This window comes from Drosophila sulfurigaster, chromosome 3, assembly GCF_023558435.1.
Source record: "Drosophila sulfurigaster albostrigata strain 15112-1811.04 chromosome 3, ASM2355843v2, whole genome shotgun sequence".
NCBI classification, from domain to species: Eukaryota; Metazoa; Arthropoda; class Insecta; order Diptera; family Drosophilidae; genus Drosophila; species Drosophila sulfurigaster.
This window is the reverse complement of record NC_084883.1, coordinates 3010892-3127667: the sequence shown is the minus strand read 5'-3', so window position 1 is coordinate 3127667 and position 116776 is coordinate 3010892. Positions and strand designations below refer to the sequence as shown.

The 116776-nt window shown below is 40.8% G+C and overlaps 6 protein-coding genes across 10 annotated transcripts; 1 reads left to right on the top strand and 5 right to left on the bottom strand.

Annotated features, from left to right (window-relative positions):
* Positions 1–12138: 12138 nt before the first annotated feature.
* Positions 12139–25937, bottom strand: LOC133842750 (uncharacterized). 3 transcript variants are annotated; one of them, XM_062275962.1, is made up of 7 exons: positions 25589–25937; positions 19763–20019; positions 17749–18965; positions 14334–14735; positions 13894–14184; positions 13464–13564; positions 12139–13102 (listed from the first exon to the last, which is right to left on the bottom strand). In XM_062275962.1, exons 2-7 carry the CDS (start codon positions 19954–19956, stop codon positions 12947–12949), a joined length of 2361 nt encoding a protein of 786 aa, XP_062131946.1. In that variant the 5' UTR covers positions 19957–20019; positions 25589–25937; the 3' UTR covers positions 12139–12946. The 3 variants fall into 3 exon arrangements, with proteins under 3 accessions (XP_062131946.1, XP_062131948.1, XP_062131947.1); XM_062275964.1 differs by having other exon boundaries at positions 13894–14178; positions 25589–25936; XM_062275963.1 differs by lacking the exon at positions 25589–25937 and having other exon boundaries at positions 19763–20213.
* A 2630-nt stretch (positions 25938–28567) lies between these two features.
* LOC133846085 (phosphoenolpyruvate carboxykinase [GTP]) lies at positions 28568–31610 on the bottom strand. Its single transcript, XM_062280833.1, has 2 exons — positions 31307–31610; positions 28568–30601 (listed from the first exon to the last, which is right to left on the bottom strand). Exons 1-2 carry the CDS (start codon positions 31336–31338, stop codon positions 28690–28692), a joined length of 1944 nt encoding a protein of 647 aa, XP_062136817.1. The 5' UTR covers positions 31339–31610; the 3' UTR covers positions 28568–28689.
* A 2423-nt stretch (positions 31611–34033) lies between these two features.
* LOC133846086 (phosphoenolpyruvate carboxykinase [GTP]) lies at positions 34034–43580 on the bottom strand. The gene is made up of 2 exons (XM_062280834.1): positions 43123–43580; positions 34034–35996 (listed from the first exon to the last, which is right to left on the bottom strand). Exons 1-2 carry the CDS (start codon positions 43155–43157, stop codon positions 34112–34114), a joined length of 1920 nt encoding a protein of 639 aa, XP_062136818.1. The 5' UTR covers positions 43158–43580; the 3' UTR covers positions 34034–34111.
* Positions 35870–61628, bottom strand: LOC133846084 (sodium-dependent neutral amino acid transporter B(0)AT3). Of its 3 annotated transcripts, none has more exons than XM_062280829.1 (10): positions 61322–61628; positions 54248–54562; positions 53266–53498; positions 52630–53207; positions 51979–52126; positions 50917–51278; positions 50698–50860; positions 50432–50635; positions 48565–48869; positions 35870–35996 (listed from the first exon to the last, which is right to left on the bottom strand). In XM_062280829.1, the coding sequence occupies exons 2-9, from the start codon at positions 54513–54515 to the stop codon at positions 48600–48602; spliced, it is 2226 nt and encodes a 741-aa protein (XP_062136813.1). In that variant the 5' UTR covers positions 54516–54562; positions 61322–61628; the 3' UTR covers positions 35870–35996; positions 48565–48599. The 3 variants fall into 3 exon arrangements, with proteins under 3 accessions (XP_062136813.1, XP_062136814.1, XP_062136815.1); XM_062280830.1 differs by having other exon boundaries at positions 61342–61628; XM_062280831.1 differs by lacking the exons at positions 35870–35996; positions 48565–48869 and adding exons at positions 49728–49944; positions 50070–50138.
* A 734-nt stretch (positions 61629–62362) lies between these two features.
* LOC133842290 (E3 ubiquitin-protein ligase RNF25) lies at positions 62363–64436 on the top strand. The gene is made up of 3 exons (XM_062275330.1): positions 62363–62519; positions 62582–62653; positions 62718–64436. Exons 1-3 carry the CDS (start codon positions 62512–62514, stop codon positions 63817–63819), a joined length of 1182 nt encoding a protein of 393 aa, XP_062131314.1. The 5' UTR covers positions 62363–62511; the 3' UTR covers positions 63820–64436.
* A 1411-nt stretch (positions 64437–65847) lies between these two features.
* Positions 65848–111500, bottom strand: LOC133842345 (microtubule-actin cross-linking factor 1). Its single transcript, XM_062275398.1, is given in 32 exon segments — positions 65848–66570; positions 67373–67438; positions 67788–67980; positions 68041–68119; positions 68121–68315; positions 69391–69581; positions 71179–71296; positions 71359–71588; positions 71650–71767; positions 71845–72019; positions 72229–72300; positions 72725–72769; positions 73789–73963; positions 74031–75990; positions 76052–76277; positions 76735–84212; positions 84278–84424; positions 86157–94607; positions 94609–94893; positions 94895–96518; positions 96585–96715; positions 101668–101889; positions 102911–102994; positions 104075–104210; positions 104362–104867; positions 104869–104993; positions 105348–106266; positions 106540–106908; positions 106966–107879; positions 107935–108214; positions 108354–109157; positions 111352–111500. Coding segments are annotated over 31 exon segments (26277 nt in total). The 5' UTR covers positions 108975–109157; positions 111352–111500; the 3' UTR covers positions 65848–66428.
* Between the last annotated feature and the right edge of the window lie 5276 nt (positions 111501–116776).

Here is a 116776-nt window from a genome sequence, read left to right as displayed (position 1 = left end):
CGAGAGTCAAGAGTCGAGTCGGCAATTGCAACATCAATCAAACCGCAGACAACTCGGGCAAACTTCAAAGCCAAAAACAGCACAGAAAAACGACAACGACAAGGGTACGACCTGAGTACCTGTGGAATTGCCAAGTGTGTGAAAATCCTCCAGTTTTCCGTAAATATTTCGACATGAAAGTAGATAAAAGATTAAAGAGATTTACGGAGATTGTCTGCGGATTAAAGCTAAAAATAGAATTTTCAACTAGTATTTGCTTTCACTTTGGCAATTTCGCAAACATTTCGCCATTAATTAGTCATTGAATTTTTTTAAGTCAGCGACAAAGAGAGTGTATCAATTTATTTTCTAATTATAGAGGAAACCGAAAAAATTTAGCCCATAAATATGCTGATAAGACCGCTTACATTTCAGATGTGAAAATAAAAATATTGAGTTGCAAGTTGATGTTGAAAAAGAGGATTTATGATTTAACAGTATTTATATAAAAATGAAATTTGTATTTGATTATTTGCGTCTGGCGTTCTTATATTGGTCATTAAAGCTATTTTCGAACTTTACCTTATTCAGGAATGATTCGCTTTCATTACTGCTCTTTAAGCTTAATCGGAATCCATTCGGTGCATAATTGCAGAGTCATTTGTGCAAACAATTCGAAGCGTAAGATGATTTTATGCCAAAAACCATTGAATTAATTTTCTATAACATGTCGAACGCGGCATACCCTTAAAAAAAATAACAATTTCATTACAATTTTCCACTCATCCAACTGGCAAAATATCAGAACACCTAAAAGTATGCAATATAAATTGTCATATAATTTGAATGGAGGGGGAAATGGCGAAAGGACTAAAAAAATAGCATACCTTAAGGGTGCAAAATTATCATAGCGAAGCGCGGATATCACCCAGAGAGAAACTGCTCATTATGTAAATGAAATGTGATGGCGAGTTGCAGTCATTAAACACAATATATAGGAAAATCCGCTTGGAACGCAATACGATGGAAAATTAAATCCCAACACACGCACACTTACTTGCCGTCTATTTGAGTGTTGTTGTGTTGTCCATTATGTCATGCTTGGCACTGGGCTCGCGTTGCATATTGAAAAATTCACGTAAATTTGCATAATTGAGGCGCAAATGACCAACGCACACACACACACACACACAACTACTCATTTACGTAAACGTGTGTGTGCAGAGGCATCAGTCAGGCATGCATAGAGTTAACAGTTATAAACACACACACGCGCGCCACCTGTCGTTGCGATTGGCAAACATTGACGCAGACCAAAAACCAAATGAGCGCAAACAGTGGGCGAATCTTGCAAATTGATTGTAAGTTTGCGCAACGCATTTTCGCAGACCGGAAACATTGCTGCAACTCAGCGCAAGTCATTTAAAATAGGCAGTGCAAAGTTATTGTTGCTCTGCACTTTCAATTCGATTGGCAAGCTGCCACACAACGCCATCTGCAGCAGAAACCGCAATCGGTGAACTGTCAGCAAATCGAACTTGCGCTGAAGGCCAATGTGCAGCAATGTGGCAGCTGCAAGTCGAAGTAATCGGCTGCTCGACTTGCTCTTAGTCTGTCTGCATGCCCCATTTTGCGTGGCATCTGTCAACTGCGTTGTGTATACGTGAGTGTGTGTGTGTGTGTGTGGAGTCTGTGCGATAACAAAGTTTTGTCATGGCTTCGACTCTATCTCCAGTGAGCAGCAGCAACGACAGGCAAAAAGGTCACAGCCACATGGCATATGCAAAGAGTAAATATTTGAGCTTAAGTCACATGCAAATACCCTGTAGTTTCAAACCTTGTGGGAAATCGCTTTGGTCTGAAATGGGATTGTAAAGTTCAAAAATACGTTCTGATTAGAAATCTTTTAAGCTCGACTTGTCTTCTAGTTTTTATGCAATTAAAGTGCATTTTTATTTTTTATTGCAATTTTGTTTCAGTTATTTATTTTTATTAAATCAAATAACTGAAATTATTTCTTAAAATAAATTTTTCCATTTCCAAAAAATACTAAACAATTTATTCTAAATTTGCTAACGTAATCTATACTCTACTATATTTAAAACTTCAATTAGAACAATATAAAAATACACAATTGAAAATATTTTATCTGAAATTAAATATTGATTTGTTGTTACATCAGAAAATCTCTCCCATTAAATTGTGGACTGAACTTTTGTACAAACTTTTGCTTATTAAATTTTTTGTACTCGCACATTACAGGGTATTGGAACAAACACAAACTCCTGCCCACACTAGCACACTGACTGAATTTCAATTTCTTTGTCACTTTTGTCGCTTTCCTGACGTTTTTTTTTTGTTTGTGTTACTGTTGTTGTTATTGCTGTTGTTGTTACTGCTGGTTCTCATCTACTGCTCCTTCTATTTACGTCTCCCTTCTCATCCTTTCGTCTTCGCCTGTTTAATGCTCAACAAGTGTGTTTTTGCCTGGCGAAGGGCGTTGATAAAGCTGCAATACAAACAACAACAACGACAACAACTAAGTTAGGTAAAGAAAGTAAAATCCGACTTTTTTCGTTGCTTGCCTTTGACTTTTATGCTTTGGCCATTGCCATCGTCGTCTTTATTTCCAACGTCTTCGTTGGCGCGGCACACTGGGACACACATTGAAAAAAGAAAACTGCTGAAATAAAATGACTGGTTTAGGTAACGATTGTTGTAATACACAAAAAATAATGTTATATTTGTGTCATACTAGAAAATGTTTAATTTATTTATTTTCTCATAATATGTTTTTACTTTGTAATATGCTCGTAGTGCGTTATAAAGAAATTTATTAAATGACTTTTATCCAATCAAAACACTAAGATTTTGAACTTGGAGACATGACAATAGTTAGCTATATAAATATAAATATTGAGGGTAACATCGTTGTAATTAACTTTTCATCTAATCTTCATTGTTTTAATATTGTTTAAATATACTGGAATTATTTATGTCTAGTTTGTTTTTTAATTGGTTAACTATATTGCAATATTTCATTACAGTCAGTTTACAACCATTCATATGAAACAAAAATATAACAATTAACGCAGTTGTGTAAATGCAGTTAGCCAAATCATTATAAATTTTGTACATACACTATAGAAATCTTATAGTCAAAGAATAGTCAAACTTTAACTTCTGAAAAGTCATTTCTATTTTTTTCGTTAATTTATATTAATTTTCTTTTTTTTGTTGACTATTTTGTGCCACTGTGCTTCGTGCTTCCATCTGTTTACTTTGGGCAAACTTTGTGAAAATGGCGTTTTGGCATTTGGCTGTGAAACAACAACAGAAATTGCGTCTATTTAGCGTCTTCTTATTGTCAAAGTGGTGTCCTGTGCCAGCCTCAGTCCCCTTCATCCTCCCCTATACAATATATGTATTTGCGGACATTTAACAGATTATTTTGTCAACGTTTGTCTGAAACATTTTAGTTTTTACCGTAATAAAAAAAAACAATAAGTGAAAATAAAATGATAAAAAAAGAACGAAATGCAGACATTTGAAGGACATGCGCTGCGCTAGGTAACAATTTAAATTCCTGTAGTAATTTATGGGCTACGGCAGGGGTCCTCGCTTTCGCTTTCTTCGTTTTTTAGGGTCTGCTTTGACTTTGAATTTTTCGTAACACGTTGCGTTTGCGGCTGTTTTGTTTGCCACTAAGGAATAAACAATGTCCTGGCAACTTCCTGTTTCCTCATTGCCTGCGCGTCGGCCTCTACGCAAATTTACAAAGCGCACATAAAGCGTCAAAAGGAAGCCAGCAACAACCTTTTCTCATTTCCTTTGTAGCCCACTCACACAACTACAAATACACAGCTATCTATGTACATATGTATGTAAATGTATGTATGTATACATTCATCGGCTGGCGCTCACTTGTTGCTGTAAGCGTTACCTTTTTCGAAAAAGCAATTTCATGGCATTGCTTTTAAGAACGCAGCATCCACCTCGACATCCACATCCACATCCACATCGACATTGAATTCGACAGCCACGACGCCTTGCAAAGTGACAGCAACAAGCCTGGCCCCGAGTCTGATTGGCCACCTACATACATACATATCCAATCCCCAGCACCCTTTTTAGCAAGCAATATTTGATTTTGGCAACGTACAGACAACCAATACACACACACATACACCTACACACACACACACACATACTCTCTCACTCATTTACACAGTTTTTGGCTGCAACTCCTCCGCGTGGCCTTTCGACTCCTTCAGCAGCTTGGCTATTGCCTTGTACTGTCCGCTCATCGTATGCTGTCTGCTGTCTGCCGTCTAACGTCTTTCGCCGCCTGTTTGTCTGTTTGAACGCATTACGAGTTCCGACTTTATTTGGCCCGTTTAGCCGTAACCAAGAAAATTAACTTGCCCATCGAGCACATTCACTAATCTAAATAATTTGTTTGCCTTTCCAAGCTCCTTATGTGACACTCAATGCCAGCTGTTATTGAACTTTTAATTAGAAGAAACTTTGCAGTCACCAACTGCAGACAGTCAAAGATCCGTTTGCGAATTAAATGTCATCCATAACCATTTTAATATATGACATACAAAATAATAATTATAATAATAATAATAATAATAATAATAATAATAATAATAATAATAATAATAATAATAATAATAATAATAATAATAATAATAATAATAATAATAATAATAATAATAATAATAATAATAATAATAATAATAATAATAATAATAATAATAATAATAATAATAATAATAATAATAATAATAATAATAATAATAATAATAATAATAATAATAATAATAATAATACAAAAATTATTTTATCATAATTATATTCTATTCGTGATACTTTAAAGTGATTTCTATTTTTCTGTTTGTCATGTGCTTTCCTTTAAACGAGTAAAAATAATAATTTTCATACATATTTCACAACGTACAAATATAGCTATATTAAGTATACGGTCAATCATGACAATTAACATAAAAAATTGCATGCCGAAAAGTATGCTATATTATTTCAATAGAAATACTGGCCTATTTCTAGAGTATTTCTAGAGATAATCCTAGCGTAATTATATCACAATGTATTGCAATTAATGCGTCATGAATATTTAACAAACTTGTGTCATTTTCCCTTAATGCAAATAAGTATAAATAAAGTAGCTGCAAGGGTAATGAATACCCAGTTTAATTAAAAATAAAAACAAACAACAAAGAAAGTTTTTAATGTCCACATAAATTGTCACATATTGCTTAAAAGAGTTATACGTTTTATTGAGACATTGATAAATGGATTCAAAATATCGATTCGAAAAAGATTATTTCTCTTTCTGATAACAAGGAGTATAGAATAAAACCCCTATAAATTATCCAATTCGTTTTCTTCGTAAAAGCAAGAAATTTGTAAATGCCATATTTATTTTAACAAATCTGAATTGTATAGAACAAATAAATGTTTTAAGATATTCGTATATTCGTGCCCAGTGCATTAGCTAGTCACCATATTTTGTAACCTTAAATTGTGTGTCATCCGTTTAGTTGCTGCGCCTCCAGAGCGGCAACGTTGGCGGCGTCTGTGCAAATAATCATACTTCAAAGGCTATAAATCGTTATTTAAATTTCATTTTTTCACATTGCTTAAAGTTTCATTTGGCCAAATTCCAGTTGGGAGGCATTACGACAGCCAGAGCAGAACACAGGAGACAAGTAGGCAAGCAGGGACACGTTGCTCTCTGCCTTGTTGCCTTGCTTCATGCTGAGCTCTGAGCCCGTGGTTTGTTTGGCAATTTGCGCGTGGACGGCGGCAAAGTAAAGTATGCTTTATAAAAATTCAGCTTATTTGGCAACGAGTCCCGAATGTGCTCTCCTTGTTTCAAGCGAATATTTCTTCATAATCGTGAATACACTGTGTGTCTGTGTGTGTGTGTGTATGTGTGTGTGTGTGTGTGTGTGGGTGTGTGAATGTGTGCAGGTGTGGGCAGTATTGCCTGTTTACTCTCCTGGCTAGCTAGAATGTCAGCGCGTGTGTTTACTATACTCGCATACACAGACATTCTCTCACAATGCTGTGTACTTTATTTAGCATCCTTTTTGATCCTCTTACGATATTACATTCAAAAGGGTGACGATGACAGGCAACTTTGGGTTTAGCATTGCTGTAAATACCTTCATCTGGCTTGCTTCAAAGCTTTCCTAATCCAATACAGGAAATAGATAAGCGATGCTGGAATATTGAGGTATGCAAAACCAAATTGTTTCAATTGGCAGAAAACACATTTCGCATTTATTTTAAATGAAATTACTTTAAGTGGGCAATTCTCAATAGTTAAACCGCTTTCAATGAAGGAAGTTTTGTGGCAATCCTATAAAGTACTTGCTGAGGTATTATTATTATTTAATATAAACGAGGTGTTCTCTGCTTTTGAAACTTTGTAGTTTGGCAGCTGGATTCATTTGGTTGCCATTAACAATATTTTGGATTTCATAAAATATAAAAAGGGTTCCTTCAAAACTACTAAGAAGTGCGGTATTTTTCTAAAAATATCACGGAAATTTATTAAAATATATCGAGGGCTATAAATGTTATATTGATACACTAATACATTCAAAATATACCATAAAGTACAACATAAACCAGATTATTTATCAAAACAACGTATTTTTGCATATTAAATGATTGCTTAGATTACTGCTAACACCGACATTTTAGGGAATTATGAAAATCGACTTTTGTTACAAAATCACGCTTGCTATTTGCTATTCGCAAAATATAGGAAACGGAGCATCAATCTAAAACAACCTTGCAAAAATAACAAGAACTTTCGAAAAGTATATACATTTATCTCAACCGATTATAGTCTTCGAGATCCAGTGTTTCATATCGGCAGTTGACACTGATAAAGAATATATACTTTACGGAGTCGGAGATGTCTCCAGCTGCCTGTTACAAACATTTTTTTTTTGCATAAGTTATAATACCCCGTATGGATGATGGGTACAAAAAGATGAACACTCCAATAAACTCCAATGCGAGTAAGAAAGCTATAGTCGAGTGTGCTCGACTGTCAGAAAACAGTTTATACCCGCTACCCATAGGGTAGAAGGGTATTATAACTTTGTGCCGGCAGGAAATTTATGTAACAGGTAGAAGGAGGCATCTCCGATCTTATAAAGTGTATATATTCTTGATCAGAATCAATAGCCGAGAAGAACTAACCATGTCCGTCTGTGTGTCTGTCCGTCTGTCCACTGGATCTCAGAGACTATAAGAGATAGAGCTATAATTTTTTTTCGACAGCATTTGTTTGCACGCAGATCAAGTTTGTTTCAAATTTTTACCACGCCCACTTCCGCCCCCGCAAATCAAAAAAATCGAATAAAAAACATAACTTTAGAGCTACAGCTGCGATGTATGTATGTATGTACAATAATATTTGTAATAATTGTGATTCCTGAAAATTTGGTTGCGATCAGATAAAAATTGTGGAAGTTATTACTTACTAGGGGGTTTTAGTTGCTTTGGCCGACAATCTAGTATATTATGCCGCCTATGATATATTTTGAATCTGGCTCTATATCGGTATAACAAAAATGCTATTTGGTATATTTTTAGTATTTTTGTATTTTGGTATATTTAAAAAAATACCGCAATATTTTGATTTTATTAAAAATGGGTAGCGGGTATCTCACAGTCGAGCACACTCGACTGTAACTTTCTTACTTGTTTTAAATATACCAAATTCTACCAAAGACTATTTGGTATATTGATATAGTATTACATGTATAATGTACCATAGAGTAAATATACCAGATTGTCAGCCAAAGCAACTAAAACCCGTTGTAATTAGGCGTTTTTGACCATCGCAACCAAATGTTCAGGAACTGTAAAAACTGTACTTATTATTGTTCGTATTAAAAATCGACTTAGTCTTTAAAATTGCTTTATAAGGTAGAAGATGACTTCCTCTGCTTTTTCCAAACATTTTCAGTTATAATAGCCTTCTAACGTATGAATGAGTACTGTATGTATTAAAGATGTGGCAGGCACAAACAATTTAAAAAAGTGTTTTCTGCATATAAAACAAGATGAAGTCACTAAATTTGGAGACAATATTAGAGGTAAGTCCTTTACACATATCAATCCGTCCCTCTAACTCTTGAAAGAAAGTCAAAGTTTATTCAATACAAGTATATAGATTTCAATTCTTAAACTTAACTTCAACGATTAAAGGTTGTTCACAAAATTGAAATATCGAAACAACCAACATTAATGTTGATAATGTTAATAATGTTAAGCCATCATATGAGACGCCTTCTCGACCTTCCAGCCCTTAAGGTTAACAGATTCACAATTGAATCCTTGGGTCTTGTTATCCTGGTATAATCCTTGTTAAGTTCTTAATCGATTTGCGTGTCGTCACTGAGGATACGGCTGAGGGTGCGTCCCCCTTGGTCTCGACGCATTTACTCAATTACAATTACGACACCGTCATGCCGTGGCAAGCGAAGCAGTGGCGGGGAAGGTTCTGCAAGGGGGAAGGCGAGGGGTGTTGTGGAGCACCTTGAATCCAGAATCCCTCGATTGGCAATGGCAATGGCTCGTATATTCATAAATTATTTAAAGTATGTCAATATTTGTTTTGGTTGCCAACGATAATAATGATGATGGGCATGACGACGAGAATGATGACTTGGCCGTTGATTAAAGGACAGCTTCAGAGAGAGATTGTTGATGTATTTTGTCTGTATGTATAGGATACTATGTATATACTCGTATATGTACTTTCTTTATTGAACTTTAAATTAGTTTTATTTTGGCGTCCTCGTGCTGTGTGAAAAGCAAACAACAAACTTAATTGTAAATGACAGCGAAATAAGATGAAGCAAACGCAAAGCTGAAAGGAAATGCACGATGACAGAAAAACAACAAGAACAACAACAAATATAACAGCGAGAAAATAGCCTAGCAATTTGTATAATAAGTCCTCTCGGTGCCTTGGCTGGCCTCGTCTCGAAAAGATGAGTCCTGCTAAAAAGCGATGGAAGTACGGCGGAGCGTTAAATATAATGAGATAAGCTCATTAAAATGATGAGACTGGCAGGTGACGGTGCGGAGATCAGGAAAATTCAAATAAATGCCATGTCCTTTTGACCAATTGTGGGACGTCTTCGTCTTTTGTTTTTTTATCCTTCGTCTTCTGTCTTCTGTCTGCCTCCTGTCGACTGATCCCATCAATCAGACGATGCGCATTGCCAACTTTAAGTTAATTATGGAAACTTTTGCACTTGATTGATTCTCTTGCCAAGGCAACAACGTGCGAGAGACAGCGAGAGCAGAAGTAAAAACAACCACAACGACGAAAACAACAGACGCAGATACGAGAAACACCGAAGCGAGTTCCTTCTCGGGATGCACTGAAGCGTATAATCCTGACAATGTGCCGGCCCTGCGGTCCAACCGACTGTGATTGACATCAGGCACTTAACGCGTTTTTGTGTCGCCTAAAGTGAGTTGCCCCCGCTCTCTCCGCTCCCTCCGCCTGCCCTTCTGGCACTCTTGGTCTGTTAATGAGCCGCAAGTGCGCAACAGTCGCATGAGTTGGTAGCATGTGGCAACAGCATCTTCATATTTATTCTCACCCACTGCCCAGAAATGAAACACAGAATTTAGAGAGTTTTGTTTTTGGCTTTTTCCTTTATAATGCTTATAGAGACCGTGACCGAGGCCAAGACTGGGACTGAGACTTTTACTGAGACTTCGACAATGTACAACAACAACAAAATTGCACTTTCTATCTCGCATTAAAATTGTCTTCAAATTGTTTTCATCTTTTTCTGTTTATGCGTTCATATAATCAGCAGACTCATCAGCATGATGTCAGCATATTTAGTTAAATTCATAATGGATCTGCTTCATTTGCATTCCACAAAAGCGTTATGCAACAAATTCTTAAATTCTAATACATTTGCATTTAATTGGTTTAGCTAAAAGCACTCCTCAGTTTGACAGCTTTCGGGCTTAAACATATTCCAAATTTGTTATTACAATATATATTTCAATCATTTGATTATTATGTTGTATCGATTTCCTGAATAGAGTTAAGCGAGTCACAACAAAAATTGCATTTGTTGAATAAGTGTACAGTGAAAAAATATATATTTATCTATATACAGATATGCCTTTGGTCGAGGTCGAGTCAGCAGTAAGAATCTAATAATCACTTCTCAAATTCACATTTTCTTCTGCACCATTATTTTTTTAATTGATCTTTCAGTATTTGCTAAATTCTTGTGCGACTCTTGCTTCGCATTGCTTCGCTTCTCTGCCTCTGCTGACCTCAGCTTAAAGCTTCTTTGATAGCACGTGGAAGATTCAAGAATTGCATTCTAATGCAATTGATTATAATATTATATGATTCTTTTGTTAAACATTAAAGAGTACACAATAAATTCGGTGGGCATTTAGTTTGCTTAGATTCTTTTTTTTTATTTTGATTTGAATTGATACTTCGCGAGTATGTGTGTAACAAATAGTAATATTCATTTAAACACGCTGCGCTGCGTATGCGCGATGCAGATTGCGTATACGCCTGTTTACATAAATTAGTTTATTTTATTTTATTAGTTTAGTTTCGTTTAGTTTTGTTTTGGCGAAAAAGTTTAGCGTTGCCGCAACTTTGCTCTCAACTAGTGAGTATTTCCCATGTTTGCATTGCGGCAAATTAAAAGTTTAACCGAACAAAACTTTCTCCCCCCTTTTTTTTTTATTAAAATTTTTTAAATTTTAAGCTACAGTCGAACAGATTCTGAAGTGTTTGCTTCGCATGCATGCACATGTTTTGAGTGTGTGTTGAGTGTGTGATTGTCTAAGAAAAATCAACATAAAGTTCATTCTCGAAAGCAGAGAGCGAAGTATAAAGAAAACCAGAGATGTCTTATTAGATTTTGACCTAGTATTTTTGCTTAAGCGTATGAGTTCGAAACTGTTAGAAGATAGTGTAAATATATCTTAAACAATTATGTTTATATCTTCTAAAAGAGTTTAATAAATATATACCATATGGCTTTATGAACTATTCAATTTTTGTGTTAGCTTAGTTAATAACAACAGTCAACATTTAACAGTCATTCCGATATGAGTTTTCTTTACGATTTGGAAGAGATTTTTTTGTTTTGCTTGTTTCGAAGTACTCAAAGGAGCTCTTTCATAAATATGCATTTATAATATATATCCACTATATATGTATATATGTATGTTATTTGTATGTGTGTAAACTCTTAAAACACATTTATAAACATTATATTCTTAATAAAATAGTTCTCTACAACATTTCTGTGGGCTATTCTTGAGTTCACGCTTAGAAAAAAATTGACAGCATATTAAAAATCGCATGGAACACATAGAAATATATTTGTTTAATTTTTGCTTAATTTCTTTTAACTACGAGCACATACATATGTGGGCATTTTTTGTGATTATGTGTGTGAGTATGCGTGTGCTTGTGTGTGTGCCACGCCCAATCACAAGTCACAGTCAGACACGCGTCTCGCTTATCAACGAGGTCTGCCTTTAAAAGTAGGTGCGGTGCCAACATCAAGGCCAGACACTTGCCCCGACTTATCGTCCCGTTCGGTCTCTGTTCGATTGCCGTCTGGGTTTAACTAAGAAACCCAATCAAAACATCCGCCATAAACAAAAGAAACAATCGCGAGTCGGAGGCCTGACACTAGTCATTTATACTCGTCTACGAGCTAATGACTTGTTCTACCATATCTTGATTTGCTGCTTTGTTTTCTTTGACTGTTCGTTCGAGGTGCGGTCAACGTTGCAGGCGCAGTCACTGCAGGCTATTCTGTCTATCCTTTTTATCCCAGTTACCAATTAGCTAGGGTATTATAGCTGCGACAGGAAATGTAAGTGACAGGAAGAAGGAGGAAGAAGGGAATATAACAAATTACTGCACTGAAGGAATACTAAGATATACCAAATGCTAGGAAAGAGCTTTTTGGTATATCTTAGTAGTATACTGCAGTATACAAATTTGGTAGGAGATAGAGCTTTTGGTATGTCTTAGTATTTTTTCAGTACATTAATTGAATATTCTTTTAGATATGTTTTGCGTTTGGCCTGTACACATACAACTTTTGGTATATTGTAGTATTTTCCCGTAATTTAATTTTGTATATTTTGACAATAATACCACCTGTCTATCCACATATAGCTTTCGCTGTATTTTAGTTGTTTTTGGTATATAACAATTTGGTATGTTTTAACTGTAACGCCGCTTTTGCATTTAGTAATAATGGGTAGCGGGTATCCCGACTATAGATTCCTAACTTGTTAGATCTGCATTTTCGAATTTGAGCTTTAATTTTTTTACCAAGAAAAGTCTGCGCTTTTGATATTTTTATTAACCTACACAAGTCAGGCTAACGAGACTTTTGGCATGCCAATGCTAAATACTATTTGCAAATTTCAGCAACATTTTTATTAGGTTCTTTTTTGTGTCAGAGTTTAATAACCTTTCTTTATGTACAGACAGCTATGCATACACTCACACACACTCATCTCAACTGTACCCACATACATATAGATTTACATATATTTTGCTGCATATAGGACTATAGTATGACATACATGCATATGTTGTACACAAATTGGCTGTAACATATTTGCAACGTTCATAATAATTCGTCGACTTTATAATACTCGTAAAAATGCTTTAAAAAAGAGAACATCAAAAACAGTTTTAGCAAGCTGAGCATTGGCTATATAACTTAGGTATTTACGAGTACGTCTATATGGTAGATAATATTGGGCTATGTATTTATGTAAATTGCGGTCTCTTTAAAATACTAGCAAAATAATTTTATTTCATTTTCGTTTTTCTTGTATTTTAGGTTTAGCTCTGATTTGCTGCCTGATTTGCTCGATTCTCTTAAAGCACGTGAAGATTTTCACAGCTTTTGGATTTGGAAATGTCGCTAAGGCAAATTTTCTGTAGAATTTCCTTTGCCAGATGTAGGGATATGTGGGTGCGTGAGGTTTTCATCTTCGAGGTAGATTTCTTTTCGCGTTTCTCCTTGAGGCGCATCTGCAAAACACGAAAATATTTGTTCAACACCCCCATTTGAAATTGAATCGCCATTAAATGGGAGGTATATTAAATATCCGGACTTTGTCACAATTTTCATTAATTAGTGAGCTTTTGGGTCTGACAAGGCCAGCAAACTGGTGCTTACCACACAGCCACACACACACACACATACACACCGACCGACAGCCAACGAGTAACCGCAAATCCATTTAAGTTATTTCCTGCACAATTTTCGCATGCATCAGTGAGTTGCGTGTATTTCGCACCTAAACCTAAATAACCGCAAAGCCTCAATGTGTTCTGGTGGGTGAGGGGAAGTAACTGAAGCGTAACCTACTACTCTAAGAGCCTTGCTTACCTGCTTCAATATGCCGACGAGCAGTTCATCGACATTGTGCTGTATGCCGCTGGACGTCTCAATAAATTTGGCATCGCGTGAGGCGGCCAACGTTTTGCCCTCTGTGTGGGTGGAAGGAGAGCAGAAATGAAGAGTGAAATATGAAATGAGATTGGAAATGCGAGTGGTGAATGGCGAGTGGGAAATGGGGATGAAACGGCAATGAAATCAAGCCATCATAATTAAGTCCTGGATTTCATAGGCTTTTCTTTTGCAGCTAGAGATGAGTGCGTGAGCACGAGACTAGAGCAACGTCGTGTCACGGAGTGATACTCGCACATCTCTAGTTGCAGGAAAACGGCTAATGAGAACGTGAACATGACTCAAACGGAGTCGTGTCACTCGGCGACACGAGCTCATCACTAACCGAAAAACCATCTTGATTGCCTACCTTGCGATGTGATAAGCCGTGCCCGAGCCAAATCCGCTTTGTTGCCAACCAATATGACTGCCTTGTCCTTGGTATAATTCTCCTGCCACAAATAATTGATAATCTCCTCGGCAATGCGAAATGAGCCCTTGTCGACGACGGAGAAGACAACAACGCAACCGTGAGGCTCGTACGTCGAAAGCGAGTTCTCCACACTCATCTCGACGCTGGGATGATCGATGAATACCATGTCGGACTCCTCGTCGTCCAGCAGAACGCTCACCGTCTTCTCGCCGAACTCATCGTCTAAAACTCAGATCAGAATTAAACTCTATAGACATAAGCGGAAACCAGCGGCAATGGGATTGGCATAGGTTCCACATCAAAAAACTTGGGGTAGCACAAACTACTCACTGTCCCACTGCTATCCGTCTCCACCTCCCACCGGACAGTCAACTTACCTAGACTCGCATCGTAGGTGTGCATGTACTCCGATGTCATAAACTGATTCACCAGCGCCGTCTTTCCCACACCTGCATCGCCCAGCATGACGACCCGATATCGTGCCGGCGGCGGTGGCTCCAAATTTTCCGATTCATCGGGAGAGGCCGGCAGAGAGTCCACATTGGCATAGCCGGCGCCACAACAGCTGCCCTCGAAAGGCGACCTCTCGCTGGCCCGACTGTTGGTTGAGTTCACGCTGGTGTTGCTGCGGGATCTGCGCGAGATGATCGAGTCGCCACAGTTGACCACGTTGCCCTTGCTTATCGAAAAGTGGCGCAGTCGATACAGATCATCGCTGGCCCTCGGATTATATGGACGTTCTGGCAACGAGCAGACGCGCGGACGAATGTGATCGGGAACTATTGAGAAATTAGGAAAATTTTGGAGTGGTTAGCATCAACTTGAATGTGTAATATCCGCGTACACTTCATCACTTTTATTATAACTCTTTCTAAAACTTGAAAGCTGATTTAACTGAATAATGTCTATCAACTAATAACTCGAGTTAGAATTTAGTGTCATTCGAATAAAATATAGGACACACTTTGCTTTTGTATGAATCTTGGCTAATATTCTAATCTGTCTCTATATTGATTGTGTGATGTAAATATGTAAATGTTTTTTTTAATACGATGTAAATCTAGTCCTGATCTTCCACTATGTTTAGTTAGACAATTGTTAATATAGAATTAGGTTAAGCTGCAGTATCCTAATTTAAACAGAACTTAACCCGAAAATGAAATAAATAGAAAAAAATGTATTCTATATACGTTTATGTTATTATTTCGATAAATTGAACCCTATATTTGCTAATGCTAATTAAAAACATGATTACTGAATTACTTAGTTAATAACTAGTTCATAGGTATCATTATTTATCATTATTTATCATTCGGCTATTTCGTTAATTTTTTTTTGGCGTAATTTTTCAGTTTTCTTACAAAAGTTGAAGATGGTTTGTCCTAAGCTAAAACCTATTTACATTTTTATAAATATGATAATTGTAAAAAAGTAACTTAAATTTAGATCAATTTATAATTATCACCAAATAATGATAGTTTAAGCTTTAAACTATTAAAATATTATAATATAAAAATAAAATAATTCAATATTTATGAAGAGAAAATAAAACAAGTAAGAAAGCTACAGTCGAGTGTGCTCGACTGTGAAATACCTGCTACCCATTTTGAATAAAAGCAAAATATTACGGTAATAATCTCAAAATATTAAAAATAAATATGCATGTATTTTCGATCGGGATTTGAACTCGAGCACCACCGACCGGGTGGTTAAACAAAAAAAAAAGTTTGTACTTCGAGCGGGTTTGAACCCAGGCACCACAACATGGGCGGCTTGCACTCTACCAATAGAGCTATCGCATTGCCTCTTGCATACAGATACAAATATAGAGGCGAGCATGTATATACGTATACGCATACATACAACACATACATAGAAGGCGTTTTTGCCCATACAAAACTATTTCTTTAATAACTTAAACAATTTTTATCTGATCGCAACCATATTTTCAGAAATCATAAATACTGCAGTTACTATTGTATATACCAAACTTCGCAGCTTTACAATTACGCTTGTTATTCAATTTTTTTGATTTGCGGGGGCGGAAGTGGGCGTGGCAAAATTTTGAAACAAAGTTGATCTGCGTGCAAACATAACAAATGCTGTCGAAAAAAATTATAGCTCTATCTCTTATAGTCTCTGAGATCTAGGTGTTCATACAGACGGACGGACAGACACACAGACGGACGTCCCGGCTGTTGACGCTGATCAAGAATATATACTTTATAGGGTCGGAGATGCCTCCTTCTACCTGTTACATACATTTCCTGCCGGCACAAAGTTATAATACCCTTCTACCCTATGGGTAGCGGGTATAAAAAGGAAAATATTAATAAGAAGCAATTTAACTAGAACTAAACAAGTTAAACATAAACCAATAGCATATTAATAATAATAAAGGCGAATCTTGGTTACTAGCTTCATAATTTATAACCTCTAACTGGTAATATTATGAAACAATAAATAAGAAAACATATTGATATGTGATACACATTCAATTATCTTTACTGAATCTAGATTTATGCTTATTCAATCATATTTTAATATTTTTTTATGATTAAGATTGGTGATTTTCGATGACCGAAAGATTAGTTTCATTAAAATATGAGTTGATAATTGTACACTTACATATTTTGAAATATGTTGCATAAAGGAAAAATAGATTGATAAAAATGTGAAACTATGCTCAATCCATGGTTTAGTCATGACTTTGCAGTTCTTCAACACATTTGGCGGACCGAATTATACAAATGTAGTGTGGTAGATGTTCACACTTAATAAAACACGAATTGCAGATTAGCGTCTGATTTATTCTGCTGCTCGATCAAGACTGACCGCGCAGCTTAATTATGTATAATACGAATGTGAAAAGAGAGAAATGATAAAGAGAGCCAATATCGAGAGAGAGAGAGTTCGGATAGCCGAGAGAGCATCGAGTTAAAGTATATGTATGTATGTGTGTGTAGGCACACGTCCTACTACAACTCGGCCATCCTGCGAACCAGATCTCCTGATCTTGACTTTACAAAGAATAAAAATAAATCTTAACTAATACTTTTACTATTATTTCGTACAGTAAAACATTTTTATACATTTTTACTTATTATTTAATTCTTGCCTGATTAAAACATTGAAAAGTTTCTTCCATGTAAACATGGAAGTAGAAGCTGAGTTTACTAATTTGATAAATCTTTGTTGTTCTTAATTATTTTCTTCTAATAATTCCATAAAAGTTTTTTTTTGCATTTAATCTATCGCCCTTAATAAATTGATCCTCTAATAGTTGTGATTTAGCATAACAATCTCGTAACAGTTGTGGTTTAGCATAAATATTTCCTAACAGTTTGTTTTTCAGCCACTTCTTCAGTTGTGCCGTAGTGTACTTCTTAAATGTAGGCGTGTTCATTTTTTTTTTAGCCGATCCCACTTCTGAAATTGTGGTAGTTGTTCACACTTAATAAAACACGAATTGCAGATTAGCGTCTGATTTATTCTGCTGCTCGATCAAGACTGACCGCGCAGCTTAATTATGTATAATACGAATGTGAAAAGAGAGAAATGATAAAGAGAGCCAATATCGAGAGAGAGAGAGTTCGGATAGCCGAGAGAGCATCGAGTTAAAGTATATGTATGTATGTGTGTGTAGGCACACGTCCTACTACAGTAGTAATGTAGTTAACAAACAGCAATTTCTTAAAGTTTTTAAAGGGTCTACGTCCAAAATCTACCTAATGTATGTATATTTGCTATAGTCTCAGAGAATATCACATCGCAGCATAACTCTTTACTTACCTGGCAACTCGAGAAAATTGGAGGTGCGTCGCTGTCGCCCGCGATTGGAGCTCTGGAAGGCTAGCGGACCGATGTCATCGTTGGAGAAGATGGATGTGTTGGAGACGGCGCTCTTCATGGACTCGCGTGAGCTGCGACGACTGGCCAGATAGGCAAGTCCACCCTTGGAACTGCCTCGACGTCGAGGCTTGTACTCGACCGGATCGCGCTTGGGCTTGGCTGGCTTGCAGCCGCTGAGCTCGTGCTCCGAGTCCTTGGTGAGATCGCTGGTGGACTTCCGATAGCGCAGCGAGACAACACTGTCCGAGCAGGTGCGATCCAAGGTGGAGTGCGAGCTGTGGAGCACTTGATAGCCAGGATTGGAGGTAATGTTGATGGCATGACGTCGCTGACGATGCGAATGCGGTTCATCCGACATGGTGACATGGCCAGCATCGGTGTCCGTGTAGCTGAAGCTTGTGGTTGTCGTGGTCACCAGTGTGCTGTTCGTGTGCTGTGTCATCTCACCCGATTCCATTGAGAGCTGAGTGCACTCCGTAATACACGAGTCGCGTTTCAGGCCATAGTAGCTGCCAGTGGAAGCACTTCCAGCTCCTCCTCCACTGCTGTAGCCACCCGCAGAAGATGCTGCTGTTGCTCCAGTTGTTGCTGTGGATGTTGCTGCTGCGGCAGCATTGAGGCAACGTGCCTCAATCTTGGTTATCACCGGCAGCTCCCACTCGTCGCGACGTCGCTTACCACTCCCCCCGCGTTGCCCGCCCACACCTGTTGTGGTCAACTGTGGCAACGTTTCTAGAGGCTGCTTTGAACGCATCAGCTTCTTGGAGCCCTGGCGACGAGGCGAACTCGGTGGCTCGTAGTACAGCGAGCCATCATCCGGCGAGATGGGTTCGTAGTACTCAAACTTGCGGCCCAGCGCTGCCTGATCCATGCCGGGACCCGGACTGACGGCATCAAAGACAAATTTACACGGGGATTTGGGACTGCGCACGCCATGGCCGCTCATCAGCGACGAGGAGTCGTCCATGGATCCCGAGGCCGAGCCCGATGTGGGCGTTTGGTAGTAGGACGACGGTGTCGAGCTGCTCACCTCATCGCAGCTGTCGTTGGCAAAGGTCGTGGTAATCTTGGGACTGCGCGGAGGCTCATAGCTGCCATAGCCATAGGCGGACTGTGTGGACGTGGCATAAACCGAGGGCGGCGCTGGATGATAGCTCCTGCACAGAGAGAAAAGACAATATTTGAAAATGGAAAGCAATTTCGGTTCTACTTTAGCCATAATTCTGTTTAAATTTGTTAAATGAATCCTGTTTGACGATTAAAACGATAAGGAATTCCTTAAAGGTAGTCTAGAATCTTCCTTTCCTAATCTACTCATCATTTTTTTCCATTTTAGGTCTGTTAGTAGAGCTGTCCCCATTCATTCTTAAAGTTGCTTAATTTTAAATGGTAATCGATTTAATTGGGATTTCGTATATAGCATTATACAAAAAAAAGGACATTGTAATAATTTTAACAAGTGAGAATGCTACAGTCGAATGTCGTAGACTCATTTCCAATAAAAGCAATACTAAAAATATACCATCGGTTTTTTTTAGATATATTGATACACTATGTACATACGGACGGACGGACAGACGGACAGACGGACATATAAATAAAGTCTCGGTTGTCTGATCAAGAATATATACTTATATAATACTTTATAGGGTCGGAGACGCCTCATTTTGCCTTGTACATACATTTCCTAGAGGCACAAAGTTATAATGCCTTTTTACCCTATGGGTATGGGGTATAACAGTACCATATAGTATTAAATTTGAAACTGGAATTTAAGCATTTCGCTATTAAAACAATGAAATATTTGCGTACTTAAATTAAGTAAATCTTGGATTATACTGATATTGAGACTTTTTCAAGCTTAATTTAACGTGTTTATTTTGCAATTTTTTATTATTTTTTTCTGTGAAACCAACTCAATCTCGTATTTAGAATTTTATTTGTGTTTACTCACCTGGGCGACTTGGGCGTGGCGCCTTTGTAGGGCAAAGGATTGCTGGCCGCACGTGCTGGCGTCTTGTGTCCGCCACCATGTGCATGCCCATGGGATTGTTGATGCCCATGTCCATGCCCACCATAGCCACCTCCTCCGCCTGCGCCACCAGCTGATGACTCGCCGCCATCCCAGCTGTGCTGCTGTTGAGCCATTTTATCCAATTGCTCGACTGGCGTTTAGTCCTCTTGCTTTTGCTGCTGCTGCTGCTGATGCTGCTGAAAGTTGGTCGCAACTCATGTGTAAATATTACGGGCCATTACTCAACACAAACACAAACACACAAATACACCCACACCCACACCCACACACACACATAAACACATTTGCCTAAAAGTCCGCAGCGAGCAAACATAATTTATGGTTTTATCTTTATTTAATAAAATAATGAAAACTACAATAAAACGCAAAACGCAAAACACATAAAGACCACGGCCGCGGCCTCGACCAAGCCATCATTCCTTTCCCCCTCCCCTGCCCCCTCTTTCCCACCCCCTTTTGGCCACCACAATTCCGCCTAAATGGCTCACGGGCTTAGCAAATTTGTTGTGCGTGTGTCTCGATGTGTGTGTTTTTGTGTGTGAGCGTGTGTCAGCAAATTGCTTATGAAATTTTGCGTTGTGGCTCCCTCAAAGTTGACAGCACAAGTGGCTGTGGTTGAAACCCCCCACCTTAACTCCTCCTCCCCACCCACTTTGCGGCTGTCCACTCAGCTGTGAGGTTAAGCTCTTAAAGCATTTTGTTGCAGCTTTCAAATGTTGTCTTTTGTCGCACGTTGCATGCAACAAGCTGCCTCGGCTGCCATTGATTCCCCGCTGTGTGTGTGCGGGCAAAAACTTGATGTTTGTCTTTTAGCTGGCTTACCGAACTGCCAGACACACGCAAACTCACACGCAGAGAACGACTTGTACTGACAGCAAAGTAGTTTGTCAGCAGTTTAAAGATTCTTGTCCTAATCTAGGTTCAGCCGACAATGCCACTGAGTGAGGTTCGACAGACAATTAGAGACGCTAACTTGTTGAATGTTGAATCAAGTTAACTAAATTTGTAATCCCAAACAAATTATCCTACTCCTACTTTCACATGATTAACGCCATCAATCATTTAATTTAACTTGGCATCCTTATTACGCATGTAACACCGAGGTAACATGCTCTGCCTTAAACTTTTGTGATTGAATACGAAACTCAGTTCAAATAATCTTTACTAATACTACAAATCTAATATTTTTGTATTGCTGCAACAAAATGATAATTGTTCCATCGAGAGACGCAAGAACCTACCAGATTTTTGTTGCGGCTATGCATTAAGGGGTATTATAACTTTGTTCCCACAGAAAAGCATGTAACAGGCAGAAGGAGGCATCTCCGACCCTGTAAAGTACATACTATATATATTTTTTATCTGAAGATCAAGTTTATCAGTTTTTTTACCTCACATTTTTCTGCCGCCGCAAATCGATAAAAATCAAATCACAAGCGATATTTTGAAGCTACAGTCTAATTTTAATACAGACAACTATAACTATAATATTTATTATTCCTGAGAAATACATATATTGTGATCGGATACAAATTTTAGAAGGTATTTGAGAAATACTTCTGTATGGCTAATTACGCCTCTGGAATGGTAAATTCAAGTGCAATTTCTTCTTTGTTGGTCTCCCTTTATAATTATTTTAATTTTCAATTGAAACGCAGTTCAAACATTAATTAAATATCGATGCAATGAAAAACAGAATTTAGGATTTAGATATTTAACTAAAAGTAAAATGACAATTTCCAGAAAAATTCAAATCAGATTAAGCTAACATTCGATTAGTGATTCCCACATCATCCTCTCATTTTAAACACCAATTAAATTTAATACCTTTTTATTTTATCTTTATAATATTAACTTTGTTTCATGAAGTGTCTCGTAAATGCTAAATTTATAAAATACAAAAAACCTTTTTCTCAGCTTCCGTAGACTCATTCATAGGACGAATTTAGTTAAGTTGATTTCATTTACGTGATGTGCGAACTCAGGTGTCTGGCTGTGGCAAGTTGTACTTGCATCACTTGGTGCCAGTTCAAACGTCTAAGCAATTGATCTTTAACAGCAGAACAAAGTTCAATTCGAGCTGTCAACTGATTTCGATTTTCATTGGCATTTCTCTTGCTGATTTGATTGTTGCATAAAGGCGCTCTTTAACTATTTGTACTACAGTTTTATGGTTGTTCCTAATATAAAAAGAACATATAGTTATACTCCTGCAACGTGCAACGACAGCAACAGCAAAAGCGCCAGCGACACTGCTATAAAATTGTCCAGCACTTACATGAGCAAATCTAGTGTCTTCCTTTTATTGTCCAGCTCCTGCGGAGCTCATTTTCATCGAGTCTCAACTGTTGCCATAGCTTGCTCTCCTGTCCCCACCTCATCACCCCACGCGTTTAGTTATCTATTGTATTGTGTGTGCAGCGTATACAAATAGCCAGTCACCCACTCACCTTCGCTCTGAGCAGATACAAAAGCGTGGCTGCGTGGATACGTGCTCATATTGTAAAGCAAATAATATGGAAGCAGCCAACTGAGGGCGAAAACTCACCGTCTACTCGGGTATATATGATTGTATTCTTACTTCTATATACTCCCTAAACGGGCTGCCCTTTGGGGCTTTACTTGGCTGCGACAATAACTGCAACTGGTGGCACATTCAACGTTCAAAAGTATACTGTAAATTCTATTCAGTTGTGCGGAAGTAATTAGCAGAGATAAAACTTACTGATGGCTTTACTTATTTCCAAGAATATTTATGACATTTACCTTTAGCTGAAAAACGTGCTTGCTTCACAAAATCAATAAGTAGAGCAAAGTGTTAAATTTAAATTTAATTTAACTTGACATGGCAGAGCAAGTTCTTGAATATTATGAACTTTCTTAGCTTATGTTGTAGCTGAGATTTCATTTATGCAAATCAAAGTATTATTATTTAGAGATTCTCTAATATCTTTTTCAATTACTTTACAGCAACTATATTAGCTTTAATAACTCTCCAGAGTTAATTACAGAGTATATTATAGTCGAGCACTGCACTCAGTTAATTTAACTACGCTTCAGTGTGCCTGGGAATCACGTAACCTGGCCTGTTGCCACCACAACCAATCATTCAGATGGACAGACAGGCAGACGGACAGACAGACAGATGGCGAGACACATGGACAGTGTAGGGGAGTAAGCTGGCTTGGAAGCATGGATAGAATAATCATACAAATGTTGAATAGAAAACACAGTTCCGTGTAACTTTCCAGTGCTGATAACATTGGACAACAGTTTTGGTTATGCGAAAAATCTGTGGACACCGAGAACAGCAAAAGCAAAAGCAACAGAGACACAAAAATGTCAGCTCCAATCTTATTCGCCCTTTCACTCTTATCTCATGGCATCTTTGTCTATTTATCTCTGTCTGTCGTCGCAAACGAATCAGTTTGTGTGTTGGCATTACGAGAATTGTCTATGCATGACAGGGATATCAGAGCCTACGCCATAGGAACGCAGTGAGCTTATGCTATTGTGTTTCAACACATGGAATTTGTAAGAATTTTACATAAACGATATGCGACTCACACTTAAGCAGGTAGCAGGAACAAAGCTATCTGCAGGGTCAATATAATTGCTACATATTTGATAAGGCAGCAGACTCAATATATTTCTCTTTTTCTATTCTCCTGACCAACTCACACAGGTGATGGAATTCAATAATGAAAAATGAATAACTTATGCATTTGTTTTTATTGTATTTCAAAGTTATGCATAACATTTGCGGAAAGATAACCTGAGGCCATAAACTGATTTGATTTTGAGGGGATTTGTGAATAAACAACTAAGAAAGTTTTAGTCTAGTGAGCTCAACTGTGAGATACCCGTCACTCATTTTGATTAACAACAAAATATTGCGGTATTATTCATAAAATATACCAAAATAAAATAACAATGAAATATACCAAATGTTAGATTTTTGGTATTTTTATATAGTACCATTTAAAATATACCAAGAGTGTAAAAATATACCAGATTGTTAGCCAAAGAAACTAAGACACGAAGTAAGAATTTTTCCCCATAAAAAAGAATTTCTAAAATATCTTCTCCAATTTTTATCTGACCGCAACCAAATTTGAAGGAATCATAGAGACTATAGTTGTTATTGTATGCATCACAATTTTACATATATAATATGTATATATATTAAATACAATTCCTGGAGGCACAAAGTTGTAATACTTGTCTACCCTATGGGTAGCGGGTATAAAAACACAGCAGAGGGATGTAATGAGCATAACGAAGGAAAAGGATTGGCGACTGAGTAATTTGTGAGAGTTACTTGGAAAAATATACGCTGTTTGGAATAGTCATCGAAAAGTTCAAATGTCTCTGACCTGTGGCCAAAACTGTCTGCTACTCCTAGCCTTGCCTTGTGACAGCTCTCTAATAACAACGTCATCACCATCATCATCATCAAGCGTAATGAACCTGAGTGCAGTGCCAAGAGCTATTAGCTTATGGGTAAACCTCTAACCAGTGAACGACTTGTTTCGTCTTGTCCAACGCAGAGGAGAGGGAGAGAGTGGCTCAACCCTTTTAAGTAAACTTTGCTTAATTACATGCCCGCACCCGTTAAGCACATATTTAACGCCCACATAACGTATACGTCTCTACGTGTCTGTATACATAAGTAAACATAAATATTTTCTGAGCAACCACCGCACCTCTTAGTGCTTAGTGCTTACTCTTTGGATATCGGCTGAGTTCTGGCCGGCCAGCACTTGGCTCCCAGAATTAGCGTTTGTGGTGAAAAATGAATATGTTGCTGCTGCTGCTGCTGCTGAGTGTGTGTTGATGTTGATGTTGCTGTCTGTATGTGTGTGTGTGTGCAGCATAAACAAGAAAAGTCCATAAAACACTTAGGATCAAACAATATACAAGGGACGTCAAGAAAGTGTAGCCTACTTAGTGGGGCAAAATGGGGGCTGAGTTCTCTTGCTGGTCAACGACAACGACAACAAGAACGAAAACAGAAATGGCAATGGCGAATTAGAATTCTAGGCTAAAAGTCACGTTCGCAACTTAGTTATTAGATTCTGGGCAGCCACTTGGCACCAACCACCGACCCCCCGATCCCTGACCCCGCGCAGCCCATCGATTTTATTGCAACACATAATTCTTGGCGTGCGCCATTTGTGCAAATCTCATGTTGATGGCATATTAAGTGACTAGCTGAGGCGAACTGAGAAACGGGCCCAACAATTTAGTTTTAAATGCGTCATTTGTGGGTGCTGGGGGCAATCTCGGCCGTCCACAGTGTGTGTGTGTGTGGGTGCCACAATGGAGCACAATTGTGGCGCAGGTTGGGTGTAATTAGACGCGTCTGGCTGAGAAAGTTGGGCGCGAGGATTAGCAATTAAGCGAGTGTCCTGTGCGGCGAACGACGAGCAACAAGTGCTAACAGGGACACGCGTAATCCCAGCAACCGACACACACACACACACACACACACAGTCACTGACACACGCACAGGCATACATAGACACACTCACACGCAGACAGACGCAGTCTCTCGTAAGTGAGAAGTTTGAGCGTAGAAAGAGCAGCGCATAAATCAACATGTCAAATCGCAGCTTAGCAGCAGACAGCACACACATACACACACTACTCTTCCACTCCCACACACACACACACACACACGCATATATACACACAGACTTATACTTAGTCTCAACTTAGGAGGAAATCATATTTTATGTTTACCATTCTGGGTTGTTTTTGCAAATTGCGCTTGTTTGTAATTTCCGAAATGAACTTTTCTAATTGTCTTAATTGCGTTACAACACACTCTTGCTATCTCCGTCCCACTCCCACTCCCAGTCCGACTCCGACTCGCACTCCCGCACTCTCGCTGCGTCTCCTTCGTGCACAAGTAGAGCTATTGGTACTATAAACTAAGAACACCAAGCAACAGTTTGTACAGTTAACCGTTTGCCTCTCGCTGCACTTCCGTTTCCGCTTGAATCCGCGCGTTGCAAGTGCTGCAAAATGCCGCACACGATAATCAACGACAGTTCGCGTCCGTAGCTCGAGCTGAACTGTGTCTCGGCTCGCCAGCTTGGCTGCATTTTGTGCGTGTGTCGAACGAACTTCGCCATCGTCGATGCCGACGACGACGACGACAACGATGACTTCGACACCGCAGCCAAAAGCTCTAGCTCAACCAAAAAAAGCACTTCCAGCTTGGAAGTCATGTATCTCTTTGGGGCACTTTTCAAATTCAATTGTTCGTCTTCAATATACCGCCAACAATACATGCAACTGTTGCTTCTTTTATTTATTTTTTTTTTTTAGATAATATTCTTAGTATACATATTTCAAAACCTATATAAGCTTTAATCTAACTCAAATCAAAATTGTTACATTAGCTTTTTGTTATCCCATCGAAGTGCAGATTGGTTTTCTACATCGTACATATTTGTATTCGGCGGACACAGCTAATGTCCAGCTACCTCTCTTTAGCGCATACTTCCTCCTCCTTTGTGCGGACACAAATTTTTTTAAACTTTAAACTAACTGCATTTGAGCAGTCCAACTGTGAGAAACCCATTAAATAACAGAGGCGTAAAATTTCGTAATGTGTTTGAAAGGCAGATGCAACTGGCTTACGCCATACTAAATTGCTCTTTTTGTAACTACCAAGTTCATTTTTAAATTTTTTTAAATAATACATTATATTTTTGAATGTGCTGTTAACACAACGTCTACGTGTTAATTCAACGCGGCTCAGACGGAGTGTTGAAACAATGAAATTACATAAAGTCTCTTAGAGAACAGATATTTATTTCGTAAAATGGTAACCCTTAAATAGTAAACATTTTGTGTTTAATTTTGTACTACACATGTTTATATTTTCTTGGTATATTACTGCGGGATTTTTAAGATCACTTCGTGTTCATGCATGAATATTCTTTGTAAACCACAATCAAATTAACACTTTAGTAGTAAGATTGTTATTGTTATTTCGATTCGCGAACTCACTTTTTGCAGCTAATTAAATGTATGTGTAGCTCTATATTTTATAGCCTCTGAGGTAGCGATCCCGTATCGATTATTACCGCTTAAGAATTCATATGGTTGAGTATTAGATGCTTCTACCGTGTTTCAGCAAAAAGTAAAAAACTGGCCAAAACAAGTAAGAAAGCTACAGTCGTGTTTACTCGACTTTTAGTTACCCGCTAACCATTTTCAATAACAACAAAACAATATGGTATTAAATAAAATTTACGAATTTGTATACAAATATTTCGAAAATACCCGAAGGCTTTAATTTGCAAATCGATATGCTTGATTCATTGCATAGTGCCAATCTGGATATATGGAATGCAGATTTGGGGGATTGCTGCCAAATCAAACTACAAACGCATCCAAGTACTGCAGAATAGGGTGTTACGGCGAGTTACAAACTGCCCTTGGTACGTGAGAGGATCCACCCTACACCGCGATCTGAAAATACATTCTGTAGAGGAGCAGATTGGCAGACACACAAGCCGATATAGCGATACGTTGCTAACTCATAAAAACAGACTTGCTAGGAGACTACTACCAGCTAGACCGTTGAGGCGATTGAAGCGTCAAGGGTTCGCCAAAACGTTCACCCAATAGTGAACTTCTCAGAAACACCTTAAACTAATATGAGGTTTGGCCCAAACATAAACATTTCTTGTACCTGTGTTGTTATAGTACTACTTTGTTCTTGCTGTACTGGTTCGATACTTAAATAAAGAAGCTAATTAAAAAAAAGATATGCTTGACAATCAAAATATACCATAGATTACAACAGTAAATAATTTTTATCTAATTTGAATCATTCATACAGTAGTTGGTACCATAAATCGACTCGAGCTTGAAAACTGTGCTTGCTATTCATTTTATTTCGATTTGAAAATAAGTCGAAATATATTGACTGATCACTTCACTTGATTGAACAAAAATTGGATGAGTTCAAACTTTTTAAAATGTACTAAGTGAATAACTCATGAACACTCAAGCCGATTTGAATATAACAAATTTGGAAATATGATCACTACTTGAAAAACGACTAAGTAAGTTTGAGTGAAAGTATAACAATACTGCTAGCTGATGTTAATATTGCTCATTTTTTAAAACATATTCTATTAATTTCAATGATACTCAAAGAAAATTCAATTCATTTCAGAATTAAAGCATTTAGGCTACTCCAGACATGGTTAAAAAAGAGGAAGGAAAATAATCCCAAGACAGTTGTTTTAAATAAATCATGCTTAATTTAGAACCCGTTAAAAAAATAAAAATAAATACATTAAAAAGATAGCTGAACAACTTGTTGTGAAGCTTTCTTTACTGAACCTTTTTATCTTATTTTGTTTAAATCCTAATGCTGAAAGGTAAGAAACTTCATGGAAAGTGAATTCGAAAAGAAATAAAATCAATAATATTTAGAATAAATTCTTATGGTTTTATTTGTTTTTTTTGTTTCTTTTGTTTTCATTTTGTTTTTGTTTGCCCTAATATAAATGTAAACTTATTCTAATGCTTATATAATAAATAGTTTTGGAAGTCTGCGCTTAAGAGCTAAAGAAACGACCTAAGAGAAGAATTGTGTAGTTAGCATAGTCTTCGGGTAAATAGAGTATATAGGGGTGTAGTTAGTTAGGAGTTTTTGGGGTTATAATGGTTATAGTTTTGGTTTTTGTTTATGGGTATGGGTATGGGATAGTTGCCTATCGGTATAAGGTGTTGCAGGGCGGGTAAAGATGTGTGTTTGTGTATTGTGTTGTGAAATGTTTGCAATAAATTCTCAGCTCGAAAGCTTTTCGACTCGTTTACAAATCGGCAACGCGCTCGCTCAGCTTATCCAGCTCAGCATAAATGCTGGCGGGCAAATCGGCGCCCACTTGGGACTCGAAGTAGTTGCGGATATCTTTCACCTCCTGAGTCCAGAAGTCCTTGGGCAGCGAGAAGAGCTGCTTCAGATCCGTCTGCTCCTTCATGCCAGCCAAGTTGAGCTCCCCATCAGCGGGAATGCGACCAATGGCCGAGTCCTGATAGCACGACTCTCCATTGCAACGACGCAGAATCCACTCGAGCACACGAGAGTTCTCGCCGTATCCGGGCCACATGAATTTGCCCTGATCGCTCTTGCGGAACCAATTGACATGGAAGATCTTGGGCACCTGGCCGCGCTTCTCCATGCTCAACCAATGAGCAACATAGTCGCCAAAGTTGTAGCCGAAGAAGGGACGCATCGCGAAGGGATCGTGCATGATCACCTTGCCTTTGTGCTCAGCTGCTGCGGTGGCCTCGCTGCGCATGGCGGCGCCAATGAAGACACCGTGAGTCCAGTCACGAGCCTCGTAGATCAGAGGCACACCAGCTGGACGACGTCCACCGAAGAGCATGGCAGAGATGGGCACACCAGCTGGATCTTCCCAGGCGCCATCAATGATGGGGCACTGCGCGGCAGGGGTGCAGAAGCGGGAGTTGGGATGTGCGGCAGGTTTGCCCGAATCCTTGGACCAGGGCTTGCCCAGCCAATCGGTGATTTGTACATTGGGAGCCAGGCTGCTCTCCATGCCTTCCCAGAAGACACCGCCGTCCGATGTGGATGCCACATTGGTGAAGATGGTGTTCTTGAACACAGTGTTCATGGCGATGGGGTTAGTCTCCACTGAGGTGCCGGGTGCAACACCGAAGAAGCCATTCTCTGGGTTAATGGCACGCAGAACTCCTTGGGAATCAAACTTCATCCAGGCGATGTCGTCTCCCACACACTCCACCTTGTAGTTGGCCAGCGAAGGGTTCAACATAGCCAAGTTGGTCTTGCCACAGGCCGAGGGGAAGGCGGCGGTGATGTACTTCTTGACGCCCTTGGGATCGGTGATGCCCAGGATGAGCATGTGCTCGGCCAGCCAACCCTCCCGCTTGGCAATGGTGCTGCCAATACGCAGAGCGAAGCACTTCTTGCCCAGCAAAGAGTTGCCGCCATAGCCAGAGCCATAGGAGACAATCAGGTTCTCGGCGGGCTTGTGCAGGATGATGGTGCGCTCAGGATCGCAGGGCCACGATGGCTGCTCCACTTGACCATTGGCTGGGGTGCCCACAGAGTGCAGGGCACGCACGAACTCCTCTTTCTTGGCCAGCTGCTGGAGCACAGAGGCTCCCATGCGGGTCATGATGCGCATGGAGGCCACAACGTAGGCGGAGTCGGTGACTTCGATGCCAATCTTGGAGAGGGGCGAGCCAACGGGACCCATGCTAAAGGGCACCACATACATGGTACGTCCCTTCATGCAGCCGGGGAAGCGTTGCTGGATGGCAGCCTCCATGTCGATGGGTGAAATCCAGTTGCCCAAAGTGCCCTTCACACCATCCTTGGGCGTGGGAATAGTCTCCTCGCGCTCCTCGGTGCAGATGAAGGTCTTGGACTCCACACGCGCCACATCAGCGGGATTGGTGCGAGCCAACCAGCAGTTCTCGTACTTGGGCAAGGCCACAATGGTGCCTTCCTCGAGCAGAGTCTTGATGAGAATCTTGTTCTCCTGCTCGCTGCCATCGCAGATGTGCACCTGATCGGGCTGGCACAGGGCAATCGCCTCTTCGACGAAGCTGCGCACGCCAGCTGTCAAGGAGTTGACATCGCCATAGGAAGTGGGGATGCCACGGATGTGGCTGTAGAGGCCACAATTGTCCTGGCGCTGCTTGTGCAGTTGGGGAAGACCGCAGCCATTGGCGGAGCTGAAGAGAGGCAGATAAAAGAAGAGAGGTGGATGAGCGAGAGTTGTTTAAAAAGTAAGTGGGTCAGTGAGGTGATCGATGGAAAGTCAGTCAGTGGGTCAGACTGGTAAATATGCTAGCAAATGTATTTTTTACCCAGCTGAATAATCAACTCAGTGAATCAGCTGTGTTAATTTGAAAAGTCATTGTTATTGATCATGGAAGTTTAAGAAATACATTTCTATTTAAAATATACAAAATTCATTCAATTTGTTGCAATAGGAACTTAAGAAATTGCAAGTATTTATAAAAATGTATGTTTTTTGCTCTAGAAAATTTAAAATAGCAATTTAAGCAATTCTGATTTTTGTGTGACTCAGATGAGTTAAATTAAACAATCGTAATTATTAGTCAGTGTATTTCTGGGGAATTTATGTTTATATCATATTCATATTGAAATTAAAAAAATTTCATTCAATGTTTTGCGGTTTAATAATTTGGAACAAGCATTCAAGGAAATACACATTTTTTCAGCACGCAAATAGCATTGAAAAATGCAGTTGCAATGCTTCGAAATATTTGTGTAAAAATACATTTGTGTCGTTTCATGAACATGCATAATGAGAGACTTCTCTAGAGACTTCGCTATGCCTCTAGTGTACATATGTACATATGTCTGGTATGGTTTTTTTCTTTCTTTCTTCTTAGCTTGCAACTCGTACTTACATAATTTTGCTTTGTTCAATGAGCTCAGGCATTTTGTTAGTTTAGTTTTAGTTTATTTTCTTTATAAGACTTTGGAATATGGCGCACAAATTTTTGTGTTTATTTTTGCTTTTTTATTGGCAAATTTTTAAATTTGTTAATATCACAATTATCAATTATCACAATTTGATTTATTTTGTTTGTATTTGCTTTTTCTTTTATTGGTGTTGCTTTGCTTTCATATGTTTCGCCAGAGTTTTTTGTCAAATATCAATTTGATTTTCAGATCACTGAAATTAAATGTTTCACTTGATCTTTCCATTTACTCAGTCCACGAGTAACTGATGCCAACTGCTCGCCGCAGCTGCCTTTTATACGCTCCCGCAATGCCAGCACTGGCGCCTGCCCGATCCGACTAGAACAAGTTCGGGCGACGATCGGCTCAACGTTCGGCTAATCGTTCGGCAAATTGTGACGGCGTGCGCTCGTTTGAGGCGTCGGGTCAAACTTCGGGCACGCTGATTGGCCCGTCGTTGGGAGGCTCGCCGATTGTTTTGGTTTTTCACAGAGCAAGTGTATGGATGAGGTGGAATCGAGAAGGGGGATTGTCCGCTGCATGGCAACAGCAAAAGAAGCGCGTAGTAAAATAGTAGGTGTTGTTTTTGTTGTTGTCGCTACTGTGGCAAGTTTCAGCATTTATTTTTGTTTTCTGTTTTCATTGCGTTCCGATTTCGATGCCGTTTTTTGTTATTTTCTGATAAGCATCGTGCGCATTGATAAGATTTGAAGCGACTTGTTGATATTTTTCGCTGACTGCTAATTTAATTATTTTGTTTATTTATGTTAATACTCGATATCGGGCAATTGGCGTGCGTAAATACCACTCAATTGGCAAATAGTTTTCACACAAAGTCGTATTCAAATAGTACGCTAGATACACGTAACTCGAATCTCACTTTATTGCCACACCCACGCACTGATTGATAAATAAGTGACGAATACAGTAGTCACTCGCTATTTCGAAGGTTTGACTCATCCTAAGCTGAAGCCTACATACTTAGAATGTAGTACAAGAAAGAGTTTTAAAAATACCCTTTACTGAGGTACTCCTAACCCTAATTATGCATTTGTTTTTAAAAGCTATTTAAAAAGCCTACTATATGTGGATAAACAGCTCCTCCCCCACACTCCCCCTAGGCATGAACACGCGCCCACCTACGCCCATGTGGCACCATCACATGGCATACGATTTGTTGACACGTTGCCAAAAAAGAATCTCACTTTCTTTTTTTTGCAAAGTATTTCTATACGCATAGAACTGGTGACGGAAATTTTGATGATCTGTCCAGCTCTCTTTCTTCGCAGTTCTCAGCGCTCGATGTTCTTCTGGCGCTATAATGTTGGCCATGGCCATCAGCCAAAAGCCTTTGGAGGCCATGAATGGCCAGAGCAACACACGTTGCTGGCTGGCATTATTCATGTGACATGTTGTACCCAATAATAGCCAAATGACTTTCGATCATGTGTTCTTTGCCAGTGGAAGGAGAAATGAAGGTTCCCACAACTGAACTCTAGACTTTAGAACTATATCGGATAGTTTATCCATCTTATACCCTGGCGAACTCTTCATCTTTCCTCCTGCTTGGCTGTTTAAGTTAAAGGTTTCGCTTTTTATCAGCCTGTCTCCACGCGCCTCTTAAAAATTCGCTGAAATTTTTTCGTGTGTTTATTTATAAACCATGGACTTGTTTTTCTAGTTCAGCTTGATAAGCCTGATCGTCATCATCATCATCATCAACAGCAGCAGCAGCATCATTATTACTGTCTGCCTGCTTGTGCTTCCGTTCACACACCCCCCGATCTGCCCTCGTTCGTCATGGCTCAATACTATATACTATATATCCCGCAATTCCCCCTTCAACCGGCGACTGATGACTTGACTCTATTTTTCTGAATTTACGTCAATCGATTGGCGAATCAATATGGAAAAATCAACATGCATATTGTGTCTATATAGTCGTATAATATAGAGTTATAGCTCTATATTTATTACATCGATTTGTCAATGCGCCTAATCAGGTGCTCAACCAAGCCCCTTCCTAGTGGAAAATACCTTCTAAATATAGAGCTGAGCGCTGATTTTAGAACTAAAACTTGCATTGAGCCGGATCTAATTATTTTCAGTATTATGTGTAGTTTCTAGACTTTATTTAATAGTTCCCCGAATACTATAGTTGCTAATCATCAATTAAATTGAATTACACAAAATTTCAAATTGAGTTCAATTTTTCACCTGCAGTTGATTTTGAACCGGATCTGAAACCCTTTTCATTAGTCGCAATTTTGATCTTATCAATGTTCATTATATTGTATCTGGTATTTTGGTGCATGTCGAATCACACCACTCTGATAATCAGACCTTGGCAACGCCCAGCAACGGAGGCCTGTTTCCATTTTTCAAGATCAATGTTCGTCGAGGCTCGTTCTTAATACTATATACTATAGCACTTTCTGCCCCCGAAATTTTTGTTGGTTGTGGTATTTTGACACCCATTTTATTTGCTTGTTTTCGCTGCGATCTTGATAATTGGCAACAGTGCAGGAGAGGTTAGCGCGATTATGGATTTATATGCTTGTTTACGCCAATATTCCAATTCTGGACGGGCCTCCGACTCATAAACTTGCTGGCTATTGATAAGCTCTGGCCACGCCCCGTCGAGACCCATTTAAAAATACTCAACTCGGAACTACATCAAAATCTCATGCTCGCTTTTTATTAGTAGACTCTTAATAAACTATGATTAGCAATAACCTATGGAACCCACATCACATGGCTGCCACACGCGCCTTCAACTCGGCCAGCTGAGTGGCCACCTCCTTGGGCAGATGGCCACCCACCTGTGCCTCAAAGTATTGCTCAATCTCAGCGACCTCCTGTTGCCAGAACTCCTTCGGCAGATCAAACAACTGCTTCAGATCCACACTGTCCTCCAGTCCACTCACATTGAGTGCATCCTTGCTGGGCAAACGACCAATGGGCGACTCCTCATAGCACTTCTCGCCCTCCACACGTCGAAAGATCCAGTCCAACACCCTTGAGTTGTCCCCAAATCCAGGCCAGAGGAACTTGCCTTCAGTGCTCTTGCGGAACCAGTTGACATGGAAGATCTTGGGCACCTGACCGCTCTTCTCCATGCTCAGCCAATGGGCGAGGTAGTCGCCAAAGTTGTAGCCGAAGAAGGGACGCATCGCGAAGGGATCGTGCATGATTACCTTGGCCTTGTGCTCAGCTGCTGCGGTGGCTTCGCTGCGCATGGCGGCGCCAATGAAGACACCATGTGACCAGTCCCGAGCCTCATAGACGAGCGGCACACCAGCTGGACGACGACCGCCGAAGAGTATCGCAGAGATGGGCACGCCAGCGCTATCCTCCCAGGCGGGATCGATGATGGGACATTGGGAAGCGGGCGTGCAGAAGCGGGAGTTGGGATGAGCGGCAGGTTTGCCCGACTCCTTGGACCAGAGTTTGCCCAGCCAATCGGTAACGGTAACATTAGCCAGCTGCGATGTCTCCATGCCCTCCCAGTAGACGCCGCCATCGGAGGTGGAGGCCACATTGGTGAAGACCGTGTTGCGGAACACGGTGTCCATGGCAATGGGATTCGTGGCACGCGATGTGCCAGGGGCAACGCCAAAGAAGCCGTTCTCTGGATTGATGGCACGCAGAACTCCTTGGGAATCAAACTTCATCCAGGCGATGTCATCGCCCACACACTCAACTTTGTAGCCAGGCAGCGTGGGAGTCATCATGGCCAAGTTGGTCTTGCCGCAAGCCGAGGGGAAGGCGGCAGCCACATAGATCTTCTTTCCCTGCGGATTGGTGATGCCCAGGATGAGCATGTGCTCGGCCAGCCAACCCTCCCGCTTGGCAATGGTGCTGCCAATACGCAGAGCGAAGCACTTCTTGCCCAACAAAGAGTTGCCGCCATAGCCAGAGCCATAGGAAACGATCTCGTTGTCGGCAGGCTTGTGCAGGATGATGGTACGCTCGGGATCACAGGGCCAGGAGGCCTGGGCCTGCACCCCGCTGGATGGAGTGCCCACCGAGTGGAGACACTTGACGAACTGACCGTCGCCTTGTTGCAGCACTTGCAGCACTGGAGACCCGGCTCGCGTCATTATCTTCATTGACTCGACAACGTATGGCGAGTCGGTGATTTCGATTCCGATCTTTGAGAGTGGTGAGCCCACAGGACCCATGCTGAAGGGAATTACATACATTGTGCGTCCCTTCATGCTGCCGGGGAAACGCTCTGCGATCGCCGCCTTCAAGTCAGCCTCGGAGATCCAGTTCCCCAGGGTTCCAGGCGTCGCCTTGGGCGTCACCGGCACAGTCTGCTCCTTGCGGTCCGTGCAGATGAAGGTCTTCGACTCGACGCGCGCCACATCAGCGGGATTGGTGCGAGCCAGCCAACAGTTTTCATACTTGGGCAGGGGAACAATAGTGCCTTGTTTGAGCATGAGGCTTTGTAGTAGTTTGCTCTCAGCCTCGCTACCATCGCAGATGTGGACACGCTCCGGTTGGCAGAGGTTGACACACTTATCCACATAATCCCTGACTGCTGGAGTCAAGGTCTTTGCATCACCGTATTGCACGGAGAGAGCACGACAGACCAGGCGAAAGTTGTAGCTCTTGGGCGGCGCAATAAGTCTAAGGAAATAGAAGAAAGATACGATGAGGATCAAATTGTGGAAAGATATCAGTGAAGCAGAACTGAGTTCAGTCCTCAAATACAAATGTTATGCGACTAACAACGCTTGGGCACAACTGTACCTCAATTAGTATTCTAAGTATGCTCGCACAGCTGCTGGAAAAGAGTCGACGCGACGCTGTATTTACCCCAACACAATTGTAAAAAAAGTAGAAAAAAATTAAAAAACCAAACTGGCTAATCAGCTGTTGGCTGCTTGTTTCAGGCAGGTTTCTGCGTATACCCTGTGCAAATAAAACATCAGTTGGGTTTTATGTGCTTATTGGAGAGGCGAAGAAAATTTAATTTTTTAATTCCAGCTTGAAGTTTAGCTGAGAACATTTTAGTTGATAATAAGCACCAGTTTAAGAAATGATTTTGAAATAATTTCAATAATTATTACTGGTAATTATTCTCTCCATAAATCTTTCAACGATAATATTATAACTTTAAGGGCAGAGTCTCGATATCAGGTTTAAGCAATAGTAGACTTACATTGAATTAATTTTCCCAACACAAAAATGTATTAAGGAATACAAAAATTGAAATTTTCTTCAATCTTTCTACCATAGTATATTCTTGAAATAGTTTAAAGCGCATTGCAAAGTCGATATCTTTTAAGCCCAACAATTTGTATTTATTTTTGTGTTGAATATCATGAAAAACTTGCTCAGACTTTTGCACAACACAACAGACGGCGTTCGGTTTTGGGGATTCCAAGAGCAGCAACCAAGTGGAGACAACCTTCAATTGTCTCTGTTTGTATCGTAGAGAGAAAGACAGAAAGAGAGAGAGAGAGATAGAGAGAAGGCGTCGTCATGACTGCGTCACTTTCATTTGGCCTGTGTGTTGATCGTCTGAACGAAGTGATGCAATGTTTCATCAGCCATTCTGGCTGTCTGGCTCTCTGTTTTGGTGTTGTCTCTTTTCTCGCCTCTCTTTTGCTTCGGCTGATCGTTTGTCATGGCACTAACTGGCACTGAATGCTTATCATGGCACTTAGGATGAATCTCTGCACAAGTCCTGCAATTAGTTGCCCCGAAATGAAGCAATTGAACTTCTAATCCCCTAACTTTGACCCCTTCCTCACTCTGCTGTCGTTTATCGTGTCTGCTGTTGAGGTTAATCAGCTCATATCACAATATCTGGGCCACTCAGACATGCTTCACATACAAATGCTATACTCTATTCTCGGTTACATGGACAATGCTGATGGGGTGCAAAGTCCAATCATTCGAGCTCTGTTCCATTTGGTGACGTCACGACGCAGCGTTTTATGTAATCTAATTTGGCTGAGCAGACCAATATATTCGTAGTTTCGGAACTGCGCATTTGTCTTCTCGATAGTAACTATGTAAGTGTGTGTATTTGTTGTGCGTGTGTCAATAGTGTGTGTGAGTGTGCGTGGCGTGTGTGATGTCTGATGTCTGCCCTGGATAGCGTCATTAACACACATTATGTGCATGACTATGGCATGATAATAAGTATACTCGATATCTAGTCTCGCGTGGAGTCCACTAAACAAAGAGATAGAAGAGCTCTTTTTAGAGCTGTGTCAACACGAATACAACTTTATTCAAAATAAATAGAGTTGAAAAGCAACAGCTGATCGCAAACAAATTCGTATCTCAAACAAACTCTGAATCAATAATCGTAGAAACATATTTAAGAAGTAGAAAAACTCTAATAAAAACAATAACTAATTATACAAAATGTTCCATACAATTAAGAACTCTTATTAAAATTAAATTAACAACAATACCTAATAGAAAGTATGTATAAATAAAATGTCTAATTATAACAAATGTATTCCGAGCATTCAACTGATTTCCCCTTCAATAATATCTAATATTGTCTTCAAATTCAGTTATATAAATCTTTTTCCTAAATAAGCAATTTGGTTGATTTGCCACCGAATTAACCTTCTTGAATTTGCGTATATAGCAAAAGTGATAATGAATTAGTCTGCTAATTTAATGTGTATGCATTTTTAATAATTTCTGTTTGTTTTGTTCGTTTTTTCGCTTTAATCCAATTGACAGATTTTATCGTCAGTCGATCATCTCATGTACTATGATTTTTCCGTTTGCTGTTTTGCTCAGCTTCTTTTGACTTATTTGCCTTTGTTTTGTTTTCGCTTTGTTTTGGCGAAACTTAATTTGATAAAGCGCAAAGATTTGTGGCCGTCTGGTGGAGTTTTTTGTTGGGTTTATGGGGCTTTTAAATGGATTAAAACGAAACACAGAACTCTTAATGCTTGCTAAATATTCATGCAGTATTATGTTTGCTAATGCTAATGATAAGAACTGACCACAGCTGCAATTTTAATGGGTAGAGCTCGTGTTGTTCATTCCAAATTTTGGCTATCAGTATCTCGACACTTGCAACTAATTACTCGGCACACATCTCCCTAAATACTATAGAATGTTTGATGACTGTCACGCGCCAATGCGAACTAGAAATCTATTTATGATGATAACAAAAACCAGGGTCTGTCTGTGTAAACAATCATTGACTAAGGCTATGGGAATGAGAATTGGAATGAGTGGATTTGGGATTTCAAAGAAGGAATTTCTGTTTCTTTCTTTTTTGTTTGGCATTTACAAATGGCAAGTACATTTTTATCTCACTCACAGAGATGCATTGTGTGCTCTTTTAATTCAATATAGGACCAACACAGTTGCATTTCAGTCTGTAAGATACCCTGCCTAGAATATGAAGATAAGGGTTTATCTTAATCACTAATTCTATTTTTAACACTACTCTAAAATGCAAATATTTATGAAATATTTTTTATACAAATAAGTTTTAAAAAGATTTAGATGTAGATATCTACAGCTTGAGATACCCTAAAGAAAATAAGCATTTCATATAGAGAAGATATTACAAATAGTTTACTTTCCTAAAAATCATTTTAATATAACTTATTTTGTTCATCTTTATTGTTTATCTTTAGTTTTATTATTAAATGTATTATATTTATTGTGTAGTCTAAATACACTTGTGTAATATAATATAATATAAATATTTTCTAATCCAAATATAAATATATAATAAATATTTTCTAATAAAAAACAAATGAATTTTGTTGAAATTTATACAATTTATGTTTTGGTTGATTCGCTCTCTATAAATACCTAAAGAAACGCATCATATATTAGACACTCTAATATATAATAATAGAAATGCTAATCGAATAACTTGTACGAAAAAATGTGCATTTGATTAGCAAGTCTCTCACGCATTGCATACCCTACTGGATGCTGAATGTACTGGGTATCTGGCTGCTGGCTGATGTTTTGTTGCCATTGCTGCGGCACATTTATTTTTGTACTACGTATATTTATTTTTATTGAGATTTTCATGCGAAATACGCAGAAAATTAACAGGCGCGTGTTTTTTTATTCTCATATACTTTCACAACTGAATACGTATGCAGTATATACGTGGAAAATTTATTGATATAATATATATGTTTGTGTAGAGATATGAATAGGTGTTGTATATAATATTTATTTGGGGTTTAGACGTGGCAACAGAATAACGCCACTATTTTGTATTTCAGCCATAAGCGAGAATTTCCAAATAAATCGTGTTCTAAGGGCGTTTGTTCTGGGGGATAAGTTCGATAACTCGCCTTGGCCGTCTGTCTTAGTTTTCGGCAAAATCGAGTAGACTAAGGGCAGAGCCCCCAAATTACTATAGATGTGCGTATCGCTGGAGACCTTATCAGCTGGCCATCGAACAGCGAACGCCAAGGCACTAAACACTTAATACTAAACGCGTATCGCAAGCAAAACCAGTTTCGAGGGTGTCCAGTTTGAACCAGTTATCACTGACCGACCGACCAACCGATCGAGCTGGCCAGACAAATGTCTTTGTTGTCGACGCGTGGCTCCACTTAAACAGCAACACATTTTATTTAGTTCTCAGCTAAATTGTTTATAGACCGATTTATTTTATGACGTCTGCTGAAAAGGGAATTTCGCGAATATTTCGACTTAGTCATGTTAACCTGCAACCTGTCTCTCTGACAGCAATAAAGTTGATGGAAAATTTTCCCTACGTCACAAACATACTTTCTATAATCTCTACAATCAAAAACAATAATATTTCTTTATTCTTTGAATATTGATGCATGCAAGCAATCTAAATAAACTTTCTATATATTTATTTATTTTCTTCAATTCTTGACTTCTTTCGAGTTCCATACCCTTTCATTACCTAAATAAATGTATTAAGTATTGTTCATATATGTAAAAAGTAACTGGCATTTATCCTTGACAACATGCCTTAAATATAATTCATGACTAAGGTCATCGGACGGTCCGGAATGTTGCCCCACTTAACCAGTTAAATGCCAACTCAGGATGGATTGCAACGAATCAGTTTTGGGAATGTTGTCCTAGTCATCGAGTAATAATAACATACTATACTACTCGCATCCATTGTCTGAAACCAATTGAAGGCCAAGGCCAATTAGTTGTGTTGAAAGTTGCCCCCACAATAAATATAAGAACTAATATCAATTACCGGCGAGAACTGGTCTTTGCAGGAACTGAGAATAATTGTTGAATTTCAGTTTGATTATACTAATGAGCTCTATGACATATCAAAGTCCAGTATCAACGTGTGTCTGTCCCTGTGTTTACCAATTGATAAGAGAACGATCGTATCTCTCTCTCTTTCAGTGTAAAACGTAGTAGGTGGCGTGTAGATTATAGAGTAAAGTCTTCCTACAAGTATAATAAGTGTATGTTCGTTTGTAATGTCGTAAATCGTCGTGGTCTGTGCGGGTGCTCTAGACATTTCTACGGCATACAGTGGCGCAGTAGATCACCTTATTTAGTTGGTAATAGAATGCAATACACGTCATGAAATTTTCACATTTTCATATACAATTCTTGTTAAACCAACGACACTTCCCTTCGGATATCTTATCTTATCTTACATTGAAATATTTTATAAAAACCCAACTGAAACCGATATGAAACGAAATATGAAAGTGTTCTACAAGTAAACAAACAATTAACTGATAACAACTGAACTATTCGATATAATTAGCGAGTTCCAATTCTTCTAGACTTCTATTGATCGATATGGAACAAAGACTTCTGAGAAACCCATTAGATGAGTCGCGTGGCCAATTTGATAAATATTGTCATAAAGTAATTACAGTTACGTACTACATATAAGATTGCCCACATTTATTTTGATTATTCATTCATCGAATGCGAAAATATGTGCAAATATTATTGTCTTTCTTCATTGTTTGAATAATATTATTTCTCTTGTCAAGTTCTATTTGTATTTGTGTCTCTGTTGCTGCTCACTTGGGGGGCTCGGCTAACAAAATAGCGTCAACAACAACAAAAGCGAAAATATTGTTGTGGTTGTCGTTGCTGTTTTGCCGTTGCTGTTGCTGTTGCTGCTGCCGTTGTCTCGGTCTCTTGTTGTCATTGCCGTTGTCGTTGTCGTCGGGTTGTCTAAGGTTATCATCAGCGTGTCAGAAGAACGTCGTTGCTAGCAAACTGTCAATGGATTGCACAAGTAATAATAATAACACAAACAGTGTCAGATACACGTACATACATATGTACGTTGCCCGACTGCACTTTGATAAAGCGCATGAAATATGAAAAGGAAACCTCCAGCGATGTTGTCAGGCCTCAACTCACAAAAACAATTGGCCAAGAGGCCGAAAAAAACCAAAAAACCACGCCACTCCAACGCTGCTATCAAAACAAAAGCAAGCAAAACAACAAGAAAAACAAGTAACTAAACGTTAAAAGAGATTTCGATTTTGTCTGTTTTTCGGTTATTTTGTTTTTATTTTCAGTAACCGGCACAGTGCTGTTCCTGTTGCCATGCAGCCTCAAAAACAAAGGCAGCCACCAACACAATCATCGATTTGTTTTTGTTTTGATTGCTTATACGCCAGCAACGTCAGACACACAGACAAAGAGAGGCGGCAGAACCAGTTGGTTAACTGCAGGCAAAGCGAAGCGACGCTCCCCGAGATCGCTCACTACACACACACAAACACACGTCCACACATTTATACAGAAAGAGAAGGAAAAAACCGGAGCCAAAACAAAAATACAAAAATAATAGACGAAGCGTGGGCGGTACGGTGAGGGGAGCGGAAATTGTTGAATAAAGAATGCGAAACACAAAGCGGACAAAGCAAATGCTTACAGAGCGAGCTTTTGCCCACAAAAGTATGCAATAATTGCAAGCAATTGAGTTATTTAGTAGTCAGCCCTGAAGTATGCTACACTTTTTATAGTAAAAGTATTGGGCACAGCTGTGCAAAAAGGAGATACGGGTTCTTCTAATCGCAATATGCGCGTAATCGCCAGCCAAACAATATTTATGAATTATCAGCATTTTGATTGGCTTAGCTAAAAGCAGAGACTTGAAGAACAGGGAGATTAGAATTAATTCAATTGGGACCCTGCGACTAACAAAAATGTTGCATAATTTTAAGTGCGTGCAAAAAGTCGTATGACGAAGTCAAGTAAGCTTCCAATTCATTGATAAAACTGAGAGAGTTGATAGCGTGCGTGAAAATTGTTTATAAACAAACTAGCGAGCGTGTAAACTTAAGCATGAGAGAGCGCGATTGTAAACAACATGAGAGCGGCCAAACTTAAGAACATTTTACGTTGATGTTGATGTGGATGTGGATGTTGATGATTTTATTTGTTGTTCGTACGAGTGCATTGATCTTGAGAGAAGTCTATGGCATTGTGGCATTAACATTGATAAGAATTGCTGCGGATGCTGCGAAAAGTTCAGTGTGGAATTTTTCTGTGAGTGAGATTAAAATTACAAGAGCTGTAAGCGATAAGAGCTCTTCGATTGAGGTAGGTTATTGTCAATGAAAACTATTTGAAGCATATTCTTGAAAATCGTAGTAAACTACAAAGCTGGTAAGACAAGTAAGTAGTGCAATGCCAACGTATAACTCAATAGAAGTCCCTGCTTAACTCGAGCAATGCTGTGCTCTGCGCTTTAAATGGCTAACCACGAGCTGACAATGACCTGCTTATGGGGCGACATTTAAATCCGATTAAAACTTACCCGCTTCGCAACAAGTGGATGCCTTTGAGTAGCATTTTGTGTTTTCTCGTTTTATCGCTTTATCGCTTCCCTTTTTTCTGTTTCCTTTCACTTTCAGCTGCGTCCGTTGCAGTTGCAGTTGCAGATGCAGTTGTTGTTGTAGATGCGGTTGCCAATTGAGTTGAGTTCGTTTAATGAATTTATTTCGTTTCGCTTAATTTGATGAAATTGTAGTCGTAATGCGAATTTATATTTAAATGTCTTGCACTCTGCACAAACTAATTGAAGAAACGTGGCGCGAATCCAGAGAGTTCTCTCACTCTCTGTTTTAATCTCTCTTGCTCTTGGCACTTGTTGTGCTTCAACAATAATCGCACAGCTGCTGCAACTGTTGCTCCTACGACTGCTGTTGCTGCTCCTACTGTTGCTGCTGCTGCTGGCACTTGTTGCTGCGTCCACACAACAAACCAAACTGAAACTCTATGGCTGGCGTTGGTTGGGCTTAAGTAACAGATGTATCGCATACCATACGACACATAACATACGCTTTGCTATACATTTTTCGATTCGTTTCGATTTCTGTTGTGTTTGTCTTTATTTCGCTCTCTCCACTTCTGTTTTATGCACAGCCACTTACGCTCACACCCACACCCACACTCACACTCACACTCAGTGTCATCAACATATGTGCTGCTGATAAGATAAGAGACCTGCCCACGTTGCCGGCTTGCCGCCTACCGTCCACCGCCTGCCGCATGCTACGTGCCGCTCTCTGCATGCACCTCACTCGACAGACGAGACGCGCCTCCTGCTGCCAACTTGGCAGTCGCTGCACTTACTCAATGTCTGCTCCGGCAGGCGAGAGCCTCATCAGCCGATCTCAGCTGTTGTCTGGATGCCTTATCGCTCTGACCTGTGCCCCGAATTATGCTACAACAATGGCAATAGTCGCTTATCGTTGAGTTGTGCGTTCCACTGATTTCTATACCCCATCTGGGCTACAGCCAAAACAGTTTTGGATAGCTTGATACAGAGAATCTTCTAGTCGTGCAACTCTTTTTACTCAGCTCATATCAATCACTCAATAGTAAACACATTTATTATTGTTCTTTTCGTTTGCCGCATTATTTAATAGCTCCGTATTGTTTATGATGGTTATTTTTGCCACTTCAGGAATGACTGTAATTACCTGTACTGAAACCAATTGAAGCAGCAATGCAGCACTTGCAATAATTAACAATAATATTACAATAGGATAAATAAGCTATGAATGAGGGAGAAAACCCCATTTGGATCTTTATCAATAGCTACTTGCGAAGCTATTTGGCCGAACGAAACTTGAACCCAGCAGCGATAAGTATAATCTGTTGGAAATGTTTTTCGCGTTTACTAAACATTATTCTCAGTGCAAAGTTCCTTCCTCTCGCCTGAACGCCAAAAGAAATTATTAAGAAAGCAAAATAAACAGAATGCATTGAACACGCAATTAATGATTGCCAAAGATGTACAATGGGTGCAAGTGGCAATTAAGTGGAATATAATTTATAAAGTGTATTCGCTTGCTAATACATATGAAATATAAGAACATTTTTAGACTTTCATTGATTTGTGATATAACGAAAATATCTGTAAACAGAAATTAAATATATATAGTTAATATTAAAGTAAAAACTGTTTTCAATTTCATTGAATTAATTGTGTTATGTTTAAAAATACCTCTTTTATATATTTTCTTTTGCCAATAAGTTATAATGATGTGTTATATGTTGCAGGTATTGGCTATTAATATATAACATAGATTGAGAAACCGTGTTACAAATCTTTAATAGGAAACTAGTATCGACCATAGGATAACATTAAAACTCACCTTATCAATCATGGGCAGTTAAATTTAAATTGACTGTGTTTATTTGGTTATTGACTAAAGTAATGCATTAAAATTGTCGACAAGACGATTGGGATCTACTATAAAGAAAGTGTGGATATGGAGTGTTCTCTTATGCTATGTGCAGAACTCTGTGACAGCTAATATTGAGAAAAGATTTTCATTCCTGGGATACAGAAAACGGAGATACTACTCTATGCTACATCTATTATTAAAATAATAACTTCAACAGCTTAATAAGATTCCAAGTGAAAAAGCAGAAATGTTAATAGAATATGTAGAAATACTCCAAATTGTGATCATCTAAATAGAATTCACCATATTGTGCAATTGAACTGAATTTGATGTCGTTCGCTTAACGGTGCTTCTGTTGCTCGAAATTCGAAATCGGGCGAACGTTCTAGGGTTCTAATCGCAGCTATGAGACGCCAATAATGATGTTTACAATGACCAATTATTTCGCTGTTTGACACATCTGAGTATTCTTCGGTTTGCTGATATGCGCGTAGTCTAGTTAGTGCTCAAAGCTAAGCAAAAGCTTATTTCAGGTTTCAAGTTCTTACCGGTCACAACAGAGGGCGCTTTGCAATTTCATAGTGATGCCTAACGGTCATCATTTAAATGTAATCAGTTTCGCTCGAGACTAGGAGGCTAGCGTATTAGATTGTGGTGAACGCTATGTAACACAGATAGCGATGTGAGGACTATATCTATTTAAAAGTAAAAATGTTATGTGTGAATAATATTAAATTTAGTCAATACTTCATTACACCCGCTACCCAAAGGGTAGAAGGGTATTATAACTTTGTGCTGGCAGGTAGAAGGAGGCATCTCCAACCCTATAAAGTATATATATTCTTGATCAGCGTCAACAGCCGAGACGATCTAGCCATGTCCGTCTGTGTGTCTGTCCGTCTGTCCGTATGAACACCAAGATCACAGAATCTATAAGAGATAGAGCTATATTTTTTTTCGACAGCATTTGTTATGTTTGCAGGCAAATTAAGTTTGTTTCAAATTTTTGCCACGCCCCCTTCCGTCCACGCAAATAAAAAAAAAACGAATAACACACGTAATTTTAAAGCCAGAGCTGCGAATTATGATTCCTGCTTACTAGGGGTCTTAGTTGCTTTGGGTGACAATCTGGTATATTGTGCCGTCTATGGTATATTTTAAATGTGCATCATTTGGTATATTTTTAGTATGTTTGTAGTATATTTGGTATGTTTTGAGAATGATAACGCAAAATATATTGCTTTTATTCAAATGGGTAGCGGGTATCTCACATTCGAGTACACTCGACTGTAGCTTTCTTACTTGTTTTTGTAATCCATCTATTCCAGTTTATTGTGAATTACGGTATCAGAACAGATTATAAAGACAGAATACAATTTCTGGCTCTGAATGAAAGGATTTGAATTTAATGAAAACACAACATTACAATTGTTTTGCTCTTCTTCAACTTAACCCACTATTCTTGAAATATGTTTATTAATAATAATTACCTGCGTACATACATATGTATATCATAGTAATATTTCACATAAGTAATTTCTCGATACGTTAAATACAATCGAAATTTACATGAGTCCATTTATTCGCATCGTTCGCTTATTTCTTAAACACTACGACAATAATTGATATACAATATTTATAGTTTTATTTTAAGTTTGAATGTTGAATTTTAAACATGCGAAATAAATTGTACAATTTGATCATCAATTGGTGTAAAGGACAAAGGACAAATAATATTCGAAGGAGGAGGATTAACTGTAAGGATCACACGCAATTGCGTAGATCTTTCATTCATTCCAGTTACTGTCAACAGATTTTATATACTTAGCTATAACTATCGTAACTAACGCTTCTTATCTACCACTCGCGCTCTCGACCAGTGTCATCGCAAGGTACATAAATAGAACATGTGGCAGGCACTGTACTGTACTGAACTGTACAGTGCCGCCAGCATTTTACAACTATAGCAATCTACTGACTGAAAGGAAAATACTGATTTGAAAATCTCTTCAAAATGGAAATCAAATTTCAAAATTCTCTGTATAAACTTGTGCCTATCGGAGCGTTCACAATTCGTTTTCATAAGTATTTCTATTTTGTTCATTTTCTTTTCTTTTTTATGTCTTATTGTCTTCAACGGTTGCCGTTATTAAAAAATTCCATTTCTTTTGATTATAGGAAATTCAATAGAGTGTTTATCTTGTATGTGAATTATAAATGTATGTGAGTTGCTTTAAAACCTGTTACGGAAACCGAATGTTAAATACATATATAGTATGATTTTAGAACAGAGGTGAAAGATGAATCTGGAGTTTAGTCAGAGATTAATGCCGCTTAATAGCTAATTCATTTATTTATAACGCTTCTCGATTTTTTGTTTCGACTTGTAATAGAACTTTACAACCACTAAAACTATTCACAGCAGATTTTTATTTTATTTTTCCATTTGTTTTGAATACTCGTTTAGGAGAACACTATTAGTGTTGGGTGTGTGAAAATAAAACTTAACTGAAATATGGAAATATGGACAGATTAAGAGTTATGAAGCAAGTGGCTGCATGAGAAAGAACAGTGTTTGAAAACATAATTTCTTGATGATACATTTCTTAGACTACACTTTGAGGATATCATTTAGAATATCACATATTCCATTTGGTTTTTTTCTACTCTTCGGTTTATCATCTTTCTTTTGTGTGTGTGTTCGTGTATTTTTCCAGAATTTTGTTGTTTGTATTTTTGTAAATTTATTTGGTATATTTTTGGTTATCGTTTGCATTTAACAACTGAACTAGAAGTTATCTTGTTAATATTTCAACTTGCTTGCCATTCTTATTATTATTACAATAGTTAATATATATGTATATATAAATATTTATATCATACTTTATGTAGAGCTAAACTGAATATATTTGGGTGTTCGAGTATGTAAGTTCAACTTGAAGAAATGAGACTAATAATGAGTTAAACTCGTGGAAATGCATTCGTTAAAAGTGTTTCTTTGGATTTCTACAAAGCATCTTGCAATTCAAATTCTCTCGGCTAGGCAGGGTTAGATAAATATAGTATATATAATATATGTACATATAGATATATATGTCGATTGGGCTTAAAACATACGAAAATACGGCTGTGATTAACAGTTAAAGCATTTAACTTTTTCCAACTAAATACTACGGCAACATAAATAAATGTATGTAATCCCTTTCTCAAGATCTCCAACTTTGTTCAAACCCGTTTTGTAGTTCAATTGTAGCTCATTGTACATAGTGTATATTTGTGATTGTGTATGTGTTAGTGTGTGTGTGTGTGTGTGGGAGTGTTAGTTTGTGAAATGTTTATTTAACAATTTTTATATTTGATTTTTTGTTCTATTCATTTGAAAACGTTTTACTTAACTTTAAGTTGTATTATTTTAATTATAGATTACATTAAAATACTTAAATTACTCTCATATAAATGGTTTAGCGCTTTCATAAGCATCTGATTTACATAGTACATTAAGTATATGCATATATACCAAATATATAGTATATTTGTATATATTTATATGGTATATTACTCACCCTTGCCACCTCGCAATCTTCTTGCAACTCACTATCTACACATCGTATGCGTTCTTTTTGAAGTTCTGCTTTCTGCTTGTTGGCACATTTAGATGATTGCTGCCCATTTTGTTGAGGGGCGTGGTTGGGTTTGTTTTGTTGTTTGTTGTTGTTGTTGTTGCTGCTGCTGTTGTTGGACGCATCATCATTAAGCGCATGGTCATAGGCTTATCCTCCTCATCGTCCTCGGAAAAGTCGCTCTGGGTCTTCACATGACCACCCAACGCTGGCCCACTGAAATCATTCTCATCGTCCTCCTCATCGTCCTAAGAAGGCAAACAGTTTGTTGATTAATTAATAATACTACTAGAGACGTTTTTAATTAACTTTAACGATATTCAAAATATGTATATACTATATTTGATACTTAAAAAAAAGAAAGATAGTTCATTAATGGCATATCTGATATTAAGCGCACTTAGAACTGGATAAAAGCCCATCGACAGCTACAGTTTATGAACTTCAGTAAGAGTTCATGACAATACAAGTACCAAAAAGACAAACGAAATCAAGGGGAGCAACAAACAAAACAATGTAAGATATTAACAAAATTATACATCTTAGTTTGAAATTAGTTTTTGATCAATTTACAAAACGGTACTTTACCTCTTTTGTTTGCATTACTGAACCATCTTTAGGCCAGAGTTGCTACTCGTAATCTGACTGCGAATAGCCCATCCGTCTGACTGTCTGTCCATTCTTTCTGTTAGTCAGTTAGTCACTTCTTTGGTCAGTCAGTCTGCAGCCTAAGCCTAATCATTGAGCCTTGTCTAAACTTGAAGTTAACTTTTTATCATATAGTACGAGTACGAGTACGAGTAACATTTGCACTAAACTAATTTGTGGTAAATAATTGTTATCATTGTTCTTCTTCTTCATATTTTCGTTCTCTTTGTTCTTGTAAAGAAGGCGCTGAAGAGTACAAATTGCAGTTGTTCGATAGATACGATAGAATACACAACATTTTGCCTATGTATGTATGTATTTCAAAGTATATTTAAATGGCATTGCAATTGTTTGTTGCTAGTTAATATGCTGTGCGTTGTTGTTTAAAAATATTTGCTTGTTGCTTTACTTATTTCAAATCGGTTCAACAATAAGTGAGCAAGTTTGCTTTATGAGACTTTTGTATAGTCAGGCAGACGGCGCGTGTTTAATTTCTCATTGTCCTCGAAATGCGTGGAGTCAGGCGATGCAACGGGTCTACTTTGAGAATTGAGTTGAGTTGAGTTGAGTTGAGTAAGGATTTTGGGTATTTACTTGAGTTGGATACTTAAAATGTGTTGTAATTCGATTATTTTTAAGTTTTTGTTTTTGGTTTTCATTTTAGAAGTTCTAGTTCTGTTTGCATGAGTGTGACACATAAAATAGAAGGGAAAGAAGAAAATCGAGAATTGTGATATTAGCAGCTGTCTTATGAACGTGGCGGTTGTTAGGTGGCGATGATAGGACAACATAGAACTTACTTCAAAGTCTCCAATTGTGAAGCGTGTCGCCGCTAATGAATCTTGCGGTGGCATATCCGGACTCAAATTCTGATAGACATTGAGCGAGATGGAATGGTTTTGAATGTCGCGAATGTTGATGTTACAAATTTGAAGCATTTTGTTTTGTTTTTGTTTTTGATTTTTTTGGTAGATAGAGAAACAAGCGCAAATGTGTGAGTGAATCGTTAAGTGAGAGAGAAGACACAATTAGTTACATTTATAGTAGTAGTTGAAAAGAGAATCTTAGCTTAACTCCAAGACAACAACACAACTAAGTACTTTACTATACAGAATATCCCAAATGGGATAAAACCCTCCCCGAAACCCAGATTTACACTCACATCATCATCGTTGTCAATCATTTCCTTTGTAGAGGCGGTTGTCTCATTGCGACGTATCGAACCCTGGTGAATATCCAGATCCACTTTCAGGCACTGGAAGCTGCGCATGAGGAACACAATGGGCATGGGCAGCACTCCCGCCATAATCATGGCCAAGGCAATGCCCATCACCCAATTGGGGTAATTCTTTTGCTCAATAGCACCCTGAATAATGGGAGAGTTTAGTGAAAATACTTCTACAAAATTAAAAAGTATTCGTTAGCTACCAGTTCGGCATTCCAGGCTCCATATGTGGGATTGCGAATGACCATGAAGACCACAGAGGAGATCAATATGCAGACCATGATAACAGGGCCAATGTAGCGCCAAGTTAGCTGCCAGTATAGACCCGGTCTATAGCCCGTCATCTGATAGATATCCTCAGTGAAGCTGTGAATAAAAGTCAAATTGTAATCGACATTCAAAATGCAAATCTCAATAATTACCGCTCGTGTCCGTAAATAAAGATGACGGCTATCATTTCCATTAGTGCTACAACAACCAAACCGATTGTGCCGGCAAAAGAGTCGAACATCTTGAGCCAATACTCGCCGGCACCTGTGCAGAAGATGAAACCGACAATAAAGCAGAATAGACATACCACGCCAGTGACATGTTGTTTCTTAACCCGCTTTATGATGTCTATGTCGAATAACGTGCACAGCATGCCCTCAAGGATGCCGATCTGTGAGCCCAATCCCAGCGACAACAACATGGTGAAGAACAGCACAGCCCAGAATGGTGCACCGGGCAGCTCGACGATGGCCTGGGTGAAGACAATGAACGCCAAGCCAGTGCCCTCAGCAGCCTAGGGAGATGAGAAAGAAGAATTTAGCAGAGTTTATATTAAAGATATAAGCTAGAAACTAAAGTGATCAACAGCCAAACCACTTATAATAAAATTGTAACCAAAACATCTGAGTATAATATATAATATATATAATATATAGTTTTTACAACGTTGCTCCGTTTTTGTAAATAAGATAACATAACAATAAGATACCAAATGAATATACCAAACTAACAGCGAGTCATAGTTGCTTTAATATCAGCCAATATGAGATATCTTGTGCTTTATGATACATTTTTAATGTAGTACTATATCGATATACCAATTGTATTATTTCGGTATATTGATTTGGTATATTCATAGAATGTGGTGAGTCCGCTCGACTGTACTTCTCATACTCATACATTTTTACTAATGTCTCTAATAAAATGTTCATTCAAACACTTATAAAATTATAATAATATTCACTTGATATCCCTATCTATACGTTCTATAACACCCTCCTAACAACATAATGTTAATATCAGGTTATCTAATCTATCGACTGTAGCTCTCATCCTTATTTTCCTTTCTTGTAATTATCCCAAATAATAAGTTCATTCAAACAATTAAAAAATTATAATAATTATATTCCTATCTAAACACCTTTCTAATAACATAATATTAATATTCGATTTTTTAAGTTATCCACTTTAATTATTTAAGTTTAACCACTTACATTGTCCAGTTCCTTTTTAATGTCGCATACACTGAGCACGAATGGTTTGGGCTCGGTTGCATTGTACTTGGCCATAGCCACATTGAACTCCTCGACTGTGGCATTCGTGTAGGGCAGCATATCATACTTTACCAGCATTTCCGAATTTCTAAAAGAAAACAGAGAGAAAAAAGAGACCAGTTGTAGTCGGCTTGAACCAGTTAGGCAATAGAGTAGAGAATAATAACTCAATACCTGGGGCAAGCTCAATGGGTCAACACAACACAAAAGTTGAAGAGCAATTGTCAATAGCTCAAAGAGAGCGATGGGAATACTGTGGAACGGCAAGAGGGAGCGGGGAGGGAAGGGAAGGCATTGCAGAAACCTGTGCAGCGCCCATTAATTGAAACAAATTGACCGCGTATCGATTGGGCTATCAATGGGCAAGCAAACAACAGCAAATGTAGCGACGAGCTAAAGATAGCTGCTCGTCGTCGTACACAAGCTGCCGCATGCCAGTTACAACTGGTGAATGAGTGGATTGGATGGTCAGTAATGACCCCGCCCAGTGCGCTGATGCCCGATGATGCCCGCTGATGCGTGCTGATGGTGAACTTGCAATGACCCCAGACCCAACCCTAAGCCATGTCACAATCAGTGCTCGCAACTCACCCGGCATTACAGCGATCCACGTTGACTGTGGCCTTGAATCCAAGTATAGCAAAGATGACGACACTCGCATAGATGGCGGTGACCGCATTGCACACGGAAACCAGCAGCACGTCCCGGACGCAATTGTTTTTCGGCGTATTGTAGCTGCCGAAGGCAATCAGCGACCCAAAGGCCAGGCCAAATGAATAGAAGACCTGTGTGGCCGCATCCAACCAGACCGTCGGCTCCAGTAGCTTACCCAACTTGGGTGTATACATGTGCATCAATCCGTCGCCAGCGCCGCGCAGCGTGATTCCTCTTATGAAGAAGATGGTGAGCACAATGTAGGGGAAGAGGGAGGTGAAGTAGACCACCTTGCCGGAACTCTGGATGCCCTTCATCACAATGAAAAAGACAATGGTCCAGGACAGCAGAAGGCACAAGACAATCCACCACTTAAGGCCGCCGGGTTCATCCATCGATGGGGCCGCATCCAATGTGGTTCGATACCAGAAATATGTTGTCTCCGACGACTTGGCGCATTCCTCTAGCTCAAACCCACTGCTGTTTGTCGGACAAGTTGACCACGGTAACGGATACTGCAAAAGAGAAATAGATTTCATTATTTAGCCTTTTATGAATATAGTAATAACTTACTCGAAAACTGTTGAACAGATAGTAGAAGACCCACGTGATGATCACATTGTAGTAGAGCGCCACAAAGAGTGTCACAATGCACGAGGAGATGCCGATGCCACCCAACCACGGATGAATGGTGTTCCACACACCCAAGGCACCCAAGCGCATACGCTGACCCATGCCCAACTCGATGAGGAACAGGGGTATGCCTTCCAGTATCAACATTATCATAAAGGGTATCAGAAATGCACCTGCAATAGAGCAAAAGCAAAATCAACTCATTACGTTAAACTCTAGGTCGACTGACTTTAGTGGGTCATTGATTCATAGTTAAGAGTATTCCCAATGAGTCTATTTTTAGTCGACACATTCGTAATTGAATTAAAACCAAAAGAGCTTGAAGCGCGGAATGTTTCCTTCAATAAAAGTGCGTTGTTTGGCACAAGAGAGGTGTGTGTATTCACATACGGTACATAGTTCGCCTCGGGGCCAAGGCCCACAATTAAGCTCTTCCGGCAGTCCCAATAAAACCCGCCAAGCGCCACCGCCGCCCTTACACAAGTGCAGCCCATTCACGAGTCGTAAGCTCTGCAATTAGTGTACATTAAATCTCATAATGTTATTGTCAGAGCAGCGCATTTGATTAGCTTCAGCCTCATGCGCTCATGATATCGAATTTGTATGTACGAATGCAACAGGAGCAGACTGCGGGGGAAAGAGGGCCATTGAGCTAACAATGTTGGAATTGAACTATCAATTTTATTTATCCAGACTTGTTTGACATTTCGTCAATATACTGCTTTTATTTACAACCTCCCGTTGAATCAAATCCGCCTCTGCTTCTGTCTGCTTCTGACTAAAGTCAATGCAATTAACGTTATCATCCAGACATATTAACTTCACTTCGATTTCGGTTGACCCAGTGCATTGATCGGGCAACGATTTCTTATCTCATATATACAGTATAATTCGTTGAGAGATATTTCCCTATATTACTTACCGCCACCATTCTGTTGGCATAGGTAGGGAAAGCGCCAGATGTTGCCCAGTCCCACGGAATAGCCGATAATACTGAGGAAGAACTGCATCTTGCCACTCCAGGCGGCACGATCCGGTTCGCCTGGGATGTCCACCGATTGCACTGAGTTACGTTGAGGTGCGGTTAACACAATGGTCACCCCATGGGTGCCATCGCCCCTGGCTCTCGTGTTCAGTGGCGCCATCTCGTGGCCGTTGCGTGGTGCATCAATTATTTTAGTGGCAGCCATCAACGTTGGGAGTTAACTGCCCCTTTTACTTCAACGTGACTTTTTCTCTGTGAATTATAATGAAGAACTGAATTAGCATGGAGAATTATTATCTATTTATTTAATGGTGATATTGTAGCTTCAAAAGTATAATAACACAGTGTTTATCTAGAGTTTATTAGGGAAAAGTTTAATAATCTATCTACCTTAGATTTTTATTAAGTGCGCAAAAGTAAGGGGCTACCGTTAAATTCATTGTCCCAGTAAGTTACGTAATATGCGAATTGAAATAAGCAAGTCAAACAATTTTTTATCAGTTTCTATTCATTCTTTTTTTAATGAATCAAAACCGCTTTTTTGAATTTCGGATCTTTCGCTGTCTTAGCAACGATCCAATAACAATTATATTTATTAAGTCCTGCAATTGGTATTGCTATTTAGAGACTCAATAAATGTGAATTCAAACAATATAATACATTTCTTTATTATCAGCTGTTTTTCTAGTTTTATTCTTTTTACCAAAATTGCTTAAATACTACTAATATGTTATTCCTGCTATGGGAATTTCATTTTGTTCCATAAAATACTACTATAAAACTTATTATTTAGTTAATTAAGTATTCTGCTTACACTTTTTTATTATACTCATAAAGTAGCCAAGTATCTGAATTGTGTATTCATGCAGTCTGCAACTTTTTGATGAACCTGTCATTTGTTTGATCAATAATGTAGCTATAGACCATGTGTGTTTCACAGTGAGTACCTGCAGACTTGTGTATACATGCAAATAAGCTTAAGCTAACCATTTTTTGTGGCACGTCCTTGAGCTGGCTTTCGAGTGGTTCGTTGTATATGGCAGAATTGTGATGCCAGGTAACTCAATTTGTGCCCTAATTGTTTGGCCATTATGGAATTTTATTTGCTTTCTTTGTTCACTAGTTGCCAACATTTTCTTTTTTTTTTTATTTGTAATTTGATAAAGTTCAGTGATGAAGCTTAAGTGGATGCCAAACTGACATATACTATACGTATGTACATATGTGTAGTGTGCTCCTGCCTCAAACAATGTCAGTGCAGCTCATTCTCACTCACACTATAGCTATTTGTCTCTTGCTCTCTTCTACCTATGTCCTCTGTGTTACTAACTAATCTACCAAACACCAAGAGCTTTCAATTGCAACCAAAGAGAAGGTTGCCACTAATTAAAATGCAGTCCAGAGTATGTACAATGTATATGTATATGTAGTATTAATGTGGAAAGTCGTTTATTTTATGTACCTATGTGACTACGCACATTGAATATATAATTCATTAAACTGGATTAGTTAAGTAACATAGTATTTAGGAGCATTACGCAGAGTAATATGAAATTAATAAAAGGTATTAAAGAAAATTTCTACTTAATATAAATAGCGGTTATGGTTCCTTATAGAAAATATTTGTTCTAAATATATTTTCTACCCAGTTAAGTAATATACCTTCTTGGTCATATCTATTCGTAAGTCTGTTACTATATTCCTGTGAACACTTGAATAGCAATAACTATAAAAGCTAAAGATAGGAACTTGGAAAGAATATTCGTATTTAAATTTAGAGCAAACATTTAGAAATGGTAATAGTATTTATAATATAAATTCTAATAGATGATAGAAAAACGAAGAATTTACTCAAGGAGCCATATTTAAGTGCAACTATGCGAATTCAATAGAATATTTCTATTATATTTTTACTTTTATATTTCTTTTATATTATATTTTACTTTTCATATGATTTGAAACTTTTAGATATAGTTATAAAATATATGAAGCAAACTCAAGTATATATGAATTCTCAGAACTTTAATGCTATTTTGATTATCCAATGGATCATTCTTTACCATCTTATTTTAAATGTTAATATTATCACATTCTGAAAATTTAAATAATGTAGCATAAAAATCAATGCAATTGGATTCCTTTGATTCCAGAGTATTTGATAGTCCCATTCGAAACTTTTCGTTCGTTCACTGACAAATGGCAGTTGCTTTTACTTTTAATTGTTTTACGTGTTGCACAGTGTAAGACCCCCAAAAAGGGCTGCAGAAGGTCGTTACAAAGCAAAGCCAGCAAAAGTACGCACTAACCCACACTCACACTCACACAGACACGGTTATACATATTAGCAAACACATGCCCATGGCTATGTATTTGTGTGTTGTGCTATTTACTTGGAGGCTCGTCTCGCCTGCTGACGTAGTAAAATGTCGCCAGCAGAAGTCCACAGTAAAACGGAAACTACAATGTGGATAAAAGGGAAGGGCGATGAGTGAAAGAGAGCGACGAAGAATGAAAGAGCGAACTGGCACATACATACATACATATGTATGTATGAGTAAGCAGCTGTGCAGCAAGAAGAAGGAATATTAGGTGCACTAACGAAAGAGAAACTCACCACAAAACGTCGAAGCAAGAGAGTGACAGAGCGAAAAGTGGCAAAGAGTGAAAGAGAAGCGGCTAAAAAGCTGTCTGAAAAAGCTTTTTGGCGTCCTGCTGCTTCATTGATGGCACTGAACGTTTACATACATACTACATAGGCAAGTGGGTGCAAGGGTGTGTGTGTGTGTGTGTGTGTGTGGGTTGTGAGTGCGCCCAACTTGGCGTATACGTAATGCGCTATGACGTCTTTGGCTGCTTTTCAAATGGCCAGCGGCAATTGCGTATCTTGTACAAGAGCTCAAACACTCGCTGGTTAGAGGATGCAATTGTAAATATTTATTCTAGATGGCAAATCAAATGACAACTGACTGGCGAAAATTCTAAAGCTGCCCACCCAAATTATATCCCTGCACTCTAATAAAGCACTCACAGCGCATTATTATTCAATTGTGCGAAAGAAACTCCCCCTCTCCTAAAATGATGTCTCACCCTTGACCTAGTCGGTTAGTTGCTGATTCCGGTTTGTTTATCACTATCGCCTCTGTCTGTCTGTCTGTCTGTCTGTCTGTCTGTCTGTCGTCTGTCGCCTGTCCAATCCTCCAACTTTCTTTCTCGCTCTGTTGATTACACAATCCAATTTATGTTACGTAAAACGTTGTGTGTGAAAATAGCAGTCCTGTGAGGTCCTGAGCTATTGTTATTGTGGCCCAACACTGATTTCTACGTCGCAATTCTTGTTGTTGTTTTCCATGCACCTGGCATTTGACCCATGCCTAAGTGCCCCCTTTTCTCTTTCTCTCTCTCTCTTCAACCGGCGATTCTATATATAAATTTAAAGCTGTCCGCTGTTGTTTTGTTTTTGCTCTTGCAGGACACATCTGGCCCTGGCCCTGTCAACAGCAACCTTTCCGCGAGTGACGCGGGGGTGTGGAAAGGAACGTTGGCATGAGTGTTAAGTGGTCTGCAGCACATTACTTAAGCAATTTTTGTAGGATATTATTTAATAATAGCCCCTGTAAAGGCCACAAATTTATTTATTGGACTCAATTAGGGCTTCGGCAGTATACCAAAATATTATCCCGAATCCTTCACTAATCCACGAACACTCGCACACAACTGTTATATAACCGCATTGCAATGCACACAAAATAATTTCACAAGAGCAAAGCAAACGCGTTGGCTTCGACCTCAGACAAAAATACATTTTAAATGAATGGAAATCTACCGAAAGTGCGCCCAAAACGGAGCTACCTCTTAAATATCACATACAGACTCACATACACATTGACACTCACTCACACACACACACACACACACACACGCACATTGGGCATAAAAGCTTGCCATTTGTGGGCTTGTGTTGGTGTCTTTTTCGGTGCGCTTTAACTTGTACCTTTGAATAAAGGACAAAAGGGAATTGCGTCGTGCCAAAATGTTATTCAAAACAAGTATTATAGAAGTGCAAATTGAGCAAGCACTGCTCATAGATACCCTTTAAATTTATATATCTAGTATATGGTTTATTTTTTATTATTATATTATTATATATATGTATTATTTTTAATTTATTTTTTTAAAGTTCTATAAAGATTGAAATGTTTAGGAAAACATGTAGAAAATAAATGATTTATATAAAAAATTAATTGATATTAAGAAAAATATATACTAAATTCTCAAAAGCTCACTTTCAAAAGTTACCAAATTAACAATTATTAAGAGAGTTCCCAAGCGGTAATTTTGATATATAACAGATAATATTATCGCATATCGTATATGTCGAGCTTAGCTGGCCTTTTTACGATACACTTGAGTGCAGTATTAAGCGGAAATAAAATACAATTCCATATGGTAGTTGTACTCATATGCCCTTTTTGAATTTAATAGCTTCATATTTTATAGTCGCTGCGTTTGATGCGTTCATAGTCTGACATATGAGGTTCACTCTGACAACTTTGGGCATAGGGTAGATATGGAATATGTATATTTGTGTGTTGTAAGTTCAACCCTTCAGCAACGCTAGGCGAAAGAGAAGGATTTGCCTTGCGGCAGATTCCTCTAACTCTGACACTTTAAAGCCAGCACACTCAAATATAGTGTAGAACTCAAGGGAAAGAACAGAGTAAAGGATTATCTAGTGTGTAGTGTGTGACATGGCGTGTTACCCGATCCAATCGATACGCGAATTGAGGTAGTCGGCATAGAAGAGACACTATAAAAAGAAGAAGGGTGGGGGCACGTTTCATTCTGCATAAATCATGCAGTTTGATTAGCAATGAAAAGCATTCGATTCATGCCATCGATTTGCACGTTTTATGGGGCTTTTTGGATTTGTTATTTGCTATTTCACCTCTTTCTCTCCCTTTCCTCTCTCTATCTTTCTCTATCTGTTCCGCTACAGCTTTTGCCACCGCACACTTGAACACTTGTAAACATTGTCGGCAAACTCAAGTTGCTCGTATTTATGAATACATACATTGAGAATTTTAATTTTCAAAATTTTCCCATCTATTTTTAGTCAAAGAATAAGCGCATTTTTGGCAATTGCAATGCTTCAATTGGTTTACAATATTTTTGTCCAATTTTTGGTTGTTTAGGAATCAATGCCATAAAGCGTTGGCCTCTGAACTTGTTCGACTTCCCACGCCATGCCTTTGTGCGCTTCGGTTAAAGTGGCGCCGATTCTATTCTCTTTGATAGCCTAGCTGAACAAAAATTCAAGTACAAACCCCACTTCCCGCTTTTGGGGTGCGTCAGTGGCCTGACCTTGATGATTACGCTCAAGAGTCGCCACCTGCACTCCTCGACGGTTTTCTAGAATTCCAAGTTAGTCGCCTTTGAAGCTGAAGCCATGACTGAGTTGGACTGGACTGGTTGGAGCCACTTTAATCTGCTTTAGCTGTTCCATTTAGTGGTTTTGTATTACAATTCGCTTTGTTTACGCATCCCAATTCTTGGTCTGCAAAAACTAGCTCAAAGCTTATGTAAACACTTGCACTTAGTTTCAGCGAAATTGTATCTCAAATCATGAGACAATGGAAAATTTACAAGCTACCCAAATTGATAAGATTTTAGCCACATAGAAACCAAATTAATCCAAATTAATCAATCTTTGAAGGCAGCTAAATTTTTAAAAATTTAAATGAATTTAAAACACATTCAACATTCTACAATGCGGAAATGTTTATTCTATTATTATTATAATTACAAGCTACGCAGAATAGAAGACTTACTATCTATACGATAGATTTCAATGCCAAATGCAACACAATGTATGGAAGGTAAACATCAATTCATTTGGTGGACATAGTATCGACTTTTTAAACCCCAAATAACTACTGCCTTATATGGCGGAATTTCAACACATAATATACTTTCGCTCTCTCAACACGATGTGAGAAAGAAGGAAGAGAAAATGAGGGAGATAAATACTGAGAGGGTGGATGTAGATGTGGATGTGGATGTGGATGAGAAGAAGGGAATCGGAAAACTGGCAATTGTCAGGGCCAAAACACAATCAGCCAAGCACAAAGTTCACTTTCTTGTTTTTTGGCAGAGCATCAACTGTTGGGCTGTTGGGCGGATGCTGCTGCTTTGGCTATGGCCACGAACATGGATGTTGATGTTGATGTGGATGTGGATGTGGATGTGGATGTGGGGAGGAATGGGACATGGGTTGAGCTTTTGGACAGAACAACCCCCAGCCAATGCCATTGCCAGCCTCAATGCAATTTCCCTTCACCACATTTGGGTAGATGAGAGCAATTGAGCACGCAATAAAGAGAGACGGAGAGCGAGAAAATGACTGAGTCGAGAGATGAGAGAGGAAAGCAAGCAGAGGAGAACTAGTGTGAAAAGCTTGTACGGAAATCCACATATTTTTCGCAGCAAGAAATCTGTTTATGTTTATGGGTTATGCAAAAATCAATCATATGATATTATTACTAACTTCTGATTCAATTTGCAAACTCATAACAGTCTGTTATTATTGTTGCCACGCATTCTTGTTGAGCTTTCAAAACACACGTGCTTCTGCCTCATGGAGGCTTTCATTTTTATACTCTTTTTTCGCTATAAAAATGACAGAATAAAGCATCGTTCGACGTGCGATCTCAGCGAATAATTTACATGACAATATTCGCTGATTGCAGATTATGCATTTAAAAACATTTCAAAAATTTTAGTACTTCGGAATTACTTAAAGCACAATCTATATTCAATTGCGGACTGTGTAAAAATGTCGAATTGAAATCGCAATGCAACCGAAAGATTCTTAAAGGGAAGCACGTGTATCCTTAATGTATGTGTATGGGTGCGTTAGGTATTGGTGAGTGTATGACCGCATGTATATGTGCTGTGTGCGCAGGACACGTCAGGATACAAATTCTGACAGTTCTATGCGAAGTTGAAACGTACCAAACTTTCAGTTCGCTTACTTCAATAGGGCTCTTTAAGGGCGGAATTTTTTTCACACAGACACAAAGGACACAATCGCGCGGCTTTTTGCTTTATTTCTATCTTTTAGCTTTGACAGATACCAGATTCTCTTTGAAAGATAAACTTGTTGGAATTTCTTGTAGGCACTTTGCACCACACTCACAAATTCCAAAAATTCTGTCACGAAAATTTGCGTTTATTTTATTTGTTTTAATTTTTTTATTTATGGAGCTTTGCTCAATTCTCACGACCGTTGCTTTGTGCTTTCCGTTGTAAACTGATTTGCTTGGCGCCGTTAAAAACCCACGAGTGCTCTGTGGTGCATTAGATTCATTCGATTTCACTCGATAGCAGCGCGAGAAGCTCGCAGTTGGCTGTGGTGAAAAGCATGCGTAAAACCACCACCAAATTGAGAATATTGGGCATTCTAAGCAGTGACGCTGAAGGATATAACAGGATGGTATGGAAATTTTTCATATTCCAAAGCGGAAAATTATTTTCAAATATATACCCAATACAACCCAATAAATCACAAAGCACAACCCCCGAATGAGTATAACAAAGAAAACAGGACTTGGGGGGATTTTAAAGCTTCCGAAACTCAATGGAAGTAACAAATTAGATAATAAAAGTGTTAAGAAAATACTTTAATCTCAAAAATTGCTCAATATTATTTCACATTTGCCTTTTTAATAAATATTTAAATAATCTTTTACATAAAAATAAAAAGGAAAAAGCGATTATCATAGAATGTTATAAAAAACCTTAAATGTATTTTAATTTAAGAGCATTGCAATTTACTTTAAGATTGTATAAACATTTTTAGTAATAAATCTCACTTTTTATATTTGTGATTTAAATTGAGCGCCTTGCATTTGATCTAATTTCAAAAACATACTATTTTACACCAAAAAAATATACCAACAGTATATTATAATTGGTCATGCTACCCAACGCCAGGTGTCGCTTCTCTTAGCATTCTCATTGTCAGATATCGTTGCGAATGGCATGCTTACGGTGCGCTGTGATTGTCGTATTTTCTTGTTGTTGTCAGTCGCAAAATTTTTGTCTCAATCGATTTTTTTATTGTATTTAAAATTACCATTTAACAACCTATCTTCAAGAAATATCACAAAAAGAATAAAGCATACAGCAAAACTGCAACGAACATGGATGCGTAAGTAGAAAGAAGTGCGTTTAGTGGTCTGTTTAATTAATCGGTCGTCACTTTGTGCACAGTTTACTAGACGAGGAGTTGGAGTCTCTGGAGGCGATTCTTATGGATGATGTGCGCATTGTACGAAATGCCAGGTAAGTACAATAAAAAATTAAATCAGAGTACTTACTAACATTTGGAAAATTGTCCATTGTATAGCGGTGCTGTGGAGAGCATCGAGACAACAGTTCTTCCGTTGACCGGCGAGGAGGATGAGCAGCAATACATCTGTGTGACACTGCAGGTGCTGCCACCTGCCGGCTATCCGGATGTGAGTCCAACATTCAAGCTGCTGCGTCCTCGTGGCCTAGATGATGCCCGTTTGGAGGCGATTAGAAGCGCCTGCAATGCTAAGATCAAGGAATCACTTGGATTTCCCGTTGTCTTCGATCTCATCGAGGTGGTGCGCGAACATTTAACTGGCAGCAATCTGCCCAGTGGCCAGTGCGTGATCTGTCTGTATGGCTTTAGCGAGGGCGATGAATTCACACGCACCGAGTGCTTCCATTATCTACACAGCTATTGTTTGGCCCGCCATTTGAACGCACTGCGTCGTAACTACCAGGAGGAGTTCGAGAAGCTGCCTGCCTGGCTGCAAAAGACAGCCGACGCCTTTCAGGCGCTCTGTCCCGTCTGCCGCGAGCATATACACGACGAGTCAGATAGCCTCAAGTGCGCCATGCCGCCATCGGAGCTAGAGAATGCGCCCGATTTTCGGGTAACACAGGAGCTGCGTCAAATGCAGCATCATATGTCGCAATTGTATCTGCAGCAGAAGAGTCGTGGCGCCATAATTGATGCAGAGGCTGAAGGCAGTGCAGTGATTGCCATAGAGACCGAGGAAGATATACTCCGTCGTCGTCGTCGCGAGGAGGCTGAAGCAGCCAAGAAGTTGGCTGGACCGCAGGAGGCTACAGGAAGCAGCAGCACGGCAACTACTCAAGCGAAGCCAGCGACCAGCAGCTTTGCGCCCGTGGTGCAGGAGACACAGCGCATCATGCCGGAGCCAACCAACAATAATTATCAGCATCATAATCGACGACATTATCGTGGCGGTCGCCGTCATCATCACCATCATCATCATCATCGCAACGAGCGTGCCGAGAATGCGCACAGCACTGCCGGGGGAGGCGCCGGAGGAGGAGGAGGAGGAAATGGTGGTCCCAATGCTGGTCAAACTCCTGCCAGTGGCAGCGCATCAAATGCTGGCGCTGGCAAGCAACCAAAGGCTCAGACTGCCGCAGCCGGCCATGCCAGGTGACAATGGCGCAGCACCAGGCTGCTGCGGCTAACGATTCCATTTCAAGAAGTTGCAGCAGTGACGTCAACTATCGCAATGCCAATGACAAGGCCAAGGCACATAGCGTTGCCATTCCCAATCCCAATCCCATTGTCCTGCTGCTAGTATTTAACGAAAACAACTATAAGAACAACTTTAACGAGAATAACAGGAAACGTATAGCATCTACATAACCCACAACCCGTTGCTACTTCTGCGTCGTTTTATAATCGATTTTAGTTCATATTCTTTTATTTTATTTTTTATATTCCCATTGTGGATAAACTCAATTTCTGTGAACTTGAGTTAAGGCTTTCGACCTGGACAGGTTTATTGAAGAATTAATGTTTAGTTTAGCATTAGCGAGCCGGGGTTAGCTAATTTCAATTGATATTTGTGTATCGATATCGATATCTATATGTATTTAGTTTATTTTTACGATACTTGTATTTGTAATTGCTTACAAAAGACTTGCGGCAATATGCCGGGATGATATTATAGGAGTAGAGCTACGACTACAATGTAGGGCATTCAAACTAACTAGGAAGTATTTAGCAGCACCAACTGGCAGCGCTGGCGTTGACGAACACTTACACACACTCACACTGACACACACACTCACACTGACACACACACTGACACACACACTGACACACACACTCACACTGACACACACACACACATACACTCATTTTATTAAAACGATATTTGACTACTATACGCATAATTCTGCAATTGCACATGATGTTTAGCATAAATGTTTCGCTCTATCTCTCTTTACACTCACAGACTCTTATCCCACTTCGCGTCGACTTTCCCTGTAACAGCAAAACATAAAGTAGCACAAAAAATGACAAAACCATTTAGGCACAAATTCGTAAACCGGATGAATTGGACGTGGCTAGACATTTGCCACGCCAATCTAGTCATTTAATTGAATGAAAGTCACAAGCGATATTACAAAATACAAAATAATAATACAAATACGAATAAAATACTAACAATTATATGTGTCGCATTCACGTATTTAAATGTCTAAACTAATCGAATGTTTGAGTAGCATTTGGATGAGCTAGAGGATGCGTAGAATGTACTAACTAACAAACCAAATTTCAATGTGTCAAAACAAATCGGAAAACTTAAATCAATAAATCGAAATAAAAAAAATGTATGTTGTTTACTTTTTGATGCTGTAGGTAAAATTTGCATTGCGATGCATACTTAAATATGTATATTTTAGGAGCAATAAAGGATCGTAATTACGGTGTAAGGGATCAGAATTGTTTCGTAAGTCCTTCGTTCACTTCAAATCTTGATTGATTTTACTTTTCATTATGTATTATATATAATACCATTAAGCATATGATTTCAAAATTTCAGCCTCCTTACTATACTTTAGTATGGAAGGAACAAAAATTTAAACTATCCTCATTTAATTTTCCTTGGCTGGTACAATCCTTAAAATAACACCACCCATCAATAAAATTGGCTCTTATCGAGCTTGAAACAACTTGACATGTTTGTTATTAATATTTTTTGTAAATGTTTATTTCTCGTTTGAATTGTTTTAATTAAGAAGTATTACAAAAACGTTGAATGTTTCTCTCGTTTCGTATAACAAAATAATTTAGTATTAGTATTATACAATATTTATATAAACGGGATTTCGTTTGAATTTGTTGTCGCTTTTGTTTCTCTTAGTTTTCTTTTTGTTTTCCATTTGCATATACAAATCAAAAATAATTATGCATTACAAATTGTGTGTGGTATTTGCGCTTAGTAACTAAATATTAATTAAACTTAGAGTAATGACTTTTAGTATATAATTAAATAATTTCCTCATTCTTCTTTTATGTGGCCTTCTCATTTACTATTATTGTTAACACAACAAAATCAGATTTTATTTTTAACGGGATTATTTTCTCTTTTTTTTCAACCTCAATGCAACTGCCATCATTACAACATCAAAAACGATCTCAAACTGGCGATTTTGAGAAAGCAATCGAATGCTGTAATTAGATGGCAGAGCATCTCGGCACTTTAATTCGAATGTTTTTTTTTTTATAATTTTTCTTTTTTTTAATAATTCCTTTTAATTGCCTTAAAGCACTTGGAGTGTATTTTGCATTATATTATTATATATACAAATTATAAATTTGGAAATATATGTATAACTAGTAAATAGGCATTAAATATTAGTAGTAGCAAAAGTTTGCATTAGTTAGTAGTACTCTCGTAAGTAGGTTGCGTTCTTTCGGATCAACTTTGTGTGATAGCTTTATAAACTCTGAACTATAAAACTACATTTTACTCTCTATCCATCTTGTCATCACTCATTGTGTCTTTTATGCTTAACCAACATATTTCTTCATTCTTCTTCAACTGGTTGCTAGTGATACATTTTAACATTTTAATGTAACATTTTCTTAGCTTGTTGATTGTTGTTGTTGTGGGGATGTACTTGGGGGGGGAGGGAGGCAGGTAATTCACAATTTGTTGTTGATTAGTTAAATAACTTCAGTGCATTGTTAGTAATTTGTGTATTAATTGATAATTGGCATTTCAAACTGTTGGGTCCTCCAATCGCCGACTTATAGCCGGAATGGTTCGCGTTTCTCAGTGGGCGTGGTGCCTCGCGACGTCCGCCTCATGGTCGAGCTGAATGTTGGCTCAGCGGAGGTCTTGCGTGGTGTTTGCATTCCCGATGGCGTTGAGCTGCCACTGATGTTGCGCCTATTGAAGGGGAAATAGAAGGCATTAGTAAGTATACAATACTTCTTCAAAAATATCGAACTTTGAACAGTGTAACATAAATTAAATATTAATAAAACAATAATATCAATTAACAAACTGTCAATGTTCTCGCAAATCGATACTGATATCAAACAATGTTATGGAAATTGTAATCCTATTCTTCAGAAATATACTCAATATGATTTGCGAGCACATATCCAATGAGTATCACAACAATAATAAGAACATCTTAAAGCATCTGTTAACATTATGCATCATTCCGTTCAGTTGCAGTTTGTCATGCACTGTGTGGTTACAAATAATTCAACTTAAAGCAAATAACTTAGAAGTATAATATTTTAATAATAATTACTTGAACTGAAAGAGTATGTACTAGTATGTTGTTGTCGTGGAGGTGCTTATATAACTTAGGAGTAGTATTAGCAGCACTCTCGATTTAGAACTTTACCCCAAGCTAGGATTGCCTGTCGAACTGGTGGGCGATGATGTTTTGGAATCGTTCAGAGGTATCTTAACCGGTATCCTTGATGGGCGGCTTTAGTGGGTGTATGCGTGGTTATATATATAGTGGTAACAATTTACGAGTAGTTAGCAAATATGCAATTAAAACCATAACCAAGATTTATGAGCTACATCTTAGAACTAGAAGTTCGATTAGGATTTACCTTACTCTTAAATTATGTAAATCAACATATAAATAATTAAAAATATGTAATGTTTAGTGTATGCTTGTTACGTTACTTAATTATTATGTTTTGTTGTTGTTGTATTTGGGCATTACCTAGTGGGTTTGAAGCCGAAGCCTGTTAGTGCTGGTATACTGGATGATCTACTCATGCCTCCATTGCTGTATATTTTGAATCAGGCACGAGTTTCGATTTTTATAAATGGAATATTTTTGTTTTTGTTGTTGTTGTTTGATGTTGCAGTTAGTGTTGTTGCATTTCAAGCAAATTTCGAGATGAGTCAATAAATGCCAATTCAGAGTTTTAGTTAGCGTTTTTCAATGATTTTTTTTGGTTGTATTTTTTTGTTGTGTGAGTCAAAAGTTAATGCAGAAACCGAAAATATAAGTTCAAAAAAATAAATTAAATAAATTAATAATTTTGTATTTGAATGACAGAAATCCCACCCAACTATCCCCAATTTACATAAATGCAGTTTAATAACTAAGGATTTAGCTTGAGAGGACTCACCTTGTGGGCGCTGGACTCGCAGAACCAGATGCGGTTTTGCGTGTGATGGTGCTGGTGCCATTGAGCCTGCTGCCCGGTGTGGCAGTGGTCACTGACAGACGAGCCGGGCGGGGTGTTGTGCTTGTTCCTGTGCCGCTAATGGTGCTCGATGCGGATGGTTTACGCTGCGGTATGCGCGAGGGTGTGTGATCATCTGAAGAACAAATAATAGAATTAGATGTTGTCTCAATCGGGATATGTATTTAAGACTTACCTGTGCTGTCCAGCGACAGTGTTGAGCCATGACGCGAGGGCGGCTTGGAGCCTTGTCTGCTGAGCGGGCGAGAATTTGGGCTTGGAGCCGGCACGTGATCCGCCTGGCGTCAGACCCGTGCGTGTACTCGTATACGTAACCTTGCGGGGCGTATAGCGACCCGATGGTCCTCCATGGCTGCCCTCATTATCGCTGAGCGAGTCTGGCGTGCTGGCCGAGAGCGATGATCGCGATGGCCTTGACATGGGTATCGAACGTACCGAACGCTCGCGAACCTATTAAAATATAAAAATAGAGTTAGCAACCGGTACTGTCGAACAATTCTATTTCAAGTGCCCGCAAAACCCGTTGTACTCTGCGCCTCTCTGCAGTTCACCTCCTTTCTTCTGTGATCTGTGATCTTTAGCTCCTTGCGAGTTTTAGCTTTTAGTTCACTTACCCAGTGTGTTGTTGGATGACAATGCAGCACGTGGGGACTCAGCGGTACCGAGCGGCTGGTATTGCAACGCACAAATACTGTGCCGCCGGCGCCCATATGTATGGGAAAGGCGCATGGGACTTGGTCTTGTGCACGTATTTTCTCAAATATTGGCATTAACTCGGCCAAGTGCTCATCAGCTATCGGTATGTATGTATGTATATAGAGAATTGGAATTTGTAACGCATTAGCCAGGTAATTTGACCTGTATTCTTACAGCTGACAAACGGTATATGATCATTTAAGCCTTTCATTACTCAAACAAAATGAAGCCTTGTGGCTTTCTGGTTTCAAGTTCAACAATAAACAACAATAACCGCCTACCTAAGTTTAACCTCACACAAGACATAACAAGATGAATAAAAACAATAAAACAGTAGCGCAGCTGCTTAAATTGCTTTTAGTGTATACTGTAATTGTTTTCAGCTGCATGTGAACGTTTTTCTAGCATTAAAATCAAACGTTAAAATCGAACCAAAGAGATTACGAAATAAATAATAAATATATGTATATACTTATAATACATGTATGTAGATATATACGTATATGCATGTAGTATAGCAACAACAATTACAATTTTACAATAATAATACATATTTTATTCTCATGCACAAAAATCAAGAGACGGAGCGGCGCAGCGCATCGGCAGCGGCAGCAGCTGTAGCTTTAGCTGTAGCAGCGAGCTTTTTGTCAACAACACACACAATAAACCCAAATCGAAGCACTAAACTCACCTCGAAATGACCCTAGTGTAAAATAGGAACTTTTGGTAGGATAGTCTGGGATACTTGGGGGTATTTTCTTCGTTGTTTTTTTTTTTGCTTTTGTTAACCCACGTTTTTTGTATTTTTTTTTGTGTATGTTTGATTTACCTTTATGATGGGACCCTGTCCACTCATATATGGCGGCAAGTTGGGGCTACCGGCGCCGCCATTTTGCGAACTGTTGGCAGTTTGGGCAGCATTGGGCGTGGAACGTCTGGTCGTGAATGCGGCCATGCTCTGTGAGACGCCATCGGCCAATATGAATTGCTCGCGTAGCTCAATGTTAGTGCGTCCCTTGGCTGCTCCGATAAATGCGGTATTACGACGGTATTACCGGACATTCATTTGGTATTTTTCACCACAGACATACAATTGCATATACCCGCCACGCAAGCACGCACACGCGCACGCACAATACGAGCATGTGTGAGTGGTATATGTTGTGTTTTGTAATTTGGTATTTTTTCGTTTTTCGTTTTTTGTTTTTGTTTTGGCAGGGCGAACATATAACAACAACAATAACAACAAAATTTTGTTACCGCAAATTACATAGTTTTTCAGGTTGTTCAGTGTGTGTTCAGTAGTTTTTGTGGTATACAAAGATATAAAACATTTATTTTATTTTTTTTTTTTGGGCGCAGGCGGTGCATTGTTGGCGTGGGCGAGCGGGCGGCGCAAGAGCAATTATAACAAAGTTGTGTGGGTGTGTGTTCAGCGTGTGTTTTAACATTTTTTTAGAATATCGGGCACATTTCGTTATCGGTATCATTTTTGTTTTAACGAATAATTATATTTGAAAAAGAAAAAAGGGGGAAAACATAAAATAAGATTAGTAAAAACGAAAACGGTATACAAAATTAATTTAAAACAAATCAAATTTTAACAAAAATTGGACGAACTTGAAATGATATGAGGAGAGGTTACAACAGTAGCGATACAATTACAGTTCATTTTAGTACAGACAGCACTGTATTTAATGTTAGGCAGCAGAGTATAACAGAAAAAGCATGCAGTAATAATGTTCTAAATTTATTGTAGCTCTTATTAGAGATTACTAAACCCATAGATTTAATACAAAATGTGATATAATAGCAATAAATACGCAGAGTTAACAATTAAAGCAGCAAAAAAATGAAGTATGATTACTAAATGGCAACTAAGTATATAGCGTGGGAAGGTATAGGTTTTTTATTTATTTTGATTTAGGTTTGGATTTGGATTTGGTTTTGGTTTTGGCTGTTGATCTCGCTTGGTTATTGTGTGTTTATTATGAGGCAGCAAAATTGGCGCTGGCTATCAAAAATGTCTTCAAAAACAAAAGGCGCGCTGTTAATTGGTTTTCGTTGATTGTTTGTTTAGAGCAACTTTTCGACCAAACAAAATTATGAGTTTTAATTGGTATTTGTTGTTTTTAAGGTTGAGATTGACTATTAATATATTTTAGGCACAATTTAAATATATTTCGTATTATTGTACTGTTTTGTTTTTTTCGTTTTGTTTGTTGTTGGTTAAATGACCATATCCGTTTGGTATTATTAATATGATTTAGCTTTTAAATAAAATAATTAGTTGTTAAGCACAACTGTTTCTAGTATGGCATGTATGTATGTTGTTTATTATGGTTGGTATGTATGTATGTGAGAGAGAGATTTGTGAGACATGATCAAATGGTATTTATGATGCATCGTTTATAATCTAGGTATATAGACAAAATGCATGATCTGAATGGGGATGGTATTGTTTCAGTGTGGACTACAAGACTATACTAGAATAATATATGCGAATTATGGATATGAAAGTCCAACAAAATTTCGTGTATCTGTGTGTACAACACAACTATTAATAGTAGTAGAGTGTATATATGTGTGTGTGAATCTTTGTTTAAATGGGACTTACCGCGACAAGGATCGTTCTTCTGCAGGAATTCATCCAGAGCCACCCAGCCTCCTCCAACGCGCACCATAACAGTGCTGCGCAGAATTCGAACCAGGCGCAATTTCTGGGAATCTCCAAACTGTAAAGCGAGGGAACAATTAACAACAATTTAAATTACAATTTCGCACTTTTGGTACTTACTCTGTATTTGCCTTCGCCAACTTGGAACACACGGAATTTCTGCCGACATGTGCAAAGCATGACCAGGCGTTTGACTTCGTCATGGATCTTATCGGAATCTGTGGCGGGTTTACGTTCCTGCCAATCGGGTCGCAATGCGGCAATGAACTCCTGCCAATCAATGAGACCCTCGCCATTGCGATCGAATAGATCAGCAACAGCCTTCATTTCCAATCCAGATGTGTCGAATTCTAAATGAGAAATGAAGTGATTTAATGTTTGTATTAATGATTTGCTTGTTCGAATACTTACTGGTATTGAGAATGCCATCGATGAAAACATCGCGTGGAATCATGCCATTGTTGTCCTTGTCCATCTTACGGAACAGATCGGTCAAGCGCGACTTCTTGTGATTCATGTACTTCAGGAACTGTTGACAAACGAGAGAATAAATGAATTATGAGTTAAATGTCACTTAAAAATAGATTAATGACGCCATCAACTTACGCGCTTGCGCCAATCATCCCAGCTGAAGTTGCGAGCACGCTCCACATCCTTCAGATACATGAGATGCTCATGCAGCAGACGCTGGCGCTCCCATGAGAGCATCCAGACATCGCGCCACTTGGTCCACAGAAGCTTAGCGCGTGGTGAGCGGAATTCAAGTTCGGGTCCGGTGGAGCTATATGGAAAAGATTAAAAAGGATTAGAGAAGCGAAGCGAAACTAGATAGCAACACACAAAAGGAAAGCTAATTAGTTGGCGAACAAATCAAACTACGTACTTAACACATACTCGAATAGATACATAGAGATACACATGCAATGAGTACAGTTTGAGCTGCATTGGATGTGACAAAGAGCAGACAGAACAGGGAGAGTAAAGACTTACCTTGGCGAGAAACGTGGGCCATAGTGCGGCAGGCGATCTCTGTCGGGCGTATCACGCGTGGGCGTAACACGACTATACAGCGATGTATATATAGTACATATATGAGCAAATAAGCAGCAAAATGCAAAGATGTTTGTTTGTTTTTTGATATGAAGCAACGTTTACGTAGCGTGTGTGTAGACAGGATGATAGTAGAATCCAAAAGAGACAAAAAATACAAAATAACGGATCAAGTAACGAAACAATTCACAAAACAAGAGCATAAATATAAGATTGATAACAAAGATATACAAAAGTTGTTTTTTATACATAAAAGAAATAACATTTCGATACGCAGCATTTCCAAAAATAAACAGTTCCAAAAGTTTCGACAAGTTTTTAGAGAAAAAAACAAAAGAAATTTTCGTTTTTGAGAATTTTGAAAGTGCATGCACTATTATTTTTGGAACATTCATGGATCCAAAGATCAGCTTATTCTATTTAAACGATAACTCACCTGCCCTTGCGTGCATTAAGGCCTTGATCACGAGAGCCCTTGAAGCTGTGAATAGGAAAGAGGAAACAATAGATTAATGGAAGTGTCCGAAATCAAATTCTACTTTTTTTGAACTATTAAATTACAAAATAAAGCAACAGTTATAGCAGCAGCGATGAGTTATATAAATTCGATGTGGCGGGGGCAAGTTGAGGGTAGATGTGGGGTACTTAATGTCGATTGATGAAACAAACTTTGCTACGTATTAGCGATTTTTAGCGCTACTTTGGGTATAATGTTTTAAGCTAGTTTTCTTACACTTTAACTCATTTACTTGACATGATCTTCATTAAAACTGATATTAAATGTTTTTATCAATATAAAATATGTGATTAATTTGATTCAAAAGTTATTTTAGTATTTCAATTGAAATATTTAATTCAATGCTAAAAATTTTAAGTAGTAATATTTATTATAAAAATAAATATTTGTCTGCATAATTCATTTACAATTTAAAGTAATGTCAATTAAACGAGTAACGAGTGAACCAGCAAAGTTATTACACGAAGCTATTGGTTATGTATTTGTTTCGGTTGTTGTTGTTGTGGTATGTTGCAGAGATGTTAGGCAAAAAGTACACTTAAACCAGGCTAGATGTGTGAGTGGCATGGGGCAAGTGGCAAGCGCATTCGTCACATTGCTCTTTGTTTACAATTTGTTTTTAGAGTATTATAAAGTTGCTGTCAAACCTTTGACGTCTCAGCGTGCCATCGGGCGACTGTTCGCGCAGATCGTGACTGGAGCCACGACTATATACATATGTATATATATATAGTTGTTGTTGTTGTTGCAATGTGTTGGATATACATAGTTTTTGATATTTTGTTTTGGGTAGACGATAGGCAAGATAGTGTGGTGCAATTCATTGCGGGGAAAGTAATTGGATTTTTTGTTTTGGTTTGTTGTAGCAATAAATTTTGTGATAAAAAAAGAAAAATAGCAAAAATAAAACACAACAAAATTATAAATCAGAAAAGTATATACAGAGATCAGGCAATGCCTTCTGGCAACTGCAAAATACTTACACTGGCGTCTTGCCGCTACGCGATGGCTTCCTTGCACCTGGTGGCAGTTGGCGTGGCTTGCAGGCGCGGTCTACTTCATTCTGACGGCGTGCCGTGTTCTCCATGAACTCCTTGTGATCTTCAATCAGTTTCTCAACAGGTGGAATCTCGTCTGGTAGTTGTTCATGCTTCAGATCTAAAAGATTAAAATGAGTTAACTGTGAAGTCTCCCGTAAAAGTGTTCAATATAATTTTGGACTTACTCAGTAGAGTACCCTCGAGTCCGCTGAGCCATGCGAGCAGTTCCTCAATTGTGTCATCGAGATCCTTGAGCGATTGCAAATGCTGCTCCAGTTTCGACTCGCGATTGATAGCCCATTGACGCACCTCCTCCCAGCGCTGTTGAATAATCGACAGCCAGTTCTTGATGATGGGAATGGCATCGGGATAGGCCTTGCTAATGATTTCCTCAGCATACTCAAATGTTTCGCTCTTCTCACGCTCACGGACGCGCAAATCACGCATGAACTCCGTGTGGATATCCATCATTTCGCGTGAGACCTTCTCATCATCGGGCGCGTTCTTGGCATAGCGTAACTTGTGCTCTGCATGATCCAACCAATCGAACAAGGCTTGGACGTTTGCATTGAGTTTTTCTGCATCGACCAGGGCCACCTGGAGGCGCTCGCCACGCTTGGCGACTGCACTCTGAACTTCTTCCCAAATGGACTGCATCTCATCGAGTTGGCGTCCTACCTCGGGGTTGTTGCCAGAGCGCTCCAGATCTCGGCCGGTCTTCAGGACACCTTGCATTTGAGCAGCACGCTTCTGCAGATCCTGCTCAATGTGCTTGTGATGTTCGCAAAGTCCCTGTACAGTCTCCAGGTCACCATGGACGGGTCCGTTTTCGTTGAGTCGACTCTTGGCCTTCTTCAGCCAGTCGAGAAGCTCGCCAAGAGCATCACTGAACTGTCCAGAGAGCAACAAAGCCTCCTCCAGCTTGCGCTGACGTTCAATACTCTTCGACCAGACGCGCGTCCATTGCTCCTTGAGCTCCAGCAGCATCTTATCGAGCACGGGACGATCACCCTTGGGTGCACGCTCCATCAGGTTCTTACCGGTGCGCATGGTGCCATCGTAGACCGACTGCTTGGCGCCCAGCTGGCGATGTGTCTCCTTCAGCTTGCCAATGTATTTTTTGATCTTCTGCGGCTCCTTGGAGGCAGTGGCCTCCTCTATGATCTGATCCAGTGTCTGCTCGGTTTCCTGCAGATACTGCATCATGCCATTCCAGGCATCATTGAACTCACGTGCCTCTTTGTAACCATGGTCCAGAGCACGAGTGCGCTCTGCAGCCTTGCTAACGACACGTTCCCAGCGATGCTGTACGGAAACGAGTAGATTCTTGATCAGAATGACATCCTGCTTCTGGCTGAAGTACTTGAGATGAGTGCCCTTCTTGTCCAGCAGCAGCATGGCCTCGCGATGTGTGCTTACATCCTTCTGCAGCACCTTATGCTCCTCCATTTGCGCCTGGATAGTCTCCAGTACACGCGAAACGGGTTCGGCATTCGATAACTGTTTCTCAGCCTGTGTTAGCCACTCGACGAAAGCCTGTAGCGTGTCATGGAACTCTGTTGCCTCCTTAAGAGCAATTTCCAATTTGATCTTCTTGTCGGAGGCACGTGAAACGACCGCATCCCAGCGTTGCTTCAACGTGCGCAGAGTGTGCTGCAGATTGCTTGATGACACCTTCATTTGGTTTTGACGCTTGATGTACTCCTGTCCCTGAGCCTGAATTGTTTCGACCTTAGGCCTATTCTCCTCCAGCTCATTGTAGACCTCCATAAAGCGTTCCAGCTGCTCGGTGGCAGTCTCTGGCAGACCACCAACTGGCTTGCTTGCACCAATCACGGCATCCACATCGCCCAGCCATCCAAGTATATCCTGAACCTCGGCAATGTAGCCCTGGGCCTCACGCAGAGACTCCTCCAGTTCGTGCTGGCGATCGCTAGCCTTTTGCAACAGTTGCTTCCACTCGTTGTTCAGCTTACGCAGTTTCTCTTGCGTCGTCGAGGCCTCCACTGATCCCTTCTCTGTCTCGATAAGCTGGCGGCCTGCATCATTCAACGTGTCCACGGAGTTTTGATGAGCTTGTATATCGTTAGCCAGCACCTTAAGCTTGGCTAGCTCAACTTCCAGCAACTGTGGATCTCCGGGAATCTACAAGTAAATCGATTAAGTCAACTTCAGTTACAAAGATGGTAAACAACTTCCGACTTACCGGCTTAAGCTGATCCAGCGTGCCGTCTGTCTTGTTGATCCAGACGAGCAGCTCGTTGAGCGCATGCTGGAATTGCCCCAAATGGAGCAAAGCATGCTCAAGCTGCTTCTGGCGATCGACCATGCCGCGCAGCAATGCCTCCCATCGTCGATTAACTACGGACAATGGCTCCCTGATTGATGCCGCCTGCTCCGGCGAAGTGCGTTCCGTCAGTTCCACAGCTTGTCTATAAGGATGTCATCAAATGGTTTAGTATACAAATCATTGAAATGGTGTCGTAAATGCAGGCACAACGCAACAATATCGATCATAACTGGCCGATTGACCGATTGGTGATCATGCAAAATGAATATTTATGGAATTGTATGTTCCATGTGGTTTGCGGCATAAATCAAATCAAATCAAATCAAAAAGATAAACATGCGCAAACATGATCTGAAGATTGCTCCAGACTCTGTGTAGAGCACAGATCGCAGCTTCACAATTGCAAGGCACTTAAGAATAAAGCACAACAACGAACGAACGATAGAACGTACGAAATTTGGAAACTATCTTGCCTTTCTAGACCTCTGCCAATTGTATGAGGGAACGAAGATCACACAGACGTCGTAAAAATATCGTATATTAGACATTAGCATTGTATTCAATTACTGTAATGAGCCAGACTTAAGCAAATAGCTTACCTGTTTAATGCTTCTACTTCGACCATATGCGGATCCACTTCGTCCTTGAACGACTTGAGTTGTTCAATCTGTCGCTTGACGGCATCAATGTCAGAGCCCACGGGTCCCAGATGGGCGAACTTATCCTCGGCCTTGGTGAGGAATTTCAGCAGATTCTGGAGTGTCTCATGGAACTCCATGGCCTTCTCCATGGCATCGATAAGGTTCTCTTCGCGCTTAGCGTACAATGCAGTGATGTTGTCCCAGGCATTGTCGAGATCTTCAATGTGCTTCTTCACCTCTGGTTTATCGGGTTCACCGCACATGTTCATTAAGTTGCTTCCATGGCGACGCACCTGTTCCACTTCGGGTTTGGTCTGATCGATCTCATGTCGGATCTCTTGCAGTGCAACTTGTTGCTTCTTGATGTCTTGCGGTTGTGCCGCTGGTGGCTCCTGGCAGGACAGCGTTTCCTCCAGATCCTTCAGAGTCTTCATAACGCTGTTTAATTGCTTCCAGAAGGGCTCCGCTACACTGAGGATATCGTCCAGTGAGCTACCACGTTTCTTCGTCGCCTTTTGCACATCATTCCACAAGTTGTTAAGTTTCTCCAGCTTGGCCTTGATGTCGCGCACCGCCGGATCAGCCTTGTTGCCAGCCTTGGCAATGACATCGTTGGCGGCACGTTGCACAGCACTGAAGGCATCCTGACGCTTGTCCAGATCATCCATCAGAGCATCATTGTCCTCAATCTGCTCGCGAATCTTCTGTGGTAGTGCAGATAGTGGATCCAATTGATTAACCTGATCCACAGTATTGGCCAGAGCACGCAGCATGCCCTCCAACTTGTCGGAGAATTGACTCGACTCCTGCAAAGCGCTTTCCAGCGCCTGTTGACGTTCGCGCAACTCCAGACGCAATGCAGCATAGCGTGCATTGTCCGTGTCCAGAATCTCATTGATCTTTGCGCTATCGTCGTCGGCAACCAGAGCACCCAGTGCTTCGCCCGTCTTGTTGAGCTTATCCAGCAGCGGCTTGTGCTCGGCAATCGAGTGCAAGAGACGCTCGTTCTTGTCCTGCTGCAATGTGATCTGATCAGGACGCAGGGCAGGCATGCTGAGGCGTGAGATTTGTTGCTCCATGTCATCTAGCCAAGTGGTCAGACCCTGGTGCGAGTCGGCAAAGTGCTCAGAGAGAGGCAGCGCCTGTTCCAAGATGCCCAAACGTTCGCTGCACAGTTGCGCAACGGTATCGACGATCTCCTTCAGGTCATCAAGCTTCTCACGCAGAGTGGCAGTGTTCTCGCTTTGTGGAGACTCGCGTAGCACCTTCTTCGAGGCGGCAGTGACGTCGCGAACACGTCCCTTTTGGCTGGAGATGTCGTCATTGATGGAGCGATGCTCTTGCAACTGAGCGCGCACAAGTTTGGGTTCCATGCCTGGTGGATCGGCTTCACGCAATGTGGTGTCCATTTCACGGAACCACTCGAGCAGTTCATCGATGTCACCGGTGACTTCCTTGGCCCGTTGATTGCTCAAATGCAGGCGCTCAGCCTTGCGCTGAATCTGCTCCACAATCGAATCGAATCGTCGGTTGTCACGGGTCACAATGCTCTCGATGGTGGCAGCACCTTCACCCGGAGACAGTTGGCATAGCTGTGGGCCAACTAGGTTGATGGTGTCCAAAATGGGACGCATATCAGACAATTCGCTTTCTAGACGCAGCACATCTGCCTGTCGTGGCTCGCTGGGTGCCAAGGCAGTCTCAGCACTCTGCATCCATTCGACCAGACGATTGTGAGCCTCGTGGAACTGTTGCACCAAGGGCAGCGCATTTTGGGCGTTCTTCAGGAGATCGCCACCACGATTGGTAAGATCTCCATAACGTCGCTGCAGCGAGTCGAGTTTATCCTTGAGCTGAATGGCTTCATCGTTGGAAATATGCTTCATCAACTCTGCACCAGATTCAACGGTGGATTCCACATTCGACGCGTGTCCGGCAATATTCTCATTGAGCTCCAGCAGATGATCCATTTGTTCGAGCAACTTTTCGGCATACACTGGCACAGACTTGAAGCGCTTCAATTCATTCTCCATGCTCTCCATCCAGGCCACCAGATCTTGGTAGCTAAGCACCAGGTGACGCAGTCCTTGACGGGATTCAGCAAGCAAAGCGCCAATGTTGTCGCTGGCATCAACCAGTCCGGTATAGCGTTCGGTAACACCACGGACCTTTTCGCCTAAGTTCACGGCCTCCTCATCGCTGACCAAGTGCATCAGCTGAGCGGCCACATCGGCAAGATCGGTAAAGTCGGGCTGCTTGCCAAGAATCTCGTCGTGCAAACGATCATGCTCGCGTATACGCTGTTGAATCTTCTCCTCATCCGTGGGTATTAATTCCATGGCCTTGACGGCACGCTCCGTGTTGTCTAGCCACAATTCCAGTGGACTGATCTTATCGTGGAATCGCTTCGCCACCTCCATGGCTTCCTCCAGATCCTGTTCACGCTGTTCGGCTCCATCGGTGAGTGCATCAAAACGTTTCATCAAGTCGTTCAACTGCTTCTCGATGGAGGCACGCTCAGCGGGCTCACAATGATTTGCCACCTCTTTGCCAAGATTGGCAAGCGAGCCCATTGAGTTCTGACGATCAAGGAGCATTTTCTTGAGGAACTTCTGCTCCTGCAGTTGAGCCTTGACCACCTTGTAGTCCGAGCTGGGCGGCTTTTGGTTAGCAACCATTTCTTCAGTATCGCTTAACCACTTGGAGAGACCGGCTAAGGCCTCCTGGAACTTTCCAGATTGCAATAGCGCCACATCCAGACGACGATCACGCTCGTTCATACGCTCCTTCAGATCGTTCCAGCGATCGTTCAATTTCTCCAAATCCTTCTCAATAGTGCTTGTGGAAACTCCACTGCCAGCTGAACGAACCAGATCGCGTCCAGCCATATTCACCTTGTCCACATTGACAGCCAGGGGTTCCACCTTGTTCTCTCTGAAATTGCGGAAGTCCTCCTGTTGACGACGAATCTGATCCAGTTCCGATCCAACGGGCTTCATGCGCTTGAACTCATCGCTCACATCCTTGATGTCATCGAGGGTCTGTGATTGAATGTCGTAGAACTCTCGAAGAGCTTTCAGAGTGCTCTGCAGATTATCTTCATGATCTCGCACACGATTATCCAGACGTCCTAACGTCTTGCGTAGCGTTGAGATTTGCTCACGCGTTTGAGTTGTGTCAGCAGCAAAGCCGGCATCAACCAGGACATCGGCAGCACGCTCTGCATCCTCGAGGCGACCGACAAGACGATCCAGTTTGTTTTGCAGCTTGCTAACATCATCCAACTGCTGTTGAACAATCTTAATCTCGCGAGCTGGTGGCGAAAGCTTCTCGACTTCTGTTTCCAGATCATTCAAATCGATGCCTAAGCTCTTCATTTGCTCGTTGAACTGCGAGACGGCTGTAGCGGCTGATTGAAGCTCACCGCAACGATCATCCAGACGTCCTTGCAACTCTGACATGCGATCGGCCAAACCATCAACTTCGCTTGTCAAATGATCAGCATCTCCGCCAGCGGCACGGGCTTCTGCACTAATGTCCTTGGCCAACGCCTTGAGCGATTGCAATGGCTTGCTGAGATTTGTCAGCTCCTCGCGAATGGCCTTGACTCGTTCCAGCAACTTGGGATCCTTAGCAGCACCGCCGAGTGCATCATGGGCAGCTAGGCGATCCTCGCAACGACCCAGTGAATGATCCAAATTGCGCAGCTCATCATTAAAGTCACCCAAGCGACGAGAACAGTTCTCAATCTCGTGAGCACGTGCAATCAGATCATTATTGAGACGCTCCCAACGATCGCGAATGTCTTGAAGCTCAGCCTTAATGGGTTCCTTATCGATATCGCAACTTGTGAGGAAGGTATCGCCAAGACCCTTGGTGTTTTCAAACTCGCCCGAATGCTTCCACACCTCGCTGCGGAAGGTCTGGAGATCACGAAGGCGTGTCTCCAGTTTCGACTTAGATAGCACGCCGGGTGTTAGATCGGCAAGCTTATCTTCGGCGGTGCGCAGCCAGGCAAGGAAGGTCTCCGACGTCTGGGAATACTTCTTGCAGTGCTCCATGCATGTTTGTAGACGCGTATGACGATCGACGGCTTCACGACGTAGTTTTTCCCACTGTTGTTGAATGCGATCAAGATCACGCTTGACAGTGCGATCCTGCTGTTTATCAGACAGATCCTTACCCTTATTTATCAGCATAATCACTTCATGCTCACGTGCCATTACTTCACGGTAGATAGGCTCATGGGTGTCGATCTGGTGCTGCAGCGTTGGCTTATGTGCGGAAACTAGCAGACGGTCGGTGAGATTAGAAAGTTCACCGGACAGCCAGCCAAGCGTCTTGGAACAATTCTCCGCAAAGTGGCGGCCATCTCGCAACGAGGCCTCAGTCTCGGCTTTCTTAGTGTCCAGTTTCTTTTGCAGTGCCAGATATTGTTTCTCCAAGGCAGCTACACGTGAATTAACGTCCGCACGGGAGGCCGGATCGCCGAGAATATTGCACAGAGTTGTTGCGGATTGTTCCACATCAGCTAACAAGGGGCGCTGGCCTTCCAGTTGACGTTCGAGGTTCTCAATCTTGCGCAAATTCTCTTGATGGTCGCCATCAGTGGGCAACGTATCCAAGTTATCGCTAATATTTTGCAGAGCTTCGCGCAGGCGATTGACAGCCGCGTCGAATTCCTTGGAGCTATCAGCTGCACCGCCCAAACTGTTGGCACGATCGTCCAACTTGCCCATTAGATCATCCCATTTGGTAATGACATCCTTGAGTTTCTGTTCGACTGCTTGAGCATCAGGAGTGCCAGCCAAATGATCGACGACATCGTGGCCCAAGTCCTGGAAGTGCTTCAATTGAGGTTGTTGTGTGCGGAACTCCTCGCGCAGCACTTGCACCTGTTGTACTTGGCTCTGGACCATACGAGGATCAGATGAAATAGGTCCTAGGACCGTAAACATGCGTTCCTTGCTGTCCAGCCAGCTCTTGAGGTTACCATGCGTATCCAGGAAGTCACGCAGCTTCTCGGAGAAGGCTATACGATTCTTGCAAATATCGTTGAGATTCTTCCATTTCTCTTGAATGTTGTCGTTCTCCTGACGCAGTTGATCGGCACCGAGCACATCAGACTTGCGACGCAATATGTCCTTGATTTGCGCTTTCGTGGTGTCCAGCAAACTCTGCTTTTCGTACATATCTTCCAAGATCTTGCGAGCCTGCTTAATGCAGCGATCAGCTTCTTCTTTGTTAGACACAGACTCCTTAGGCACCTGGCGCTGAATGCGATCCAGGAATTGAGCCAATCCCTTCAAGTTCTCGTACTGTTTGCGCACCTCTTCGCTCAGGTTGTCGAGCTCGTGCTGACGATCGTTGAGACGAACGCCAATCAGACCGTAGCGATTGTTGATCTCGCTCAACTGCTGCTGAACCGGAGACTGCTCAGATAGCTGGAAGCCATCCTGAGAGGATCTGCGGCTACCGAATCCACTGGAACCAGTCGATAGTGGCGACAGTATGCCTCCCTTGGTCGGGCTGGGGCTTCTGGCATCTCCGGACATGCGACGCAGCGGGCTGGTCCTCTTAATGGGACTATATGTTGACCGTTTCCTGGAGGGACTCTCTGGTCGAATGAGAGCATCATATTGGGCACCTATGTCATTGATCTTGTCGATTGTAGGTGCATAGTCGCGATAGTCTTTGCAGATGGGTTTCAGCTCATCGTGTTGTTGCTTGATCTTGTCCAGGTCGATGGCCACAGGCGCCAGTCCATTAACACGGCCCTCGGTGCTCGTCAGCCAAGACAAGACATCGTCTTTAAGGCTCTCGTAAGCCAGACGGCGTTCAGCCTTCTGCTTTGACAGCTTGGCACGCTCATCAATACTGATGTTGATGTTGCGCCATTGAGATTCTAATGCCTTGATGCGATCCCGCAAAGCTCCTGTATCGGTAACATCACGGAGACTTATCAAATCCTTGCCATTGCGTACACAATCTTCATACTGTGGAGCAAGTTGATCCTTTTCACGAGACAGATCCTGCATGCGGCGTGCCAGCTCCTCCGTAGACAGCAGACTGGTCTCACGGCTGTCAAGTGCTTCCTGCAAGTTACCCATGCGTTGCTCAACGTTGCTGATATCATCCAGGTACTTGGACAAACGGTTGTAGACATCGTCCAGGAATTCTCCACGCTTGTTGGCCTTCTCGTACAATTTCTCAAATTTGCCGGTAACATCGTTCAGGTTGGATTCAACCTTCTTGGCAATGCGAGCATTCGAAGCGCTCGATAACAAATGCTTCGCTGAGATTTGGACACTGTCAATGCTGGCTTGATGCGATTGCAAATCGGCAAGTAGCACTTTGTGCTCACGAATCTGTTCCTGCAGGCGCTCCTTGATCAGCGACGCGGGTCGCAGATTCAGCTTGTACTTATCTTCTGCTTGATTGACCCAGCTAACAAGGCTGTCGAGTGCATCTTGCACGCCCTGCGACTGCACCAAGGTTTTGTCTAAGGTCTTGCAGTGCTCGCCCAGCGTATCCAGAAGTTGCTGATAGTTGTTCTTCAAATCAGCAATTGGCAATTCCAATTGATTGATCTCCATTGGACTCAATTGACCACCCAGGCTACGCAAAAGGTTATCCAACGCTTGCTGAGCATTGTCGACCAGACGACCACTAGAGAGCAGCTCATTATGGAGCGCCTTAGCTTCATTCATTTGATCCTGTACACCCTTTGGATCACCGGCAACTGGCTCAGAAATGACGCGGGAGACGCGTGGTTGCACACTTCTCAGCCACTCGTTGGCCTTGTCCAGAGCATCCTGGTACTCGCGCTGTCTGCCACCCAGACCGGAAACCCGATCCTGCAGTGCATTGACACGATTCAGCAGATCCTTGTACTGAGCTGACACCAATGAAACCTCCTGGCGTATTGGACTTTCGGCACTCGACAGCGGTTCCACATGTGGCAACCTCTCGGGCAACGATGTGCGGAAATCGTTGAGAACTGCCAAAAACTCCTTGCTCTCATCGACAAACTTCTGAGCGGCCATCGTAATGAAGCGCAGATCAGCTTGGTGTCCAATCACATCGCTGACAAACTCGCGTATGGTGTCAGCTTGCGAGGAAAGACGGGTGAGGTCTGACAAGGAGCGTTCCTTGTCCTCCAGCGTGCGACGAGCTAGCTGGAGCCAGTCAGAGAACACGTCCAGCTCGCTGCGCAACTTCGTCAACTCATCACGTCCAGCCTCCAGTCGACGCAGCAGACGCACTGTGCGATCATTGACACGATCCACACGAGAGCGCAGCTCACGTCCAGAGTTCTCAAGGGTTGTCACCTCTGGTGCAGACAGTACATCGCCGCCGGTGAGCACAATCTGACGGATTTGCTCGAGGCAGGTGGCAACAGGGCGCTGCTGGGATTCAATTTCATCCTTGATTTGCTGCAAGAGTGACAAGACGACAATATAGAGAGTGCAATGGAAAGATATAAGTATGTATCACTTACTTTGAGCGCATTTATTTGATTGCGCAATTCATCGATTTTTTCGCGTGGTCCCCCAACGCTTGAGATTTTCTGTTCGACAGATGTGACCCATTTAAGAAGATCGTTGACATTCTCTTCGCACATGTTGAACTTCTCGAATACTGCTTGCTATTATAATGGAACATTGTTAAAAGAGGACAAAGGACAAAAGAAAAGCCCAATTATTAGATTTATTGAATATAAAAGTCGGTATATATCTTAGCCAGATACGGATCTGCTTTAACTCATACAAAAGTATGATGGGGTATAAATTGATTTACATGTAATGACAAGTAGATATCATATGGATGTTCATCATATAATCGAAAGGCAAAATATGTATACAGTATGAACACAAAATATATATAAATATTTAAATTCGAATAGATAGCACACACAAACATACAGAGCTGGAATAATAATAGAGTAATAACCGAAAGCAAAGCAAAGCAAAGCCAGTTGGAAAGAGGAACAAGTACATAACATACTTAGGCATAAGTTATAGTTTATAGTATTAGTAGCAAATAAAGCATAATTGAGAGACAGCACAAACACCAAGGGTATATTGCGTTTACTACTTAACAAATAAAAACAAGCACTACTTTGGACTAAGAACTACAGAGCTTATACTTGTTTAGTATAGGCATACTAGCTACAGTGTTTAATGGAGGTTTTTGGTTGGATTCATTATTGAGGTTTTTATTGAGGTTAGTGTTAATTTTGTGTTTTTATTGTTCTGTTATGGTCTTTAGTTTTCGACTCAAAAATTAAAACTGCAAACAAAATAATATAATAATTAAAAGAATTGTATGTATCAAAAATTATATGCTGAAAAATAGGTAGAAAAGTTGGAATTTAAACAATTGTAATTGTATGAGAAATATTTAACTAAAAATCGGGGCTATGCACAAAATTGTAACTTATGTTAAAAAAATATTACTAATGGCGCCATAATAAAAAAAAATATATAAATTGCAGATCAATACGATAGTCAACAATTGGATACTACTATTTGGTTAGCAAAAGACCTAAAGGAAATGCTGCCTAGTTTTGTGTTTAAGTACAGAAAGTGGCGTGAGAGATAGAATATATATGAGAAATATGAGCTTTGTATGAGTATATGTTTATGCGATAGTATATATAGTATATAGACAAATCGATAGAGATGTATGTAGATGTATGAAGTATTGCCGACGTCATTCGTGTTGAGGAGTTGAGTTGAGTTGCGTTTGCCAGTTCAAGCAATTGATGAAGCACACGATATATTGATATATGATTTGTTCTGATTTAACATGATTGGGTTTGATCTGATTGGTTTTGGATTCAGTTCGATCAACCATTTGGTGTGATGTAGAAGTATGATATGCTATATGTTGTTTTGCTGTGCTAAAATTCAGCAAAAGGATTGCCCTCATTTGAAACTTATACGTTATACGCTATGTGAACGAACATTAAATTGAATGCCATGCGCTGCAATATAAGAAATGTTGCCCGTTTTGCAAGCAGGCAAAATAAAATAATAATAATCGTAAGTAATAATGAGAAGCAGACTGAGAACTGAAAAGGGGTTAGTCTGAAGTAGAGATATGAGATAGAAAGATAGTAGACAGCGCGCTGAATCAAAAATTTCTTAAACAAATTTTATAAAATCATAATAATAGATAATACCAAAAAGTAAACATGCCACGAAGCTTTAGATTTAGTATAAATTTCATAATTTCATTTCATTTGTTTTGGTTTTGTTTTTGCATTTCCGAGACTGTTTTGTGATGGAAATTGAAAGTGATAAAACCTGATACATACACAGAAGTAGACAGAGAGAAAGAAAATGAGAAGAAAAAAAATAGGACTGATAACTTACCCGCTGTTCGGCTGGCAGGAGTAAGCCCTTCTCGGCTGCCTTCACCAAATCAATATTATTCTTTGGCTCAATAGGATCGTTAAGTCGGCCAGCAACTGGATCGATTAAGCCGCTGCCAATGGCGGCAGTCAGTGGTACGATGACCCCAGTGCTGGGATCACGGACCACAGTCGAGGAGGGATCAATTAGGCCGGAAGCAATGGTTTCAGCCAATGTGTATTTCTTACGCTTGATGATATCGGGATGCATTTGGAAGGGATCTACTAGACAACCGTTGGTTGGATTATACAGGTTGAAGGTGATCGATTCTAGCAAACCAAATGAACGTTTCGGTGTACAGATCAAGCCTGTCTCGTAAGCTTCCTGCAGTGTGCAGAGCTTTGAGGTCTGTGTATTCAACACATTCGCCTTATTGGCATCCATGAGACCCTTACGGAATGCCTCTGGCAAACGCACCAGCTTCGCCTTGGCCAGATCCTTGACCAGTGCCGAATCGGGGTCAATAATGCCTGCACTGGCGGCGTCTTTAAGCGTGTATACCTTCGGTGCTTCGATGACAGTCAGTGAATCGTTTGCGCTATCCTCGCCAACGCTGCTAACGGTGGCACCTGGCAGATAATTTAGCATGCCGGTTTGCAGATCCAATTCCTTGGACTCGGCTGCCTGATCAAATGTGATCGGTTCGCGCACGTAAATAATCAATGTGGGATCGAATGCAAAGTACAAGGCTTTTGGATCAACGAGCGTTCGCTTGGTGACATCGACTAAACCGCGTTCTTGAGCCACAGCGTATGGCAGGAACTTATAACTATCAAAATCTCGTACAAGAGCCGTCTTTGGATCGATAATGTTGTACCTGATTGCCTCCTCGAGAGACATTTCGCGGGGTTTGCTAATAACAACGCTCACGGGCGTTTGACTCAACAGCTCGACACTGTCCATGCGACGGACGACTTCGTTGCGATCTGTTAGAGGTCGCGGTACTGTCACGAGTATGCCACGAGTGAATGCTACATCATAGTTGTAGGTGGACTTTGATTTAGGATCAAAAACGCGACCCTTTGTTACATCAATTTCGCTGTTTTCGATTGCCTCGGTTAGAGGAAGCTCTTTACCCGTTAACTGATTCTTAAAGACGGTACTCGCGGGATCTATGAAACCTGCATGTATAGCTTCAATCAAGTCGAGATATTCACCGGTCGTGGGATCACAGAATTTGCCAGTGTCGGGTCGATACAACTGCATACGCAATACCATTTCGAGACTCAAGAGGCGACGATTCGACACGATTAGACCTCGAGCTCTAGCTGTCTGTAAGTCTAACTGTTCACTGGGCAAATTGTAGCAACCCTTGGTATCATCTATGAGCTGTTCCTTTAGGGCAGCCGCAAGGCGCATGTACTTTCCAGTCGCATGGTGTTTAACTAAGCTTGAGGACAGACTAACCACATCTTCAACGCATGCCTCATTCAGATTGAGCTTGCGATTCGTCACTGGATGAAGAACCTTACGTGTGGCCACGTCATAGAAGCCCATGGACAAGAGCTCGTAAAGGCCAAAGCCAGCGTTCTCAATATCCACAATCAGTCCCAAACTCAATGCTTCCCCTAAAGGCACGAAGGCACTACTGCCCGGTTCCTTAAAGACGCCCTCCCTTCTATTGATGATGCCATTGCGGCAAGTCTCGCTGAGGGTGAACATTTGCTCAGTCTGCTCGTCAAAGTAGCACGGCAAATGGGGATTAATCACAAAACTACGCATACCCTCAAGTAAGGTGATCTGGCGACCAGTCTTAGGATCGCTTAGCTTGCCAGTTTTGTCGTCGAATAGACCCTGATGAATGGCACGCTGCACGCTAATGGGAGCATTCACATCCATAAGGATGCCAATGTTGAAAGCGTGCTTAATAGTAACTGTCTGGTTGTTGTACAGAAGTTTTGAGCTCTGGGGATCGATAATACCCTCATCCTTGGCGTGTGTCAGATTTAGTTGCTTGTATAGGCCGGTCTTGAAGTCCCTGATCTGAACACTGTGCTCATCAAGCAGATTAGTGTCGAGGGCTTCGGCAAAGTTCAATTTGTAGCCCGTCTTGGGATCGACAAAATGACCATCGGTCTCGTCATAGATGTTTTTCACAACAGCCTCAATGAGACGCAACGGTTTCTTTGCCTCTACAAGTACACCCTTGTCGAAGGCTTCCTTAAAATCAATTTGCTTATCTTCTGCGCTGTCTCTCACCGTACCTTGTTGGCTATCCACAATGCCTGTTTCGGTGGCTACACCGAAGGGTATAACCTGACCACACACATTGACGACCGTCGAATCGGGATCGAGTATTCCCCTACGAATAGCACGTTCAGTTGTTAACTTCTCCCGAGTGACTGTATTGCTAAACTGGCCGGTCTTGGGGTCGTATAATCCTCTGTACACAGCATCAGGTAGACTGCGCTTGCGTTTGGGTGGAATAAGAATCCGATTCTCGAGTGCTTCGTTTAATGACAGCTTCGTTGAGGCGAAGGGGTTGATGACAAAGCCACCAACTGGATCAAGATAACCCTTGGCTATAGCCTCGTTTAAGGAAATTATTGATTCCGTTTTGGGGTCTAACAGAACAAGCTCTTCAGGATTAATGAGCTTCTGGGCAATGGCCGACTTCAAGTCGAGTTGTTTCTTGTCGATGGTGAATTTTGCTGTCAAAGGATCGTATAGACCACGCAGCAGGCAATCGACTAAGGAGAGGGGAGACTTAGTACTAATTAGATAACCTTTGACAAAGGCTTCATCTAAACTGATGTTTGGCGAACTGAGAGTGCCACGTACTGTATCCAACAGTCCCAATTTAGCAGCTTCCTTACCAGGCACAATCTTATCATGCTCAGCATCCTTAACCAGCGTCGAATCCAATTCGACAAAGCCCATTTCAATGGCCTGTTGCAGCAGTATATCCTCACCAGTGACAGGATTGAGCACCCTGCCAGTGCTGGGCGAGTAATATTCACGCTGAAGCAGCTCAGGGAGACTCCACGTAACGCTGTCGGTCTTAACTAGACGTTGCTGTACACCCACGTCAAAGGATACGAGCGTATTGTTCTTATTATCCTTTATCTGGCCAGTTGCCGGAACTACGAGATCATCCTCAATGGCGCAGTCGAGTTTCAACTCCTTCTTTGTAACTGTATCAACAATTAGCGAAATCTTCGGATCGACCAGACCAATTTCAATAGATTTTTGCACATCGACTTGATTCTGAGATTCGGAATCGTAAAGTTTGCCAGTCTCTGGATCGTAAAGACCCTTGCGAACAGCAGCTTCAAGGGAAATCGGCTTACGTGCACCAGGCACAAGGAAACCTAATTGGAATGCCAGTTCCATGGGTATTTCTTTCAGTGTCTGAATATCTATGACCGTACCAGCCTGCATATCAACCACTCCCAACTCAATTGCCATACGCAGTGGAATGACCTCACCGCTAACTGGGTCGCGCACCGATATCGACTGAATGTCCAGCTTGCCAGTGTTGATGGCCTCAACAATGGAGCAAACTTGACCATCGTCAAGAACGACCTTTCCCGTCTGTGCATCGATCACAACATTCTCGATGGGTGCGGGACGCTGTTCTTCTGGATTGGCACGAATTATCCACTGACGTTCAATGCACTCAAAGAATGGTATTTTCTTGCCAGTTTTTGGATCGACCATGTGCCCCGTATGCTTATCCAAAAGAGGACGCTCCAGAGCAGCGGTCAAGGTCTCATATTTGCCTGTACTAAAGTTTTTCACCAGTATTGTTTCAGGATTGAAAATATTCATTTCAAAGACGAGTGTTTGGAAGGAAATCTTTTGTCCCGTGGACGGATCTATGAAGTACTGATGGTTTGGATCGTATATGTTCAGTTCGTACAGCTTTTCAGGTGTCAGTTCGGTATCAACATCCACGAGGTATGTAACCTGTTGCAAAACAATTAGTTTGTCGTCAATAATTTGCACTTCGTCCAATGGACTTAGTTGTTCATCCTTGAGCAATGTTGCCACACTCTCTGACTGAGGCTCTCCATCTACAATCACTTGGCATTCTTCTGGACTAATAAGTTTCTGTGAGATGGCATCACCGATTGCCAGCGTTAAAGGCACATCGCGCTTGCCCGAGTGTTCTATGGTGGTTATTTGAGTCTCCTCCACAGTATCTCTGGCCTCATCATCTGGTGTAGTTTCTGTAGTGCTGCTACTTGTTGTTGTTGTCGTCGCCGTAATCTTTGTAACAATTGTCGTGCTTGATGAGCTTTCTGGCAATGATTCCTCTGTAGTTGCCGTGACAATTTCCGTTGTCTTCTGAACAGGTTGAGCTGCCTTATCTGTGCTAAGGGCATCCACCAAAGCCTTGCCGGCTAACACAGGTGCACCCACAATAGCAAGTGCTCCCAACTTGGCTGCATCTTTGACATTTTGCAGAATGTTGCTGCCACCTGCAGTCGATGGCTGTTGTCCTTTCTCATTTTCAATAAAGTCAACAACTGTTTGATGTTTATCTGAGGTGCTATCTTGTGGTTGCCCTTGTTCAAGGAAACCTGGTTGTTGTTGTTGCTCCTTTGTTACAGTGGTTACTGTGGTTATCGTTTCTGTTGTTTGTGCCGAGACTATTGGCTCTTGAGTTAAAGTCTCTTTAGTTAGGACTTCTTTCGGCTTTTCTTCGCTCGTTGTTTGTTCGTCTACTAGCTTTTCCTTCGGGATCTGTTCTTCTGTAAGCTTCTCTTGTGGTGCTGATTTTTCCACAGTAACAGTGACCGATTTTTCAGGCAACTGCTCCTCACTGGTAACTGTTGTTGTAGTTATTGTAGTGGTAGTGATGGAGGTTGAAGATTCTGTAGTTGTTGGCTCTTCAATAGTTACAACCCTTTCTTCCAGAATAACGTTGCTTTTGGGAGTTTCAACAGGTTCCACGATTACAGTTGAAGTTTCTACTACAGGAGATTCATCTGGTTTCTCATCTGATTTTGACGGACTTGTGACAATAGTCTCTGTAACTTCTGCAACAATGGGTTTCTCTTCAATTGTCTTTGTTGTCGTTACGGTTGTCGTTGTTTTCGTCGTTGTTAACGTTTGCGATTCCGTACTGACAGGTTCTTCAGTTACCGTTACATTAATCTCTGTGACTTGCGACTCTTGGTTCTCAAATGGCGCCAATGGTGCAGTGTAAGGAGGCTCAAATTCAGTTACCTCCTCTTTAACTGTAGTTCTGGGCTTTGGTTCTGGTTTCCCAACTGTATCCACCTGAGACTGTTGCTTATGCTCTTCCTTGGGTTCCTCCGCTATATTCTGGGGTTCTGAGACAATTGGTATTGATTCCGTAGTGATCACAGTATGGACGGTGTCGGTAACTTGGGTAACATCTGGCTTGACCTCTTCCATTTCTGTTACCTTAGGCACTTGTTGTTGCTCCTTAACAGGTACAGTTGATTTCTCCTCTTGAATCACTAGAACGGGTTCCTCTTCCTTAGATTCTGTAGTTGAGGTAGTGATAGTTGTGACTGTTGTCGTTGTGGTACTTGTGAATCCTTCAGTGATTACGCTGCTTGTTCCCGTTGGCAATGTCTCAGGCTGTTGTTCCCTTGGGAGTTGCTGTTGCTTTTCATTGGCAATGAAATTGGCTGTTGTGGAGCTGATAAACTGTTCGGTATCCTGCAGCAGAGTATCAACTTCACTTGCTACTTGCTGGGGCTGTGGATCCCGTGGTTGTCCTTGTGGCTGCTCCTGGACCGTTGTTTGTGGGGCTTCAACGAAACTGACTACAGGTTTCTCTGGCTGTTGTGCATCCTTCGAGCTAATAATTGTGGTAGTTGTTGTAGTTGTCGATTTTACATCATCAGACGGCGACTTAGCTGACTTGATAAGACTCTTTACACCACTGACAAGCGCACCACCAGCCAGCACAGGCGCTGCGATGACGCCGAGAGCGCCCAACTTGGCCGCATCCTTAACATTCTGCAAGGTTTTGGATGGTTCTTTGTTTGACTTAACTTCAATCTCTGTGCTTGCCGTGTCCTTTGTCGTTTGCTGTGTGGTTGTGCTAATAACTTGCATTTCCTGTTTACGCGTGTCCGAGCTCACCACAACGGTTTGTGAGCGTTCTTCAACAACCATAGTTTGATCGCTGGAAGTTGGAATTGTAACAGAGTTGACCTCATCCACATTCAGTTGATCGCCAGCCGAAGCTTTAGTCTCTCTTGTGACAGCTTCCTCGCGTAAAATACCTAGCTCTTTAGCCTCTTCTAAACTGCACACTTCACCAGTATTTACATTCTGCACTTCATTGTTTGAGATGAGTACATAGCCTTGCATCAGTTCAATCGTTTTAGTTGTTACCGTATGTACAGCTCGCACTGTCTCCATGATCTCTGTCTTTGCAATAGGTTTTTGGGTGACAACAAAGTCCGACAATTGCTTGACTACAATCACTCCATTCTCTAAAGCCTGACGAAGGGGAAGACGCTCGCCAGTTTTTGGATGCGTCACAGTCTGAGCAGCCACGTCAATTAGATTCTGTTCCATGGCTGACACCACTTCAATGGCATCCGGTTTAGGTGCATAGGGAATGGACATAATGAAGTTATCTTCAATTGCCTGCTTAATGGGCAATGCCTGCTTTGAGCTTGGATGCAGTACCACACGCTTTGTGGGCTCAACAAGACTCTTCTCCACGGCAACTGGCAGAATCATCCCAACCGGTGGAATGTCGACCTTTGACTTTTGCTTGTCATAGCTGGCATCAAAAAGATTGGCCTTAATGGCCTCTGAGATGTTCAGGGTCTTGTCATTGTAATTGAATGTGGACTCATCGGGATTGATAATGCCCTTCTCGATAGCTTCCTCTAGCGTGCATTTTGTGGGTTTCTGCAGTTTGGAATGAGGATCCAGTACTTCACAAACGATGGCCTCATGAATGCTCAATGGATAGCCGCTCTCGGGATGGACAATAGTCTGTGTCTGTGGATCAATGAGACCCTGAGCCTCCAGTCTGGGTATGGAGAGGCTCTTTGCCAGTGGCATGAGAATGTGATTGGTTTGTTCAGGATCCAAAATCTTTTGTTCGACAGCCTGTCGCAAATTTAACACTCGATTACCCTGTGGGTCCGTGACATGGCCACGTCGACCATCGATCAGACCCATGTTGAGAGCCTCGGTAATGTTGACAACTTCACCCTGAGGATCAGTAAAGTTGCGGGTATCCTCGAGTATTTGACAGGTTTCCTCATCGATAATACCCTTGCGCAGTGCATCGCGTGGTTTCAAAATAATCTTGCGCATTTTCTGCAGTACCACAACCTTTTCTTCCGTCGTGATTGTAGGCTCGTTCTCAAACGATCGTCCACGTTGCAATTGATCACGTGACACGATGCCACGCTCATAGGCAACTTCAACAGGAATTTGCTCACCAGTGCGTGGGTCGACAACAAAGCGAACTGTACGCAGAGCTCCTTCAGCTGCCACCAATGGAGCACCCACCACACTGAGCAGTCCCAGTTTCGTGGCAGTTATCAAGTCAACAGGTTGACCCTCTGCATTCAGTATTGTTGCCGTTCGGGGATCGTAAATAGAGCGAGCGATGGCCTCCGTTACTGAAATCGTTTGTTTTGTTGTCGGATCCACAATCTTGATGAGCTGCTCATCGATCAGTCCCTGTCGCGCAGCATCAAATATGTTCTCCGTCTCGCCGCTCTGCGTGAAAATTACAAGCGCTGTCGATGGATCATAGATGGCTCCAGGTGCAATTTGCAGTGGTTCCGGTGAAGCCAATTCCCGCTGGCATGTGCTGACCTCCACAAAGCGTGGTGGAGCATTCTTCAGTGGAGTCGACACCTCAAGCACGTCGGGCATGTTGTTAACTCTCGTAATCCGTAGAATAGTCTTTTGGCTAGCTCCACGCGTTGCCGGAACTGTTTCCAAAACAATTTTACCCTCGGCGATGGCACTTCGCATACCCAGAACCTGCTGCCTATTATTCGTATAGTTTCCATAGCTATCCAGAATGTCGCGCTCGAAGGCCGATTTTATGGAAATTTTATCACCAGTGTTAGGCTCAATTACGGCCACAGATAAGTTGTTGATGATCTGCTTGTCAATACATTCTTCGAAGTTGACTAATCGATCGGTTCCCTGCACATGGAATACTCCCGTATCGGGATTAAAGAGACGCTGCTCAATGGCATCCTTGAGGCGCCAACCACCTGGTGGCAATTCCATAATTTGCCGCTCCGTCACATTTTGTTCGATGTAGCTGCTCTTATCCATGTTGATAAACTCTGAGACGACACGTTGTGGTTTAATGAGCTCCTGGGAAATGGGTATTTCTACGGACTTTTCTACATATTTCGTGTGCTGAGTATTCAGCTTAATCGGCTCGGCTTCTGGTATTATCTGTTTCGTCACTATTGTGATAGTTGACTTTGTCTTTTTTGCGGTTTGTCGGCTCCGGAACCGTCTGATTACTATCTGGTACGAGTAGGCCATAATTAAGAGCTTGCTGAACGGAATAAACATTACCCGTTTTAGGGTCTTTGAAAAGTTGTCTGTCTTCGTCAATGAAACCTTGTCGGACGGCTTCCGTAAATGTTAAGAGAACAGTGTCTCCAGGCTCCTGTGAGCCGGCACGTATGGTAACATATCGATTAATCGTCCTTGTTACAGTCTCAGTGGTCAATGTAATATTAAGCAGGCTGCTAAGCAGCAAAGCACCCTCGGGGGGTTATGAACTTTCGCTCGATGGCGGTGTCCAGAGGCACTGTTTCACCAGTCTTAGGATCGAGCAAATATCCTGTTTTCGGCTCAATTAGATTGTGATATACCAAATCAAAGACATTCAGCTCCTTGCCACTGGCATTGTGAACGCCAATGCCGCGACTAAACATCTCATAAACCTCCTGTCGCACCAACCCCTCACTCACAGCCACCTCGAGTGGCACCAGACTATCCCGACCTGTCTCTAAGGCAAAGCCCGTGCTCTTGCGACGCAATAGATCGCGCGAGAGGGCAACATTAAAGCTAACATAATCATTGCTGCGCAGATCTTTGAAACCATCAATATCAAAGATAGATCGCTGAGCCACCGAACTAATTAGACCACGTTCTACCGCCTCGGGTATGCTAATCAATTCGCCTGTCATAAAATCGCGATACTTGCATTCGGCAGGAAGGACAATGCCATCGGCAATGGCTTCCTGCAGTGTGATCAACTCACCCTTTCGCTTGGTAATGCACTTAAGCTGATTACCATCCAATACTCCCGACTCGATGGCCTGCATGATGCTTAGTTTCTCGCGACGCATTGGACTCGTGATTAGATTCTGTTTATCGAGCAGATTCAGATCACAAATGTCCTTCAAGGTATACGGCTTAACTATCAATTGACGATTACGCGCCTCCAAGAAGCTAAGCTTCTCTTTGGTTACCTCGTTCATATATCGTCCCGTTTTCGCGTTCAATACACCCGACTGCAATGCCGCTTGCAATGTAATTTTCACGTCGCGCTTCGCGTCGACAACTTCGCGAACACTCGCATCGATCAGTTGATTGGCAATCGCCGAGTCTAGACGGAACTTATCACCGGAATTACGATCAATGATCCAGCCAGCTGTATCTACCAGGCCATGGGCAATGGCATCGCTTAGGCACAGCGCATTCGATTTGATTGTCACCGATTCGTGCCGGATGAGATAGCCACGCTCGTAGGCCTCCGCCAGGCTGATAGTTTGGCCCGATTTGACCCGGTACAGACCCGTCTTGGCGTCCACACTTCCCGCATAAATGGCGTCGGCAATATTTCTCGGTTTCTCCGGTGATGTCGCATCCGTTTGGGATTGCGACTGCGATTGCGAATGCGATTGTTCTACTGTGACTGTGTTGTTTACCTTGATGCGTTTCTCGGCCGTTTCATAGCCAGATTCCGCTTCGCTTATCTCGCGCTGTATCACCTCCAGCAGCGACAGCTCGCGGCCGGCCCCATCACGTCCAGCGCCTGGCTGAAGCAACTGTCTCGCCAGCTGCTCATCAATCAGACCCTGATCGGCAGCCTGTTCCAGAGTGATGCGACGATCACCCACCAGCATTTCACCGGTGCGCACATCAAGAATTCGCAGCTGGATCGCCTCACCGATGGTGAGTACACGACCAGTGCGTGGATCCCGTATGCCGGCAATGTCCAACACCGAAGTGCCATTGCCTGGCAATCTCTTCAGATTACTGCGTATCTCGTGGAACTGTATTTGGGACTGGGGTGCAGAGTCCACTTCCTGACCGCCTGCAGCATCGATGCCATCGCTGCTATAGATGCTCTTAGACGAGCTTTTCGTTGTTTTCGTTGAGCTAAATCTGCAGAGATGAACAAATGTTTAGTGATCAAGAGCAAACAGAACAACAATCCAATCAAATACGTACTGTGTTGTGCTATATGTGGTGGTATAGAGATCATCTGGACGTGCAGCGTAACCATCGCCAGTTGGTACGCTGCCCGCACTGAAGTCAACTCTAAAGGTCTTCAGCGGTTTCTGTAGACTTTCAGCGTATTGCTAAACCGGAAAGATGTGTGTAACATTAGCAAACAATTATTTCAAATACGTTTTTGGCAACATTTTGCATTGCGAGCGAGCGTGGAGGGAGCAGTCAGGGAGATGGGGGGATGGAGATGGAAGTGGTAGTTTTTGTTTTGTTTTCGTGTATTACCTGAAACTCGAACGCGAAGTCATAGTCACTTTCCTCTGCCACATGGACAGTTGTAGTTTGTGTTTTGGTATTGCTTTTTGTCGTCTTACGACCCGATCTATGCTGAGGCATGGCTAAAGCTTTCGATTCTTTCAATTTGACAAAGTCATAGTCAGCAGTTTGAGTAACGTTTGGTTTTGGTTTAGGCACTTGATTTAAGTTTGACGCTTCTTCAATGCACTGCGAGATTTCAATTGAGGGTCAAACAAAATTAGAAATTTCATACATACAAATTTCGCTTTCGAAACTTGATTTCTCTTATGCGATTGTATCTGTTTTTTTGTGGCTTGTTGACAGTGTTTATGGTTGGGCTTAACAGTTAGACGATAAGAACATTCAATAAAGGCTAGTGCTAAATTCAAGAATGAACTATATTTAGTTTACAGGCTGAAATACTGTTTGTCATAGCATAGGTTTTTGGTTTTTTTGTTTTTAAAAAAACTTAATGGATCTACAACATCGATAATTTGGCTTCAATGGTCCCCTTAAGTCTGGCCACCGCAAAAAAAGGAATGCACAACAGTTCTTGGAATGCCGGCAAATCGTAAATATAACACTCGACTTATCAGCGGACCCACATATAAAATATGTTTATATATTTATCAACTACCCAGACAAATGCAAAAATCACATACACAGACATACACAAACACCATAAGCAAGCCTTTATGAAAATAGAAATGACGCTATTGTTGAGGGACGTTTAAGAACGTGCTGTACGGCATATGGATGAGTGAATATCCGAGTAGATGTACGAGTAATATTCGAAATAAATAAACTCTTTTAGAGTGCTACAAGTTGAGTCAACTTCGAGATGGGTGAACATCAAAAGTCTTGCCAATCTGCAATCTGTGTAATTAAGTTTTATCTTAATTTCTCCAGTGATGGACTGAGAGTGCAAACGGAGAGCGATTCACTTTGTTCACGGTTGTGCACTGAGAGCATGTGGCATGTTACTCCAAACTGCGACCCCTTCATTACTTCAACTCAATTGAAATGACTGCAGTACTAAAGTTTTTTTTTATCAGTTTGCTTTTTATCGAGTTTGTTAATGGGGTTCTTTAGATTCTCAGAGTTAAATACGCAGTCTGTTTACGCTTAGACAATCACTTTTATATGTATTTAGCATATTGAGATTTATACAGCAACAAAAAAAAAAAACTGCTAACGAAGGTCGCCCTAGAGTTAGTGGAAGCAACAAATAAATTATAATTAACAAAAATACAGACACAAAACACATACAAAAAAAAAAAACACACACACACACACACAAAGTCCGAAACGAAATGAGCACAAGTAATGATGTCATCAGTGAATTTCAATATAATATATTAAACAAGTTTGCCGCCGAGCACCCACCGCATTCATATGCAAATACATAATATGAAACAGCAACACTGATTAGATGTAATTAAAGCACATTTTGCGGTCGTTTCATCCTCTATCAAGTTTCCCCTCGATTGCGCTCCTGGGCTCCTAAACGAATTGCGCTTGACACGCTTTTTAGTCCAAGCAAATGACTAAGGCGCCGGCTAGTGACGTGAGCTGCATCATGCAGCGCACACATACCGCATGCCACATGCCACATGCCTCATCCAGCATTCGCTTTCATTTCTTTGACAATTTTTCTGTTTTTTTTTGTTGTTGTCTACTAATACAGAGGTTATACCTAAAAATACCTAGATACTATATCTGTGTGTGTTTAAGGCGGCGGCCAAAATTGTATGTCGAGTTTAATCGATAAAATAGCTGCGTTGCAGGCATACGAAATGCAGAGGGGGATGACACAAAGACGGGAAGAGGGGAACACATAAAGCACAATGACATGTAGAAAAGCCGCAAAACAAAAACCAAACAAATATATTTAATGACAGCATGAAATGCCTAAGTATTAAAATCGAATTTAATCAGTGACTAGTTGACACCGCACTCTATTCTTCCGTCTACTATTTCTTTGATGAATTACATCTCAAAACTGCTTGCCGATTAGATAGGGGCACGCCCCATAGTGCCTTGACAGCTGATCGCAGGCGTTGATATCAAAAGCTTCAGACACATACACATGTATGTGTGTGTGTGTGTAGGTCAGTTGGGCAGATGGCAAATGGTCACTTAATTGTGGCTTAAGCAGAGCGTAGAGTTTTTGGTTTTAATTGACTTTTTTACTGCCGCATCATTATTATTGTTATTATTAACTTCTTCTTTGCATTCGGCTATTTCATTTTTAACAACCGCTTGAGTCATACATCTTGTGCAAACTCAAACTAACAACAATAATACTTTTCTTTTTCTTAGTTTGCCCCTCTCTGCTCTGTCGGCTGCTTTCATTAACACCCGAAAATAAACAAGACAAATATAACATATGGATTCTTGCGACATATTCAAGGCTAAAGCAAATATTGCATGATGTTGCTGCGCTGTTATTGCTCGTTTATTTCCATTTTCACACTTCAATTCAATTGTATTCAGTTCTATTAGATTGATATTCTTCTATGCTTCTCTTCTATTTTATTGCGGTGACTTCATTTCGCTTAAATTTGGACCTCCGATTGGTACGTAGGAGGCGACAAAAACGAATTTAAATTTCTATTAAATAAATAAAAGCAGGCCACATGCATGAATTTTGTATTCAATTCAGAGACACAGACACAGCCACACACACTAAGAACCAACACACACACACACATTGACAGATACAATCGCACTTTCTAGCTGACAACGCGGCGTATGAGTGTTACGCGCCGGCTCTATGCAACTTTTTTTTTGTTTTTTCGGTACTACTTCTGTTTAGTTTTGTCGCTTACATAGAAAATTTGCAAATGTTATTTTTGCTTTCAACTAAAAGGGCAACCTTTGAGGTATTTTTTTGCCTTTATTTGTAGTTTCACGGCACAACAAGACGACACACACACGCACACACACACCGAGAGCCACGCTAAAAAACTTCTTTAGAAAATTTGAACGTGAGACGCGTTTAATCTTTTTCTACGTCGTTATACAACCACGTCGCATTCGGAACTGATTGAAGCAACGGAACCGCCAGTCGCAGTTGACCGTAAAAACGCCGAGAGAGAGAATGACTGAGAGCGAGAGCGTTGCTTGAGCTTTTGTTAGCGAGCTTTTACTGATTTTTCAATGGGAGAACGATAGAGAGCAAAAGAGCAATAGAGAGGGAGCGAAAAGCTGCCCCAAAATGCCGGTAAATTGCTCAGCTGTTGCTCCACCAAGTGATAAAAACAAACTAATTAACAAAAGGTATATTCGTAATGCCCAAATAGTAAGAAGCGAGCATAAAATGCGGAAGAGAACAACAAAAAAACAAAGAAAATGGTAAGACAACAATCACAAAAGAAACAAAAAATGACAACATAGTTTGCCTACCGATTGTAGATTCTGGAGTTTGTTTTCGATTTTGTTAGTGAAAAAAAGATGAAAAACGAAACCAGTTTTGTTACTTTGTCCAAGTTTAACCTTCTAAATCGCAATAGTGCTCATTCACTCCACTTAATGCCAAGCCTCGACTTGACGCCCCTGTTATGATGTTATGCATATCAAGTTAAGCCTTTAAAACCTCAAAACTGGCAATGGATGTTGGCAGCAGCAGCAATAGATATTCATGATGTCACTGCTGCCGCTTAGCACCTTCTGTTTGTTGTTGAAAACAATACCGTCTAAGCTCCCCAACCTTAGCTTCAGGCATTCCACATTTTTGGGAGCTGCACTCATGAGTTTACTCACCCCATAAAATTGAGAGACCCTTCTACTATGTGTATGCTAATTACTCATAGATTAATATTTAAACAATTATTTACACTTGTGCAAAATTTGGATATGTTTTCGCATATCGCAAGTCGTCATAATCAGCATTTTTAAAACCAGTTGGTCTGGCTTAAATTGAATTTTTAATTGAATTTCTTATTTCTTCGAAGAAAAAAAGAACCAGTTAAGCAAACATAGTCAAAACTGAATTGAGTTGACAGGGCAACAATAACAGACGATGATCTGTCGATGACGTCGTTTCGCTATCTCATTGAATTTCTAACTATTAATAGCTTAATACTACACAAAACGAAGTCGAAATATGCGGAGATTGACAAACGGCATGCTTAATTTCTGAAAACTTGAATTTATTTGCCTAATTGGCCAAAAAAACGCAAGCATTATAAATACAAAAAAAAAATGTATGCAATTTGCACAGACGACAAACGACTGTCACGAGAAGTCACAAGAATCAAAAATAAAATAAAATAAAATAGAAAAAAAAAATAGTTTAATTTGTTTTTATAAATTAATCAAGTGGTGATTTATGGGGCAACATTTCAAACGTTGACACCGCTCTGATGTCATTATTTGTCCATGTGTCTGTATCTATTTTGAAGGTTAATTTAATAATAACAGTGCATAAGGCAACAGCCTAACAGATACAGATACAGCCGTAAAGATACAGATACAGATACATTGCTGAGCTAGAACTCGACTTGAATTGAAAACGAAAGCATTAAACGAGTTGCCTGCCTGCCTGCTCGTGTTGTTTTGAACTTGAACCTGAGACTTTATTGTTAGGCTGAGTGAGATGGCTGATATGTATTACCTAGTCTCGCTGTAGGTAATGGTAATGATATTTCCGACAATTGAATATCGGTATGTTGTACATTTCTAAATTTAAGTGCTGACGTAATTGTTCTGTTCGGGTCCGGGTATCTCCCTCGTGCTCACTCTCTAGTGTTCGCTCGCATGCAAATATGACGAAGATACTCACCAGACCATCGCTGCCGTTTACCTCGATTGCAGTTTTTAGCCTCTGTGACAATTGTTCCAGCAGTCTGTCGTATTTCGTGTTTAAATTATCCAAACGCTGGCTGTAATACTGTGTCGCACCCGGATCGCTGTCCGCCGGACGCAGATCCCTGCGTGGCGGCGAGAATGAAGGACGCGCCTCAAGCAACCAATCCACAAAGCGCAGACATTTACTATCGTAAATCTGTCGGTCGATGTTGTTGTGCCCACGTTGAGGTTTTTTGGGTTAATTTCGGTTAAATGTTAGTATTTGTTGTGTTAAACAAATTTAAGAGGGGTAGATATCTTTCGATAATGTTTTTGTGTTTGTTGTTGTTGTTGTTGGTAGATATTTAGTGCTTTTTATTTCATTGATTAATCAATACGAGAAATTACGCTGATTACAATTGCTTTTTAATTGCTTTTGTTGGTTGGTTGGTTGTTTGGTTGAGTGGTTGTTTGTTCTAGTGTAAGTTGTTGTTGTTGTGTTGGTCAATATTTTGTTGGTTGTCAGTTTTGGTTGTGGTTGCTGTGTTATTGACGCACCTTGTACCCAAAAAGTTTTAAACTACTACTCGTAAATCTTGAGCTCAACATAAAGTCACCTCCGAAATTGAACCACAATTTCAAAGTTATTGTTGTAAAAAGCATTAAATATTGTGTTTAGGTGTAGGGATAGTAAGACTTTCAGAGTGTAGAGACAGCGAGAAAGAGTAGAAGTCGTGATGCTCTCAGCATCTTGTCGACCATTAATCGAAAAGATTCACAATCACACGCACACACATACGAAGAGAAGTCTATCGCTCGACACGGACTGAGGATCTTTAGTTCCGAACTAATTTTAGATAATAATATCAGAGTCCTGTGCTATTAAATAATAAAGTAATCTCATATTAAATATACTAAATACACTAGCATTTTAGTATTTTCTTTGGTATGAAAGAAGACTAACCTTAATATTCTTATATATATGTAATATACCATATTAACGGTATTTTCTTAATTTTGTAAAAGTTCAAATATTAATTATTTTCTCTTAAATTTGGTATTTAGAAATACGTATTGAATTGACAAATTAAAAATCTTCTATTCTAATTTCTCAATAAATACCTTTTTTATACCTTTCTATAAGTTCTATTCAATGAGTTGCTAGCACTAAAGACTCTGTCCTATGCCGAGCGCATATTAAGTACATCCATTCTTAAAACAGGCATACGAATTTTTACCTTAGCTTCGCGAATGAGTCGTCCTCCAGCCACGTTGACATTTTCGATTTTTGGTTTTCGTTCGATAGCAGCTCCGAGCAGTTTCTGTTTGCATTATATTTTTTTTGCGAGGGGAATTTGGTAGCGTTTTTATGGACAATATATTTTGATTTGTTTTTCATTTTGTTTTGGTTTTTTTAAGATTTTATGTTAAATTGATTGATTGGATTTTTGTTTTCGTGATCGTGTTTCGTGTTTTTATTGTTTGTTTTTATAGTGTGTGATTTGTTGATAATTTTGTGAAATATTTCATTGTTTGGTGGTGGGGTGAAAATACAAGAAATTAGACAAAAATACATATACAATTAGTTGTCAACTACAAATACAAAAAATTCTACGAATGATGATGGTGATATCGATGACAGTTGAATATATATATATATATGTATATATGATGTAGGTGCAGCTTAGGGAACTAGGGAATTCAAAACTACGAGAACATAAATTAATAATATAATAATAAATTATAAGATACTGGGACATATGCACAAATGTGTTCACATTTACAGGTGTGTAGGTGGGAGGGTGTTTGTGGACGATCCAAAAGATCGCAAATGTATATATGTATATATTGGTATATATACAGGAATGTGTTTGGTGTGTTTTTGCCAGGCAACTGGCAATTTTCTACGTTTGCGTTTTGATATTAAACAAAAACTACGGACGTTACAGGACAGTTGAGGGGGACTGGGGACAGTTAACAATTGAACTAATTTATTTAATAATTTCGCACACATTAAAGACATTTAAAACATGTCCGACACCAGAGTTGTTTGACCCATACAAAAACAAAGAAAATTGTTTACTATAGCAACTACATTGGGCAGCAGAGTGGGACAAGGGGACGGTGGAGACGAGAGCACAAGTACTACGCTTTCGATTTTACTGTACACATCGGATAAGATAACTTATGTATATATATGTATATATACTTTGTGTTTGCTTTAAATTGGGTCTGGAAATTTGCGCTCAATAGAATTTATAAAGGGGTGGAAATAAACCTCTATATTGGATATAGTATACTATAATATCAAGGAACTGATCATAGAAATGATAAATCAAATGATAATCAATCAAATCAACGATAATAAAACTATGAATATTAGCAATGTGCACACTACTCACGTCTAATTCGTAAGCTGAAGTCGCTGTTGGCATGGCCGATAGACGTTCCGTAGTGCCATCCACCCATGATTCCTCGACTTGCACGCTTGATTGGAGATTCTTCATCAGGCCAATTGCCGTCTCGCATGAGCGCATTCTACAAATGGTTGGTGTGAATAACGTTATTAAATACACAACACAGAATTGATCTGTCTAAGTGTGGAAGGTGGAATTTAATGATGCGTACATCTGAATGCGTACAGGTGTACATATCCACATCCACGTAACCATATCCATAATATGCCTACCTTTCGCCCAATTGATTGCAGACCGCACTCCAGCGCGTATTTAGACGCTCCACGTTCGAGTGCAGACGCTTGAGATCGCCTAGCACCTTGGTGGGCACGCCCATACGTCCCAACTGATCAGCTGCATCATTCATCTTATCCATCTGTGGCTGTTGCTGTGTGATGATGTCCTGCATGTGAGTCAACTGCTTGAACACATGCTGCAGTCCCTCGGCTGTTGAGGGCAGATCCTGATGCTTGGCCAATTCGTTCTCTAGCTCGGAGATAACATGCTCGTTGTCCTCGAGACCAGCCAATGAGGCTTCCAGCAACTTCAAGCGATCCTTGTGCAGTCCGCTTTGCGTATTGAGTTCCTTCCACAGCTCCATCAGATTATCCAGCGATTTCTTAAGCACTGGCGTCTTCAGCGCAATCGTACGGAAGGTCTCTTGCAAATGCTTGAGCTCGGGTTCGAGCAACTGCAGACGTCGCTCGTAATCGGCATGGATTTCGAGCACGTGTTCCAGGGGAATCCAGATCACGCGGCAATGGCGCCAATATGATCTGATCCAACTCTCTGGCCATATCTTCCAGTTTGCTCTTGATCGCAATGCATTCCTCGGTGAAGATGCGACTTGCTTGTTTGCTTTCCTCTGTAAATTGATTTAAAAAAAAAAAATTATGGGTTAGTTTGTCATAGTTTAAGGGAGTTACACAATACCGCGCGCTTTGGCACCCGCGAATAATTTCTTCATTTTGCGTCAGTGCTGTTTAACTTGTTTCGCGTTTGACTTTAGACTAGAGACTAAGTTCATCTTCCTGGTCTGCTCGGAGCAACTCAAAAGACTATTAAATTCAATTCAATTAGAAGCTACTGCTTAATTGGCCTTTACTTTAACGCAGTACTGACAGCTGGCGAAACGCCGCCAATTGAATCGCGACCAAATCAACGCCCGCGCCACCACCCACGCCCACTTTGTTGTTGTTGTTCCCACCCACACACTCACCTTCGGCTCGGGCGCGCTTCTCAAACTCATCGAACAATCGATTGACCTCGTCCATTTCACGGCGCAATCGTCGCAACTGTGGATCATTTGGATCGCCCTCGCTGAGCAATTTATCCGCATCGTCGTTCAGAGCACGCCTGATGGCCGTACGCTGTTCGGGTCCCATGGCCAGGAACTGATCAAAGTCCCAGCCCTTAACCACACGGATCGTGGCAAAGATCATGTTCTGACGCAGACGCAGATGCTTCTTCTGCCACAATGCAACGGAGCGATCAAACAATCGCTTAAGTCGCTCAGCAGCATCGATAGCCTCTTGGTCGGGAGGCGGCAGTAACAAACAGGCGCCGGGAATGGATCCTTCCTGACCCTTTGAGGTGCGCACACGCCACTTCACACGTCCCGAATTATCCAGCAAGGTGACCGTTTCGCCCTTCTCAATCTGCAGCTGACCTTGCTGCTTGTAGGCACAAATCGCCTGTACTGGACCCTGTCGATTCACCGGCTGACGTCGCTTATTCAACGGCACAATTGTCTGAGCACGACGTTGCAATGTTGCGACGGTTTCACCGAAACCATTCAACTCCTCCCGCAGATCCTGCATGCCGCGCAACAAAGCCTCGCCTTGATCCAAACCGAAGTCGGACTGCGAGTACTTGCTGTTGAGTATTTCATCGCGTTTGGTTAGCCACTGCTCGGCATCCTTGATTTCGGCAAAGAACTGATGGTATTCGGTGGCATGCTTCAGGTGCACCTCCAGGCAGAGCGTCAGCTGCAATAGCCATGCCCATTGCTGTTGCAATGCCGTCAGATGGGCCTCAATGCACTTCGATGCAGGATGCTGTTGATTGAGCAGAGCTTCTCCGCGATCCAAAATGGTGGCAAAGTGCATCTCACGTTTCTCCAGTTCGGACATAAGGTTCTAGACAGGGATCACAAAAGGAAAGGAGAGTTAGTTGAATCTTTTAATCACTTGGTAAGTGGACAGTGCACTTGGTGGGATGTTTTATTTTGAAAGATATTTTTCCCTTCCTTCATAACGAGGGGGAAATCTTTTGTAACCAATCTTACCTCGTCGCCATTACCAAATGCACGCTTGGAATAAGATAAAGCACAACACATATGTATATGAAAACTAGCACTAAGATCTCAGAATATCTGCGATATTTGAGAATATCAAAGTCATGAGACTTACCTCGTAGTATCTGTGCACGGAGGGCAGATCGAGTTGTTTGTCCGCCCAGTCACGTGTGATTTCCACCTGCTCCTTCTCGTTCAGCCACTGAAGTTCGTCGGAGGCATGCTTAAGGAAGTGCTGCAGCGAGTCCAAATCGGATAAACGCTTTGTCGAGGTGCTAAGCAACTCGGCATAGACCTTTTGCAGTTGATTGAGACGCTGCTGATACAGATTCAGTTCATCGCCAGAGAACTTGGTCTGTTGACGTTCATCGTTGAGTATTTTAGAATGGAACTGATCGATGATCTTGTGCTCGTGCTGTTGACGATCGAGTTCCTCCTTGACCGATGGCAGATCACTGCCATAGTCCGCGGCAAGCAATTGTTTCTGCAATCATATTTAATAGTTTAGTTTTTAGTTTCATTCACATTAATTTAAACTTACCAATTTGTTCTGACACCATTCGATGTGCTCCTGCAGATCACGGAAGTGGGGATTGGTATCAATCTGTCGGGATTCGACAACCATGCGCGTCTGACGCGTTACGGTCGTCTCATGGACGGGGAACTTTAAACCGGACAGTTTCTGTACCAGGTTCGTATGGAAATTGGTGCGCAGTTGAGCCCAGCGTTGATGCAATTTGTTGACCTTCTTGTGCAGTTCGCTAACATGGGGATAGCGTCCCTCGTTGAGTACATGGCAGTCCTGGTTCATGTCCTGTATGGGCTCCTCCAGATGCCTAATCTCCGTCTCAAGAGCCTCCACAATGCTCTTGGCATCTACCGGATGCAGACGCTCAATGCGGCGTCCCTCCTCGCTGATGCGGCTCTCCAGATCGGTAAGCTTATGGTCGACATGCTTAATCTCACGCTGCACCTTATCGGCCAGACGCTGCAAGCGTTCCAATCGCTCGATCTCCTGCTGAAGTATGACCTCACGATCCTGCAGTGCCGTATTCATGCGGTACCAGGCCTTCTCAATGGCATCTGGTCGCAGATCGGCCTCCACATCAACTTCACCCACGGTTTCGAAGTAACGCTCCAGCTCCTTGTAGATCTGAATGAGCTTGGACTTTTCCCGTTTGCGTGCGCTAACTTCCTCGCTGCGGAAACGCTGCAGATCGCTCAGCAGACGCTTCATCTCGATCAGCGTGGGCGGGAACGAACGTTCCTGCAGATAAGCGGTCTTCTCGCGACACCAATAGATGAACTGTTGTGCCAAATCGCGATATTCATGAACGCGACGTTGTGACTCCATGTCGAACAACGGATGAATTGATGGTGGCTCCGGGAATACATCGTACAGCGATGAAATGTACGTGATCAGGGACTTCTCATCCGGCTCATTGGTGTCCACATCTGTAATTACAAACAATTGAAGCATCTCTCAATTGAATGCTAGTTTTGAACTCACCCTCGGGATCCAATAGACGTGTAACACCGTACTCCTTCTCCACAATATGGAATGCCGTCTCGAGGCGATCGCGTGGCCGATCGTTCCTTGCTTTTCGCCAGTCAAGCAAGTCGGGTCGGTTGCGATGCACCAAGGCCGAGAAGGCCAAACCATCACGCCACGATGATGTAAAATCATTGACGCGCACGCCCGGATAGCGAGCGGTCGATCGGCGTGCCCAGCGCAGCAGAGCCTCGCGAGCAGATACGTTGTCCTCTTTGCCCACAACAATATCGGAGATCTATGAGTGCAAATGCGATATGAATTATTAAAACCACTTTTACAGGTAAAATACATATTAAAATGGAAACAAATGGAGCAAGCAACTTAAGGGTTATGGGTCAGTGTATCAATTCCTCCCTCCCTCTTCACAATTTTACCTCTCTGCGCTGCGTGCTCGACTCAATGGCCGGCAAAGCGCGTCGATACTCCAGCTCGGAGCTGCGTATCATCTTCGCTGGTGGCAGCAGATCCTCAGCCGGCTGCTGATTCTCCTCGGCACGACTCAGCGTGGTCACCTTGCGCACAATGTGCGTGGTCACACGTCGATGCCCGTTCGGTGCCCGCTGCGAGGTCTTTGTGCTTTCCACACTCGAACCAAGCACCTCGGTGGAGATGCGCTTATTGCGCGTCACCTGATGATAGCTACTCGACGTAGCCGGAACACCGCTCGAGGGCACCAAAGCGCGACTGCTATCCGATGGCCGCCTGCCATCAATTGCATCCTGGAACGTTACAGTGCGCTCAAAGTTGGTGCGCTCGTGTGGAACGCTACCGTGCGGTGGCACGCCCGTATAATCCGTGATGACAGCCTCAACGGTTCGTTCTCGTTTCGTTTCGTGCCGATAGCGCAGACTAGAGTCATCGATGTTGGTCGTTATCGCGGGGCCGCGGGAGGTGTGCACCACCTCGCTCCCGCTGCTGACATACGGTTGGCCACCATTTGTCTGACGCACAAGCTGCTGGGTGCGCTTCAGTGTCGACTGGGAGCTGGAGTGCATCGTTGCTGCTGTATGGAAGCCAGCTTTGATCGATAAGTTTCGCAATCGTAGTCGTTATCGAATGTGTTGTTTTATATTTCGTTTCGTTTTCACTTTGTTTCTCGTTTCGTTGTTCGTTGTTTCGTTGTTTTCTGTTCTTTTTCTCACTCTCCCTCTCACTCTCTTCTGCGATTTGTAAGTTTGCTATTTTTGTGCGTGATTTCAAAATGATTTAATTGTTTCGTGCTCGCAGACAATTCGAGTTTGCCGGCACCGCAATTTATGTTTAATTAAGTCAAAAGCCGGCTCCTACTTCACAAGCCCCAAACACCGGTGCCCGGCATGGGCATCCACACAACACCGGATGTCTTGTTCTGTTTGCCCTAGACACTGAACGAACCATCACAGAGAGCGGCACCCACCGAGGGGGACCCCATTGTTATGGTCGCTCCTCTTGTTGTTGCGGATGATGAGCGAATTATTTATGTGTTGTACGTACACATAATTATCCATTCAACCAACCAGCCTAACTGTCCAGCTGTCTTTGCGGGCAACAAATACCCTCACCTTATAAGAAAGCTCAATTTTAAAAAGCAATTTATCATTGGAATTATCCAACATGGATAGCCACGAACTAGAATTCATTGCCAATGCTAAAAATATATTATTTGCAAGTTTCTCTTCTCGGATATAAACTGCAACATGATTGAGGAAGTGTATCTAGAATTCGTCACGCAAAATTAAATGCTTTGAATACTTTTCTTTACGTTTCTGTTTTTGTGTTGTTGTTTTGCGGCAAAAGAAACAAACAACCATAACTAAAAGTTCATGTGCATGGCCCATCATCGCCATGGGGCTCAAACCAAAACAACAACAGTAATTAGCTCCAACTAATTTTTTGCATGAGAACATTGCGGAATGGAACACTGTTTAGGGCCGTTCCAGAAAATGCGCAACGTTTAGAATGCGTAGAATGGAGATTGTTTTATGCACATTATTATTTCAAGTGCATTGTTTAAACACCACAAATTATTTATTACATTTTTTATGGATTAACAAGACAGCTGCTCGCAGCACTTGCAAATTTTATTTTTGTAACGTCAAGTTCGACCACAACACAACAAGTAGTTATAATAATAACAACAACAACGAGTCAACAACAAGTAAAGTGGTCTGAAAGCGGGCATGGCCAAAATGTGCGCCCACTCGAAGAGCATATGGTATCATTGAAAGGTGACGCCTGCGCAGCAGCACCAGATGCGTGACATGACCGTCACCAGATCCTCCACACAACCATAACCACAATAACAACAAATGCTAATTGCAACATTACTGAAACAACAGCAACAACAACAGCAACAAAAACAACAGCAGCAAGAGCTTAAAACAAAAGCTTGGCTTTAAGTGTCTGCGGAGGCGACACTAAAAGGCGTTAATGGCTTGACATTTTGAATGGCTTTGTAGCAAGCATCAACAGCGACAGTCACAGCAACAGCATCTGGCTGTTCTGCTTGTTTCCTATTTCGGTGGCTGGCTACTGTTCGATGTCAACGACAACTCTAAGAGCTGTTCATAGATAAATTTGTTTGCCCAATTTGCATTGTTTCGAGATTTCTTTTTACTGAGTTTTCAAGCATAAATTATACTTAATAATGCAAAAATAAGCAAAGAGGGGAAAAGTAATTGTGACATGCCAAATATTATTGTACATTTTCCACAATATATTTTGTAGGGTTTTCTTTTTTTGGTTTTGTTTTGAAGCAAGCGCTGAACCAGAACCCAACAGAGACTAAAGCAAATTTTGCTACACTGTGAGAAAAACTGCAAAGTTTTTAATTTGATGAGTTAATAGTAAATTTTAAAAACTCAATTAAAGTTGCAAACCAATTTACAGTGTACAAAATGGCAACACAAAAGAGGGAACAACAAATTTACAGACTCATTTTATTGCATTTGTTGGGCAAACAAGCAAACACTTTACAGACAGCACTCGAGAGTCGTTTAAATGAACTCGTCATAAAAAATTAATTGAAACCAAATTGAGTTCAATTGCAACAGCAACAACAACTGCGCTTTTTGAGATTGAAATCAATTGATATAAGGCGGCATTTAATAAATCAAATTTAACGATTGCAAGCGCATTAATAGCTCATTGATGCGATGGAAGCTGGAGCACATAACTGAAGTGGGTTGAAGATATAAATCTCAAATTGAAATGGAAATGGAAATTGAAATTGAAAACTAAAGAATGTTGATCTTTGCGTTGCGTTCGTCTGGTTTCAATTTGCAGTGACATCATTGGCAAAAAACAAGAAAAAAAAAGAGTTCGTTGTTTATGTCTTTCATTTCACATTTCACTTTTAGCGCGAAAAAACGAATTGTGCAGCGTTTTTCTTACGTTAAGCGACGCACGCGACAATAGAGCTTTAGAGTGTTAATACACTCCCGACTCTAGCTACAGATACTGTTACGGATTACGAAGATGCGACGAATTGCAGATACATTTACATATGCGTATCTTAGAGATACATGCGGCGACGGGGCACTGACAACAAATGTGTGCGGCGATTCGACAACGACTAAACGCGATCGGGCCAAGTTAAAACGCTCAAAGTGTTGGCACACAACAGGCCAGGTGTTGTTACGTCGACGCCGCGTCGCTTAGCGTCGCAGTCGGCGTCTGTTTGGCGAGAATAGCGAGAACAACAACCAGCAGCAGCAATAGCAAAAGAAACTAAAACGAAACGGAATGGAATGGAATTGGAACATACTAATATTATATGCCTGGCGTTGGCGTGTTCCAAAAGCACAGCTCGAAAACATATATTTTGGAATTGAAATTGCGATCGTGCTGACAACAGCTGTGCTTATGTGTGTGTGAGTGTGTGTGTGTGTCGCGGCGTCGCTGCTTGCGTCGCTGCCAGCGGGCAACCCCGTTATGGATTGCTGATTTCGGGCTCTAAGCTCCTACATGCCATATGACGTATGTACATGTGTGTTTACAGGTTTATAGCAAACAACAACACTTCCAGGTGTGTGTGTATTAACGTGTGTGTGTGTGTGTGTGTCGTAGCCGTGGCAACCAACGCCTACGCCAACGCAGTAAACGCAAGAAAAGCACAACAAGTACAACTGCTGCCAACGCAGAACAACAACAGAGACACACGCAAAATGAAGGTTACAAGAGCAAACGGAATACCCTGTAATCCGATTAACTAAAAAAGAAGCAGGGTATAAAAGAAGTTCTGACGGATTTAACGCCACTGAAATTAGCAGACACAACCCGGAAAATCACTTCAAGCTTAGTTCACATAAAAATACCCTTTGTATGCATTTGCAGGGTATGCACGCAATCAGCATTACATAATATGGCGCTTCAACTTCAAAGTTATCATTGTTGTTGTCATTCGTTGTGGTAGCTGAGATTTGCCATGTTTTCTGCGGTGGTTATTGGCTTCTCTTCACCTCAAGCAGAGCTGCGTCATCGCGTCAGGCAGGTAGTCGGTCTTAGAAGTACTTTGTTACCAGAAATAGACAACAAACCGAAAAGCCAAAGCCATAGAATGGTCATAATAACAATAAGAATGCCAAAAAGACTAACTCAAAGGCAAACCAGATAGAACAACAAGTTATAATATGAATCGCGAAAGAGACAGAGAGAGAGAGAGCGAGACTCGTCGCACAGTGGGTCAAGTTGGCTGTAATCGGAAGCCATCTGGAAGCGACAACTAACAACATGACTCTCCGACATTTATCCATATCTTTTTTGCCATCTCTTTGGACATCGAAATTCACCCAAACCCCAAGCTAAATTAAGCTCAACAATTTGAATTTTAAAGCTCATAACACATCACGACAAACTCATTACAAAGCTGCTGAAGATTGGCTCAGGCCAAGCCAAGCCAATCTATGAACTGACCCCAAAAGAGAAGACACCAAAACGAAGATAGAGGGAAGAAACAGATTTACACAAGCGAATGAAAAGTGCTGGGAATCGAATGGAATGAAACAGAAAAACAACATAATTTATAATAGAAAGGCTATCAAATAATTGAGATGATCATTTGTTATGCCTTGTTTTTAAAATTCTGATAAATTGAGTGGCCGGATTAATGAGCATTAAAATTGTCTAATGTTTATTTTTATTGGATAATGACATATTATCGAAATACATTAAACAGCAAAACGAGAACATTTTTCTCTGTTTAAAACCTCAAATTCCTGTTCTGTGTTATGCAACCGTATTATAAATCTGAGCTTCAAATGTTAAATGTCACTTTTCAAAAGTGTTTTAAAATGTAATTAAAATGCATTCAAGGCATATGCAAATCACTTTTCGATCCAAATTGGCAACACAATCAGTTCCCAACATGGTTATAGAAAGTGTAATTGTGGCTGTGTTGTGGGTGTTGAAATCCCTATAAATGTTGCACTCACAATACGAGGCGGAAAATGCTGTAACACACCTGATTATAGTAATGTTCTTTCATACAATTTGTAATGGGGGAGTGACATTTGTGTGGCCATATCATGAGGTAATTAACATGTAATATTCTATCCGAGCAGCCAGTGCCTGCCCTACATGGCTAAAAGACAGTAACTAGAGACACCCTAGAGACAAAACACAACATGTTTACTGTATGCATATTAATCATTTTATTTACCAGTCATATACTAAGCAAATGTGGAAGTACTCCAACATGAGTTGAGGTACGTTCGTAAATACCTTTAGCTAATAAATACTTTTGACGTTTCATTCAGTCCACTGCAAAAACAAACTGCATTCTTTGCATTCTGTTTTTACTTATTTTCAAATAAATGTAAAATATGGAAATATATTCTTAGCATCGACACAATTTCAATAAAACTGTACTCTAAAAATATACCGAATGAATATACCGGAAGAATACCAACATATATATTTGACATATCGATATAGTACTACACAAGATTGCCAGCCAAGACTAAAAAATAATTTCTTAAAGAACTTCTACAACTTTTATCCAATCGCAACTAAATTATAAATAAAATTGGGAATTTATAAATTGAATAGATGTTTAATGCCATTGTGATATGAACTACTCCCCATTTTTGCGCAGTGTGTGACTCCATTGCTCTACTGCTATTTGCAACCAATAGAATTGCAAATCTAATTAGCCACTGCGCGGAGAAGAGGCAACAGAGAATTGACAGCATTGAATGGACGGGGAAGGGGAAAAGAAAGGGGTCAGATCAACTTAACCAGGCTGACAGACTTATTAATACTAATGTGATGCAAGCGTGTAAACAAATTGTGCATTATCTATATAATTTGTGGTAATTTAAGCATCGTGTTTGCACTTGAAACCCGTTGTTTGTGGTGGGTAAACAACAATGCAACCACCAAAGCAAAGCAAAGCAGGAAAAGTGCGTCCAACGGTAGCGATCAATGTGATTTGCAAATGCAATTAGACACATCACAATTACAATCCTAAACACTTGTCTACCCCCAATTGAAATTGATACGAAACAAATCTGTTGTGATTATCGTTTACTTATCGAATCATGATGATTAGTTATTACAATAGAAGCACTCTTAGGGCTTCCTTAAATATGAGTTTGAAGGTTTTTGACCCAAAGGAATAGATATCTCAATACTAGTATACTTAGCAAGCAGTTAAAAACAGCGATAAAACCAGCTGGTCGATGATCAGTATTTGCATTATTCAAGTCGAGTTATGCGAGTTTCGAGTCGAATGTGGGCACGTCATTAAACACACCGAATGGGCAGCATTCCAGGCTGCTTTTACTGTCGTCAGCTCGTCGACGGTCGTAAGAGAACGTGTGGGCTCATCACTAATTATATATAAATCTCAAAAATTGTTTACTTAGAACAGAGGAGAGACCGGTATTGTCTATGTATTTGTCAGTCGTCTTGTTGTAATCTCGGTTACGTACTTGAACTGTTTATACGAATGTCGAACTCGGACTCGGACTCTATTCATACAATACAATACAATACTGTGTAGATATTCCATTCATATTAATTATATGTGAATTGAAACACGTTCGGGCGGCGTGGCGTGTAAATAAGTACTTGATCACTTGATCGCAGTGATCTCTTGATGGCTTACATATATGGATAGATTTGGCATTTGCATACGAAAATGCGGAATGTTTTGCGTGGTTGCGCCTTGCTGTCTAGTGAATGAGTTAATGAAATGATCGAATGATCGAATGAACGAATAAACGAATGTACCACCAACCAGTTTGCAGGCATTCGCACCATATTTGTGCAAAAGCTGGCATTCGATTTATTAATGAACAGCGAAAGATTCGAAATGTTATGACTATGTTTATCAGTTATTTATATATCTATCTATAGATATTGAGTTTGATTTTCAGATTCGATGCTGAGCTAAGCATCCCACACAAATGCCATTAATAACATAATTTGGACAAATAAGTGCATTTTTCGTTCGTCGAAGTTCAGCGTAAAGCTAGCAAGTTCGTTGCTTACGTTGAAGTCTTTCGTTTCGCTGTTGAGCTACGTGATATATATTTTGAACGAGGCGGGTCAGCCTCTACCTTTAAGAACTGTGCTGATGTCATGAACAGGGCACATATAACTCTTCTTTTTTCAGGCTTTTCAATTTTATTTTTATTTGCCTTTTGTATACTTTTTGTTGTCTCATTGTTTCTGTTCCACCTGACTTGAAGGCTGCGGCGAACAGTTGTCATTGACTTTATTGTAACAGAAAACGCGACGAGTTATAATAAATCAAAATTCCAAATGGATTTCAATTTCAACCGATGACGTGAGAATGATATCTACATATATAAATCTATCTGTGTGTATGTGATTTGTGTATGTGCATTTCACAGATACTTTCTTTCAGCTCACTTTTAACGCCTGGGCGCCTTAGCTAAATGTTATCTGAGCTTTGTTTCTTCTTTGTATTTTTCTTCTCTTTATTTTGTTATGGTAATCTGCCCAAATATAGCTGCCGCATCGTGTTGCTGTCGAATACACCTGAGCAAGCCAACTGACCAAAACGAGCAGTGAATAATGAGCAAATTGATGCAAAATTAGCCGCAACTTATAATGAAAACGTTTGTCAGCGTAATTCGACACAGATTTCTAACAATATTTTTGAATGGCTTGCAATCACGATTCTATACCCTGCAAAATGTTTAATGATAAATTTGACAGTTTACAAATTATTTAATTTTGTCTTTTGCGTTTTGTGAGCATTTCAGAATTATTAAATTGTTAAGAGCAGTTGTAGAGCATATTTTAGTTGCCAACTCTCAGCTTCAGCCATAAATTATAATATTAATTTTGTGTTTTTCTTGCTTAAATTAAACAATTGAGCGCGCAGCTTAACAACAACTTAAAGTATTTCCAGTTGTCGGAAGTGAGCGAACACTAAAAAGTCAAGGCGAAGTCAACTGTCAGAACACAACTCGACGCTCAGACTTGGATATTCAATGGAGTCAACTGTGTTTCCCCCTCTGACTTTGTGCAATCTCAGTCAGCCGAGTGGGTGTTTCGGAGATCACTGAGATTAGTTGTATGGAACAATTTATAACTTAATTATAGCTAAGCAGCGTTACAAAGTGCCTCTGGGGCTACTGGCAAATTGCTTGTAATTTATTGGTTTTGCCTCTGATCGATTCAACGCAATTTAATATTTTGCACAATGACCCACAAAATGCGCTATTTAATTGAATTAAATGCACACAAAGCGATTGTCATACATATATTGTTGTATAAATAGCTCTTATGTCATAATTGAGACGGAATCCAAACAAGATTTGCGAACTTTTTTAGATTTATGCAA

What these genes read in the sequence shown, in the direction of transcription:
- LOC133846084 (XM_062280829.1), bottom strand. Translation starts at nt 54,515, where the DNA reads ATGGCTGCCACTAAAATAATTGATGCACCACGCAACGGCCACGAGATG. An exon ending in ATCTGTTCAACAGTTTTCGA is followed by an intron (nt 53,208 to 53,265) that starts GTAAGTTATTAC and finishes TCTCTTTTGCAG; the next exon opens with TATCCGTTACCGTGGTCAAC. An exon ending in GTGGATCGCTGTAATGCCGG is followed by an intron (nt 52,127 to 52,629) that starts GTGAGTTGCGAG and finishes GTTTTCTTTTAG; the next exon opens with AAATTCGGAAATGCTGGTAA.
- LOC133842290 (XM_062275330.1), top strand. An exon ending in CGCATTGTACGAAATGCCAG is followed by an intron (nt 62,654 to 62,717) that starts GTAAGTACAATA and finishes TCCATTGTATAG; the next exon opens with CGGTGCTGTGGAGAGCATCG.
- LOC133846085 (XM_062280833.1), bottom strand. Translation starts at nt 31,338, where the DNA reads ATGCCTGAGCTCATTGAACAAAGCAAAATTAT. An exon ending in ATTGAACAAAGCAAAATTAT is followed by an intron (nt 30,602 to 31,306) that starts GTAAGTACGAGT and finishes GCCTCTCTTCAG; the next exon opens with CTCCGCCAATGGCTGCGGTC.
- LOC133842750 (XM_062275962.1), bottom strand. Translation starts at nt 19,956, where the DNA reads ATGGCTCAACAGCAGCACAGCTGGGATGGCGGCGAGTCATCAGCTGGT. An exon ending in CACCTACGATGCGAGTCTAG is followed by an intron (nt 14,185 to 14,333) that starts GTAAGTTGACTG and finishes TTCTGATCTGAG; the next exon opens with TTTTAGACGATGAGTTCGGC. An exon ending in ACGGCTTATCACATCGCAAG is followed by an intron (nt 13,565 to 13,893) that starts GTAGGCAATCAA and finishes CCACCCACACAG; the next exon opens with AGGGCAAAACGTTGGCCGCC.
- LOC133846086 (XM_062280834.1), bottom strand. Translation starts at nt 43,157, where the DNA reads ATGCTACTCAAAGGCATCCACTTGTTGCGAAGCGG. An exon ending in ATCCACTTGTTGCGAAGCGG is followed by an intron (nt 35,997 to 43,122) that starts GTAAGTTTTAAT and finishes CTATTTCCTTAG; the next exon opens with ACTTATTGCGCCGCCCAAGA.